We start from the raw sequence: 144,179 nt of genomic DNA, 5'->3' as shown, positions 1-144,179 counted from the left end.
TGAATTAATTTGACTGGTGGTGCTTTATTTTAAAGTATAATTAGAATGTCGAACGGTCATGTTGTTTTCTGATGACTATGTGACGCCCAGTGATTTCCGTGTGTGTGTGTGGGGGGGGGATATGTATATAATCAATCAATGTTAGGATGTTGTTCGAAATCAGGAATCATTAACTTGTCTTGTATTCGTCTGTCCGTCGTGCGTTCGTTCGTTAGTTACAACTTGAATTTATCGAACGTCCGTCAAGCTAGTTCTGTTCGGCATTGGCACAGTTACAAGAAAGTGTGGGTTTGATATAAGTGTTTTTTGTGTATGTATTTCATTGGCCATTGTTGTCATGAAATAAATTATTTGCCTTGGAGTTGGTATTATTGATTGGAAGGTAATATAAAGGTTTTAGGATGCGCATATCATTTTGTGTTTAGAACGTAAATGCAGAACGGCCGATTGGTAGCCATTTTTAAGTTATTTACATTCTGACGCTGTATAGTTAAACGTTGGCGGTTTTGTATATTTGCATAATAAGATGTCTCATTTCAAATCAATCATGAACAGTAATACCTAATATGTTAATTACAATAAAGATTTTATTTTCAGCCTAATTACTTCTAATAAATACACTCGGAATGTCGGAATGTCAACTGTTGATATCGACAAATGAAATGTGTTCTGTGAGATATGTACTGCGTGCCCTTCAGTGAATGAAGCCTCGCGATTATAACAAAATATATACCTATAGATGATTTAGTAGCTATTAAGTCAAAATCAAAAAATGAAAATAGTTATTCGAAAAAATAATTACGTTACCTTGAATTGTAATAAAATGTTCTATGTTCCCTGTTTCAGTGCATCCAATGGAAGTTTGTACCACGATACACACGACGACGTACGGTCATAGCATTAGTTGTGTTAGCGTTTCTTCTAGCGATTACAACTATTACAGCGTACCTTCTAACGGACACATTACTTAATAAACCCGACATCGAAAGTTCGCTACACGCTGTGTGGGCGCTAGTTGCCGCTGCCTCCGTCAGTGGCATGGGACTAATTTGTTTTTTAGCCTGGTTTATTATGTTCTGCTGCGAGACGGTGAAGGAATACCGCGAGGAATCGTCTAAGCATAAAGAAAGACTGGTGCCGCGAGAACAATCGGTCCCACCCGTCACTGTCCAACAAGCATAGACTACGATGCAACATCACTGTGAAGCAAGCATTGACTACGAAGACGCTCCAAGGTTGTATAAAGGAAGACTGGACATTATGATACATCATCAATACAGACAGGTTCTTTTGAGGAAGTATCATTTTTTCCGCAATAATTGTGATGGAAACAATCACAGATAATACATTCTTTAAATATTAACACACTGAAATGAACATTTACTACTATGGCAAGTGACCAATAACTGACGCCAACTCGCAATTTCAATGATTATATCCGATGCTGGTCATCGATGGCAGTTATAGGTGCCCGAATGTCAAGTTGCTGGTAACACCTCTTTCTGATTTCCACTGTGATTACACAACTGATCATATGCCATTCTTGATTCAGCCTATTATTATTATTATTACTATTGTTTAAGTACTCGCACGAACATTTTCCTTCTATTATTGACCCATGGTGGGTATGTCCCTGTTTACTATGCTGCCTTCGCCGTTTAACTCATCAATTTTATTTGTCTTATGGTGTTTATCCTTATGTTTAATCTAACATGTTACTAACTTTATTTGTCACGGCCAGTACTCAGCTATCGTACTTAAAATGCGTGATTTGATTTTAGTGTTTTTTTATCTGTTTATTAAAACAAATGTTTATCTTCTTTAAAAGTTATTTAGCTTAGTACTGACAGTGTCAATAATACGGAGTCAAAGCTGGTCTAGACTCTCCTGGTTTATGTAAACACCCCTTTAGATAAAACATAACCTGTGAAATGTTTTAAGCAGAAAAAAATCAATAGATTTGTGATTTAATTATGTAATTATGTATCAGGGAAAATATTTTGTTTTTATTTGATTGGTTTCGTTTTCAATGAAAACTGGTATTATACTGCACGAGTTGTATTGTTCTTTGCTCACCGGTTTTCGATTCGAATACGTTATAATGACAAAGCGGATCGTGTGCATTGTGGCAGAAATTTGGATTTGAGCCACTCAGACAGCAAAGGTGCCAACGCCAAATAATAATCTGATCATCCACCTTATACCCCAGAATGCAATGCACTTATTCTCATGTCTAAGCATAGAGTTGAATTAGTAAAACCAGTCAAATTATGAAGATGATTGGCTGTAAGTAGTCACATGATCAACTTGTCTATACACATTGCATAGTTTGTATTGAATTTGATGATATAAGTTGTGTAATTTAACAATATGCAAATTAGGAACCAACATTTTATCTGTTGGTTCATTGTTTCACGCTGCTCGCGGGACCTTGGTAACATTCAGGCACTCGATCCTCGCCTGTCAATCAAGCGTTACTGATGGCATTGTGTCTAGCGCAAATCCTTTAACCGGTCATCAATAATTGTGCAGATGAATGCATTGGCCAGTATTAGCCTGAAATGACCTCGCATGACCTACTTGACCTGACACACAGCTGATTCGCTTTTAATCTTATTTATACCACCCTTTTATTGTTGTACATTTCAAAGTTGATTTTTTTACGTACCATAGCGATCAAGGCAGTGAAGACCCCCGCCATTCTAAATGCCATACACCCAAATATATCACATAACAGGGGCATATTCAAAATAAATTGTTCTTCCAGGGATTCAGAAGTATGTTTTATAATATCAAGTTTACTAACATAACTTTTTGTACGAATTATATTCAGGACAGCAATAAAGTTTGTATAATTTTTTGCATTTATTGTGAATTTTTATTGTTAGAATACGTAGAATAGAGTGTGGGTGACACAATAGGTATGTCCTTTAAATGGACAGACACTGCTGCCCTGGATAGATCACGTGATCAATGAGACCACACCAGTAGTAAGCAATCGTCAGGTACGTATTTTGGGTCTTTTATCATGCAATCTTATTTGAAATGTTCAACCACCAAGAGTTGGAATTTTGATCGATCAATCACCAACCGATGAACCCCTAGTATTTTAATTACTGAAAAGATTAATATAATCGACATTTTTATGATAAACATCTATATTAATAAGCCGGCTTTATGTCAACAGCCTGTCCAATATGGCACACACAAGGACATGTATTAGGAACAGCAGTCATGATTCGTATACGGATTTAATGGCACGGTGTCAGGTCAAATTAAAAGTGGCAATATACTGCACGTTATTTTATTTATTTATTTATTTATTTATTTATTTATTTATTTATTTATTTATTTATTTATTTATTTATTTATTTATTTATTTATTTATTTATTTATTCATTCATTCATTCATTCATTCATTCATTCATTCATTCATTCATTCATTCATTCATTCATTCATTCATTTATTTATTTATTTATTTATTTATTTATTTATTTATTTATTTATTTATTTATTTATTTATTTATTCAACAACACTTAAAAAACAAACAATATGCTTCAATGAAGTATGCAGTAACGCAAGTTGCATTGATGGTCAAACTCGCCTTCAACGAATCGGTTAACTGTTCTAAATTAATTATTGAAAAACTTTTAAGTAATTCTGCTATCACTGGCTATATTGCTCAGACATTCCTACTCTCCGCAATGCGACTAAATATAATGTTAAAGGGGATGTCAAGGCAAACAACAAAATGCTCCCAGATGAAGGAACTTCACAAATGTAGGAGAAGGCAATTTACAGTTTTTCTATATCACTGTTTACTCTCTAGATAGAATATTCAACTTTTGAACAGTATTATGTAGTCCGCCATCTTGATTATCCAGCAAAGCACTGTGGGTACAGTTTGACACAATCTGCTGACGAGAATTAGGCAGGATTGTCCGTATTGTTAACACCCGCTCCATTTTTTACTCACGTAAGATATTTCACATATCCTCGAAAACAGGGTACACCTTTCTATTTTATAACTTATGGTTAATGGCTTGCCATTAATTGTTCAATTTCACAAGTACATGGCACACATGATGTTATAATGTTACAATATGCAAAAAACATCACACAATGACGATACTTACAAATATTTGCAGAAAGAAATACATTTTCAAATAGTTGAGGATTAGTATGGTAACAAAGTGCATTTGATGTTCATTGCCAAATTAACAATTTTGGCATCATCGATACAAAGATTATACATATATAAGCAATAACATATATCCGCCATTGGCGAGAGAAAGCACATTGGATAATGTTATTGATAACACATGTATTCGAACCGTTTATGTAAGTCTGGACGAACAAAACAAGGCAAGATTCTAATTATCTTACAATTATGACAAGATTTCCCCTGGGAGAAGCCCAAAGGAACTTGTTTGGTAGATTATGCGTTATGCTTTGCCCCTTGTCCCCTGACATAATTTACCAAACGAGTTCATTATTTACCACATCTAGTATTGCCGATCCCCTTTGCTCCATGCTGTGACGTCATCGGGTAAACTATCCAGAAGGCAAATTCGAATTTGCCTTTTTACGACATTTTCGCTCAAGATTATAGACAATGATGTTTATGCTCAACGCTCACATAACATTTTTATCGAAACCCCAATGTCTCTAAACTATTGATGCGAGCCATATTCACAATCACTATTTTTAGATGCACTTCAATGCCCTGGTCATTTCGTCAGTTACAAGGACGACATTTGCCACTTGACCGACCAACAACAAAAAGGCAGTTGGTTGTAAATTGAAAATTAGTGCCACTTTACGCATCGTGTCTTACACACAAACAGATACTAGATTGAACCAAGTGAACGCTTTACTAAACATATTACTTACATTTCCACGCTGCCTAAAAGCGTGTATGTGACGCCTGATTAGAAGAGATAATGCGGATGTACAAATACTGCTTCTTTAGAATAAGATGAGAAACCTTGGAATTAATGTTAAATATGTTTGTGTTCTTGAGCAATAGCGCGGTATGCTTGCGTAATAAGACTTGTTTTCGTTTCCATATATCCCATTGTTTAGACCAAATGTTTATTACCACTTTTTTTTATTAATATTTAAATTGTAAACCGCCACACCTGTATTGGTATCGTTTTACGCCACACTCATATGCAGAATTTAGATTTAAAAAAATGGAGATTAAATTAACATAGAAAATATGTATCATATTTTTATTTATGCTTTATTCGTACACAATACACTTACAGAAGAAGAATAGATTACACCTTTCTGCTTCCTGTATAATGAACAGTATTTATAACAATATTATACATATCATATTAGGCATGTTAACGGTGAATGAGTGTTTGGTTTGTCAGTCGACAAGAACGCAAACATCACGTGCAGTTTATTCCACGGAAAACGTGTTTTTGAAAGGTAGATCATGTGCTCCAAGTCCCCCGAATAGCTGTACAAGCCGGTCAGTTAATACACTTTGAAATATATCTTTAAAGAAAGTGTGTAAAGAACCATTTTATTCTACAATAATTAGAAATCCACATTATCTTCGCGGAAACAAATTTTGTATTTCGGACGGACGACTCCAATATAATAATAAGTGTCCATACTTTAAATGTTTCTCTAACATAATAAAGTGATATAAAGTGATAATAAAGTGGGAATAGCAGATTTAGTCTCAAACTCAAAATTAATTTCACGCCTTTCGGGTTTTTGAATGCTCGGTGATGAATACTCTGTTATATCCAACACTGACCATACCCATACAACATGCATCCACATTGCACTCATATAGATTTTCACAGTTTCACAGATGGGTTGTTACACCATTTCGTTCCAGACAGTAGACTCATTCTACATAGCACACATGCTACTACATAAAAAAAACACGTTTTGTAGGATATGTACTGTCACTGATAAATGTAATTCCATTGTACCATTTATAAAAAGGCGTCCAGCAGAGAGTTTTACTTTGAATACTCCCCTTAAACTATGGTATTTCATACGTTGACCTGAATCGACTTTCCTGAATCGACATACTTCGTTGAAAACACGCAGTTCAGTATATTCTGAATGACGCAACAAGCGCTTTTTGTGGTTACCAAAGTAGAAGATCGCAGTGTCTTTGTATTATTCATAAAAGATAATTTACCTGGCATTCTTCCGATCTTTGAGAGCCGAGTTTGTCTTTTACATCATTTGAATACATGCAGCTTTTCAAAGACAAATTGTTTGTACGCAGAATGTGAACGAATAACGGTGGTTATGGCTTGGGAATACGTGGCAGTGTTTACTGAGTGTCATGTATGTCAGATACACCATTAGTTACACGATTATATTTACTATAATTTCTTAACATTATGTTGTATTTGTATTAGGACTAGCTTTCTAACGCATATATTTATCGGGAGTGTACACCAAAGACCCCGAAGCGTGGAGATGCTGTGAAATTCACAGCAGTATTTGCATGAAATGAACAGTGTACACAATAATATGACTCCCTAGTGTAAGAAGAACAGAAAGTAGAATCTACTAAGCAAAATTAAAGAAAACTGAATACATTTTTTTTTTATGTGTAAATATGGCCTATATAAAACTTTCCTGATAGATCGTCATCGAACATGTCATTCATATACACCCTGAATGTGTCCTTGACATTACAAACGCCGAGATGAATAACATAAACAGTACATGTTAATGCTAGTATGAGTTGTTGTGTGAGATTCTGACATTTAGAATTATATGCTATTCATATGCTATAACCACGCCACTAGTTTTGTCACTATAGAAAACGTTCATGTGTATAAATTTACAGTACTCATTGTCGTGTATGGCAAATACTTTACTGCAGAATTGAATGCGTCGTTGTTGTTGGTACAAACAAAAGTCATAATACACGTCAATTTTGTTTTGACTTTTTGTATTTGAGTCCAACAATACATATCATCGACCGATTACATCCAAACTTTGTATTTATATCGCTCATATTGATGCACGACATTTATGTTGATAAAAATACTGGTGGCCACGTTTGTGTCATTTCCATGTTCACAGCAAAGACTAAGATATAATGGTATACCCATGCTTATTGATATGTTTTTGTTTGAATTTTTATGACACTGGGTACTGGGTCTAATTTCATTAAAACTTGGGTTTCACATCACTTATGCACTGATGCAGTTTGTTTCATAATTTAGTTGAAATTTGGTACAACGGCAAGAAATAACGGGTTGCATGTAATGGTACTTTTTACAAACCATGATGTTTTCATGAGCAGTTCAAAGCTAAGCTAAATTTAAATTAGCCAGTGACACTACTTTTTTCGAACATGATTTCTTACTTTTAAGTTCGAATGTATATTGTAGCTCATAAAATATCGATTTGAAAAACACATACTGTGTAATTTTCATTGACTTGTTAATAGTGTGTTTTGTTTTGCAGGTGTTTCACAAACAATTGTACGGACGAGTTAATATATTCGTCTTAAAATAGACTCAAGACACTATTCACACTAATAATGTCATTTACACTACACTTAGTTTAAATTGGAAACATTACATAGTTTTTTACTGTAATAATGTTCATTCGCTCACAAACTGTCAATTCTTAGACTAATGGAAGATAAGTAATACTCAAGGGCAACTTGTTGAACTTCAGGAAGGCTTCAACTGTATCCAGCGTTATGTTCCGACATGGACAGATTCCATTCCGTCGGCTTCACACAGTAGAACGTCACCTCATGGATGGCTTCAACCTTGTCCCTCGTTGTATTTCAGGCAACTTTGTTTCATATTTTCACATTTTTGTAAACATTCAAACATTCAAATCCACTCACTGGGATTCGTGATATCCGTGGTAATACACGAGACTCATTTTTAAAAAAAAAACAGCTCTATGTTCAGAGTAACAAAAGTTAACGTGTACATATTGAAAAAATATATATATAGTTTTCATAAAAAATAATATCCACGCTGAATAAATAAATAAATAAATAAATAAATAAATAAATAAATAAATAAATAAATAAATAAATAAATAAATAAATAAATAAATAAATAACGAGCATGTCTAACTTATAACGAGTATATGCACAATAAATATACACAACTTCCGGTATAACTGGCACTATAATATCCATACTTATAAGGATTATAAGTTTAATTACCCGCTTGATGCATTATCTTAGTTGACATTATTTCATAATCAATAACATTAGTAACTCAAAACCACAGAGTTGGTAGATCGTTGCAAACCACCTTACTACAATATTGGTAATTTTCAAATTAAGTTTCATCATGCTTACTGAGAAAAACAACTGACTGGGACTCATCACGCTCTCCGGTACCACTACATTGCATCACAATAGGACATACCACTAAATAATAACTTGCACTCCACTTCAACTTCACACTGGCATTCCATTCATTCATATGCAAACACACACACATTGACTGGAAATGTCAAAAACACATTATGGCTCTGGCTATTTTATTTTAAAAAGATTTTAAATGAATAATTATACGTGCCAAATCTTGTAACAGGGTTTTTGTCACATAATTAAGCCTAAATAAGTGTTCATTCGTCCTAGCTTATATCAATGTCTGAGGTCCCAAACGACAAGAAACGCATGTACGTTCATAGATGAACGCACCCACCTATAAAGAGTGAAAATGGTAAGTCTGAAACTTCGCTGCCAACAGAAACAGAGATAATACCAGTGTTAAAACATAAACACACACGTGTACTTTTAATAGCGTTTTGATATGTTCCACTTGTACTTAACATGTGTGGCCATCACTGTCGAAATGTATCTAGTAATATGCTATACCGTGACCCAGATCCCACATCCATGTCACGGCAATAGGTTTGATGAACCTCCGGTTATTACCGCAGTTTAGTATCTTATTTCCTTTAGCCACATTGTCGAGTTTTTTCACTTGACTGGCCAACACAAGAAGTCGTTTAGTTGTAAATCGTAAACAACTCGTATATAAAACCTGATCTTTCCTTAATTCCGTCTATTTCCTATGTGGAAATTGTCTAAGAGGAAGAGCGGCGTCAATTGATCTGGAAAAATACTGTCATATAAAGGTTCAATGGGTTCTACTACGAGCAACAGTACAATAGCCATGTTTGGAATACGATGGCTGTTTGGCGGCTATGTGGACAAGAATGTCAGTTTCACCATGCCCACAACCATGTTGCTTTCGTACACGAAAGGGGGTGGTGTGGGAATAATTTACAACACCAGATTTAGTTAGCCATCAAATATTGTTGATTTTGTATTGCAGTCGTTCAGGGCCCTAGAAAATTTATAAATTATTCGTCAAGTATGAAAAACATTGTTTTAATTCATATACACACGTGGAGCTAGGCTGTATAATTTATAATGACTGACTGACATGTTTACATACGATTACATTGCAACTTATCTTTAAGGGACAAATTATATGAATATATATATTATGTCTCTTAGACGAACGGTCTCATGAACTACTAGTCACAATATCGACCCCTCCACTCAATCGCGGCACGCTCTTTGTTACTTAACAGTCAGAGACTCTGTTCTACACATTAAATCAGTAATTGTTGATAGTCGTGTTTGAATTCTCATGCATGAACTGGTATTCGTGCATGTTGAAGTATTCGTTGTACAGGTGGATAATTATCAATTCGTCTTTTATGATTTATTATGATTATAATATCGAGATATATTAATCATTTTGCAGCCGCTGTTGACCCACATTTCAAAAGATATATGTATCTCTATTTCACCGGAGTTGTACATAATGTTTTCAAAATGTCATTTTCAGGTTCGATCATCTTCCATACATCGTTATTTCATATTACTACATAGGGTTATTTTAAAACATACGTGCCAGCTTAGAGATCCGTAACAATGTTCAGTTGCGATTAGAAGAGTGTGTTGTACAACATCAACCAAATCATTAACAAATCTCTATTTTGCTTACAAAAATAGAATTTACAGCGTGTGTGTGAACAAAAAACAGTTGATAGTTAGGAAAAGAAGCGTATTAGGTATAATATGCAATCGACTCTAGAGTTATTCACTATTTATCTCATTCAAGGCTTTACACACCATTTACAATAATCAGATGGGGGTAATTGTATTAGTACTTGTCGTGAATGACAGGGTAAACAATTACCCCTTCAGGTAAGAGTGTCTTGTAAAGAATCTATATCTAGCACGCGTCTTTGTGCCTATGTATTCATGCCAAGGTCGTGTAAACGAGACAATCGTGTAAGGCCATGTAAGCAACCAATACAAGCTATGACATCTCTGAGAAAGAATCCCAAACTTTATATTATTATTTTATATTATGTGCGCTTTTTGTTTTTGACAACGAGTGACATGTCTTTAGTTTGGAATAATTAATATTCCTCTAATATTAGTAATTTATTTTTCAGTCAATATCATAATTAATATTTTGGATTTTTGGTGAAGTTCCCAGTCTAGTAAAGACACGTTCCTGTGCGTGGTTAGGAGTATAAGCAATATTATCAGTAACATTATCAGTTATGTATGAAATATCGTGGAATACTATGTTATAACACTCGATCTTTAGCTGTAACGAAAATAAGATTAGTTATTGGATTCCAATGTTGAACGGCACCAAATGCTTTGTCTTTAAAATACTTTTGGGTGTTCAAAAGTTTACATTTGTCGGCGTTTACGATCGCATATTGAGATGTATATTAGAAAAGATAACCTGAGTTCGGTCTGTGTCGACGTCATGACATTGGTTAAAATATGAATGATGTTGGAAATGTAAAATACTATTATAATATTATTTGTTTACGTATTCGCGATATCGATATTGATGCTTTGAGAAATAAATATTAAATTACGCATCTCATAACAACCCTGGGATACTCTCCGAGAGGCATCACCGCTGTAATGAAATTAAATCATGTGTATATGTATTTTTTACACATTGATATCCTGAACAAGTCATTGTCAATGACATAGTCCCCGTCATGTTTATAGTGACTTTGTCAAACAATGAAAAGCATAGTCAGATTATGTTTAAATATTGGGATAGTATTTAGCATATTAACTACAAATGTGCATGAAACAGGTATAAAGACTAAGTTTGAATGAAATTGATTAAGCCATGCCCCAGAAATTATTAATGACATGTCCAAATGTTGATTTGGGGACAATTATTGGCTGTCAGTTGAAGGTCAACAAAATAAAACAAAGCGATATTAACATGTATCATGACTTGTGATGTACCAACTCTGAAAAACAACAACATTCAACCCATTATATCTTGCCTTTATACCAAATTTAAACCCAATCTGTAAAATCATCTCTATAAAATGGGCAGAACACTCATAAAAAAACAAAATGGCCACCAGTCGGCTATTTTGAATTGAATCACGAAAAAAAAAGAAATGAATCAGGAACCCACTATGACTGATGTCAATACCAAGTTCGAATGAAATCGGTGAAGACATGTCCAAGAAACGGTTGATGGCATGTTTGAATTTTGTGATTCTATTAGTTTTTACGAAAATGGCCGCCATTCTGCTAAATTTCAGTGGAGCGAAAAATAACTGAAAACAACATTTAACCCATTATATCTTGCCTTTATTCAAAATTTAACCCAAATCTGTACAATTAGCTCTGTAAAATATGCAGAACGCTCGTAAAAAAACAAAATGGCCACCAGTCCGCCATTTTTAATCGAATCACGAAAAAATGACGTGCATCAGTAACCCACCATGACTGACCCACCATGAATGCCAAGTTTGAATGAAATCGGTCAAGGCATGTCCAAGAAACGGTTGATGACTCATCCATATGTTGATTTTTAGTGTTTTTTGGGACAAAAATGGCCACCAGTCGGTCAAAGGTCAACCAAATCAAAAATAAATATCGCCCATTATGACTTGTCTTTGTACCAGCTTTGAAGAAAATCTGCTCAGGCATCTCTGAGAAATGACGACGGACGGACGGACGGACGGACGGAACCCAAAACATAAGACCCCGTTTCGGACTACGTCCGACGGGGACGAACGAAACCTTGCAATATCGTACTATTCCTGTTGGCTCAGTTCTGTTCCACTATTATATAAACTGATATCTTGCTGGGCTGGGCGGAAACCCCCACATTGCATGTATATATCTTCAGCTGCGATTGCCTGATATATGAAATAAAGGTGAATAATGTGTACCTCATTTTTTATTTTTGTTTGGTACTCAACCCACATTCTCTTTAAGTGTTGTTAAACCACATTACTTTTCAACCATGTATTATTTTTTTTGAACTGTTTCTGTTTTACACCAGTGGTGCGGCATCTCGGCGTAGAGGGCACACTGTAAAACAGAGATTCACTCCCAAAACAGACCAAAATAAGAAATTATTTGCATCTCTGCCCGTCCTTTGCATGGGTTAAACTCAAACATTAACAAAATGCCCCTTTCAATAGTGACAGAAAACTAAAATTGAGTCTTCAAATTAAAAACATTCAAACTATATTTATTGAATTTTTATTACTATAACTTAAATATACAGCATTGTTACATCACATTTTGCAACATAATACTATGATACATACATTGTTACATCATATTGATACATGAATATACATGTAGTTAAGCGTAGTTTCATGTATATATATATTATTATATTAAATGATACGTGTATATGTTTGCATGTCATCTGTCGGGCACTTCACGGACGTTTTTCTAGTCCTCATTCGCCCTCACAGTACAAATTAAAAAAACAACGAATGAGTGTAATGACCAACGCTAATGGCGCCCTTGCAAAAAACAAAAAACAAACTTACGCTTCAGTGATAATAGGTTTACATATCTTTTAGGTATTTTGCGAGTAGTAACTAGCGAGTAATATTAGTTTTTATGGAAGATAGCAAGCAAACAAATTTAACTATTCTGAATATTGTTCAATTCCAGGATGTAAACTCGTTCGTACAATTAAATAAATACATCTCTAGTATATTAGGTCCATTTTATATGATATTTCAATCGTGTGCATGCGACGCAAAACGTAATATATTGCCAAATATTTAGATTTTAATTATTTCCAAGAGATAGTAAATTTAGTATTTTTTGGCAATTTTTTTTATTCATTATCAGTATCAGTGTGTTTAAATTTTCGCGAATTAACATTATGGCATTTACGTCTGTCAAATAACGGCCAAATAAATACGTGGAATCATTAATTACTAAGGACCTGGCGTAGAATTGGAAATTACTCCAAATAAACAAATGTCCAAATCGGGAACAGGAAAATAGTATAATTGGTTATTGACGAAATAGTAGGGCGCCACCAAACGGCCAGGCTTAGCAAGTGCGTCGTGTTTCTCTCATGAAGTTGACGCTGATTGTGCACAAAAGAAGCCGCTCATCCCGCCATTGGATGGCGGTACATCGTATACAAAATGATTGATTGTCCAACTGTGGGCGTGCCTTTATTCATGTGCTAAATGTGCAACACCAAAGTCCCGCCATTTATTTTTCATAGTTGTTCGACCATAGTCGTCTGCACCAGTATCGCGAGTTTGGTTTACTATGTTGGTCGCTCGACACCATATTCACCGCCTCCCTCTCGGTACCGACGCCCAACTCGGCGTCCTGGGGAGGAAATCTACTTACCACGCTACGCCACCTCGATACCTCTCCTTTTCGGAAACATACTTTCCAATACGAGACTGATTTCTCTATAAGTTCGGTCATTTAAAATCATATTATTAAATAAATGGTCGGCTTTCATTGCTGCTCCAAATCATTCAGAAAATGGCAGCGCAAAAACCGCGCAAACACCAGTTAATTCCGTTACCCAATGACTGAAGCAATTTCACATCAGACACGCCCCAAAACAGATGACGAGATTTTACAGGATCGGCCAATGCGCATGCGTATAATAGCTGGTACTAATATCCTAATTTTCTAATTTCCTAATAACTTATTTTGCACTCGTACAATGCAAATTACATATTTGATTAGGTTGGTTGGCCATCAAGTACCATCCTATGACACCCAATTCATATATCACCAATACCATAGTACAGAGTTATGTTAACAGCGAGTCAAAAATAAGACTAATATACTAAATGTTCATTTAATTAATTGTAAGGATGCGAATAGACCTAGCTCGAGCCATTCCATTAGAGCGCGTCCGTTCCATTAGAGAGCGTTCCATTAGAGAGCGGTCACGTGACGTGTGATCACCTGACAAGTGCTGGATACACGCTCTAACGGAAAATATCGTTATGTTTAGAGAATTTACGAACCGTTACGAAAGAGTTTGCTCGTTCGAAGACCGTTTTTGTAAAAGCGACAGCCTTGGTCGATACACTGTTCATTTACACAATCTTTCCTGGCACCATACGCACTCACACTGTTAGCGGCGGAGTGAAACGCGCCCATGTCATGCCATTAACCGATTACTGACGTCTATGTATTTCATGTCTTTGGCATGAAAGCTATAAAATATTTAAAATACAATGCCTTGCTATCGTTTGAACATTTCAAATATTTAACTAGTCTAGCGTTTTTTTTTCATTCCATTGGAGACGAGTCGCTCTTCATTTCATTACAGGACGGTATGACCCAAACCACCCTCTAACGTCGCTCTATTTACTTGAATTGATATAGGAGCTATTAAATATATTTAATACAATATATTCAAACAGTTTTGAACATTTTAATTATTTAATTGGCCAAGCGATCGTGTCATTCCATTACAGACGAGTCGCTCTTCATTCCATTACAGGACGGTATGACCAAAACCACCCTCTAACGTAGCTGTATTTACTTGAATTGACATGGGAACTATTAAATACAATTAGTAAAATATATTCAAACAGTTTTGAACATTTCAATTATTTAATTGGCCAAGCGATCGTATCATTCCATTACAGACAAGTCGCTCTTCATTCCATTACAGGACGGTTTGACCCAAACCACCCTTTAACCTCGCTCTATTTACTCGATTTGATATGGGAGCAATTAAATATATTTAATACAATATATTCAAACAGTTTTCAACATTTCAGTTATTTAATTGGCCAAGCGATCGTGTCATTCCATTACAGACGAGTCGCTCTTCATTCCATTACAGGACGGTTTGACTCAAACCACTCTTTAACCTCGCTCTATATACTCGATTTGATATGGGAGCAATTAAATATATTTAATACAATATATTCAAACAGTTTTGAACATTTCAATTATTTAATTGGCCAAGCGATCGTGTCATTCCATTACAGACGAGTCGCTCTTCATTCCATTACAGGACGGTATGACCAAAACCACCCTCTAACGTAGCTGTATTTACTTGAATTGACATGGGAACTATTAAATACAATTAGTAAAATATATTCAAACAGTTTTGAACATTTCAATTATTTAATTGGCCAAGCGATCGTATCATTCCATTACAGACGAGTCGCTCTTCATTCCATTACAGGACGGTTTGACCCAAACCACCCTTTAACCTCGCTCTATTTACTCGATTTGATATGGGAGCAATTAAATATATTTAATACAATATATTCAAACAGTTTTCAACATTTCAGTTATTTAATTGGCCAAGCGATCGTGTCATTCCATTACAGACGAGTCGCTCTTCATTCCATTACAGGACGGTTTGACTCAAACCACTCTTTAACCTCGCTCTATATACTCGATTTGATATGGGAGCAATTAAATATATTTAATACAATATATTCAAACAGTTTTGAACATTTCAATTATTTAATTGGCCAAGCGATCGTGTCATTCCATTACAGACGAGTCGCTCTTCATTCCATTACAGGACGGTATGACCAAAACCACCCTCTAACGTAGCTGTATTTACTTGAATTGACATGGGAACTATTAAATACAATTAGTAAAATATATTCAAACAGTTTTGAACATTTCAATTATTTAATTGGCCAAGCGATCGTATCATTCCATTACAGACGAGTCGCTCTTCATTTCATTACAGGACGGTATGACCCAAACCACCCTCTAACGTCGCTCTATTTACTTGAATTGATATAGGAGCTATTAAATATATTTAATACAATATATTCAAACAGTTTTGAACATTTTAATTATTTAATTGGCCAAGCGATCGTGTCATTCCATTACAGACGAGTCGCTCTTCATTCCATTACAGGACGGTATGACCAAAACCACCCTCTAACGTAGCTGTATTTACTTGAATTGACATGGGAACTATTAAATACAATTAGTAAAATATATTCAAACAGTTTTGAACATTTCAATTATTTAATTGGCCAAGCGATCGTATCATTCCATTACAGACGAGTCGCTCTTCATTCCATTACAGGACGGTTTGACCCAAACCACCCTTTAACCTCGCTCTATTTACTCGATTTGATATGGGAGCAATTAAATATATTTAATACAATATATTCAAACAGTTTTCAACATTTCAGTTATTTAATTGGCCAAGCGATCGTGTCATTCCATTACAGACGAGTCGCTCTTCATTCCATTACAGGACGGTTTGACTCAAACCACTCTTTAACCTCGCTCTATTTACTCGATTTGATATGGGAGCAATTAAATATATTTAATACAATATATTCAAACAGTTTTGAACATTTCAATTATTTAATTGGCCAAGCGATCGTGTCATTCCATTACAGACGAGTCGCTCTTCATTCCATTACAGGACGGTATGACCAAAACCACCCTCTAACGTCGCTCTATTTACTTGAATTGATATGGGAGCTATTAAATATATTTAATACAATATATTCAAACAGTTTTGAACATTTCAATTATTTAATTGGCCAAGCGATCGTGTCATTCCATTACAGACGAGTCGCTCTTCATTCCATTACAGGACGGTATGACCAAAACCACCCTCTAACGTAGCTGTATTTACTTGAATTGACATGGGAACTATTAAATACAATTAGTAAAATATATTCAAACAGTTTTGAACATTTCAATTATTTAATTGGCCAAGCGATCGTATCATTCCATTACAGACGAGTCGCTCTTCATTCCATTACAGGACGGTTTGACCCAAACCACCCTTTAACCTCGCTCTATTTACTCGATTTGATATGGGAGCAATTAAATATATTTAATACAATATATTCAAACAGTTTTCAACATTTCAGTTATTTAATTGGCCAAGCGATCGTGTCATTCCATTACAGACGAGTCGCTCTTCATTCCATTACAGGACGGTTTGACTCAAACCACTCTTTAACCTCGCTCTATATACTCGATTTGATATGGGAGCAATTAAATATATTTAATACAATATATTCAAACAGTTTTGAACATTTCAATTATTTAATTGGCCAAGCGATCGTGTCATTCCATTACAGACGAGTCGCTCTTCATTCCATTACAGGACGGTATGACCAAAACCACCCTCTAACGTAGCTGTATTTACTTGAATTGACATGGGAACTATTAAATACAATTAGTAAAATATATTCAAACAGTTTTGAACATTTCAATTATTTAATTGGCCAAGCGATCGTATCATTCCATTACAGACGAGTCGCTCTTCATTTCATTACAGGACGGTATGACCCAAACCACCCTCTAACGTCGCTCTATTTACTTGAATTGATATAGGAGCTATTAAATATATTTAATACAATATATTCAAACAGTTTTGAACATTTTAATTATTTAATTGGCCAAGCGATCGTGTCATTCCATTACAGACGAGTCGCTCTTCATTCCATTACAGGACGGTATGACCAAAACCACCCTCTAACGTAGCTGTATTTACTTGAATTGACATGGGAACTATTAAATACAATTAGTAAAATATATTCAAACAGTTTTGAACATTTCAATTATTTAATTGGCCAAGCGATCGTATCATTCCATTACAGACGAGTCGCTCTTCATTCCATTACAGGACGGTTTGACCCAAACCACCCTTTAACCTCGCTCTATTTACTCGATTTGATATGGGAGCAATTAAATATATTTAATACAATATATTCAAACAGTTTTCAACATTTCAGTTATTTAATTGGCCAAGCGATCGTGTCATTCCATTACAGACGAGTCGCTCTTCATTCCATTACAGGACGGTTTGACTCAAACCACTCTTTAACCTCGCTCTATTTACTCGATTTGATATGGGAGCAATTAAATATATTTAATACAATATATTCAAACAGTTTTGAACATTTCAATTATTTAATTGGCCAAGCGATCGTGTCATTCCATTACAGACGAGTCGCTCTTCATTCCATTACAGGACGGTATGACCAAAACCACCCTCTAACGTCGCTCTATTTACTTGAATTGACATGGGAGCTATTAAATATAATTAATACAATATATTCAAACAGTTTTGAATGTTTCAATTATTTAATTGGCCAAGTGATCTTGTCATTCCATTATAGACAAGTCTCTCCTCATTATTTAGAGCCCACTATGGCAGAAACCACTCTCTACGTCACTGTATTTATTTTATTTTACATAGGAGATGAAGAATATATGTAGTAAATTTCAATTATTTATTCGCCAAACGATTTTCATTGTTTGAAGTACGCACAAAGGCTATTGCTGATTCAGTTGCTATTCAGTTGCTAACTGAATGAATGATGTCTAAACATCATATACATAAAACTATTTCCTGATTATAGCGACGTTAAATCCATCTCATTAGGCGTTGAATTACGTCATCTTCGGTGGTCGTCTAATTTATTCAATGACATATATCGCCCGGCAGGCAAATGGTTTTTTGAGCTGGACCTGTATTTGGAGTCAATACAAAATATTTTGATGCATTTTGTTTCCTGGGACGATAGACGTGATGAATCGGTATGGTGGCATGACATCATCCTTGGGTATTTTTTTCTAATTTTGCATAAATCCGAAATGGTCATCACGATACCATAACACGGCATATCAACACCTCCAATTAATATTTGTTCGTGATTTAAAAAGCAACATTCTTGTTAAAAGGTACTAGAATGTCTCTTGAGCGAATCATGTGATCATTTTAACATTCCTTATTTGCATAACTCCAAGATAACCGCCTTAGTACTATACTATTAATTTCTCCATTAGAATTGTGTTTAGTTCAAAAATTAGTCTAGTATTTGTCAGATAAGAGAAGAATCTGTATCATTGGTATGTTTAATTCCTGCGTGATTTTTATAATTTGAATGGCTATAATATACGCATATAATAACATTAAAGTGCTTGTGAAATGCCTGCTATTTTTTGGCCAAAATCATTTATTGGTGCATCAATATCAGTATTTTTTACGTTATTAAGTATAATATAAATTTCAAAGTGAAAAAATTGGTTTCAAATGTAGGTTTAAAATGTTATTTTAATGTATTTTAAAACGAGGCTCTTCATTAACTCCTCATTTGCATACTAGTACTCAAATATCCTTTTTGACATATGAATGATAACTTGCTGGTCAGCGTACATTGCCATTAATCTATGTAAGACGCATTTCTTATTCAATTTTCTTGTCTTTGACTGAATTGCTACTCAGGTATTTGTTTCTCGAGGATGAGTGGACCATATAGACCACATATTATCGTTATAAGTTTATCGTACAGGGTTGAGTTAGATACAAAATATATCCTTTCTGACGCGCCTGGTCGCCGCGATCAACCGTGTACTGTACAATCACAGTCAATTGCATTGTGGTCGATGAAGTCGATTGAAGTGTCGACTACTATTGCCGTACAACTCTCAACGGTCGCCATGTCTATGTCGACTTGAGTTATCGCGATTGTCATAATTACGACATCACATTAAAGAATACGTGGACGCAAAATATTGACAGTCCACTTATTACGCAGATCAAATTGCAAGAAAAGATCACAGAAGTGTGAAATCAACACCAATCACAAAACAATTCAGAAAATTTTAGACAGCATAATTAAAAACAATTGCGTGTGAATTCTGCGTGATTTACTGTTGACGCACCGGTTTTCGCGTCACGTCATTGCTACCTCTTACATAACACGAACTATATTAGTCTGGAAGCTACTTCTCAAAAGCCTTCTAAAAACGGTTTTAACTGTACCCCACGTCAAACATTGTGGAAACAGACTTTTCTTACGCAAAATGATCTGACATTTTCAAAAATGCCTGTTTCCAGGGCGGAAAATGTCCTAAAAATGGTGAAAATTGACATGTTGTTATGGCAACCTGAAAATATTATGAAATCCTTAAAAGATCTATATTTTCAATACATATCAAGATATAGAAGTAAAGTTGGTACCAAAATGTAGATCGTGGATTGGCCCAATTATTTATGACATCATATATGCTAATTAGCTCATTTGCAACAACACTGTCTTTTTAAAGAAAATTATATATATTGCGTGATTGGTTTTTCAGGAAGATACAGTCTTCACAACACTATTTGCCCAATTATTTATGACATCATCTAAGCTAATTTGCATATTAGCTAATTTGCATATTACTTAAATAGCATTGCAATTAAGTTAACCATGTACAAGCATTTATCTTATCGGAAATAGATAACTAGGGGTTATCGAAATCCATAGGATTGTGTGTAGTCATGAAGCCAAGATCCCACGGAAATCTCGTCTCGTACACTGCGATATTTGGAACGTATTTCAATGAGCACGCGAAAGAACCCGGGACGCTTTAACAACAATGCGATTGATACAATTTCCGCTTTGGGAGAAGTTGTTTCCTTAACCAAACAAGGTATATATTTCAGTGAAATATTCAAACCATAGATTTTGATATTTAATGTCCAACAGGATTGATAATCGCCAAATCATTCAGTTCTTTTACATGTCAAAATACGAGAGAATGTTTTCATGGGATCTTGGTTTCATGACTTACAACTTACTAACACTTAATTATGTACCCTTGTCTCATTGATACTAAACATTTCATAAACAGTTGTTCCTTACGCAAAATTGTTCAGAAACATTCTATTGTCACTTTCAGCTTAGAGTGTGATCACGATTATGACATTTGCATCCCTGGTAAATAATAAAATCAAACCATGTTTATTACCAGGGATCCAAATGCCATTCATATGATTACAGTCTAAGCTGAAAGTGATTGTAGACCATTATGCGAGGTGTGGGGAATACTAACTAAATGGTCAGTTTGGTTTTCAACTATCAAAGTAAAATCCATTTGCGAAGATTCCAGAGGATCTATTGAGGAAACAATAAACAAGAGGAGCAAAATACCAGGAGGAATTCTTGGAAAAAGCAGAAATCAAGATGCAGTTGGGAGATGGATTGAAATAACAGATGACCGCTCATAGATAACTGAAAACATCAGAAGATATGCTGGTATGTCAGATGAATGCAAGTGGCTCTACAAAGAGGCAGGACCCTCCCGGATAAAAAAAAAAGATGAGAAAGATGTGAGACGTGTAGTCAAGGTCCTTGCCAGCATGTTGAATCCATTTTCTAAATCAGAGAAGTTAACTTCAATTTCAACAGGGGTAGCAGCAGAAGATAAAACAGAGAAGTTTCTACTACTCAACAGAATGGTGATCAACTTTGTAAAGAGTTTGTGAAATGTCGACTGATCAAAGCTGAATCATCAGAGTCTGCTGAAGCATACATTTTTGAAACGCTATCGAAACAGAAGCTTTAAACGTAAACTTAAAGTTACGGGGCGAAATTTAATCTTCAAGGCAGAACATTAATTGTTCTGCAAATTGGTGTTTTTTGCAAGGTCACGAGAGCTTCACCTATTTCAGGGCAGATGCAGACAGTGATTATGACTAATGATGATTTAAAACACCTTGAAAACATTGGACATGTATTAATCTTAGAAGGTTTTGTATGATTTCCCAAAACTAGTTTTGTAAAGTAACAGAACATAAATTTGAAGTATTTGCACAATTTGCTGCAGTGCAGATGCACACTTTCTTCAGAGTTATCATTACTGTTTTCATGTAAAACCAAGACACATGATATGGTGAATAGTTTGCTATAAAGCTTGTTCATTTCGCATAATTGTGCTTAGTTCTGTATGCAAATAATTTGTATAAATAAAGATTTTATTTTTTTCAAATCTGATTGCCATGTTCATAGTTGTATTGTCTTATTTATAACATGTTATAATTATAGAAAATAAAATGATAACCTTCAGAATAATATTGAGCAAAAATAGTGTTGTGAAGACTATATGTTCCTGAAAAAACAAAACACGCAATATATACAATTTTCGTTGTTGGTAATTTCTGAATATGCAATTTACCTAATTAGCATATATGATGTCTTAAATGATCGGGCCAATCCACGATCAACATTTTGGTACCAACCTTACTTCCGTATTTTCATATGTATTGAAAATATAGATCTTTTAACGATTTCATGATATTTTCATGTAGCCATAGCTACATAGCTTTTCAGGACATTTCTGTTCTGGAAACAAACATTTTTGAAAAAGTCAGAACATCTTGCATAAGAAAAGTCTGTTTCCACAATGTTTGACGTGGGGTGCAGTTAAACTCCAAATTCTTGGCCTTAGCTTCCAGACTATATGGTCTCTTCAAAATGTTATCCAAAATCCCAAAACATTTGTCCAAGTTGTTCTTTTATAAATGGGGGCAATTGTTTCGCGTGGGGGTTTATGGTATGACGGTATAAAGAGAATGTCCATCCCAACTTTTTCTCATTGATTTTAGGGTTTTCGTATACTGATGTTACAACTTTGGATCGTTTGAAAACGCGTAAATTCGCACACCATTACGCCAAAAATATAACGTTTAAAAAAACGCTGACCGAAAAATATATATCGTTAATATTATTGTTAAATGACGCAGTATTATAAAATTATAGTACAAGAGCATGGCTTCCTCTCATATTTTGGCGTTTGATGGAGCACTTTTAATTCGGCTAGAGTCGGAAAGCCGAAAACAGTCGACTGTTTCAGGATCGGTGGGCATGGCTACAACAAGAGAAATATCTCAAATTTACTCAAATACGAATAATCATTTTCAACCAAAAAAGTCAATAATTGTCTATTTCAGTGGAATACAAACACAAACACAAAACGGTAAATGTGTGGTTTGGCATTTCACAGTCACAGGCATGTTCTTTGTAGAAATCATGACTATTAGCATAAATATATAATAAGCAATCAATAACATATTATAATAACAAAATATACTGGTTCAAACAATAAAAACTAAATACATGCTAGTGCACAGCTAGCTGATCTTGTTGTAACAATCTTCTATGTGACATTCACATATAATACATGGTAGTCATTTTACTTTATACAGTCATGCATTTTTGGTACAGGATACTCTCACATGAATAGCTATATGAAATGAAATACTATATTGGAACACGCACCGCTCATCAAGTATTAGTAAGACTTAGTAATTTCATCACACATTCAACAGTGAAGTATAATATGTAGTGCCGGTGTACCATACTTAAATACATGTTTCATCACAAGAGCTTGCAAGTGAAAACGTTCTCTTTTTCAGTTGTGGTGGTAGTAGCGTTTTGTGTTGACATGCTATGTTTGCGAACTTTAACTTAACCTAACCTAAAGGACCATATATGGGCATCAGTTTTTGTGAATTAAAGATAGATAATTTATACATATTCCGCAGTAGATTCATCGAAAATTCTTCCAATATTATACACATATCCACAAAATTTGTATTATTGGATGTAGGTACACTCATGAAGAGATAAGTCATGAAGAAGAAGTGATCCAGCATCAGCATATCTCAACTTCTCATGTAAAGAAATATTAAATCATTACGCTACAAGCAGTGATAAATGTAAAGCTAAATAGATGTACATGTATAATGTATCGGCAGTTGATACTTATCATCTGTACTATGTATATATCCATCTCATACTATTGAGAGCCACATCTTAATGTATAAACTGTAATTAACACCGGAAATACACAACATAGCACAATACCTAAGTGTTGTCCATGTATGCTCTTTGACATATTTGGCTGTTATTTTATAATTAAAGAAAGTTCGTCATAAAACACATTTAAGAATGCTATTTAATGTCATAACATAGCAATGTTCATGTGCTCGAACCTATCATAGCAACACACTAGGCTACACAAGCTTATAAACAGAAATATTACCTGCAACAGAATTGCAAGATCGTGTATGGGAACATGAAACACCAACACTAGATTATGCAATGCAATAGCTATTTCTTTGTTGCAAATACTATACTCGATAGTGTTACCCTTTCTCCAAGTATTCAATGCGATCCTGTATGAACGAGTCATGAAAATACAAAACTACCATGTGTTATTATTTGGATGCCACACAAGTCGCCTGTAAAAATGAGATGACAGCACAATGAGATATATGATGCAGAGAACTATACTTGATATGTAAATTACAGTGCATGTATCTTCTGATTATTAGAGATGTATCAGTAACATGAACATGAACATGTACAGGTATGATAGTAAAACAATATATTGGTTTCATCAATGTATTTGTATTACATGCATTATTAGGAAGAGTATTCAATTTAATTATATAATGCTGACCATTATTATAATTTAGTAACTACTGGTGCCACACAGGCATTGTAACTTCGAGTTACGGGTGACATAGATTTTTTATTTTGTTTAATGTGTTATGTTTTCCGTAACTGGAAGTTCTGTTAACAGTTAATTCGAAATTTATTAGGTGGTTGTCAAAGAAATTTTGGTCAATAAATGCCATGTGGAACTAATTAATTATTAATGTAAGTCAGTAATTTAATTACGTATATTAATAAGCAATTAGTAGTTGCTCCATATGTATCTCAAGAACCACTTAACAAGCATGAGTAAAAGTTGAAACTCTGGAACTATATATGTATGGTACAACAATTTTCCTTACTCTGTTGTATCGTATCTTTGGTAGAATTACTAACTTCATTACTGTTGATCACTATTCGAATTGTGCATCTCTGACAGTTTAGAACGGTTTAACACAAGATTGAACACGCATGGGTTTTGGGACTCATAGTTACGCGTATTGAAAAGATGAACGTGTAATTATATTTTATTCAGAATATCTGGGAGTTATACACATAGTGGTTTTCGTTTATGACAGTTGAAGTTGCTGTCATGATTTATATTTACATGTGTTTAGTGTATATGAGTTTATAGCTTTATTACCATCAACTTTTAATAATTTAGGAAACAACGATATATAATTCATTCCACCACATCAACACCGATGTATGTGGTCAAACATGGGGAAATATATTTTGCTTGAATAAGTTCCTGTAGGAAGATGTAGTTAAAGATGCATTCACACATCAAATCCAATAGCAAGCTAAATACACAAATAGTTTGAATGTTATATATTAAAAGAAAAGTCTGACAACATAAGAACATACAATTTACAGTTTTTTCATATCACTGTTCATTCTCTAGATATTTAACTTTTTAATAATTTATGTAGTACACCATCTTGATTCTTCAGCAAAGTATTATGGGTAAAGTATGACATCATATTCTCTGTTGTCAGAAATTGACAAATGATTTCATCTATAACTTCGAACTTCAAATTGGCTGAAAGTGTAGAACGTGGTAGCATGCATGTACCGGCGCCAAACAAGCATATAAAAAAGTTGTCAGGACGGAAATGTAAATACCAGTATTCATTTGTGTGTTTTTCTACAAAATGCTCAAATGTCCTTATATTGTATACAATTTATCAATGTGAATAGATTATACGGGTGATATATAACCTGTTGGCAACAAAAAGGAACAAAACAATGTCATTCTACTTTTAATGATTAAAATAATGATTGTTATTGTTTTCACGTTTTTAGCAATATCTTCACTTTATGTTTATTTGTAACATTCTAATTTCCATTACTACAATTATACACGTGAGTAATATGCACACTGACAATTTGAACAAACTCGCTTCAGTATTTTTCACGTTATAAATTAATACATTTTCTCAATTTTTTAAAACAGTGGATATGATGTCACACTTTACCCACAGTTTTTTGCTGGAGAATCAATACGACGGACTACATAATAGTGATGAAAAGTTGAATATATAGAGAATGAAAAGTGATATAAAAAACTGTAACTTGCTTGCTACAGTTGAAGAGGTCTTTCTTTAGGGAGCATTATATTGTTTGGCTTGACTTCAAAGTACATATCATGCACAAATCATATCTACTATATAACTGGCCCTCTAAGTAAATAAAGCCAACTAAGAGTAATTTAAGAGTGCTGCGTTAAGTCACATTTGAAGTAAATTTCTCGCTACCTAACCACTATATAATAACATGCTACATAGTTATCTACTAAATGTGTCTAAAGAGCCGCCATCTTATAACATTCCAACATTGTAAACTATTCTAACAAAAAACAAAAAAAAACTATTCTAACATGCATTTTTCATCAATATTTGATGCTCTTTCTTAGAAAAGTTCGGTGACCCTATATTTTTATTTCAGAATCTTTACCATTACAGTAACCCAATCCCTCTAGCTGGATTTCTGAGTATTTTTAGTGGTAGCAAACTACCCTCAGTAGGCATTCACTTTTTACACCCTCCGGAAATCAGTTATCTAGCGTGTTTAGAGTGTGTTATGATCCTCGCTTTGAACTCAATTCCGGCGTGCGCTGGTGACGACCCCGCTTTAACCAACTTTGAATTAAAGGAAATATTACTATGACGTTGTGTGTTTCATGACTTCATTAAATTAAATAACATGTTTTTTATCTGATAAATAGGCATGTTTACTTCAAGCATTAACAATGTGTTTACCATATTCTGTTTATATTTATCAATTTAAATCGATGGTTTGTGGAATAACTATAGGTAACGGGATGAGCACATAATACGTGAATATGGCGAATCAAATTATTGAAATGTTGAAAACTGTTTGAATACATTATATTAAATATATATTATAGCTCACATTTCAAATCAATAGGATGACGTTATGGGTGGTTTTGGTCATACCGTCCTGTAATGGAATGAAGAGCGACTCGTCTGTAATGGAATGACACGATCGCTTGGCCACTTAAATAATTGAAATGTTCAAAACTGTTTGAATATATTGTATTAAATATATTTAATAGCTGCCATATCAATTCAAGTAAATAGAGCGACGTTAGAGGGTGGTTTGGGTCATACCGTCCTGTAATGGAATGAAGAGCGACTCGTCTGTAATGGAATGACACGATCGCTTGGCCAATTAAATAACTGAAATGTTCAAAACTGTTTGAATATATTGTATTAAATATATTTAATAGCTCCCATGTCAATTCAAGTAAATAGAGCGACGTTAGAGGGTGGTTTGGGTCATACCGTCCTGTAATGGAATGAAGAGCGACTCGTCTGTAATGGAATGACACGATCGCTTGGCCACTTAAATAACTGAAATGTTGAAAACTATTTGAATATATTGTATTAAATATATGTAATTGCTCCCATATCAAATCGAGTAAATAGAGCGAGGTTAAAGGGTGGTTTGGGTCAAACCGTCCTGTAATGGAATGAAGAGCGACTCGTCTGTAATGGAATGACACGATCGCTTGGCCAATTAAATAACTGAAATGTTCAAAACTGTTTGAATATATTGTATTAAAAATATTTAATAGCTCCCATATCAATTCAAGTATATACAGCTACGTTAGAGGGTGGTTTTGGTCATACCGTCCTGTAATGGAACGAAGAGCGACTCGTCTGTAATGGAATGACACGATCGCTTGGCCAATTAAATAATTAAAATGTTCAAAACTGTTTGAATATATTGTATTAAATATATTTAATAGCTCCCATGTCAATTCAAGTAAATAGAGCGACGTTAGAGGGTGGTTTGGGTCATACCGTCCTGTAATGGAATGAAGAGCGACTCGTCTGTAATGGAATGACACGATCGCTTGGCCACTTAAATAATTGAAATGTTCAAAACTGTTTGAATATATTGTATTAAATATATTTAATAGCTGCCATATCAATTCAAGTAAATAGAGCGACGTTAGAGGGTGGTTTGGGTCATACCGTCCTGTAATGGAATGAAGAGCGACTCGTCTGTAATGGAATGACACGATCGCTTGGCCAATTAAATAATTAAAATGTTCAAAACTGTTTGAATATATTGTATTAAATATATTTAATAGCTCCCATGTCAATTCAAGTAAATAGAGCGACGTTAGAGGGTGGTTTGGGTCATACCGTCCTGTAATGGAATGAAGAGCGACTCGTCTGTAATGGAATGACACGATCGCTTGGCCACTTAAATAATTGAAATGTTCAAAACTGTTTGAATATATTGTATTAAATATATTTAATAGCTCCCATATCAATTCAAGTAAATAGAGCGACGTTAGAGGGTGGTTTTGGTCATACCGTCCTGTAATGGAATGAAGAGCGACTCGTCTGTAATGGAATGACACGATCGCTTGGGCAATTAAATAACTGAAATGTTGAAAACTGTTTGAATATATTGTATTAAAAATATTTAATAGCTCCCATATCAATTCAAGTATATACAGCTACGTTAGAGGGTGGTTTTGGTCATACCGTCCTGTAATGGAATGAAGAGCGACTCGTCTGTAATGGAATGACACGATCGCTTGGGCAATTAAATAACTGAAATGTTCAAAACTGTTTGAATATATTGTATTAAATATATTTAATAGCTCCCATATCAATTCAAGTAAATAGAGCGACGTTAGAGGGTGGTTTGGGTCATACCGTCCTGTAATGGAATGAAGAGCGACTCGTCTGTAATGGAATGACACGATCGCTTGGCCAATTAAATAACTGAAATGTTCAAAACTGTTTGAATATATTGTATTAAATATATTTAATAGCTGCCATATCAATTCAAGTAAATAGAGCGACGTTAGAGGGTGGTTTGGGTCATACCGTCCTGTAATGGAATGAAGAGCGACTCGTCTGTAATGGAATGACACGATCGCTTGGCCAATTAAATAATTAAAATGTTCAAAACTGTTTGAATATATTGTATTAAATATATTTAATAGCTCCCATGTCAATTCAAGTAAATAGAGCGACGTTAGAGGGTGGTTTGGGTCATACCGTCCTGTAATGGAATGAAGAGCGACTCGTCTGTAATGGAATGACACGATCGCTTGGCCACTTAAATAATTGAAATGTTCAAAACTGTTTGAATATATTGTATTAAATATATTTAATAGCTCCCATATCAATTCAAGTAAATAGAGCGACGTTAGAGGGTGGTTTGGGTCATACCGTCCTGTAATGGAATGAAGAGCGACTCGTCTGTAATGGAATGAAAAAAAAAAACGCTAGACTAATTAAATATTTGAAATGTTCAAACGATAGCAAGGCATTGTATTTTATATATTTTATAGCTTTCATGCCAAAGACATGAAATACATAGACGTCAGTAATCGGTTAATGGCATGACATGGGCGCGTTTCACTCCGCCGCTAACAGTGTGAGTGCGTATGGTGCCAGGAAAGATTGTGTAAATGAACAGTGTATCGACCAAGGCTGTCGCTTTTACAAAAACGGTCTTCGAACGAGCAAACTCTTTCGTAACGGTTCGTAAATTCGCTAAACCTAACGGTATTTTCCGTTAGAGCGTGTATCCAGCACTTGTCAGGTGATCACACGACACGTGACCGCTCTCTAATGGAACGCTCTCTAATGGAACGGACGCGCTCTAATGGAATGGCTCGAGCTAGGTCTCTCTCTAAGGATGAGATTACATTGTAAAATGGCCACGATGTACCACGGATCAGTTCAGTTTATTACTAAACATATATGGCTCTGGAAAATTACTACAATGATTACTGAGCACGTGAATTAAAAAAAATGTGTTGTCACCTTACAAAAGTGTTGTATAGGATTATATACGATACTTAAAATGCTATACGACCTGTATATATTGCTAAATTCTATATGATTTTGTTTCAAAATACAATAGCATTTTCTTCAATAGAATGAAATCAAATCCTATAAGTTTGAATCTCTTTAAATTTCTAATATTATTTACCATTGCCATCACAGAAGTCACTGCTAGATGATAAAAATAACAAAATTACTCAAGTATATCGATGGAATTATAGAGACAGATTTAACATTACCCTGAGGGTAGTTTCACATAAAATGGCAGTTCAAAAGGCTTAGCATTATTTAAGTCATGACGCCACGTAAAAGAGTTTTCAATGAGTCAAATATCGACAAGCTCCGGGGTTGAAAACACACCAGTCTGCTGTTAAATCCCTGATTACCTTTTTGTCTTTTCGATATAGCTGAAGAGGAAATGGCGTCGCAGGCGGATTCAATATGATTTCGATAATTTTAAAGCCATGGGATCAATAATGAATTTTTGTTCAAAAGAAAGCGTGTCAATTTTACGAAATTAATTAGCAAGAATATAGGCAACTGTTTCTTATTATTAGAGATTTATTTCATAAAAGGGAAACAATTTGATACTCGTTCACGCTTTTAAAGAGTGCATGCTACTTTTATTTGCAGATTGACAATTTTCGGTCTTAAAGTGTCAATTATACAGATAATGATAAAACTGTGCGCTATGTGGATAATGTTTTGCTAACTTATTGACTAATAATTAAACTTATTATTATTAAAAAAGTGCCTTGCTGGAATGGGTATATTTAGAACGTGTATTATTAATTCCTCGTTCTCAAGTAGTGTTTTTCCAACAACGTATAAGGAGGTAATTGTGGTTCGTTGTAAAGAAAGTCTTAAAACAAAGAATGTCAATTATCGTCTAGTGTCGAGTCTGCCGTTTGTGCTTAGGGAAGTGAAAATTTGCTTCTTTGTACAAGAGGTTTCATACTACGGAATCTGTTTTCGAGACTTTCTTAATGTGTAGAATGATATGTTAAGGTTTTTGGAAGACAATAAAGTTACTGTCTTGTCGCTTTCAGATTTGAGTGTTGTATTTGATACTGTAGATTAGATCATTTTGTTAGAGATACTTGAGATACGTTTTCCTGTTTCAAGGACTGCTTGGTGTAGGTCGTATCTGACTAGTAGGCGGCAATGTGTTGATATTAAAACTCATGCATCGCCCATGCATGTTTCAAAAGCTGGTATTATACGGAGGCTTAATACTTGAACTCTTTTTATTGAGTATTTATATATACAAACTTGAAAGTATCATTGAACGAAATGATCTTTCGTGTCGTATGGATGCCGATGATACGCACCTATACATAACGTTACGGTCGCAAGATTGTGAGTCTGCTCATAGTACGGTCATTTAAAAAAATGAATATCCAGTGACAAGATTAATCGTGAATTTTTTTTTGTAGTTAGGTGATTAGGTAAGTGTAATTAGGTGATAACGTCAGTTTATTGTTAATCAGGCATTATTTTCATGATATTCAATACTTATTAAAACACTATATAAGGTGAACCTGAAAAATAAAAAATACATGAATTACGTTTTTGAATATATATCTTGTGTAAATTTGATTGAATATTTAGATGTTCACAAATGCAGCAGTAAACATATTAAGTAAAAATGTGATTTCGTAGTTCTAGTTTTCATATATGTTAAAGGATATTATTAAGCGAAGACTGAGCTTGGTTATTTTTTGTACGAATGGAATGGAATGTTTTCATTGAAATGATAACGTACAAGTAAAGACTATGACATTGTAATTGTTATTTTCAATTAAATATATTTCTAACTAGTCTATGTATAAACCATTGCAAGTCTGAGGACATATTTCAGGGAAACATGAACATATTAGGCTAATTGGACAAGTAGTATGAAAGGAAATTCATTGTAGCAATATATGAAGCCAATAAGTACGATAATTATAAATATTATGTGGTCATTGTAGTATTTGATGAGTTGTGCGTAAACACTAAACATGTTAATATAATTGTGTGTTATGTTAAGTTCTCAGTGAGTATGTTGTAGTGGATTTACCTGTTGGTCATATGTACTTAAATTCGAAATAACTAGGTGACCATTGAATTAAATGGTCCACGATGGCCATATTTATCGATGTGGACATTGTCGATATTTGACTCAACTTGTACTTGATGTATGGGGGTTGTCGTTTTAAATTTAAAGTTCAGCATTTTTGACACTTGACTTTGAGAAGGGATTGTTTGGACGTTTGTGATTTTTAAAACCAGGCTTTCAAAAATGCCAAATATGCATTTCAAAACTATAAAAGTTTCAAAAGTGCCTAAAGTGCTTAGAATACCAAACGCGCAATCTATTCCCAGCCAAAAGTAGGCATTCAGAAATGTCAAACGTGTATTTCAAAAATTTGGGAAAAGACGGCAGAACGGCTGGGTGAGCAACAGCCGCAGTAATGTAGCAATGAGTGCCATTAAATAAAGAACATACAAGCGGAACTCTAGAAACCGACAATGTCTGCGTTATATGGCTGTATGACACCCTTACAGAAAAAAGGCGAGTAATTCTCGATAGTCCATAGGAGCGACAGGACAGTACACTGCGTACACATATTATCTGTTGATGTTGTTACAGTAGTAGAATAGCGTGGTTGTCTGTTTACAATGCAGGTGTTAGTTTGATATATGAATGAAGCCATCAGTTGGTTAAAGCACGACAATAACTCGCGTATTACATACTGGCATGTCATTTTTTTATTACCCATGTGGGCGATATCCTTACATCTTGTGAACTATCGGAGCATGGGCCATGCACCTGTGTGGAGCTTATTGTCCTTCGCTTGGTTAAACTCAACTCATCATAACAGCACACCCCTCACGCAGGCTCTCGTTCATACAGAGCTGTTCATCATAGACACGATAAATGTAGACTGCATTGCATGTTCATATCGTTCAATAGCATGTACATATCCTAATTACGTCGAAAGAATGGCATGACAACGAAGCGTATTTTGAAAACACAATACTTTTTCAACTAAAACATAACAAATATATGTGATCCAATGCTAGTACACGTTTTCAAAAAATCTGTACAACTACAATAACGGTAACCTGCATATTACTTTGTAGTTTCATGCCTCGAGCACTTTTTGTTTGCTGGAACGCTCTTAACACAGCCATACGTATCGCCTACTATAAGTTAATTCGTCTTTTACCGGTGTTAATGTGTCTGGGTCGAACTAACTGTTTTACTGTGAGCAGATGATGAGATCGTTAATGCAACTATCTATGAAATATATATGTTAATGTATTGCTGTATACATACATACATTAATTGGAATGTTCCATTACAACTGAGAAGACGAATTTACTGCACCTGAGTGCGTGTGATACCATAAGATAATATCCTTTATTCTAGACATTACCCGGGGCTATATGCGTCCTTAGAATACTAATATATGAGAATGATGGTGTCGAGAAAAATCGTATCAATATCTGATAAAACGATGGTTTCAACTCCTTGTACATATTACAAAATAGAGGAAATAAAGTAAATAAACAACTTTCATATTTTGTTTTTATTCAAGATAATATCGTAATCAAGGATGCAGAAACAAAACAGATTTAATTTCCCCTCCAAAACATCGTTTACGAGTAGCGGAAAAGAACAAGCTACGACATAATTTTTTCTAAAGGATCGCGATGCATATAAGCAGAGTATCAAACTAGTCACGTCCGCATTCTGAATGATTTATCGCAAAAAAATAATTGTAAAACGATGGTTTCATTACTAGTCATAGCGTTCGGAATTTCTGGTATGTACTGTTAATTTCAAAATGCCTACGCTTTTGAATCATTTTTTTCACCAAGTAAATCTGTGTGTGTGTGTGTGTGTGTGTGTGTGTGTGTGTGTGTGTGTGTGTGTATGTGTGTGTGTATGTGTGTGTGTGTGCGTGTGTGGGTGTGTGTGTGTGTGCGTGTGTGTGTGTGGGTGTGTGTGTGCGTGTGTGTGTGTGTGTGTGTGTTGGTGTAGACGTAGAAGTGGAGCCTGTAGACCAGACATACACAAACAAAGTGGAGCCCTTTGTACAAGTGGAGCCCCAAATTGGTGGCTCCACAATGTTTCATAATTTATATTAATATTTAATCGAATTTAAGTCAGGTTTGCGAAGCTTAGGTTTAGTATCGGGGAAGGTATGGTTCACGTTATATTAATATTAATATAATTATACCATACCTTACCCCGATACTAAACCTAAGCTTCGCAAACATTTCTATGTTCAGTCACGGGATATTCAACTCTAGTTTAATTAAACTTAATTAAAGTGCAATTCTCCATTGTATTGCATTGCAATTGAGTTTAATTAAACTCCAATTAAAACGCAACCCTATATAGGAACGCGTTTTAATCGAGTTCATATCGCAACTATATTAAAAGTTAATTCAACTATATTAAAAGTTAATTCAATGGTGGCTCCACAATTCATGGGACACCTGTATATATGTGTGTGTGTGTGTGCGTGTGCGTGTGTTGCATCCATAAATATTTCCATTGTGATGCAAGGATTTCAGATTAAATATCCACCACAGCGCATTGCAATAATGGGTGAACCATATAAAAGACCCAGAAAAAAAGTTGGGATTTCGAGGCGGGAACAGGTTTACAGATTCAATAATAACATGGAAAAAAACGGGTTTGGGGGCTTTCATTTGAAATGAAGACACAGTATACAATTCATCCAATTGGCAAGCTTTATCCCATATGCCATCATTGCGGGCTCATAAAAAAGTACGTAATGGAAATCTGACTTAATGTGTCGGTCCTAGGTCAAACTTGACACTTTCTTAGAACAAACATATAATATCACACGAATTATTCCCAAGAGTGTTTATTATGCATGACGTCACGCGTCACGATAAATATGTCAAATTGTAAATATAAGTTAGACACCGGCTAACGATAAGAATTGACTTTTCTTATCGGGTGAAAGTACCCAATTTAAACATTGTTGAGCAATATGACAGGCCGTTAAATGACGTCTTACGGCATTGTTTTATTGGAAATATTTGCTCGGTTTTACCTACCTGATTTCTACGTGGTATTATTAGTTGCGGCGTGGTAAAATGGGCCTCAAGGTTTGGGAATATGTGCGTTTGGCAAACATTACACAATTCAGCGTGTGGTAGAACATATTTCAACATTTTATTGAACAACTGGGCATCGTTAAGATGATATGTTCGCTGTCGTGCGTTTCTTCGTATCAGTTGTTTCCCCCTTTACTCCTAGCTTACAGTATCACCAACGTCTAAACAAGCGTGATGCTGATGCCATAACTCATCCAAGTCACAAATGAATAATTCAGCGACGTCTAGGGTCGTAAAACTGCCTAACTGTAAAACGCATTCCCACCCTATTTTTTTAATTTCCCTGTTAGATTGTTTTGTTTGCTTCGAACTGTCTCATTTGGCGTCAGCGACGTTAATAATTTCACTGGTGAAGCCAAACGGAAAGCAGGTGATATTTTCTTTTCATTTCAAATTGTATATCTGGATTCCATATAATGATAAGCTTAGTGTTGTACGACTAAAACTGAGACCGTCCCTATTCAGTCGTTTTTGAAATCGGGGACAACAGCTTTCACGTCAGTATTCATGGGTTCTTTATTTTTTATCGTGTAATTATTCGGTAAGATAGGTCTGCATAAGAAAACAACACCCATGGACAATCCAGAGGCGAAGTGACAGCTTTTAGAAAGCATATTTTGAAGAATTAATTCAGGCGTGAATGTGTTTACATAAACAAATAAATGGGGACTCAGAGGTGGTTGGAATTACTAGTATATGTGTGGAAGAGGGTGCAATGAGAGCCGGTGTGACGGCAACGTTTACTTTGCGTGCTTAGAAAATGATGATGTAATGTCCGTTAATGATTCGTTTTAAATTGGCAAAAACATAAAATTTATTAGTTGTGGATAGATGAATTGTTGTACACCACTTATAGTCCCAATGCTAGATATGTCAAGCTATTGGAATTGAATATTTGTCTGCGTTCAAGTCATGCGTGTTTGGCGTATAGCCGTAGAATTCTCGGTGTTCTTACATTTCAGAGTTGGCAATGGAGTAATGTGCTTAATACGAACAATGAAAATAAGCAATCATCAACAATTTATTAATAATAGCGAATACTACGAATGAATGACAGATGAATGCGTTCGTAAAAACACAGCATGTACGCAAATATTAAACGTTTGTTAACAATATTACATAATAACGTAAGTGACAGCTGCCTTTCCGACCCTCCCTAATACGATAATAAGAGACAGGACCGTTTTCGACCCTCCCTACGATGATACGAGGCAAGTCTGTTTTCGACCCCCCCCCCTACGATGATACGAGACAAGTCTGTTTTCGACCCTCCCTACGATGACGAATGACAGCTTTCTTTCATAAATCCATATTCGTTTATGATGTTGAAAATAGATGTTTATATAAAATCTCCTTATATCCGAATGCAATAAGCCTAACACATCTAGAGATAATAGAGACGTCCTATTTATTTATATCAAGGCACGAATAATCATCAAATTACTATAATGTATTTTATTGTTATTATTCTGATAATTTATGGGAAAATCTATTTTTAAAGTAATTGTTATTTTTATCTCTTAATTGTTTGAAAAACAAGACGGGTTATTAAATGTGTTTTCTATGGACATTTGTGATGCTTAAAAGAAGAAGAAAAAATGGTGACCCTAAAGCTGTTTCAACTATTTCCAAATAAATTATTGTCAATCTCAAATTTAATACAAATCTAATAACTTGAGAAATCCGGGTTTATTGTATTATTAGAAAGTTTAACATTCGGATTATAGAAGGGGGTAAAATGTGTTGATGTAATAGACCTTTAAAACAAGTCACGTGACTCTATCGCTGCCAACGAGTTTTTGGCAGCCATTTGTGAATAGGGTATATTAACATTATCTTAAATTTATTCGCGAGATTTGCGATCCTCGGTACTTTAATGATCTAGTGTGACTAAAACGTTGCGATGCCACTGAATTCGACAAACTTCAAAACAACGTAATACCATGATAATTTGTCATCATCATATTATTTCAGTTTTTACCAGGTGCCGTGACTAACCAGGAATTATCGGTATCGTGGGACAAGATGTGAAACGTTGAGATATTAATAGTCCCGGAGGATGCATATTTATGTTGTATATTGCGATGATTAATCACCATTAAATTGTGCCAGTGATTGGTTTAAATAGATACAAGTTCCCTGCTGCCAAGCAGCACCTGCAACGACCGTCGTAATACAGTTTGAATCGGTAGACGCTGAGCAGAACGTGCCAGGTCGTATAAACGTCGGACGTCAGTCGAGTTGTTCGCATCCTTCCAGAAAAATCATGGAGCTGTCCGCCAATGTTAACGGGAGTTTAATAAACAATTCTCTGTATTATTACATCTCGAACATGAATACGACTGCTAGTTACCATGGAGATGCATGTACACTACCTTTGGAAGCACTGGACATCATCGTAGCCGTTCTCACGATACTAGGAGTGCTCGGGAACGGGGCTTTTCTTTACGTCGTCATTAAGCTACCATATATGCGATCCGACACCAACCTTTACCTATGCGGACTTGCCGTAGCTGATTTGATGTATCTCATCATTAACTCGATCACCATATTCTGTTATTTTGACGACGTCGGAACCTGTCAGAAGTTGAAGAACAACGTCAATTTTATGTGTTCCACCGAGTACATCATTTCTACCAGTTACCTGACCTCTGTTATCACAATAGCGTTGGTCGGCGTCGAGCGGTACCTCGCAATTAGTAGACCGCTGGCTAAAGGATCGCCGGCGAGTCGTCACAGAGGTCACTGCTTCTGGCTTGTAGCCGCGTCGTCATGGTTAATCGCATTAGTGCTGAGCACGCCTGCAGTGGCCGAGTGTCTTAACATCGGACATAACGTCTACAAAGTCATCGAAATTCGTTTAGTGATCACCGTCAGTTTATTCTTCCTCATGGTGGTCGTCGTGCTCGTATTCTATCTCCTGATCGCCTTCAAGTTGTACGACTCGGCTCGCAGCGCCATAGCAACGCGACGATCGTCCGGTGAGAACGAAAAACAAGTGATACGGGTCTGCTTACTGACCGCAGTCGTGTTCGTCGTATGCTTGTTGCCCTACATGATCCGTCTGGTCGGTGAGTTGTTCATACTTCACGGCGTGATGCCGTACTCGGCCTATACTTATTACTGTATGCGTAACCTTGCCATTCTTCCCCTTATCATCAATGCCGTCATTAACCCGGTAGTGTACAGCGTCGCCAGCCGTCGTTATCGACGTGCCTTTCACGTCGCGTTCTGCGGATGTGGCAGAGGCAATGTGCGATATCCGGCACGAAGTACTAATGCCGACACGGTGATAGACTCCGGACAGTGGAACTCGGCCAACTCTCGGAGTTCAGGCACGAAGCAGAATCGCCGAAACATGATTCCTTTGGCGAAGTTATAACGTTACTTGTTGTATATATTTCTAACGTCTTTTAATGCGATGAAATGTTTGTACACAATGCGTTATTGCATCACAAATATTTCTCGCGCCATCACGCGACAAGGCGCTTCTGTTCAAATCGAAAACTACGTATAATTGTGTAGTTGTCCTTCTCTTAGAATATAGTAAAACTTTCAAAATATTTTTTTTTAAATATTGACGGACTACAGCTCGACGCTGAGAAAGGTTTTCATGTTTCCTATCTATTACGTCACGGAATCGCATCGTCGCTTCAGGGCTAGACTTTCTTCACGATGCCATATATGAATATCTTTTTAAAGTTGAACCGTTCTCATCGTGTTAATCGCATCTATCACAAATCGTCGTTTTAAAGTTTGTAGTATACTTTCACTGTACATATTTAGGCGTACATTCACCCTATTTGTAACGACGAAATCCACCTTGTATGCCATCTACTTTTTAGGGGTTGGCTTGTAGGTACATGGCTCTCCGCGGAGAAAAGGAATGTATTTTTTAGACATGATAAGGCATATGCGTACGTTATTGTAAGATGATATGCAAGCACCCGTTGATCCCAAGTCACATCTATCATAATAATCTATCAATATACCTGGAGATTAATGTACTCATAGGTTATCTTTTAAACATTCGTAACATTGATATATTTCGTTGTAACATATGTGAGTTCAAGACATTACTTATATGAGCTATTCAATGTAATATAACGCTGTTCGCACGTAGTAATTTGCTTTCTTAATTCGGGGTGGTAGTGGGATATGTACGCATACGATAACAGCTTCGTACTAACCCTTGAAGCGCGGTGCGTGCTTGTACATATAGGTTATTTCAATTAAGTTTATAATCACCTGTAGAGGGCGTGGTAATATGTTATTAATTTATGTCACGGTGTCCCTGATCATCGCGAGTGAAAAAGGTGTTAATTAACCGACCACTAATTAAGAGGATCTTTGGGTATTCGTGGGCGTGATAAACAAAATTCTGATTAATTGAAGAACTAGTGTGCTTGCCTCACGACCCTCGCTGGATTTGAGAAAAGGAATTTGAGGTACTTCGTTGTACATTTGAAGCAAATCAGGCGCGACTGGAATTGTCGACAGTATCGTAAATGGCAAAATGACGACACATTGAAATAGTTAAAATTCCTGATATTTTGTTGGGCGAAAGAAGATAGATTACAAATGAAAAGAGAAGGTAACGTCGTTTGTTTATATAGAAGCAATGGTGTTGGTATTTCCCCCCTCAGATAAGCCCTATAGATATGGCGGTTATTTTGAATTGCAAAATTCGTCTCACTGCTAAATAAGGTTTACAATCTGAATATTAAATAGCCAGTCACATGGAATAACATTAACAAATTTCAGGAAACGCTTGCATTGAACCGTAGACCTCTCTTTATAAGATATATGATTAAACACAACTTGGGTGGCCATGATTCATAATAAACCAAAATTAGAGTGGCTGTGACGTTGAATAAACCCGACTTCGGCCTTGAATACGAGTAAACTCGACTTGGGTTAACATGATTGGACCGATTGAGTGGCATGTGAACACGAGTAAATTCAACTTAGCTAGGCATGAATATATCGGCAGATGAAATACATTTGACCATTAATCCTACCATAATTCCCGAAAACACAAATGTTTCGATGCTTTATTACCCTGTTATGTTATTCTACATTCACACACACCGCCTAGTCTGGGGCCCGCGTTAAACTATCTCTGTCTAACTTGATTTCCCCGGCCACTATATGTCTTCTTTATGTTGCTCCGCTAACTGTCAGCTTGACTGCTTGTTACATTATCCCATAATCACCGTACCTCTGTTGATACGGTATTATTTTTGATAGTTTATTTACAGGACAAGTTGCTTCATGGGTATACGGTAGAGGGCATTGAAGGCACAATTGAAACCGACATTCATCACATTTGTATACAGTGGATCTATGGGATTCTTTATTCGACCAATTTGCTCCTCTGCCCTTTCACTAAATGATGATTATCATAGTAGTGATGACAGGTTCAACAGTCATCACCCTCTGCTTTTGGGAGGTAACCCCACCTAGCACACATCCAATATCGACTTTTTATGCGTTTTTGTCCCGTCCACCATATAGATATATGTTTATTGTAATCACCAAGAATCCCCGGGACTGGAAGGCTATACGCATCTTTTTTTACGCTGCGTCTGCGGACACTTGATGCATCGGCTTAATCTCTCGTCATTACCTAGAAATCCGGCTCTACACTGAGTTAGACAGAAGATTAAGTATTATATTGGAATCTGTGTAAACAACCCACAATTACAGTAGATCACGTTTTTGCCGTAAAACAAACTGCTCTCGGCATAACTTTCTATATTATTGCACTTATGTGTACATTCGTGTGCAACTCATAATGGAAACCTCTTTTTTCTTGTTGAATACAGCCAACCACATAGGTATGATGATGGTCTAGTAGCCCGGTCGCCATTTTAATGTCACCCATGTCAGGAATGTGACGTCACCTACATATTTTGTTTCACTATCGGCAATAACGTACACCTTGAATCTTTGTCTTTGGGTTTCCCTTGAATAAATACTGTCGGTATTCCATAGTAGCTTCCCTTGAGTCCAACTGCCGCCTCTTCAATAGCAACTACTCGGTGCTGATTAACATTGCTTTGAGCGATGCATAACTATTTTGATAATGTGGGCTACTTTATGTATTCTATTAAACTGGCGCCTTCTTTGCCTCGCTCTCTGGTATTTTGTACGTTAGCTGGATCTTTTATCGCTTGCAACGAAATATTATTATTATTATTATTGGAATCAATATCACTGGCATCCTGTTCGCCATAGTTTCAGCTTGATCATGGATGACGTGTGTGTTCATATCAGAATGTCGCCTAGATGATCATTTATTATATGATCATTGTTTCCTTGACAAATTCATGTAATTAAAATATAGTGAATATGCTCAAAACATCAAATAAGTGGAATTAAATGTCAGTGAAAATAAACGCTTTTACGGTATATATAGCGTCGTAAATAAGTGATTGACAGCTTAAACCGAACCACCGGAATTGGATGACATGAACTCGCGGACTAAATTAGTTCGTATATCTGAGATAGCGAACTACATATCTAACAATTCGTCCAAAAAATGTCTTGGAACAGACGAGATCACCTATATATCATGCTGAATGGTGGTGTTATCGCGACTTGATAGCGGTAATGGGCCATATGTCACATCGACGATGCCATTAGCTTCGAGTCAGACTGCTAAGGGGAGCATTAATGTTATGCCTTGCACATTCTCTGTATGAGTGATTCTGCGTACATCTCGTACCCCTGGCGACTCACCTCCGCCTCGGCAGAAAACAACACACTGATTTCACTTTTTTGTCAACTAAATAAATTAGTAAACAATCTAATTTATAAAAGTCCTGTAATATATGTTTATAAAGTATATACTAAACATGCAAGCTGTTGATCCTAAATAATAATGTAATCTCGTGTGAACCAAATGTGCGTACTGCGTGATGTCATCGATAACATCCTTCTGGGCATACTACCGTAACAAAAATTGTGATAGTGAATTCATCTTTACAAATATTGGAAGAAAAATCATCTATGTCTGTGACTTAAATGTAGTAATGTTTAAAATTTTAAATATAGTAATGTTTTGCATGCATTCAGGGTGGAAATCTGATAAATGTTGACGCGTTTCATGTAATTATACAGGAAGGTTTGGTAAAAAATAAACGCATTTCCTATAATGTAAATCAGGCAATGTTTTCTCATTTTTTATTAAAGGACGGTGGTCGTCACGCTGCGCACGTGCGACATTTGTGTTGATAAACATTTATTTTCTCACAATACAATTCGCTCTTCTAATGGAAATCACAAGTATGAGGTTTGACCTGGGCACGACTTGCACTAATTACTGCCGATACTTTTCAATCACCAAAAAAATACCTAATTAAAGCTTGGTAACGTCTTAGTTTGTACTCGTTGATCTGCGCTACAGTCAAAGTCGCCATCTTTGTTATCTATATATATATCGTGCATGCGTGGCGTGACGACTACCACCCTTTAATGCTAATAATCACCGAGCTAAGATGTGGGAAGACTTCCTAATTCTGTGAGGTGCTCAATGCGACAAAGTGTATTATATGTAGTAGTAATTGTTGGCGAACAAAATGAAAGACATTTTAATCCTGTGTATTTATTTCAAAGCTAGGATCCTGAGCGCAGTAACTCTAAATCAATAAGATTTTAATTTCGACCAATGAAAATGTACGACCGCTACTTTGAGTTTCTCTCAATCCCGCAACACAATGTACCGCAAATAAAGTTATTAAAAGAAAAGATTAAAAGAAAAATTTTATTTATCAATCAATCAATCAATCAATCATACGCACATGCACTGAGTATTCAAAATTTCATTGCCCACTCAACACATTGCGAAAACACCTTGAAGGTTTACTCTTCTCGTAAAATACGAGTGAACCATTCCTATACTCAATAACATGTATTGATAAATAGATATTCCATCTACATCAACAATGCTTGTCAATAGTGATGCTGTGCCTCGTGCAATCAATATTCGGAATATAAATAGTTTAGGGCCTACCGATGCCAAGTGAGTGACTATGTCTCACGCTGGGACTGCCCGACGGTTCGTAATATATATACATAGTACATGTTCCTCGTATTACCATTAACATATTGCAACTTATGCAACTGACATTTAATCGTTATACATATTTTAACCGAGATAGTAACACAATAATATAGCAGCCTAACGTATGTGTCATTTGTTTGTGGGGCAAACTCTTCACAACTATATAAGAACTCAGGTGGTGACGTCAAATATATGCTAGAACTAGCTACGACTATTATTACATGTAGGTGCCACGTGGTCGCATTGTGATAACTGCTCCTAATGGGGTGTGAGTGTGAATCGCATGCATCAGGTGCTCACCTAATTCACTTTATCCGACCAAAGTAATTCCTATAAAACACAAAACAGAAATATCACGTGTAGGCGTCGTTTATCAACGAAATCGACAACAACAATATATTAGAGAGCTGTTTTCAAAGTCAATGTCGATTGTTTGTCATTAGCAATGCAACAATCACGAACAGCGTCGCGAAAATGTGAATCACTTTCGATTTCGTGTCAATGTCGCGGTGGTGACGGGTGTCTGCTTTTAGTAGAATATGTCGTTTATTTGTTCAAGCCTATGATTGCATTCGTAAATCAAAACCGAACGCATAACGGCGTGCCTATTTAGCGTTGAAAATAAACTCGAACGAATGGGAATATATAAGCAGCTGACAACGCCTCTTCCCTGTTCTGTCATATTTTGAGTATAACCCGATTAACGTCGTCTATAGAGCGGATTGTATGCGATACAGGACCAGGCATAGGTATTCTGAATAAATATTGAAATAATACAGAATAACAAATCGAATCGCTGTCATTTATTTCCAGTACTGTCGGTGATATCAACTCATAATTCAGTCATGATGCGTACATTATCATTTTATAAAGGAAGTAATATTTACCAAGGCACATAGCAACTGAAAAAAGATGAGACATATGTGTATACACTGTTATATGTACACCGGACAGAGCGTGCCATTCGATGGTGATTAACGGCACGCATACAGATCATCAATATGCATTAATAATGGCGATCCTTTCATAAGCAGTCATTTATAATCAGTGGCAATGCCCAGACTCACACGTGTATACGCACCCCATGTTTTCCACACGTGTCATTCTGATTGACGGCCACACATACCGTCCGATCATCTTTGTATCAAGTCCCGCTAATCACCCTGATACAAAAAATGACTCTTGCTTAGTCGTACATTCCCTTTTTCTTCATAACCCTTTCCACGCCTGAGCTCTCTCACTTTCTGTTTCTTCATTGCCATCTTCATATTCATCTTTCCTTGTAGAAACAATCCATCTATCTTTATCGTGACCTACGAAGCGCAGCTGGTGGCTTGCCTTAATTCCCTCATTGTCCCTGCTAGCATGAGTACTCCCAGCATGGTTGCACATCGATCAATTGCGAGACAAGTTTGAGTCTGTTGGCAAATGTCACTTGTTTTATTTGCTCTCTCTCTTTCTCACTTTCTTTTGAATTCAAGAAAACAAAATAACACACTTGTCGAGAAATGTTATAATTACACGAGAAAACTTATCCCTGCCACGGTTGTAATTGTATAAGTGTATATGCGAAATGACAGAATAACTGCTCTTAAACAAACTACAACTCTAGAGGAAATATCTATTATCACTCAAAATATATAACATCATAAGTTATAGCATCTCACTGCATCAGATGTCGGGTACTGATTGGATACTTGGTTACCAGAGAGTTGTTGCTACTTAAATTTGCATATTGTACAGCCTTGTTTTCCGAGTCGTTGCAAACTCCAGAAATTGCGATATGAATCTTAAAGCGGGAGGGTCGTCACCTGCGCACGCACGGGAATTGAGTCCCAAGCGATGATAACAACGCGCGCTAAAAACGCAAAGGCTCATGGGTAGACGCTTGTTTGTAAACAATGACACGCTATGGCCATCCGACGCATGCGCAGGTGACGACTCCTCCGCTTTAACACAAATTGCAAAATAAAAGTCACCAAAGTGAAATGTATACTAGTATTGCATTTGTGACAGGAATTAATAAACTGGCAGGTCACTAGCAAATGATTCAAAATAAACTCCGCAGTGTAACAGAGATATAATTGCGTGGATTTTTATAAATGTGGCCGAGAAACACTTAACCAAATTTTGAGCGGAAATACTCGCATGGAACCAAAATTAATTTTCACATGAAATTGACACCATTTCACCTATGTCTTTCATATGGGACTACATCTCTGGCAGTATTACATAAATTATTGTACAGCAACTGAATGGTGCGTTGTAAATCGCACGAAACAATTTCGCTGTACTAACATGTATCGCTGGGATCAATTATGTATTAAAATATGCGTTGCAAGTGAATCTCAATGAAACAAAATTGTATAAACATGAACATGGATTTTGCAGCAAAAGATGGAGCGCCTTATGTTGTTCTATTTTGGAGCAAAATTATTACACACAAGATTATACGCAGGTTTTCTACACTAATGACAATTGTTTTCTCACAGATCTTGCATTGCATTTGCGGCAGTGTTGAGTTTTATATTTTTCTGTGATGAAAAAAAAAAAGATTGTCAAAAGTCACTAAAAATTTTGTTAACATCTCTATAGCATAGTGATAACGAAAGATTACAAGGCTGTATTACACGGCGAGTTTATCTAAATACAATAAATTTATGGTTGTCATGGAGATCACCACCTGTTTAAACATAAGGGGACATTGGATACTAGTATGTATCTTTGTAAATAGCGCCACCAAGCGGAAAGCTGTAATCAACGTTGGGGGGTTGTATTGGACTGAAGCCCAGTGGACTTGTGAATACACGCTCGCTATGGCACATTTTGTTTAACGGCGCCGTATTACGTCAAGACTCCCAGTGTATGGCGACGGTTTCGCCTCTCTCGCCTTCGTTGTTTAACGACCAGCGCAGCTTTTTGGAGCGTCGTTTTACGGAAACCGTTCCAGTGGAGTTGTCGCTCAAGATTGTGTTGCATTTCCTCATCCGTGATGTATGGCCTCTCCTGAAAAGCAATTGTGTATAAGAATAATATAATTGTTCATATTTTTCTTATTTGGGGTTGTGAGCGTGCGCATTAATCTGTATGGGGAAGTACTATGCATCTGGGGTAGGATGTGTGGATATGGATGGGAACTTTGAATCCAAGGAAAATTTACAAAGTCGATGACATAATCATATATTAGTCGTGACAATTGGCAACAATGGCAGAACGGGTGGGATTTGGTCACCTGTTTGTTGGGGGCGCTACACTCTCCGTGTTGCTGCTTTAAATTAGGACCTGTGACCTGCGTTGGAACAACGTAGTATACCTACCAAATATAATAATTAAATTGACAATACAACAGGTGGTCGCACAGCTGATATGACCACTCCATTAGGTATTCAAGTTCTCACCTCTAATCGAAGTTTCGTGATCAAATCATCGCTCGCATGGTCCATGAAAAGCCTCTTTGAAATCACGATGCACTCGGCTCCATTACTTACAAGACTTAGGCTTGGCTGTTCGTCAAATAATACATCTGCCAATCCCTGTTGTAAAAAACAAATGGATGATGAGGTGAAATCGGAAAGTTCCAGTGTCCTGTCATCTTCGCCAGCCAAGGACCATTTATTCGGCCGAAGCGTCAACATTAACCTTTGACAGATTTCACCACGAAACAAAGTTACAGACAGTGAATAACAGAGAGTCAGTGTGACATTTCTTACAAACTCTTCCTTTATAATATAACAAGTCTCTCAAAAACGCATGTTTTGTCATTGACTGCAAATCAATCAAATATTGATACTGCGTATATTACATCCTTGAGAATAGGATAAAACCAAATCTATACTTACAAAGACAGCTCCCTTGACCAAAGTCTGAACTCGTACAAAGATCGGCTTTTTCCCTGCAAACGTATCCTGTTATGAGTGGAATTCGAATTAAACGAAAGAATCGTGAAACCGTACACTTACACAAGGGATCGAAACTCTCGAGGTCACAACAAAATGGCTGCACATGCACTGACAAATTTTAAACAATCACATGGGGGAAATGGAGAGAAAAAATATTTGTAAAAAAGAAGACGGCAGATTTATACTACGATTCATTGTTATGCTTATTCTTACATCTGCTTTGTATCCTATATTCAAATCGTCTGGCAGAGTTCGAGTATTTCCTACTAAGCAATCTCCATCTGCACCTGCACGGAAAATAAATACCAGATTACTACTACAAAAAATTGTGAATAAACAGGTATTATTGTTTATGTCAAGCTTAGTCACGTATAGATCTGATGATCGCTGGCTGGTGGAAAACATTGCTTAATAAAAATAGTTGCACGTGTGTAGTGGTCAGACATGTTGAAACTACCCCTAATGCAGGAGAAGGCATAAGTACTGTGGGTGTATCAGGCGTAGATACGAACATAACAACTATTAGTTCATCTACAGTACACCGTCGTCAAATTGGACAATAAACATACAGACATGAGTAACATACTGAGTGATACAAGTTCTGCCGCTCTGTAATCTGCAGTCGACTTTGCTGATGTGTCGTACTTACTTCTTGTGAGAAAGGGACCCTATATTATAATAAAATAAAACGATATAAGAACTTAATGTCATAAAATAACTATTTTACATACAACACCGGAATCAAACAGAGTGTACCGTTCCGACATTCTCGGAACTATCTCATAACGCAGGACAGAGAAAACATTGATCTGCGTCTCAAAACACACTGACAAGAACAGCTGCAGGTATTACCGTTGTATGTTATATTTGACTAATGAAGATGACCGCGAAAGCAAAAAAAAAAAATGCGTCGAAGAAATATTTGATACAAATTATCTATCTACCTTCGCAAATGACCAATTAGAATGCCTGTCATCAGTGATTGCGTCATCAGTGCGATATGCACCAGAAAACGAATGCTCCTCTTTGGATTTTTTCCTCCGAGATTCCATCGGTTGGTTACGGTGATGATTAGCGGTCGGTAAACGGTTAGTGCTGATGACACTGGCAGCTGAGGCCAGTCTTGTTGGGGGCACAGACTCGAAGTCGCAGTCGACGTTTGTGGAAACCAACGGCATGTCGTATTTAGCGACCGTATTTCTTTTGAGGTCTATTTTCTTTTTACTCAGTAGTGTTGTGACTTTTTGATCGAGTCGATCACGATGGTTGTCGTCCGTATCCGTGTCTTCTATGTGTAAAACATTACAATAAAGTACAAAAGTTATCAAACTTTGGAAAATTCTCGAAAACGTATTTTGCATCGATTGTCAAATTGTATGAATGAAACGCTCGTGACATTTTTTATTGAAATTTAATCATCATTGAATAATTATCATTCAATAACAGTCATTATTATCAGAGAAAACAAAAAACAAAACAATTGGGAGGTAAAGAAATTATTAAAATGAAAGACAGTTAATAAGTGAGCTTTTTATTTTGCAAGTTGATGCCGCAATCATCTCGGAGGCAGCGCGGGTATGCCGCGTCTACTGACACGCCATGACAAAGGAATGTACGATTAACGTAGATTTAGTGGATCTCCTACCTTGAAAACTCCTTTTTCTCTTTCCGGTCTTTCGTCTTGGCTTTACCTGATGCAGCCTCTTCAACACAGAACAGCTTCCCTGAAGGTATTAACAGCATTTTCAGCGGTTATTCTTGTGGCACACAGGTAGTGTCATATCTTCAAGCTTGGTGTAGATTTAGGACAATGCGTCATTCGTTCAGCCAATGAAATTTGTGGTTTATATTACCCAATGTTATCACAGCATAGTTAAGTTCACTATATAGTCACGTGATTTGTCGTCTAGGCAACAACAACTGTAATAATTGTCAAAGTTCCTGATTATTATAATCCTAATTTTGAATCGGTAACAAAAAATTTCTCGTACCAGCCTCCTAAAATCACAGTAAACTTGATCTTCCAATGAACTGAATCCCCCAAACTTCTCAATTAAAATAATATGTTTCGGGAGTTAAACGCCATTTTATGATTTTAAAAAATATTTTCTCGCGTATGTAATGTCAAAATTTGGAAAACCGGGTTCGTTGCTTTCAGATACTTGGGAAAATAACATGATATATCGGGCTATTTTCTACTGTCCTTTTCAGCGTTTAATTTTCTATGACGAATCAAACATGAATTGTGAAACATATGATCAATTCTAGTGAATCATCGACTTAATAATTGTGCATATCATATTTTATTACACAATATCAATCTCACCGATTTTACTATGTATATCCAGTTAGATTGTCTGCTGTCTCGCACAAGAACTGTACAGCTCCTAAGAAAACGAATCATATTACCATACCAACATGAATATTATGTAAATATGTCACGTGACGTACCTGGGTGTGAGATGAATTGTAGTTGTGGAATAACTGAAGATGTTTTACTAATTTTGTTCAATATTGAACGTTGCATGTTGAACTGAAAATGTATACAACATGTAGTGGTATTCCATTTGGTGAACAACCCCAACGCGCATGCATTTTTCAGAGTTAATGGAACGTACCATTAATTTAGAGCGCATGCGTATTTACAAATATTAGTTTACATCGAACAAACATACACAAATATACTCAAATTTATTAACATTGCCTATGTAATAAATATCACGTATTGTCGTTTTTATATAAATATTACAATTACGATATATGAAGGCCAGTGGCGACTTTAACATAAAGACATAATATATCGCCTCCATCCTGTAGCAATTTAATTTATATTATACGCATGCGTTATTGTTCCTGTATTAGGTATATAGCCTGTAATACTCACGTAAAATAATTAAATATGCACATGTTAGGCCGTTCTGCCAGTAGATGTAAAGGCCACCCTTTTAAAAATTCAATGCTCCTGAAAACAAAAATGAGATACACTTTTGAAACCACAATTTGCCAATGGGTTGATGATGACGATCAGGTTATGGGATCATAAAACTGGATGTTGATGTTATTTTGCTTGAACCTCTTGAGTGCAAAAAATAAACAAAAACAAAAACATTCCTCATATTTAGAGTGTTCAAATGCTCACAGATCTAAGACTCTAAAAGTGAATTTTAATCAAAAAGTGACTAAAAGGGCGCATCTTATCATTGGGCTATATTCTTGGAGTATAACCGTCTAGTATATATATATATATATATATATATAATATAGTAAATATACTTATTATAAGTAATGTAAACAACATACTTGATGAAAGAATTGTGATCCGGGTCAACTAGATTCTTTGCTCCGCCAGACATAAATATTCTTGTAAAATCCTGTAATGAGACCATGACAAAAACTCCGAAAAATGAAATGTGGCGTCACAATGACGGTAGCTTCAATGAGACAGATTGGACGAGCCGTTTACTCCGGGAACAAATGGGAACAAGCAACGAACCATGAATCTCGCCCCCAACGACAAGTATATGAGTTTCTTGATGACGAACTGACATGCATATTGTTAACGCTATGTCGCATTGTGATCGGGCTCACCTGTGCGGATATGCAAATCATTTCAACGTTTTCTCTGGCAGTCACAGACGACGTTCGCGTAGAGCCATTCAATATTGCCAATTCCTGTTATTTTTTTGGAAAACACAGTGTTTATTGTGGACATTGTACAATACATTAGTGTTCTTGTGATGTCCCGTGTCGAGCATTTTCGCTCAGTCTTCATTAGTGGTGGTGGTGGTGGCGGGGGGGAGGGGGGGGGTAGACAGTGACTAAGTGCAGACGATACTATTCGGAACAACCAGATATATTTATAAGAACCAAATTAACAGATAAACCAGTACAATTATTTGAGCGTCGGGTTCTAACGATAACTGTATCCAAAGTGCAAGTTGACGCGATTCCCTGCGTTTCTCTCAAAATTTTATCGGCGGAATTGATGATTTTATCTATCATGTTAGCAGAAAATGTATCGATTAATTCATATTTAAGCGGAATCACATAACTTTATGAAACTACATTACCCCGAAACTGTCTCCTCTTTTGATAATAGCTACCGTTGTGGCGAGCTCTTTTTCCCTATCCATAATCGTAACAACGGCTGTAATATAAATAACACACATTCTAGTAACTATACAGGTAATTTGAACAATTACGTCGTTACGTTGAGATTGCTCTGGCGTGATTAAAACACGATGTGATGGAAAGTTCCCCGCGGAATGTTCATTTTACCAATGTACGTAATGAATGAATATGGATAGTGTGTCTTTTAACCAGTCATGCATCATTAGCTGGTTTAATACGGGTAACGAGATACTAGTAGTAGGCATAACATCTATGTGCAATCAATCAATCAATTAAGAAATCGTTTAATTATATAGTAATTATGCCGTGTTCGAGATTACGTCGTACTGTTAAAGTACAATACCTGACCCCGAGAGTAGGAAGTAAAAAGAGATGGGTGGCTGTCCTTCTCTCACGATTACTCGTTTAGCATCGTATGCTTCGTACCACCCAACCTCGGCAACGCTTCTCTGCATTCTGACTGGATATTCGGCAATTGACTTCACGTTACGGAGAGCAATCGTCACCTAATTCAAGGCAAAAACACACACACAAGGATTTCACTAAAACCGTCACGTTGTATATATAAACGCACGTATTCTGATTTCATTCTTCGTAGAGGTTGTATGTGGTGTGATTGGTGATTTCGGGGATGTATGTGCAATGATCTGGTTTCGGTCGGGGAAATCTCGCTTGACTGCAGATTCCACGTTGCAGTTGTTTTACTAGTACAATTTTTTTTCGAAGCATCCCACCAGTCTGACAAAGGTAGCACGCTTAGTACAGTGGACTTCAATGTACGGGTAAATAACCAAGGTTCCATGTCATTCCTTTATTTTAATTAATTTTAGGATGTTCCAATGAGGACATTTTTGACAATAACTCCGACTGGATATACGTAACACGGGTTTTAAATCTAACACTCTTTGTTTGAATCATTATTTCATTTTATTTGTATCCATATCGTTATTTTTTTCTCGTGTTATGTAATTAACTCTTCCGATTCTTCTTGTGTGAGGAGGAATAAAGTACAACAACATCCTGATTTTAGTCCGGGCCAGCCTAATTGGCGCCGCCGTTGATGGTTCGAGACAACCCATATTCCATACACAATACTACAATTTGGTTCCTTACGCATACTTTGGTCTTACACAGACTATAAGTTGACTAACACATGGATTTTTACACATCCATCGTGTAAGTGCTATATGTTCTGAACAGTGAAACCAAAAGGGGGAGTGGTTTGTTTTGGTGACATCGTGTAGCGATCATCCCGGTATTGCAAATACGAAATTTACAAGAACGGAGATACAAACATTCTTAACTTCGCGCTTCACGTTTGTATTCTCCTTGGTTACGGGTTTACGTCATAAATAACATTGTTTCAACTTACTAGGTATAATTCATGTTCGGTTCTTTCCGATGGCGTCTTCATCAAGATATGTTTCGCCTCTTTTGAAATACGTAACTAAAAAATAAAAAATAACTACATGTAATTTTGTTCGCACTGGAATGCGAGCTCGTGTACGCAACGCATTCTTTCGAAATTTCACCAATAAAAGCTATAAAACATAAAGTACATCTACTTGCACGACACGTTAACGACGTAATAACGTCACGAGTAGAACGGACTCACCTCTTTGTTAGCTTTGTATTTAGTGACGTCAAACATCAGTTCCACCTGTGGATCTTCGTGCAACTCTGAAAACGTCAAATTTTTGTTGCCGACTTCTCTGAGAAAGAAAAGATGATTATATGAAGTCATTTACGTATTCTAAAAAGCAGCATTCATAAGAAACGTTCTTCGTTGAGCAAGACAGAGATAAGGTCAGATATGTCACGGAGTGACTTAGTTCAACAGCAAAAACGTTTAAATTTATGAAATTATTCTTCACCAAAAATTAAAGGGAGATATGTATGTAAGCTGTGGACAGCATATTTAAATATGCTCTTGTCTGCGCATGTTAACATCCGGGAACCTAAGTGGGGTCATAAAACCACTCAGTCGTATACGAATCCAAGCGATAAATCTTCCATCGTATACGAATAGAATCTGAAAACCACCCAATTGTAGCATTCACCCGTCACGATTAAAACCGCTGCAAGTAAGCAACATATCTTCACAAAATAAAGACCACTCTCCATTGCTACTCAACAATACAGAGACGTGTCTATCTTCTAATAATCTTGCGAATCAGCTTTTTGAACCCAACCTGGATGTGATCAGTTTCATGACACGTGAAATTAACATTACACAGAAAATAACCAGAGATGAACAGTAGTTTCCTGTCGCTTTCAACTGCTCAAATGTAAAGGTCTCCATTTAGCACATGTCAGTCGTCGACAACTTATCCTTCCTTTGATTGCCAAGATGAAACGGGAAATGATTGCATGATTGTACACTGTTCTCTAGATTGATGTTTTCAGTTTAATCAAATCAAAGTGAAAAAACTTATTCATTTGCAGTTTTCCAATGTGTTCCATTTTAACCTTAAAATGAAATATTAATTTTGTCATAACGTCATTCTATCTTCATCATACATTACGCCCTCCAGTGAGAAAAGCTTCTATGAGGTTCTTTTACATGGTTCACTGGTTTCCGACATCCCATGTGAGCGATAAGTAGGACGCAGGTAACTAGCAATCGCCATATTCTACTACTTGGCCTGGATTCGGGTCTAAGGCACGGGACTATGTGACGTAGTTCGAAACACTCAAACTTCTCTTCTACGTAATACTACAATAGCCATTTTTTGGGCAAAAAAGAAAGTATTTTACATTCGCTTCATATTTTAGAATAAAAGGAAAACCACAAGCGTAAGCCCGGTAACCAAGGAACACAGAACAAAGAATGAGAACGATTGACCAATTAGAATGCGAGACCCATTACTAGATATAGGCCTCTTATGGCTTAGTGTGCCATGATGTTACTTTGGACGGGAACCCCAATAAAAATACTGTTTTAGAGACTTTATATATTTAAAATAACGAACAACTTCACAGCCAATTAGAGTTCTCATATCGATTACGTCACTTTGTCGGGACCTCACAGAAGCGCCCGTCACTAGAGGGCGCGATTTATGGGACAAGTCTTGCGTACTTGCCGAGCAACAACGGTCAACAATGCAACTATGACAGTAAACAAGGTCAGACTTACTTAATTCGTTGATAATGCCACGCACATATCCGATTCAATAGTATGGCCACTCTGGCAATGGCACGGAAGAGAATGCACAGTTTCTTCTGCGACTCGGAGGAAATCAGAACATAGTACAATTCCAAATTAATTCACATCATTTAAGATGTACTGGGCATAATATTCGATATATCGTGCGTCATTCTAAAACCATGAATCGTCTAACATGACGGGTTTCTAACAATGTCTTTGTTACAATGTTATGGTGACTTACCGAGAATAACAGTGCCGACAACCGTGTTTTTATTACTTTATATTTCATTATTAGAATGTCTAGTAAACTTAAAGTTTTGCCTATACGTATCACATCATCATAAGTTACCGACGAAGAGCCCACTGAGTATTTTGAATAGGAAAACGATTAGTAGATTTGATTGCGATACACATACTAGTCCCTGAAAACAACAGAGTAGAATATATAGTTCAAACTGGACCATTATATACGTACCTTTCTTATCTCTCGGTTTTTATATCGGAAATGCTTTCGAGCATGCATAACTGCGAACAAAGTTCCGCTAGTCATCGTATGACTGCTTTTCCGGCGTTGGTTCGAATTCGGGTTAACATCGAGGCTCGCCAAATCGGGAGCAACTGAAACACTTTTGCGAAATCGTTCCCTCAGTGTTGCCATCGTAACCTCATCGTGGTCGGGAACTGCCGACAACTTATTTTTGTCATCGGCGGGAGACGTCCTATTCATTGCGTTGAGCGTTGACAGTATACTCTCTTTTCGAACTCTTGGATCTAACCTAGCGGCTGCTTCCCTGTTGGTGGGTGGCTGACTAGCCCTTCGTAGTGGCTTTGCTACTGGGCTCTCATTCTCACGATGGTTGGTATTGTCCATTTGATTTGCTGGGTACGAGTGATGTCTTAGACCGCCTCTGTTATGGGAAGTCGTCATGGCTGAAAAAGATTAGACAAGATGTGGGAATCACGAGTCTAGTCGATCAAAAGAAACCTTAGCCAACCTACGGCATGACAGTGGGGCACTTTGTCCGAGAAAGAATAGGGCTTCGTTGTTTTCTAAACATTGCAACGGTTCTTTCAATTGTTCTTATTATATATAGGTGACTTTACTTAAATTGCAAAAAGCGTGTCTTTGCGACCTGCACGTCCGGCGTAATTCTTTGTGCTACGATACCTGTAGAAATTCAGGGGCGTTGCAGTTCAGTACTGGTAACTGTATTTCATTCACACGATGGCCAAGTGCACAATGAATATATATTTACCACGTTTATAACACCAAAACAACTGATTAAAATTCTCCTCAATGTATATCAGGACAACAATCGGGCCAGAGAAGCATCGCATTCTTTTACCTAAGAACCAAGTCACTATGATATGTGAATTGCCTTGACTAAACCTGTTGTTTTGTGCATGGAGTGTGTTTACTAGTACATGTCAGTCATTCTGAGAGTTTTACAAAATGAACCGCATTGTTTAATAATTTTGAAGGCAAAATAGAAATACAGTTTAAGGTCATGTCTCAAAAAGTACAATCACTTGTTTTTCCCCGTGAAGATATACGAGTACCTAACGCATACATTTTACTAAAGGATGAATTACCGTTACGTATTCAGGGCAAATTGTTGCAACTGCGGAATAACGCCATCTATACACTTGTTTTAGTGCAGGTTGATAACTAGGAATCATTCGTCTTGGGTAGTAATTGAAGGAGATTGATTTACTTAAAGCGCGGTGGTCTTCGAGCAGCGCGTGTTCGAATTTCATGTAAATAAGCAATGTATTTTATACGCGTTGTATACGTCGCTATGAGTCCCATATCGAACAGGACACGGCACGACGACTGCCGCCCTTTAAAGTGCATTGGTCATCGCGTTATATTTTCGTGTAAATAGACATTGTACTAGTATTTTACACGTGTTGTTTGCGTCACTTGGGGCTCATATCTAACACGATGCAACGAACGCCATCATTTAATGACATTTTGTTAAGAAAAAAAATTAAAAAAGAAAGAAAAAAAGACGTCATCGAGGTTGCAGAGACACACTTTTCGTACAATGCGCCGCACTATTGTAGATATATTGGGTATGACGCTACTGCGTAATCATCAACAAATAAGTTTCAATACGAGTAACTTGTGTATTCATAGTTCAGAATTTCTTTTATTGACGAACGGAGGGCAAATGGTGCCGGGTCGAAACCGCAATCTTTCGGTGGCATAAAAATGATGGCATGTGACGTGGCAGAACATGATATTTAAGATATAAATCTTATAAATATGTCCGGGGTAATAACTAAAGTAAAAACATATACTGTGTATGAGTATTAATGGGCATCGCGAAGAATAATGCTGCAGTGAAAAAAAAAATAGGCATATTTAAATGTATATTGTTGGTGGGGACAAGCTTTCACTGGGTCGTGGCACTTGCTGTTATTAGGTACTTAACCGGGCGAACCTTTTCTTGCATTTAAAAATTACCCACACAATATATATTTAACACGGCCTATTGGAATACAGTTTGTATCATTGTGAAGGAGGTTGTTGTAGTGGGCGACCCGCGGTGCAACAGGTGGGTAGTTCAAACACTCATCGCGTTACAAGAGTCTGTGGAGATGCTTGCAAAGCGGTTGCCAAGTAGTCTACGGTGTAATGTCCACTACACCAGGATTACAGTTACTACAGTTACCAGTACCATTAGACGGACGTTTGTTAAAACTCTCAATATCTTGAGTTCTTATTATTTACGGCAGTCGTTTTCGTTATAAAATGTACAGAGCATACCGATCACTGGAATATAGTGAATCGCACAAATGACAATGGGGACGACATGGAAACGGTGAACTCGTGTATATGTGTACGTATTGTTGTATGGTGTTAGACGCGCCACTGATGCCCCAAATGACAGGGCACAAACCTCTCGAAGTTAAATCTACTTTACGAGACGTTTTTTTTGCTTAATGTAACACGCCTCCACATGACTGGCACCATTTATTTCGAAATATTTTAACTTAAACTGTTACTACATGTATTTTGATAAAGAAAACGGTTTCATAATATCAGTGGTGATCGAACAAAGGTGTGAAATAACTTCGGAAAAAGCTTTTGTAAATGATAGTTGTTTCTTTAATGCCAGTACGTTGTCACAGCTATAGGCCAGAAAGCAGAAGGCATCTGGTTTGGTGAAAACAGTAACAAGTTTGAAGTTTCCTCATGCAAGATGCCTGATCTAAAGCTAAATTGAATCACAGTGGGAAAGTTTGAATAATGATTAAATCTTCAGCCTTATAATTCTAACATCACGTGACAACATATGGTTTAACAATTAAAATAAGTTGTTGCTGGTTACAAACGTTGTGGTATTATTATGCCCCATATAACAAAGCTTCGAAACTATACTTATATTCGTGGGTTCAGCACGGGTGCAGCTAATAGAAAAGTTGAGCCACCTCCGAAAAAAGCTGTGCGTTATATTTCCAAGGTGTATTCCAATGTCCATATGTATTGAGGTCTCAGGTACAGTCAGAAATAAATCACAAATATTTGTGAAGCTTGAGATAACCATGATAAAATATAATGGGTACACATTATTTAAATCAATCAACAATAAATCTTGTGAACATGAGGACCAACACTGAAGGCTTTAGCCATGTTTTCCCTGTAGTTTTATTTCCGCTTGGAATTTATTTTTGATATTTTCGCTGAGGGGACGATTCTGAATCAGTGAAATCTAGCGAATACACCCTTTTTTCTATATTTTATATTCAACTCACCAACAAATCAATGAAATTAACTCCATACAAAACGCCCAAAAAGTCTTTTCAGCGAAAAGTAATTCAAGCTGGCACAAGTAACGACCGTGATGATACAACAGCAGTAATATATATATAATGTTTAATTTAAAGTAGGCACCTGATTTAAGGCTCGGTGTAGTAAAGATCCAATGGATATATTCATGTTATGATTAATTGCAATCATGCTAGAACTTTCGAGATTATTTCTTTTTGAGTAGTACGTCATTATCAGCATATTACAGCTATTTAACGTTAACTAAACTAACGTGCATTACTATCGCATGTGTCAATATTTGGATCGAATAACGACCACTGATTTCAACAAATCTGTCATTTTTTTTTATTTTGCAATTCAGCAGACCTCAGACTGTCACAATGCCATTGTATCAATCTGATTAAAATCTGATCATGATGTAGTGTACGGGCTTTAATTATTTTGGCTATAAACTTATTTTAATTTTATTTTTTATTACTTTTGTTATTAATGTCTTTTTATTTTATTATTATTTTACTTTGATTTTGATTTTGTGTTTTTTTTAATTCCGCCCTACATACATCTGACCCGCTGCCTATGTAACGAGATTTCAACGAGACCCACTGTCGACGATTTTTAGTCAACGAATCACAGACCTCCTTCTATAGCGCACATGATGACGTCACCGGGCAGAGTCAGGTGGCAAACACACTCAAATAAAATGGCGAATTATACCGACGTTAGCGACCGAGAAAAACACGGCTTTTCGGTAAGTTTATCATTGTCAAATGCAACGAAAGTTTTTATGTTAATATTGTGGCTTGAATGGTTCGAGTTTAGATCGTTATTTTGCGTAGTTATTCTGAGAGTGACGATTTTGTTTCCACCGGTTCGACCGAACACCGGTGTCTTTTTCCAGTCGCTTGCCCTCATGTAGCCCTGCGTACAGTGCTGTGTGTACGGGGACGCGTTTGGTTGATATATGTCCCCACCACAGCCCTGCGTACCTCCATAGACAAAGTCCGGGAGCGCACCGTAATTGGTGCGCAAGTTAAAAATAAATAGTTTCCCAGCCGAAATCTTTTGAAATGACGATAGTTATCCGTAACAACCATTACAAAGTTATCTGAAACTGGTATGTCTTTAAATAACAATTAGTAAAGACGGTCAAATACCGGAGGAATTATCCACCAAACGCCGCCATTTTTTATTTCATTCACGCGAGAGAATGCGTTTGTTTTTAGGGCAAAGTAGCCGATTTCATCCACAATTGGACTCCGAACTGGGAGTTCTGGATATATCTGGTAATCGATCATCATTTTGGGTACCTGGTCATGTTATTTCATTAAAAAAGTTATATTTTTTCAAAGTCCCGGACTTTGTCTATGGAAGTTCGCAGGGCTGTGTTGGGGACATCTATCAACCGAACGCGTCTCCGTACGCGCAGCACTGTACGCAGGGCTAGCCCTCTTGGAGACGGGTGATGTTTTGTTGACGATCGGGCCAAAATCGTCTACGGTATTGAAGCCGTAGCTGTAAATATTCATCAAAATGTATCAACATTTTGTACATTATACAATAACTCTTTATTAAAGTAATTGAGCTGATTTGGACTGGAATAAAATACTTTTTATTTGGAACACATTGCAATTGATCAGGAAATATTTGTTTGCTCCAATTTTCTGCGTCGATGCCGTGGCCGGTAACCGTTATACAATTTAAAATCATTTTGCATTGTTTACTATAGCTGTTTACAGTGTTCTAATCATTACGATTTACTTTTTTGCTTCCATTCTAGATAATTATGCTCAGTGTTTGATGTAAAATTGAAGCGATGACTGAATGAACGAACCTTGGCTGGCGAAGATGTATCTGGAAGTGTACACATTTGTTGGAAGTGAAAAAAATATTCAATGTAATGACAAAAATTGCAAAATGCTGTGGATTTTCTTTTGTAAATAAAAATATACTAGCAATTTTCTATTAATGGTTTGTTCAAGTGGGCAAAATACAATTTACAGAAAGATTGCCCGTAGAGTATCGCTACACTGAAAAGTAAGCAACCGACAGCCTGTATAAAAGGGGGCTGTGATTGGCTGTTACATAAGCGAGATTTGAACGGGACTTACATAGGCGTCGGATCAGATGTAGGTAGGGCGGAATTAAAACAGAATCAAAATCAAAGTAAAATAATAAAATACAAGTCATTGAAAATGACACAGTCCCCGTTAAATTTTTGAAAGTTCTCTTTGTGCTCGTCATATTAAAGCGGAGGGGTTGTCGCGAGCGTGTCCTTGAAATTTGAGTTCCAAGTGGCGTATACAACATATTGTTTATTTACATCAAAACACGTGTTCCGTGTAGTAGTAATATGGCCAAAAATAAAAACAGCCGTTATTCGGCCATCTTTGATCTGATTATGAAACACACTGATATGTATGATGTATGAGCCACATACGAATGAAAATGGTACATAAATTGTGGAAATATAGTAGTAAGGCCAAAAAGTCAGATGGCTGCCATGTCAATCGGCCATCCTTGACCAGATTTTGAAACAAATTGTTATGGACATGCATCCTAACATGTATAAAGTACATGTATGTGCCAAATTTGAATGAAAACTGACAGAGCACTTCCAAGATACCGCATAAAAAACAAAATAAGATGCCTGCCAGTCGACCATCTTTGATCCAATTGCGAAATAAATTGTACTGGACATGCATCCTAACATGTATAAAATATATGTATGTGCCAAATTTTAATGAAAACTGACAGAGCACACCCAACATACTGCATAAAAAAAAAAACAAGATGCCTGTCAGTCTACCGTCTTGAATCGAATCACTAAACCACTGCATGTGCATATGTCCCACATAAGGTACGAGGCACATGCAAAGAATGAACGGAATCGGTCCACAGGATTCTGAAATATGACTCTGGACAGACTGACACACGGACGGACGGATACACGGACGGACGGACAGACTCAGGAACTCACGGACGGTCATGGACATGTATCCTAACATGTATAATCTATGTACTAAATTTGAATGAAAACTGACAAAGCATGTCCAAAATACAACATTTTCAAAAAACAGATGGCTGCCAGTCGGCCATTTTGAATCGAATCGCTAAAACCACTGCATGTGCATATGTCCCACATAAAGTACTAGGCACATGCAAAGAATGAACGGGATCGGTCCAAGGGATTCTGCGATATGACTCCGGAAGGACGCACGGACGCACGGACGCACGGACGGAGACCGAATTATAAGTCCCCGTTTTCGGACTTCGTCCGAACGGGGACTAAAAAGGCATTAATAACAAAAGTAATAAAAAATAAAATTAAAATAAGTTTATAGCTAAAATAATTAAAGCCCGTACACTTCATCAGATTTAATCAGATTGCCATTGTATCAGAACGTTCCGTCAAGTGGGAAATCTATCGGTACATCGACGTATGTTATTGTAGGTCACACATCACGGACAATTCCTAGGCACATTGAAATTGACTTACAGTAACTACTGTCAGGTGGTTTAAATGTTCGTAATATACAATCAGTCGGGCCACAATAATGTGATCTTCGTAAGGGTGCGACTAAACAGGCGATCATGTACGCAAGATGATCAAATTTGTCACGGTCGGTAGGAATTTCTTGTAATCTGTCACCTATTTCAGATACTATACAAACACGTTTAACAATTACTACCATTGTGAGGCAATAAATCTTGACATAAAACACGCGTATATATTCATGAAATCGTAGAAACATTTATTCACTGAAAGAATTCAATTCCGGTCTTGTGAAATATATCCTAGACAACTTAAATATGAAGGTATTTACGTAAATGTGATAATGTTTAGGCATGACATGACCGTTATTGTTATTCATTGGATTCTACCAAGCTAAAATATAATTGTGATATTGTTTGCGGTAGATGTAACGTTCTGCTGAATTCAAAGAGATTACTCATCCCTTCGCAAACACAGTAGCGTATTGTTATCGACTACATTGTTCAGTCTTGTATTGTCATGTGCAGAGTATAATGCAAATATATCGTGATATCGTTTTAGATTACACATCTGTGTAGGCAGGTGTTGTTTTAGACTTCTATCACGCGGTGTGCTGGATAACAGTCTATAGTATACCTTGTTCGTAGTCCTCGACGGTGACAGTATGGATGTGGACACAGAGTACCTATTCACTGCTACCGTGTCTCACGGGGCCGGTCTGTGAGTCGCAGATCGAATTAAAGCGACATGTCAGTGTTTGAGCGGCCGACTGCTCCCGTGAAGAATCTTACAACGAAGTATAAAACACACTGTCTTACCGGTGCGGAATATGCACAATGAATTATCAGTCAAGATCAACAGGCAACTTGGCGATACTTAAATTGCCACACATGGCCGTGTTTAAAATGTTATAAAACAAACACACGTCAAAAAAAAATCGCGACTGTCCAAAGTAGAATTTTATTCCTTTCACGTTTTTGTTTAAATTGGGAACAACAGTCGAGTTGGCGCCGCGATACTCCCAACTATGTACGTGTTCACATGCAGTTTACTAATAATGGCCCTATTTTTTCACACAGTTAAGTCATTATATACTACAATGGTACGATTTTTGTGAAAACAGGTTGTTAGTGTTAAGCCTACGCTTCATGTGGGAACTACGACTATATAAATTTGATGATGGTTCGGCGTAATTAATTTTGACTTTCTTGAAGTTTTATTAAACAACGACAACCGATCAGATTGATTCGAATGCTTAGTACCCTTACCTTTGTCAGCAAACAAGAATACTTCCAGAAAGACGTGTACATATAAAGCGTACGTGTCGTTGCAGCGAATCTGCGAATTTGATGAAGGAACGTTAACTAGCTCGACTCACCTGTGTAAGCGTTCAACCGCGTCAAGGAGAAAAAAATCATAAAATGACACCTCTCTTCGGGAAGATCTTGGACACGGCTTGAGAACAAGTACTTTCTAGGACTACTTCATTTTCACCACAGCCACCGTCTGCTTACTAAACATACAGTAAAGCAGCTCGGTATGTCAGAAAACGAGTTTGATTCAGAGTTTGACTGCGTGACGTTTATGAATCCGTGGACGTAGCGGCTCTATAGTCAAAATAACCCTCGGTGATACGGCGTAGACTTGCGACTGTGGTGACAGCAATACTTGAGTCTCCTAGTGATCGGCCTCTAATCTTCTCTACGCCTTGTCAAATTAAACATATAGTTGATTTATATCTCTCCTTATTGTTACTGGGGGGCTTAGCGTATCACGTAATCTATTGAAAATACATGCCACAAGTGCGTGCCAAGGGTTACCACGGTGGCGTCATATATATATTTTACTAACTAACAAAAAATGCAATAAATAACAAAAAACAAAAAAATAAAATTAAAATAAAAGCACCACAAATTCTTTACATTTTTTCTGAGAGAAATGCAAATAACATTAGGGAGTGTCTGAGTTACTTATCATGGTAACAATGATTTTGTGATTCTCCATTTTGGACGGAAAATTGGTCAAAATAATACTCAATAATTGTCTTCGAACGCAGAGAATAACGTGTGCCACAGGTTCCAGCTTGATTAGCCCGTCGTTTTATCAACTAAATTCACATTTGTCCTCAAGTATTTATTAATCGCTGTTTGAACTTGGACACGGCGCGTATCCCTTGACAACATTATGATTATTATTATATCTGGCGGTACATGCCGGCTACCTCTGTCAACAATCGGAGATAATAAACGCACTTATTTACTTTATTCAATTTGTGCTTTATATGGTGAAGTGCTGGACAGCCGTGACCATGACCAACACTTTGTAAGGGGATTAGCATGTGACGGTTGAGCGTGATCATATCAGGCGATGGTGTAAAACTTCGGACGTCCATACCATAAGCTGTACCGTGACAGCATAGTAAAAAATAGCAGTGGTTTTCGATTTACGGCGCACGCTTTTCTCACTGAATCTCACATAAGTAGTGGTACTGTACTTCAAGTTTAAATGTGTGAGTACCGGAAGTCTGTAGTGCGTACTTTGATAAGTAGATCCACACGCATAAAATGCACGCATATTACGATTGATAATAATGTGAATCGAGGGGATCCAAACAGAGATGACAATAAAAATAGACCTACTTCATGGGATCATGGGGATTGAATCCAGATGCCGTGCAAGTACACCGGGGCTATGATACCGTGTCGCATAACGATTTAGCGACGTGTTAATACAGAACGGGAGACGGTGGCTAATAAATCGGGGACTATTCTCAAGCTCATTGTTAAGTAGATGAGTAGTTATAAATATATCATAATCGAGATTCAATTCTCGTTCATGTCATGTCATGTATATGAGCCATAAACGTCAGATTATAAGTAAGATACGAGATGTGAATCCAAGGTGTCATTCTGATTACAATCTGGTGTAGTTAAAAGCAGTATCGCGTTTTTGTGTTCTATGTGGCTATTCTCATCCTATTCATCCTTCATCTCTGTTTGCTTTATCTGCTCTGCCGTTTTGAATTTGTTAAAATTGTATTTATGGTTCTTCGGCTTTTTCTTGTATTGAATCCCGTGAAGCAGGATATGAAAACAAAACAAAACAAAACAACACACACACAAAATGAAGCCTACAAACACAGATTTATTCATGGCATAGCAATGATATCGATACGCAGACATTGAAAAGAAACGATTTCAAAATCTACACATTATCGCGTGCTATGTACACAGCAACGTTAATACGTTGGTGCCCAGCTATTCGCATGGTTGGCTGTATACGAACGATCTATGGTCATAACACTAGGGTGTACCATTGTTGCTTCCAGGGAGCCTTGACATATACGGGAAGGGTGGCTTATGATCTACACATAGCGGTCATAAACTTGGAAGACTCAGAGGTGGTGGTAGATTTGCATACACTCTCTTGCTTATTTTTGGATGTTTTTTTCAGTAAAATAAAATAAACAATATTTCGAGGTAACCTGCCTTTCGCTATTTATATACATTCACATATTTTATTTTATTGAAAAACAAAAAAAATAAAAGATGGTCAGTATTTTCAATTCTCTTTAACGTGCAAATATTGCATTGACGAGAAAAACATGGAACTTTAAAGTACTATATGTTCGTCAATTTACAGCGAATATACCCTTTTTTATATTCGTAAAAAAATCATTGTCAAAAAAATTATTAAAAAAATCCGGGTTTTAAAAAGTGTCAAAAAATGCAATGTTTCATTAACATTGTGTTCTATGGAATTGTTCTAAAAATAGCAATTTTCAAGAAATATTAGGACACGTTTCTCAAAAAGCATAACTGCAATACACAAAATAATGCTATTTCATTGTACCATGGGACATTAGCTTTATGATTGTACATGTTAAACTAATGGACATTGTCATACGATTTATGACCAATTTTGTCAAACATTATGACTAGGCTTCTACCTTAAAGTTAACAGAACTTCGATTTACGGTTAACCTAGTTTGTTGATTATGGTTAAACATTCACATACCGTAATTTATTTATGAACACGCAGTAAGCTTGTTGTTGTACCGTGGTCGATAGTAGTACATGTATTATGTCGTATAATTGTTGAACAAACCATGTCACACTTTGTTAGAAAAACAATAGCACACTAGGGTTTGTTAATGGGGGCGCACTTCACTTCCGGTTCACCGGTTCAGCTGTCTGCAAATTACCGTCGTGACAGACGAAATTCGCCCTGTGGTGCTGGGAATTTGATCGCTGAGAAATGTCGTTGTGTTGGTCAGTGCTACGAGTGTCGTCAAGGTGCTGTCCAAAGCTGTCTGGCGGCCGTGAGTGGTCACTTTCTATGCCCGCTCTACTGCCCCACTGTACTGGCACTGGAATATTTCTTCAGACACCGAAACATTACCAATACCAATGTACACGACAAACATCAAATGTTCCCCATCGCGAGCTAGAAATCAAGGAGTTTACAGTGAACCCCTTCGGTACATTGTCAGTCTGCAGTCCATATGACGTCACCATTTCATCCATCGACCCACTCGACTACCCAGACGGGAACAGATCATTTGTGACCGTAAACAAGAAATCCGACATGATGGAGTCTCGTTCACATCAATACAAGTTGGGCGTGAAACATGATGAAACTCGTGGCATCACAGTGTATTGTGACCACAATGTCACGGACGTCCACGATAGTAATCATGATGTACAACTTGTAATACGAGTGCCAGTAAAATATGGTAAGATTGCTTCTGTATATTATTCTCTCTGGCCAATTATGAGTGCGGAAGTCGGGGAGAGATATTTTTAATATCAGGGAGTCATTCGGGAAGGGATTTAACTCATTGAAAGCAAATCTATCGACTGTAACTGTGTCTGTATATATATTTTCCCTCGGTTCGATAGTATAGAGGGAAAATACTGTCTTCAATGTTACGGTCACAGTAATTGATGAGATGGTCGGGGCATTCAGACAGGGAATAGCGGGAAGCAGTAGGAATTTAATCAGTCTAGTCAGCAACTCAGCAGCTCACAGACGTTCAAGTTCAATATTACATCAAATATTAATTTTAAAAATTCATTTAGCTTTGCCCTTATGTGATAACAGTGCAGTCCGACACTGTCCCTGTTCTATGTGCTGCATTGCTTTCGGACACAGGTTTCCAGAGAATTTCCCGCAATATAAAGTATAGGGTTTTTACCTCTGGTTTTTCCTGGGTGGTGGACATAGGATAACAGAGAGATCACAAGAAGTAACAGCCCACCCTGGTATCACGTGTCATGTAATATTTTCTTTTTTTTATCCACGTCTGTAAATAAAGCTGCCGCATCTCTGGCTCATCCATCATTATTGAATGAATGAAGTGTAATGGAATTTATTCAATGGTATAAGAGTATAGTGAAGACTATATATTTCCATTACTTGCAGATCATTCTGTAATAAATCATAGAGGGCGCTGTTTCTATTAATCCGGAGAAATTTATCATCACATGGCACACCATGCGGAATTGGACATTTATTTAAAAATGGAAGACTTTTACTTTTCAATATGTTTCAGATATTAATGCCAGTATGATGAAAAAGGGGAATATTACTATTCACAATATGGAAAATGAAAAATGTCAAATTACGACAGAAAATGGTAACTGCAGTTTAACAAACATAAAAGTAAGTGTACATTTTTTTTATTTATTTATTTATTTATAAATTACATACTTTTGATTTTGCACCTTCACATTATAAACAAACGAGTACAGGAAACCTCTCAACTTCGAAAATGATAATGGAATGATAAAGTACATTTTGTCATCACTTGTTTCTGTGTATCCTTTTTTATAAACAAGAGGGTACATAAACCTCTATTCTTGAAATTCAGGGGAAAGCTGTATTGTATACTGAATTATTTGACCATGGATATGCCCACATTTATGTAAATATATGGGCTACTAATACAGCAAGTACTGTGTGTGTATACCTGCTATGATAACGAAATCAAACATTCTTGAGCCAGAATCAATCAATGTATATTATAACACGTACCTGTTATTTCTCCCCACCAGTGTACTGATTTGGATGTCAGAAGCTCACATGGAGACTTTCTTAATACAAAAACTTTACAAGCTAATGGTGAAATATGTTTACAAGGATCGGGGGTGAGTTATTTTTATATTGCAGTTAGAATACTGCAACTGCTAGAAATGCATTAAAATATGGAATGTGACATACTCATTTGCTGACTTGCACAAGATCTCGCATAGCACCGCCTTGTATTGTCACCAGTTGGTATTATTTCAAGTTATGGAAATTATGAAAACCTACATTGATAGTTGAAATAATACTAAATATGATTTATGTAATAAAAAATAATATTAAAATGAATTACAAACTGATTATAGATATAGTAAAAATAAAAATAAAATATATGCCAGATCAGATTGGGTGAGCAAATAACATAATTTTGATTGTTCTGATAGCCAGCACTGTATTATTACTTACTATGCTGTGGTTTATTTATTCATATTTTCTCTGTGGTCAAAATAAGTCTTATTTTTAAATGGTCCAGTACAATTAGTGCATGTGCTTCTTCGGTATTTACTAAAACTCATCCGATACTTGCAGTGTTTTGATGCAGAGAAACTCTATGGCATGAATATGAAGGCTGCGACTGAACAAGGTTCGATATCAGTCAAAGCAGTCTACCATAACAAATCAGAATTCACAAGTAACCATGGTAATATTAGACTTGGTAATTTACATGGATCTTCAAATGTATCAAGTTGTCATGGAAACATCACCATTGGTAAGTTATGTAATTTGTGCTTTGATTTTGATGTTTGAAAAAAGCCCTTTTCTTTCATTTTTCTCAAATTCTGGCAAAAACCCTAACAAAGACTGTCATGCACACATTTTTAACTAAAGTGTACAATGAACACAAATATTTACATTTTATTCACTATGAAATTTGAAATCAGGCAAAAATATCACTGTATTACTAGTAGGAATTCTCTTATTATTTGCAAAATTCCTACCCTTACTTAAAGTTGTATTTTCGACAAAAACAATTTGAATATATAGCCAGAAATCAAATCATAAAGTTATGACTATATAATTGTAAGTTATACTGATTAAACTGATACATTGTGCAGTTCATTGAGTTCAAGGTATTTATTGTCTACAACTCCCATCATACATTGCTGTACCAATTCTGATTCAATTGCATTATAAACACAACTAACCTAAAATGTATGTATTGTTCAATGTTAAAGCTCATGTGAAAGGAAGAGATCTATTAACAATACAAGAAATATCTCAAGAGTCAGATGTACAGCCCTGACTTATCTCAATGGAAAATGCTTCACATCGAATATTAATTTTGTAATATTGTTCATCTTCAGACATTGAACAGAGAACCCTGTGTAGAATTTTGGTGGCTCGATGACCACTTAAGATACTGACAACTTGATTATAATTAAATCTACAGAACTACAGAATCATGTTTGGCTATTGGTAAGGCGAAAATCTTACAAATACCAAAGCTGTTGCATTTATTTTAGTACAAATTCTACTTAGCATGTCAAAGGTTTTAAAAAAAAAGTTTTTACCGCCCATACAACTTTAATTTGATTATAATAATACAATATAATATAACTTCTTAAACAGAATCAAATTCCATGACATTAATGCAATCATGTTCAAGTGTTCTACACATATATTATTGCCATGGTTCATTTCTTGCTTGAGGATGTGCATGGCATCTATTCCACACTGTAATTTGCTCTTGGGTAGATACATGCTGTAGGAGTATACTGCCCCAAGGATTCCCATTTTATTGAGTATAAATACAAACATCATAGTTCCTTAACATTTCTTTTTTTTTTTTTTTTCTACAGACACACTTGATGGTGATATGACAGCATCTACCATAAACGGTAATATTGATGTACATATAACAAGACATGGTCAAGTCAGCCTGGCAAATAAAAATGGTTGGTATAGGAGTATTTCGCTTGATTATGATGCTCTCTTTCGGACACAAATACTAGAATTATTAATCTATTGGTTATTACTTATTCTGTGCAGGCAATATTTTGGTAAAACTAAGTGAATCTGCAAATACTAAACTAGATCTTCAAGCTAAAGAGATTAATATTGACAATAAATTGAATGTTTTAAAGACAAAAGAAGACAATGAAGCAAAAATTAAATTGTTAAAAGGTAAGTTATCTTTTACCCCTCAGTGTGTACCCTATTTTTTTATTGATTAATTAATTTAATTTAATTTTGGAAACAAATTTGATTTTTAATTAAATTTGTCATCACTCTTTTCTAGACTCCAATAAAATGACCACCATTAAGGTACATAACCACACGTCAGTAGTGCTATACACAAAGTTTGCAAGACAATTGTAAATGTGTTAGTTGATTCACTGCCACTCTTCCATGCACTGTTGTTTTCAATACTGGGACAAAACAAATTTTGTGCTACTAAATGTGAAAACTAACTGGAACAGGTTATATGAAATGTACCTATGCTAATACTAAACAAAATTCATCAAAAAAGCATTTTTGACCATTATTCCTACCGGGGCAAGCCAGCCTTTGACTTTCCATTGCAGCCTCAAGAAACAAAATAGAATGCGATAAACTTTATACATGTATAAACATAAGGTGACGGAGTGGAGCGTATGTTCATGCAAACTTGTTCAAGTGTTCATTTCTCGAGTCCCTGATAAATACACTTAACATAAAATAACGTTGAATTTCAATTTGAATCAAAATACGAATGGAAGCTATAATTTAGTAGATCGAAAAAAAATATCATGATTAGTGTGCTCTATTTTGTTTCTTGGCGTTGCAAGAGAATTCAATGGCTGACTTCAGCTGCAGTATCTCACCAACACAGAACACTGTGCATGCAATTTGTCTTATTTACATCATTCCATACTCCAGTGTCCAACATTTATCTTATTTTATTAGGATCAATTGGCCATAGTGATGGACAGTTATTAAAAGTGACTTCAGAAGGTGTGCTGGACATCAAGTGCCAATCGTGGTTTGAATCATTGAATCTAACAAAGTCGTGATATATCCATGTCATTGAAATATCCCCTGTTCCAAGAGCTAGATTAGCACATACGAAGGTGCCAGAACACATGACAACCAGGTTGTAATGGAGTGAGTGTTTTCTCATCAAAAACAACAACAACAAGAGAATGCATAGTTGGTGGACCATTGGAAATCTGTAATTAAATTGTCATGGAAAACGTGTATTATAAGTTGAACATGGACAATATAAGACGAGTTGTGTGTTATGCAGTCACGCAACACCAAATCAAAGAGTATTAAATCTCTTGTACGAAATAATATTCGCATGCATGTCTGTCATCTTATTTGTATTCTTGCCATACAGATGTTAACAGTCTTGTATTTATATCCACATAGCGAGGTGGCCTGGTTTAGACATTCCTTCAGGTTGATTTTTGGTTTCAATCTTTACCCCAAACATAGTTTTGGCACCCAACCTCGGGAAATCTTGATCTTTGATCTCCTTCCTGAATCTTGAAAGTTTTCATTCACACTACTACTCAAGTACTGTTTGATACGCATCGATACATAGTACATATATTCATTGTATTTTATTTCTAACATTGAACAATACAGACACGATTACCATGTTTTATGTGGAATTTTTCAAAACGATCCTCATTTATCCAGGGTAACGTCAGAATATAAACGCATACGAACAACTGAATCTATAGTCAAATACATCTCAGTATGCGTGTTTCAGCCGATGGGTCATTACATTGCTCAGAGCATGACTCTTATTCATAGGTACCGCGTACTCCTACATTTCATCAAGGGACTGTGGTCTTTGGTCTCACAACACGTCAGATCGTATTTTTATAAATTACTTACGAGGAGGACCCAGGTCAGAGTTTCTGTGTAGAGATTAGAGAACGGACAAAAGTAGTATTCAAATTGTCATCAATCAAGACTTTCTGACACAATGAATGCCACACTCTTATGATAGTCAGTACACCCCCACCACAACAAAAACCCGGCTACATGTCCTGGTTTGACCATGCATGGGTGACCTCGGTAATTCCGTAGTAGTAGTAGTACCAAGCATGATTTGGAATTATACAAGGATGGCATACATATAACAACCTCGCGAGGTTACGAAATCCAAAGAGTTGAGAAATAGTGCAGATGGAATATTATAAAAACATGTATAATACTTTAATCCTCAACTAGATGGGAACAATACTTTACAAATCTGTAACAATTAGGACAAAGTGATGTCAATAATAATGAATAATCTAATCTAATCTCGAAATTTCTATTTTTTGCATACCCTATTGAACATTATATTTAACTATGGACACCCCACCCCGTTCTCCAAAGGCATATTAAGCTATAATTCAAAAATACCTACTAGGCAAGAGTGGTAGAATATATTGCTTATATGTCGAGACTTTTAGTTCTATTGATGGAAATTGCCTGATGTGATGTTAAATCTTGTGTTATGGTATGCGGGTCAACATACACATATTTTCCACTAGAGAAGGGTGTTCGTCGAGGATGCTTACTTAGCCCTATTTTATGTTCTCTCTTTATAAACGAAATGGAGGGGTATACAACTATTATCGAACGATAGGTTAAACTTTTTCAATCATTTGCACGCTGCTGATGACATTATTTTATGACAAATGCTGTCACAAGTTTGTCACAAGTATTATCAACGTACTGCACGATTATATACAGAAATGTATATGTCTATAAACCTGTCAAAAACTAAATAGTAGTACACCAAAATGGCGGCAATTTAGGTAAGGCGAGATTTGGTATTTTAGGAGCCAACTAGTTCGGGTCGAGAGCTTATACGAATATTTAGGATTAATTGTCTCTTGTAAATGTTCATGACAAATTACCAAACGCCTGTCGATGAAATCTAGACAAAAGATTAATGTTGTACATTGAAAAATTGAACATACCGAGGCTCTACAAGTTGATACATACTTTAAAATATTTTTACTATGATATTTCTTGTAATTTCACATGACAGCGAAATGTGGGGGTTCAAGACATATCTCTTTGAAACTTTGAAAGTGTTCATACAGATTACTGTAAACAATATTTAGGATTGGCAACATCCAACTACGCCATGTATAATTTTGGGGGAAGATTGGAAGACGAATTTAGCATTCTGACATCTCTTCGAGTGAGAAAACAAATCATTATAAGCAATATTGATTTAATTTGAAGCTTTCAATTAAAGAAAAAACTACGTAGAGACTATGCCCCGCCACAGAATTTGTAGCCTGTTTTTGAATGAATTTGAAGAATAGTTTCATTTCCTTTTAGAATGTTCCAACCTCACTACGCTCATATACACATTTCTTCCATGGTATTTACAAAATCTACCACACAATTTGATTTTTATAAACTTATGGCATCAGATAATGAGAGTGACATTGAACGTGTAGCAATCATTTCCTATGCATTAAAGGGCAATTGTAACTTCATATTATGTTTTTCTGTCCACGTCCAGACCCAGTAAATGTGTGTGTTTTTTTTTTCATATACTAAATGGATCGGATGGTTAACACGAATAAACTATTACATATTAATATTTGGCACACCTCGCTTACCTTACCTTATAGAAATAGTGTCAACAGTGGTAAATTTGTGAGGGGCAATAATACAACGCAGTGGCTGACGGCAGAACCTGATTGACCTTTAAAGTTATTGTACTTGATAATTACAAGACATTATTAATTTGTCCATGTTTGTCATTTTCGGTTGTGTTGTACAAGCGTAAAGCTTAGCAGAGTAATGTTGGTTTTTTGATTAAACAATTAAAGTGTCATTTACATTCAATATAACTGTGTCACAAGAATGTTTCCAAATAAACTTTGGTTACTGTCTAAAATAGTTATTTGATCGCAAATGTGTATAGATAAGTCCAGAGAGCATGTTAGCAAATCTATTAACAATTTAGTCAGAATTGGGGGGGGGATTGTGTTTTCAGGGCACTGGTCACAGAAGTGTTAGGCCCTGGTCGTGTTCTTCTAATAACCTTGATTACACTGATTTTTGTTCAGCCAACTTGAATTTAGAAACAGAAATTGAAATAAAATAACTACATAATAAAAAGTTTTGCACGTGCCTTCTGTTGAACTGTCGCTCGTCGGTGCTTTTAGCACAACTGTATCGTTATTTCCCCCAGTGTACACAAGTTCAGAGAGCGCATTAGCAAATCCATTAACTACTGTTACACATCCTAATGATGGAAATGTGTTTTTTCACCACTAGTTATAAATGAGTTACACACTGTTTCTAGTAACTGCTGTTACACTTTTTTGTTGAGCCAATCTGTATCAACAGAAATATAAAAGTAAAATAAACACAAAATTAAAGCTGCAGCAGCATTACGGTTCACATGCAAATTGTTACATTTTTCCAAGGTAGTTGGTAAATGTAAACTCATATATAATAAATTGACAAAACGTATTATTCAAAAAACTAGAAGTGGCATATATTGCCAATACACGAAATTTGTTACTAAATGTGGACGTTCAAAGAAGCGCGTAAATCGAAGCTCTGTTAACTGTTAATGTGAGCATCTAGTTTTGGGCGTGGTTTCTTAAAAGTGGGTGTGTTTTATAATATATGGGCGTGGGCATTTTTGTAACTCGATGTTTGTAACATCTTTTGTTCTTATGCACTTGCATTGTATCACTGGCGGGTCCAGAAATTTGGTAGGGGCTCATATTGATGTGGCCGAAGTGGACCTCCGGTGGACTGGGTTTGTCAATTGATTTGTCAATTTGTTTTTTGCGGGCTGAAGGGCGGCGCACTTCCCCTTAAATCCGCGCGTGCTTATCTTTAGCAGAATTTGCCGAACTTTAAAAACACAAAAACAAAAGCACTTGAATAGTGTAAGATGATGGCGCTCTAAACCCACGATGCATTGCATTGGATTGGGAAATTCAACATGGCGGCCGACAGCGAACACAGTCACAGACCGGGGATTTTTAAACAGAAAAACAAGTCCCACAAAACAGGACGTCATCGAAGCAAGGGTATTATTGATAAAGACACTAAAGGTAAGGATATAGACGCCACTAGTTTGTGGATACATTGTGTCCATCGTCATTATTCATGAATTTTCGCTGGCCAATCTGAACACGTGTGAGGAGTACTTTTAACAGCTGATTGTCGTTGTTGTTAAATGGACGCATGTCTGCAATGCGCACCGTTTATCTCGTGGGATAACGTATATCCTGCGAATTTTGAAATATTATACGTCCCACTGCCCAATGATACCGGGCCCGATGATAAGTGTCGTGTTCTTAGCCGTGTTACGTTCAGTATTTAATTAAAGAAAAGTTTCTTAGGCCTTGGGCCCACTCACTCACTCTAATCAGTAATCCCAGCTTTGCCCCTCCAGTGTCCCTTAACATATATGGCATGGAGGTAATGTATATGGCAACACCACAATTATTTTGCCAGTCGTCACAGTAAATTTTTTTGTTTACAGAATATATACAAGTAAGTTTTATATGGTTAATCATGAAAAAGATACACATCAATTGTAAACACATGTAAGCTACCAAAGTAATTTCAAATTACCTATAAATACCTACCTTTCTTTATTTGTCCATGGACGTACTAGAGATGGACGCTGCACGGTGATTCACTCCTGATAAGACGCATTGTCTTTCTATTGTACTCATCTTAAATTTATGAATAGACAGACGTACTTTCATCTTGGCTGAGTTGCCGCCCGATCTTAGTTTTGATTTTTCACGACAAGATTTGAATCTTAAATTATATATTATATTGGGTAAAAAAAATAGTACAGACCTTGCCCGTGAGCTGGTACAATGTTAAGTTGTAAATCGAAGGTTTAACGCAGATCCGTATATTCTAGGCAAGTTTTTGAGCATGTTTGTACCGATCTTCTGCATTTGTTAACAATTTTAATTTAATATTGCCAGTAAACCCGGTGTGAGCGGATGACGATTTTTTTATCCGATGTTCAATTCAAGTGAAATTTACAGATGGCACAAAGCTTGAAATGTTCGGAAAAGTTTGGTCGCCGTAATTCGATGTTAAACATGGACTTCTTTAACATTAGCTTTCATGTTCATGATGGGCTCTCGCGAGAAACAATACTGCTGTTCGTCTTCTTCAGGGACGACTGAGTCGACAGTTTCAATGTTTTAAATATCAAAATCATTATCGTCTAGTTCTAAAATGTCGGGATCAACAAAATCCGAACCGAAACCAAACATTCTCTGTTGGCTGTTCGTCGCCATTTGGTTTTCTCTTGACGATCAGAAACAGATCGTTGGGGCGTTTGGGACAAAACGAAGATGAACCGAGCTATAATCAGGTGTGTTCGTTTTCCGTGGATAGGAAATTATGCAGACACGATCTGGATTTACAGTAATCTGGTGGCGGCAACGCACATACATCAAAGCGAGTAAACACAGTGCAGCGTCCATCTCTAGTACGTGCATGATTCGACTGAGATCTCGATCTTTATCTCATTATTTACATGTTAATACTTTAACTTTTTCTCTTCTCAATATGCCAGGAAAGGTTGGAGCCAAGGTACTGAGCAAGAGAGCCAGAAATGAGATGAGAAAAGTAGATCGTAGAAACAAGGTAGAGTAAAATCTGTCAAAATCGACCATGGCTGGGACTGAGATCTATGGTCGGTTATCAGAGGGAGGCGGTTTATTTAGGTGGGCGTGACTACAATTGAAACAACAATTACATGTGCTGTAAACATTAGGCAAATAAAAGACAGTGCATTTTGGCTCCAGTGATTATATTTACATTCATGTATTGTTTAAACCAAATAATTTACCAAACAAGACATGAATCGGTGATATTTACATATATATGAAATCAATAAATATTAAGATAACTAAGGTAATAGTAATCATTTAGTACTCAAAAAGTTGCAACAGACTAAGTTCTGTATATTGTATCTGAAGGTGTTAATTTTGAATGACATGGTCATCACATCGCGAATTCATATGAGCACAATTATCATAATTTATGCAGAAAGTTGATTTTGCTATCAAATTATGATGTAAAAAAAAATGTGTGATTACTGCTTTAAACGACATCTTTCTTTCAACGATTTTGTTTTTGGTTAGAATTTTGAGGTCTTGGATAGCTAAGTAAGGAGTCTTTTATTCATCGCAAAATTCAGTAATCTCGTCAACATGTCAAGTCACTGATGTTGTGTGGGCCGATAATTTGACTGTCTTAGCAATTTATATATATCATTGGATTCTTGGTTTTCCTTGTCTGCAATAAAATTCCCCACTTGTGGTCATACGTTGCTTCAGTCGATATACTTATTACTTATAACACTGTATTTGCGGGTCTGCAACTTACTGAATGAGTTTTGTGATTTCTTTGTTGTCTGTTTCTTTGTCATCGTCATTTCATTTTTTATCTTGAAGCCCCCTTTACGGATCCATTTTGTGATTGTTTCCGTTTTAGTGTTGGTCCATGCACCCACTGTACATTGACTGACTTGGCTACTTCGCTGGCAGTGAGAGTCTTTTTCTTTAGTTTTCATGTTGTGCATCTCAAATAGCAGACATTAGTTACCAAGCGTCTTGTTTGAAAGGGTAATCTTAGATTTTGAATTAACTATTACTGGTAATATGCCTCCAATACTCCAGCACACAGGAGTTTTTTCTAAGGTTTCTTTGATTTTTGCAGGCAAAACAGAATATGATGAGAAAACGAGGAGAAGTCATTATGAAAAAAAGAAATATTGGTACAGCATCTGGTGCTCCACATCTAGTGGTAAGAATTAACCATGACACTAAGTGTAACTGCAGCATCACATTATTGACCATGTTTAAACACAAATTGTATCTTTATTACAAAAGTTTGAAACTTGTGCCTCGTGAATATTTTTTAATTTTTGTGTACAGGTAAATTGGGCCACATATGATAGAATTAGGGTTGTTTTGTTTTCTGTTTCAGAAGATATTATGTTGCCTCAAAACAACCTACAGTGCATGTTTTTAAAGGCTTTGGTAAATAAATGTTAAACATTAAACTCGTAGCTTCTTGTATTAAATAATCTTAATACAAAACAATAACCATGACATAAAAGGAATGACGTGGACTACTACTTCACTCTTTCATCACAACACATTTGCATTATAGAAACCTTTTCAAAAAGCCATGCATTTTCTATCTGAATAACTTTGTATCTTTAATTATAGTTTTCATATCTCTTATTAGGGCATCATACCATTGTCTTCTGATATTGATGTCAACAAAGTTTTAAACTCTCTGAAGTCGTGCGAAGAATCTGTGATAATTACGCACAATAACAACATAACAAATATTGTGTAAGTTGAAAAAAGTTCCAATGACTGACATTCCAAATGATGTTTGAGTTTTGGTTCATGTGTAGACTACAATATTAACCAAAAATTGCATATACTGTATTATATATTTTACTTTGGCCACAGACACACAGTTTGTCATTTACATAAACACAATGCACTACTGATATAGTGAATACAATATTCTTTAATGGATGAATACGACTAAATGACTAGTACTAGTACTGTCTGTATCAATTCTGTGATTTTCCTACCGAGTTAAGTCCTACTGTGAAGCGGCCATTTTGAGCTGAAAATTGCGTGATCAGAATATAATTGAAGTGCACAATCCAAAAACTGTATGTACTTGTAGGCATGTTTTGTCCATGTGAAATTGTTCATTCAGTCCAAAATTTACAAATAATGAATATGATGATATGCTTGGGATTGCGATATACCGTGACCACAAACTAACCTGGTACCTAAGGTAATCAACATCAATTACCAGTATATGTTTATAAGCAAGAAACCTTCTACACACACAGGCTATTCTTAAACATTAATTTATATCTTTCTTGGCAAATTGGTCATTTTTATAACATCTCAGTGAATAACTAATCAGGAAATAGTATACTATTATAAGAACACACTACTCCACCGATTATATCTCACTCAACCTTGTACCTGAGCCGATTACAATATTTCAACATTCATGACAACTCCCCTTACAAATTAAAATTTCACCGTAATTTCTAAAATATTTTATTAAATTGAGTCCAAATTTGTATCAGAACACACTTACATACAAACGATTTCAAAAAGAATGTATACAGATGTGGAATTCATATAATTATGACCAAAAACAACAGGAATATACCCATATATAGTAAACTCTTACCAAGCAATGTATTCATTATGGTTGCCTAATGATAAATTCCTTCTTACACCCCCCCTCGCAACCATCCATCCATATAACTGACCAACATACCACAGTCACAGCAGCCATATAAGGGACAACATCAAAAGATTTAGTTTGTCGGATAAAAAACTTATTTCCTTTAGTTTGGGTGGGGGGTTGACCTCAAAAAGTTTCCATCCTACAAAAACGATTTTATTTTTTAATGAAGTCAAAAAAATCTTGGAGTATTTGTAGTTCGTTTTTTTCTATCCAATCATGGACAGAAATAACCGAAAAGGGAAAAAAAACAGAAAAATGGTTTGGTTCGAGTGTAAATTTGTGCGTCAAATGAGGTGCATTTGTAAAATCTTTTTACACCCACCCCACAACCAACTGTTATGCAATACTACTGTCCGATTATCAATTTGTATTTAATGGTGAATGTAGTCTGACGCCATGACCAATATTTATCAATTAAGTTTCAGTGGGGGGTAGAGGGGTTTGGAAAAAAACTAAAGGAATTAAGTTTTTTTATCCGACATCGATCTTTTGACGTCGTCCCTAAAACAAACAATCAAGCACACATTTCATGCTCCGTTGAGGGCGCTAATTAAAAACAGTCAAAATAATCAGAAAATTATCGTGGCTGATAATGCGAATATATACATGTAGAAATGTGTATGATGTCATCGAAATAGAAGAAATAATATGTTTAAAAAGTTAACTTAGATAACTCCTCTGTCATGTTGTAACAAGAATTAGTACCGGTACAACCTAAGTACTGGGATTCTTAGAAATTTTATGCAGTCATCGGAACCATTTAGCACTATTCACAACTGTCTTGCACTAAAAACCATTATCTGATTAACAATTATCAATTAACATGGTTAGCCTCATAAACACTGTAAACTATTAAGGGGAAGTCTTAATATCTGGTATATATAACAATGGTATTGTCAATCAGAGGAGTTTCCCTACAAAATAAATATATACATCTCTGTATGTAGATATGTAACTGTGATTTGTTCACTCACTGATTACATCTACACATCTACCTCTATTGTTTGCATCATATTGATGACTGCAAGACTGTGATTTGACAAACCTTTGAGGAAATTGTTACTACTACAGATTTGTATGAACATTATAATAACAGTAAGATATAAACCATGTTCTGGTTTCAGTGTACCTAGATTTAAAAGTCGTGTCTCGTTTATTGCCCCGTCTATGGATGGTATGACAGCTATACTAGACATTGCTAAGGTCGCGGACAGTTTACTATGTGTAATGTCCGCTGATAATGGATGGGATAAATTTGGGGATCATTGTCTGTCTTGTCTGTTTGGCCAGGGACTACCAGCTACACTTCATGTTGTACAGGTAAGCTTTATACAAGTATCAACTTTGTCTAAAATAATTGCCATGATATATGAATGGAAATGCTAACTTTATATATAGAAAAGGACATTGTTTAATTGACCTGTTTTCACAGTATAGGCACTGATGTTCATTGCACTGTGCTCCTTATTATTTTTTTTTGGGGGGGGGCACATATGAATGTTGTGGACCCAGATTTCCTTCATTTTTAAGCTTCAAGCTTAACATTTGTGAATTTCGTTTTACCTAATTGAAATTTCTGTAACTGCAATAAGATGGTTTTGGAGATCACTATAACAATACATGTTTTTCTATTGCGTCAATGGATGCCATTGAAATAGTGTTTCATCACAGCAGACCTCAGTTTGTCAGTAGAGTGCATGGAGAGTCCACCTTCCTGTAACTGCACTACTCAACCTGGCACTCGTAAATTTCACTGATTTAGCATTTCAGGGACATTCAGTGGGTTTTTATCATTTAGGTAATGTGTTCTATGCTCAATTTTACATATTCACTGGGTTTTAATTTAGCGCATTTTCCAGTCAGCGAAATAAGCAAAATTAAAACCCAGTGAATAATTACCCCTTTTACAGTAGTATACAATATATGCATCTCCAGTATTACATCCAATATCTGTACTTGTCTTACCAGGGTTTGAATGACTTGCCAATCAAGAAAAGGACAGATGCAAAAAGAAATTTGCAGAAAGTTCTAGAGAAAAGGTAACACTTGATGTATATAATATTAGGCAATGTTCATTCATTCATAATTGCGTGGATGTGTGTTTCCAATGTCATTGACAGTCCTGAACTGATATTTTAACACCGTCCACTGATTATTGTGATCACCACAAGAAATGATGAAATCATTTGGTTTGGCAACAAATCACGAAATGGTTGTGGCTTCTACTGTAAAATACATTATTTTCACTTTGAATTAATTTTCACTGAAGGGGGATGATTCAGTGAAAACAAAATCCAGCGAATATATACCTTTTTAGTCCCCGTTCGGACGTAGTCCGAAAACGGGGACTTATGTTTTGCCCTGTGTGCATCCGTGCGTGCGTGCATCCGTGATCACCAGTATCTCGAACATGCATGGACCGATTAAGTTCAAACTTCACTCATACATCACACATTATATGGGACATATGCACATGCATTTTTTTCATGATCCGATTAACGATGGCCAAATAGCGGCCATTTTAAGGCCGAAAATGCATCAAAATCACACATTTTCACCATTCCGGACCCGGATCTCAGTTATGCATGGACGGATTTCGTTCAAATTTGGTACGTACATTAAACATAATATGACCTTGATGCACGTCATTTTTTTTTTGGGATCGGGTTTGAAATGGCCGACTGGCGGCCATTTTGTTTTAAAGAATTCAGTTCTGGATCCATATCTGAGACATGCTTGGATTGATCGAGTTCAAACTTCACACACACAAGGTACATCATGTCACAAATATGTATGTGCATTTGTTTCATGATTTCATTAACGATAGCCAAATGGCGGCCGCTTTAAGGTCGAAAATGCATTGAAATCGCACATTTTCACCATTCTGAACCCGGATCTCAGTTATGCATGGACGGATTTTGTTCAAATTTGGTACATACATTAAACATAATAGGACCTTGATGCACATCATTTTTTTTTCGGATCAAGTTCGAAATAGCCGACTGGCGGCCATTTTGTTTTAATAAATTCAGTTCTGGATCCGTATCCAAGACATGTCTGGATTGATCAAGTTCAAACTTCACACACACATGGTACATCATGTCACAAATGGATATGTGCATTTGTTTCGTGATCCGCTTAACAATAGCTGAATGATGGCCATTTTAAGGCCGAAAATGCATCAAAATCACGTATTTTCACAATTCCGGAACCTGATCTCAGTCATGCATGCATGGATTTTGTTCAGATTTAGAACAATGTGTTGTACATATGCAGGTGCATTTCGGTCATGATCTGCTTTGAATGTATATGTCACTCAAACATGAACGGAACGGGGACATGTCATTGACAATGACTTGTTTCAAATATTTTACATTCAACTCATCAAAAATCAGTGAAAATAAATTCCATACAAGACACCCAAAAAGTCTTTTTACAGTAAGTGCCAAAAACAAAATTGTCATTGCGTTCACTGAAGACCATTTGCATGTGTGCATTGTGATGTTTGTATGACTTAGCTCGGTAGTTTATTTTAGGAAGGCTTTTTGGTAAGATTTCTTAGAAACTGTGCAAAATCCTAAAGCCATTATGATGCTTACAAGGGCCAGTGAGCAGTTTTCTATGATTGTACAAAGTTGGACTGCTTAAAAGGTTTAGTGAGAGGTTTTCTGCAGATCATACAAAGTGGGATTGCAAAAATAACTTCTTAAATTTTATATGTATTTAAAAAAAAAAAAATATATATTGCCGGTGCCCAGCCTTCCAATGAAAGAGTATATTTTTTTCAGATTTCCAGAGAAGAAATTGCATACTCTAGATAGTGACCAGGATGCATTGCTGTTACTCAGACAAATATCAAATCAGAAACTCAGAGAGTTGAAATACAGAAATATTAGGCCGCATCTTTTAGCCAGAAATGTAACCTTTGAACCCAACAGTGATTCAGTAAGTACCCAAGATGAACAATTGTATCTCTACTCTTTAGAATCTAAATTGCCGACTATACATTGTAACATTAACAACGATTGTCACTTATTGAGTGTTTTTATTACATGTAAATAAACAGTGTATTTTACACAGTTTGTATACGTAGCATGAAATGCATATCAAACATGTGTTGCGACAACCACTGCAACTCAGTGTTTGGCCATACATGGTTACAGAATGGTACAAGACTTAATTTAGCAAAAGATGTTGACACTTACTGTCATAGGACCCAGCGAATTTTTCGCTGCTACAAAATGTAATGGTTTTGAAACTATATGTGATAACCGTATGACTTCATATATTGAAATTATCTAACTCTCTATTTGTAGTTATTTTTTAAAAAAATTGTTTAATAATTATTTTTATAATGGCTGCTGCAACATACATGTAGCTATCAGCATTTGATGTGTTGACCTTTCTATTAAGTGTTTCTTTCTTCTGTTTATTATGATTTTTTACCCTGTAATCTGATTTGTTGAAAATTAATTCCTTCAAATTCAAGTTGGTAAAAATATTCTCTTGCAGGATGTTGTTGGGACTTTAAAAGTAACTGGTTTTCTACGAGGTTCTCCCCTATCAGTGAATGGAATAGTCCATTTACCTGGATTCGGGGACTTTCAGATGAAACAGATTGACCTGGCATCTGACCCTTGCCCTTTGAACCCCAGAGTAGTGAAGAACAAAAAAGAGAACATGCAAGTGGTAAGGTTTTCTGCAATCGATGTAAATATTTTACAGAGTATTAAAAATATTCGTTGATGTCAATGAGACACTGTTTCCATGGTTACAGGATGATGATACTTCACCTATGGATGAAGATATCAAAGTGTTAGAAGTAGCTAATCCTTCAAAACAAGAATCTTTAGAATCTGAAGTCATACCTGACCCTATGGAGGGTGAACAAACATGGCCGACAGTTGACGAACTTGCAGAAGCTGAAGGTTGGTTTATTTGTGTGATAATGAGGTTATTACGAGAATACCTCAAAGTATGCACGAAGACAGTACAGTAGAAGTATCGACCGATGCGCATCAGAGGTCGATGCACGGCGTACTGTCTAAGTGCATACTTTGAGGTATCCTCGTAATAACCTTATTGTACATCTTTTCCTTCCAAGGATACACCATTGGAAATGCCAAAATCAGCGTGTGAAATCAATGTGTGGAGTCCGGTCAAACCCTGGTGGCAGCCATATTTTTTTCGATTATTAGACGACGCTTACATGTGTAATCATTCCATATTTGGAATTCGCATTTCCCAATATGGTAGGATGAAAATACCCTGTAAAATACCGCAAAAATATGGCACGCTGTATTGATATCAAATATTTTTCAGACGTCACTTGGATTTCCCATGGGAAATAATTTTATAATAATCTGCATTTTCTTTTGAATCATTTTTAGTCCCTGTTCGGATGCAGTCAGAAAACGAGGACTTATGTTTTTGACCTCCGTGTGTCCGTGCGTGCGTGTGTCCGTGCGTGCGTGTGTGTGTGTGTGTGCGTGTGCGTGTGTACTTGGATTGCTATATGTTGCGAGGACAAAAATACAGATATATAGCTACTTCCGAGGACATACACACCTTCCGAGGACCTTTTTCATAGTCCTCGGAAAACATAATTTATATTAATAGTTAATTCGATTATTAATACGTTTTGCGTAGCTTAGGTTTAGTATCGGGGGAAGGTATGGTTCACGTTATATTAATATTAATATAATTATACCATACCTTACCCCGATACTAAACCTAAGCTTCGCAAACATTTCTATGTTCAGTCACGGGATATTCAACTCTTGTTTAATTAAACTTAATTAAATTGCAATTCTCCATTGTATTGCATTGTAATTGAGTTTAATTAAACTCCAATTAAAACGCAACCCTATATAGGAACGCGTTTTAATCGAGTTCATATCGCAACTATATTAAAATTTAATTCAACTATATTAAAAGTTAATCCAATGGAGTCCTCGGAACATATTTCAATACAAGTATGTGTGTGTGTGTGTGTGTGTGTGTGTGTGTGTGTGTGTGTGTGTGTGTGTGCGTGTGTGTGTGTGCGTGCATGCCTGCGTCTGTGCGTGCGTCCTGTATCTTAGAAATGCCTGGACCAATCACAATCAAACTTCACACATACATCATACATGATATTATACATATGCACGTCAATTTGTTTCACAATCTGATTCAAGATGGCCGAATGGCGGCCATTTTTGTGCTAAAAATCATCAAAATCAAGCATGTCTCGGCTGTTAACAGATGGATTTTGTTCAAATTTGGTATATACATTAGACATTATAGGAGCTTGATGCACATCATTTTGTTTTACGATCTAATTCAAGATGGCTGAATAGCGGCCATTTTTGTGCTAAAAAATCCTAAAAATCAACCATTTCTCAGCTGTTTACAGATGGATTTTGTTCAAACTTGGTATATACATTAGACATTATGGGACCTTGATGCAAATATTTTTGGTTTTCAGATAAGATTCAAAATGGCCGACTGGCGGCCATTTTGTATTAATGAATGGTTCTCGTGCCATATCTCTGACTTGCTTTCACCGATTATGTTCAAATTTTAAATATTCATTATACATCATGTCATAGATAAACAGATATATTGGTTTGACTATCCTATTCAAAATGGCCGAATGGTGGTCATTTTTGTGCTAAAAAATCATCAAATATCAAGCATTTATGGATGGATTTCGTTCAAACTTTTTATTTTTCAGATTGGATTCAAAATGGCTGACTGGCGGCCATTTTGTTTTAATGATTGGGCTTCTAGAGCCATATCTTTTAAATGCTTTGACTTATTATATTTAAATTTTATATATTCGTTATACATCATGTTATATATATATATGTATTCAAAATGGCTGATTTTGATTGCTGTTCCAGAGCAATTTCTCTCGATATGGACAAGTACTTGTTTGACGATCAGATACAAATGTCAATAATTTTAATGTTAAAAAAATCATATTCCTGACATGGTTATATTCCAGCTATATTACTATAAACAAAACTATATATCTTAAATTTGATAACTAACGGGGACTGTGCCATGCATGGCTTGTTTTCAAAAGTTTTGATGAAAAAATATACTGTAGTACATTGAACTTTTTTTTTTCAAAGCTCAACATCATTTGTCACTACATGTATGCATGAATGTCTGTTGCCAATATTAGACTACCATGAATAAATAAACTGATGTAACCAAAATAATGTTATGCATGATACAGATCAAATGTAGTCAGTTTTCGCAGATAAAATAAATGTTTTCAACCTCAACTGCGTTTCAGTTTATATGAGTTTGTGATGCTTTCGTAAAGCTTAGTGATGTCCTTTGTGTAATATGTTACACAAATATGATCCATTGTAGATGGAAGCTTTTATCTTTCTAAAAGTTGTTAACCTTCAAATTTTGTATTGATGATTTTCCCATATTCATCCTTATATTAAGATACTATGTACTGTGAAACATCATGACTCTACTTTTAAATTTGTTCTCTACTATTCAAAAATTCATCTTTCCAGCTGCCCAGAAAGCTGTTGCACAGAAGCGTAAAATTCTAAAGAAGGTACCAAAAGGAACATCCGAGTACCAATCGGCATGGATTATAGATGACGATGAACAAGTCATTGATGATGATGATGATAATGAAAGCGTAAGTGGGATATATGTTATTATCTGATATCACTTGTTTGTCCCGTTTTTGAACACGGTACGAAAAGGAGGAATTATGAATTGACCCCTGTGTGTTCTTCCATCCTATTGCAGATCACATTCAATCTCACTCACACATCTTGTATCTTTGACTACATATGCACGTCCATTCACGATTCAAGATTTTAATTCATCAAGGGCAAGCATTTCCAAGATTCCAGAATGAGATATCAGTCAGAATAGATGGATTTCATTAAAACTTGGTACATACATTGAACATTTTGGGACTTTGATGCACATCATTTTGTTTTTCAGACCAGATTCATAATGGCTGATTGGTGGCCATTTTTGTTTTAATGAATACGGTTCCAGAGGCATAAAGGATGCATCTCTGGCATGCCTTGCCCAAACATGGTCAAACTTTCCATAGACAGCATGTCACATTATGCACATTAATTTGTATTGAAAAAAATATGACTTTGATGGTTCATATGAGTTACAATCTGAGAATTAAGTGTGTACTCAGAATTTCAGCTTGACACCGGATTGGATGGCAGTTCATTTGCGGTTGTGATCACTGTTTTTGACAATAGTACATTTATTAATTATTCAAAATAAACAAGTCAAATGTGAACAATGTGTTATGAGTTAGTGTCACTGTCAATGCATCATGGAAAAGATCATATGCATTGTTGTCTAGGTGCTGTTGTAATACATACATTTTGAATGTAATTTACTTTACTATATCATCAGTATGATATGCACAGTGGTTATGTAATAATTTACCGCATTATGAAGTAAAGTAGCCATAAGTAGCTATTTTCATGGTGGAATTTGTACATATACTTTCAAATTAAGCCCAAGTATGAGAAAATGCTTAATAAATATACTGTTATGATTGCCATTATGCTATGCAAAGTAATATACATGTATAAGATGAGATTCTAAACAATGTTATTGTTTTCTGTGTTCTTTATATACTTAGGATTCTGGCAGTGATGATGATGATGAATTTGCTGCCATAGAGGATTCAGAAGAGGAAGATAGTGAAGAAGATGGAGGAAAAATGGATTATGAAACGGTACGTCAACGTGTTCAGTGTCGTCATTCTATGTCAGTAGTGCAGTGTCATCCATTGAGATTCCAGTGATGAAAATGTTTTCTGGTAGCTCATATTGTAAAAAAATCGAGTGTAGTTATAAGATAGATAGCAGAATTTTGGTATAAACTTATAGTTGGTACGGATTATAAAGAAATTCTGATGAATGCTATTTTTCTTTTTATTAAATAATGCTCTATTATATAACTTTGGATTCCTATGGGAATTGCTTCAAAAATTACCAATGTCAAATTTTCGCAAAAAAAAAAATGCATTTTATTCTGAGTGGTAATTAAGTACTTAATTTAATTACTGTCACTAAATGCAGTTTTTTTTTGCACATTCTTAGATTTATCTCACTTTGCCATGTTTATTTGTTTCAGATGACAATGACAGAGATAGACGACGATGAACAGTATGATAAAGGTATTGATGAGGAACAGGAAAGGTTGATGTAAGTATTCAACTTGATCTTCCTGGTTCTTATCAGTCAACAGATGATACTTGTTGTTTTTCAGTAAAGCATTCAACTGATATGTCATCAAATATTTGGATGCACTTTCAGTTACAATGTATTTCATTTTGTGGCAAATACAATTACAAATTTTATTTTATAGTTTGTTTTATACATGTACTTTAAATGATATTTGAAAATTATTAATAAAGTGTCACTTCTGTTGTGCAGCATGTGCTTTTTGTGAACATGTGTTGTACATGTAGTGTATGTTGCATGGGAAACACATTGAAACATGACAGTGAAAGATGATACTTTAATATAATAATTTCCATATTTCACTTAATAAAATTGTTTTTTTAAGTTTTTCAGTTAGGCCATTTGAGGATAGCGTCTACTCAGCTAAACTGTTCTACAGTAAAGAATTATGGGTATTTTTCGGGGCAAAATAAAATGTTTTTGGTGTTTGCTTGTGTGACTTTGCCCCCTCCCCAAATGCCCATAAATCTTCTTGATACAACAGTTTATTTGAAGGCAATGCTACCTATGAATGTACTATTGGATGCAGATTAAACTGACTTTAGGTCAAGTTTCACAAACAAAAGTTTTTAATGCAGAATTTATAGAGGGCGCTTCGAAAACCTTGGCTATTTTGATAGTGAATGACTACTATCAAAATAGTTTCTGACAACAAATTGATTATTAGTCTGAAAACAGCGATTTATAAATTCCTCATGACCTCTATGCGCGAGCGTGCATTTGTTCGTATCCGGGTGTATTTCACACCAGACAAACCACATGCATTTTTGTGATCATACCCAAAATGGCTGACTGGCACCTGTTTTGTTTTCGCAAATGCAGTTCTCGGAGCCATATCTTGTGCATGTCTTGAAGTTAAAACTTCACATATACATCACACATCAGGTTTTATATCTTGCATCTATAATACTATATCATTGACAATGAATTGTTCTATTTTGTCCTAGGTGGGAGAAATACATTGAACAACGTCATAATGAAATGTTTCCAGATGAAATTGACACACCTATGGATACAGCTGCTAGAATTAGATTTCAGAAGTAAGTCCTGTGACTTCATTTCACTGAGGAGTTGAAAGATGGAATCACAGTGCATGTAATATCTGTCAGATAATTAGACAGTGTTATCCACAGTTATTGCACATTTCAATGTGTCTGTAAAAAGTTTTAATACTGATGACTATATTTTTTAAATTGGTTTTTACCTAACCAATGAATGAGCCAAGATCTATGACCTTTCAGAAGTTGTTATGTGGCTTTTATCATTTGACCTTTCTGAGGGTGTTTACATACTAGAATGTGACGATGACACAAGTACCTATGATGCGAGACTTTCTTGAAGTTATTGATCGTTTCCATCATATTCATTTTAGATACCGAGGTTTGCAAAGTTTTCGTACATCAACGTGGGATCCTAAAGAAAACTTACCGAGTGATTACGCAAGAATATTTCAGTTTCAAAATTTTGCCAGGACTAAATCAAGAGTTTTGAAAGAAGACAGGGATGCTGGAGTGATGGTAAGCATTGTTGTGTTATATTTTAATGTTATTCCAATGTACGTTTACTTATTGTCATAATGTAATGGAAATTCATATCAATTTCATACTGGAGTTACCTACAAATACTGTATATATATATATATATCTTGACTGGTAATATTGAATATTTATTTCAAAGCTAATTTATTAACATTTAATATTAAATGTGTATGAAAATATACTATTCCAAGGAAACAAAAACTACTTAATATAGGGGGGGGGGGGTATACATCGAAAATTTGAGAGGAAGAGAAATGTTCATTGGTTTTACTAATTTGTTAACTGACTGTTGTATCTTGAGTAAAGTGCAGTTATATGTACACATGTACACTCACAGATCGCAAAACAGCACCCCTTACCTGCTATGTTCAATGGTCATGTGGTTGCTATGCAACAGATGCTCACTACAATAATTTGATCCTGACAATAGACTGATGGCCACCGAAATTTCGTTGAAAATGAGACAACTAGACTTGTTTTTGCTCCTCAAATAGCATTCCATTATTTCCCGTCACTGCATCCTCTATTCCAAATACCATAGAACTCTATTTGCATTTGAGGTCTCGTAGATGTGTACATACTGAATATGTATGGGTGTGTTCTCAGTTGAATGTTTCTTCCAAATAACCAATATATAATAGCCATGTTCGATGTGTTACACGTTTATTCAATTCCTGCATAATTTAATATTTATACAAAATGGCGGCCATAATTGTATTTTAATGTCATCTTGTGTGCATATAGTGAATTCAGCTGGGCAATATTCTTTTTTAAAAACGTGTAATTAGCATAAATTATAATAATAATAAACTTATTTACAGCCTGGTTGGTATGTAACTTTACACATCATCAATGTACCCAAGACATTTATAGGTAAGTGTTCATTCCTACTAAATCATCCTATAGTACCGCATATACTCTGCAAATTGCTAGCGGTCTCTTTAGAAATGTGAAACAAGAATGTGTCTTGCAGACAACATGAGATGTATTCCTGTTTTGCATCCCAAACTAAAATTGTTATCTCACACCAATCAATGTTGTGTCCTATTTTAAAAGTGTTATTTGATGATTCTCGTAGTGTGGACACTCTTGGTTTGAAGTTCGTGGAGTGATGAGGGGAACTGTGATGATGTCTACTCGCAATAGACCAGTTTCTGTTATGATTCAGAGTTATATGTGAAATCAAATGTAAAACAGGAATAACAAAGGTTATAGCATCATAGTGATGTTAAAATACAACAGATGCAGAATTATTTGATATATCTCCACTTAAAGGGGAGCAGAGGATGGCTTTTGGCACATGAAATTTGAGATCTATGAATGAATACTGTTGATAAAAACACTTTGTATGTGCTGCGAAATGCCCTAAATATCGGGTATAAAACGGGCTGTGAAGCAGACGACAAACGTCCGCTTGGCCTGGTGTCATTTTGTCTCTAGAGGGCCAATCAAATGATGTCATCAGTGAACACTGATAATTGAACCCTTTCATTCTAGTACGTTTATCTCATAGAAGTGCTACTATGAAAGACCTTGTTAACTGACAATTTAAAAGTTGAAACATTGTGAGGTGTTGTGCATATGTTGTGCTGTACACATTTGATGGGGGTCAATTCTGATGAAATCTTAACACCATAACTATCCTCTGGTAGATTGGCATTTTGACATTGACATTATAAAAAAGATAAAGTTCAAAATCAAGTAGTTTGAACTTTGTGTCAGATGTTCCATCCGCAGTGAAAGAAAAATGACCAATTAATTATAATTTCAGGTAACCTACGGTAATTCTGCATCTCATTTGTATTTGTAATTATATTATTAAGGTAGATACAAATTTAACATTCTAAATATGATGCAGTAGTTTGCAATGCTCACTTTTCTAGTTCTATGAACCATAATATCTTTACTCGTTATCATTTGACAGTAAATTTCCAGGTAAAACATTTTGTATATTCAATATAAACAGTTGTATAAAAACGTCAATGAGTAATTTCCAAAGTTATAAATATTTTTCGTATTTGAAAAATCTTGAATATAAGATCTAATTAGTGCCCGTTCAGACGAAATGGGGACTTATAATTTGGTCTCCGTCCGTTCGTCCAGAGTCAAAATCCTTTGGACTGATTCCGTTCATTCTTTGCATGTGCCCAGTGGTTTAGCGATTCGATTCAAAATGGCAACCATCTTGTGTTTTGAAAATGTCGTATTTTGGACTTGCTGTGTCAGTTGTCATTCAAAATTGGTACATAGATTGTACATGTTAAGATACATTCCTCCGACCATCAGTGCATCTGTCCGTGCGTCTGTCTGTTCGTCCGTCCGGAGTCTTATTTCAGAATCCTTTGGGCCGATTCTGTTCATTCTTTGCATTTGCCTAGTACTTTATGTGGGACATATGCACATGTAGTGGTTTAGCGATTCGATTCAAAATGGCCAACTGGCAGCCATCTTGTTTTTTTAAAATGTTGTATTTTGGACAAGCTATGTCAGTTTTCATTCAAACCTGGTACATAGATTATACATGTTACATGTCCATGACAATTTCTTTCGCAATTTGATCAAAGATGGCCGACTGGCAGGCATCTTGTTTTTTTTAAATATGGTATCTTTGACATGCTTTGTCAGTTTTCATTCAAATTTGGCACATACGTTATACATGTTAGGATACATGTCCTTGACAATTTGTTTCAAATCGGATCAAGGATGGCTGATTGACAGCCATCTGACTTTTTGGCCTTATTACTATATTTCAAGATTTATGTATCATTTTCATTCGTATTTGGCACATACATAATGGAAATGCATGTTACTTTGTTTCATAATCAGATCAAAGATCAAATGTTTTTTTGTGGCCATATTACTACATCTCTGTCACCCATGTATCATTTTCATTGATATTTAGCATGTCATAAATTGATACATGTACATGATCAAATATGGCCAACTCGCAGCCATCTTGTTTATTTAAAATGTGATAACTTGGACATGCTTTCACTTGTGATCTATCTTTTTCTTTGCTATGTCTTAAACCGAAGGGGTCAACACACAAGACGTGTTTGAATTTGGTGTAAATAAACAATCTGTTGTATACGCCACTTGGGACAACCCGTCCACTTTATTATGACGAGCACAAAGAGAACTTTCAAAAATTTAACAGGAACTGTGTCATTTTCAATGACTTGTTTTACTGTAAAACAGTGAGAGAGTGCGAATTCAAATACATGTATATGATAATTATTAAAGGGTATTGCAATGCATTATTGAATGTACATGTTCTATAAAAGAAAAAACATAGTAGTTTGAATCTAAGGCATACATCAACCAATTTGACTGAAACTGTTTTCACAATTGGAAGCTATATTTATGACTATTGTAAGTGTCTTGTGAAGTTGATCATCAAAGTAATTTTTAGCTGAACAGTGCATCACTCTAGTGTTCAAGTGCCAAGTGCAATCTGATACTAAATAACCAATTAAACATCAATCAGAAGTGGTTCAATAACATTTGCAGTGGGTGGCATTAACTGTCTGAATGGTGGTGTTGTACCACATATTTAAATTATCCTTGACCTGAGGTATGCAATGGGCGTACAAATAAACCCGTTATGAGTATCAAACATTTTTTTATTATATTTGCCTTTAGTGATGCATTTCATTCAGCATTGCATCACTTGCAACTACTAGTACTATTGTTTAGTACTCTCTGGGGGAAACTGTTGTGTTTGATCACTTGCCACTCCCAAGTAGGTATATTTATAGGATAACACATGCCTCATGGTCCTAATAAATGGGAAAGTCAGCAGCTTCTATTTTCTTCATTGACGATTCTTTCTCTTATCTTAAACAGACAATTATGAATGCAACAATCCATTGGTTATATTTGGACTATTACAGCATGAACAAAAGGTAATGTTTCACCCTTCTCATTTCTATTCAAGATGTATATATAAAACATAATATTTTTGCAATTAATGCAAAGTTAGTGGCTTTCTTCATGTTTTTCAATTTTTATATATCAGTAGATACTAATCAGTCTCTCATGATGCATATTGTTTTTTTTTTGTTTTTTTACCAATTTCAAGTTTTCAAGAAAACAATTGAGAATGTTGATATCAATATCCAAATTAACTTCAGTGTTTTGGTATTTTTCTGGGCAGAGCACTGTAATGTTCACATAGAAAGATGATTAATTTTACTGAAATTATACATGTAATATTAATGTTCATCAATTTTTAGATGTCTGTGGTACATTTTGCAATTAAGAAACATCCATCTTTCACAAAGCCAATCAAATCAAAGGTAAGAAACCTGTATCCAATACTGGACCAAACATTTCATGTGTTAGAAATGCACTTCAAGTTCAAGTCCTAAGTAAGATAACACATGATCTCAAAAGACCATCGAGCACACTAATTACTACCTCGTACTTTTAGCATTATGTCTAGATTACCTTATAGGAATAACATTTTATACCTGTGCTTACATTATTCAGGAATTGTTACTCTTCCAAGTTGGTTGTAGAAGATTTAGAGCAGCTCCTGTATTTTCTCAGCATACAGTGGGAGACAAACAAAAGGTACCGAACACTGTGATCCAAAAACTTATCTGAACCAAACCCTGTCTAACCCTGGTGTCTGTCAAAACCAAATGCCACCGACTGCTTGTATAAAAAATAACTCCATAAACATTTTTTATAACCAAACATTTCTCAGCCCTTCTCTGATTGGCTTAGACAGACATGTGACAATTTTTTTCTGATCATGTCATGAATAAATTCTTCTCTTCCCTGGTTGTCCTATCCCAATCTACCTAAGATGTATGTGAGAGGAGATGAGCATATGAATACATATTTCATTTGAGTTTGAGTCATATTGGTTACATCAATAATATAATTTTGTGAATATTCTTTTCATTTCAGTATGAGAGGTTTTTGGTCAGTGATGCAGTGACAGTTGCTACTATATATGCGCCTATCACTTTCCCACCTACTTCTATAATGGTATTTAAAGAAGGCATTGATGGTGAGTTAGTAAGACAGACATACATACATAAGTTGGTATAATTTCACGTCCATACCTGTATTTCAGACATACCTTGACTGTTCACATTCAAACTATACGTGTACATCACACATCATATCATACATAATGACACGCATTCATTTCATGATCCAATTCAAGGTAGTCTAATGGCAGCCATTTTAGTACTAAAAATTCATCAAAATCACGCATTTTTGCTATTCTGGAACTAGATTTTGGTTGGACATATTTCATTTGTATGTTCATAAAAATAATTGGTCCTTAATAATGCATATCTTTTTTTTTCCACATCGAATTCAAAATGGCTGACTGGCATCCATTTTGTTTAAAAAATGCTGTTCCAGGGCCATTTGACTGACATGCATTTGTGTCATGATCCTATTCAAGATGGCTGAATGGCTGCCATTTTTGTTCATCAACATTTCTGCAGTTCTTGAAGTTGCTTGTGTATCAACATATTTCATTCACCTTTAGTATACACATTGAACATGTGGAGACCTTGATACGTATCTTAGATCAGATTGTTCCTAGGTCGGATTTAAAATGGCTGACTGGTGGTCATTTTGTTTCAACGAATGCTGTTCCAAAGCCATATGTCTGACATGCCTTGATTGATCTCATTTAACACAAATACAAAAAAATGTACAAATATACTGGCTTCAGTTTGAATAATATCTGTCATATGAGTGTCAATCCTAATGTCAGGCATCAGTAAGAAAAATAACAGCACTTTACTAACCTACCATTATACATGTACTATCCGCACCAACTTCAATTGACACATTTAAATAGGTCATTGTTTTTGTTTTACAAGTGCATGAAATTGTTCCTTGTGTGATTTGAACGATTATTGCTGACTGGTGGCTATTTTCTCTGTTATGATTTCCATGCCAGTTTCTCTTGAAAGAAATCACCTTTTCTGTTTAATCTTAGTACATTGATAGAATATCAAGAGATGCGTCTGTCCTAACATATTTGTTGTGATTAATTCAATATTGACAGCCAATTGTATGTAAAAACATTAAATTATCATTTTTTATGTGTCCGAGGCGGCTTCTCAAAGATTTCCTGGTCTACTTGGATCAAAGCTGGTATAATGTTCATCCATATTAGGTTACAGGTGCACATATTTTTTTGACCATATATGGTTGGAAGGTGACCATTTCCTCAACTTGCTTTACTTTCACTTGTGTTCTATGTTTTTCTTTTATTTTTTGCTGTCTTATGTTGAGCACATAAATGTTGACAAATGTTGACAAAATTGACATTGACTGTGTAATTTTCAATGACTGTTGTGTAGAAGACTGACATATAGTAACAGAAAATCATTGCACATGTGAAGATTATTAAGATTAATTGTCTTCTTCTTTTTTTGACTCCCTAGGCTGTCATAATTTAGTAGCTACTGGAACATTGCTTGGTGTAAACCCAGACAGGATAGTGTGCAAAAGAGCAGTACTAAGTGGGCACCCGCTTAAAATTAATAAGAAGAAGTCAGTTGTTCGATACATGTTCTTCAATCGAGGTAAGTCTGATGAGTAGATGACAACTTATGGTCATTTGCCAAGTAATGTCTAGATAGGTTGCAGATGCCGTCTCTCTCTACAAATATATTTATAAGATGAAATTGCTTGTAAATATTGAGTTAAATCAGTGGTGGAGTATTTTTCTCTATTAGCAACACATTCGCTTCTGTTGACAGAAGTTTGTCTATTGTCAAAATAAATCATATTTTAATGATCGTGCATATAATACATGCAGTGTTTGGTGTATGTACGCTCCTATTGGGGATGCACTTTTAATAGATATAATATAATAGTTGGTCCTCAGTTATCAGCATTGTTGGGTAGTATATTTAGTATATATGAGCATATATTTATGTTATGACCATATACTACACCAGCTTAAGAAATAGACAGCATAGCTGTCATAGGTCAATCAATAATCAGCAGGTATTCTAATTATTGTATGGGCAATTCAGACATTTTTTTAGAATTACTTGTTGTTTCACTGTACAACAGAGTTCTATATGAGGTAAAAGATTGTACTACATGCTATCAGAGTGATCCAATAATGGTAACTATACTTAAATATGCTTATCTGATTTCTTTTATATGTACTTTGCTTTTGTACAGAGGACATACAGTGGTTTAAACCAATTGAGTTACGTACCAAGTGGGGAAGAAGAGGGCATATCAAAGAGCCGATTGGTAAGTTGAGTTAGTCAGTATGAAAGAATCTATTGGTGGCATATCACATCACTGGATGATTGTATGCCTAGTGCAGTGAGTTTATATATAAAATATAATGTATCCTCTTGAATGGGGTTGATAAAAAAGTGATATTCAGCTTTCTTATGAGTTGTGGATTTCTGCTGATAGATAACTGATACTTGCCTATGATATATGTAGCATATAGCTTAATGTAAGGTTTTTTTTCTTCTCAGGCACCCATGGTCATATGAAATGTGTGTTTGATAGACAGCTCAAATCGCAAGATACAGTACTTATGAATATTTACAAACGTGTATATCCAAAATGGACATTTGACCCTTATGTTCCCCTTGACCTCAAGATCAAAATACCGACTTCAGATGAAAACGAGGATGAAGAAATGGAATAATGGTTTCCTAGCAACAGCATTCAAAAACACAGTTTAATATAATCTACTGAATTATCAGTTTTAATGTATCAATTCATTTTTTTTTTTAGTGAAATGGACTTTACGTAAGGTATTATTGGATGTAAACAAAACAAAAAATAAATTTGTTTTACTAACATGGTTGCAGTTAATCTTTGAACATGAATAATAACAGTTGAATGTTGTGGTGTTGAGTTTTACCCCTACACTCGACTTCAATGGTCTTTTGACTGACTGCTCATTGCTCTGATGGTCCGATCAGTTCAATAATCTGACGTCTTATCTACTAGTTAATTGGTTACACATATAATCTGCCCATTCATCAATCTGATGTCCTATTTTCCAGTTCCTTGGTTTGATATCCTTTTCGTTCATTAATTTGACATCCCATCTTCCAATTCATTGGGACAACGAAATGTTAAATATTCTGATGTAAAAAAATTTCAACTCCTAAGCACATAATTATTTGTGATGCTTAACTAAGTCAATATTTCCACTGGGTGCGTGCTCAGTAGATCATCGAATTCATATTTAGCACTAGTTCAATTATAAGCTATCTAGAAATAGTTGTAAATGAGACACTGTGTTGTATATGGTATCATAATAAAACGAAATTTCTTTTACCTTGGTAGAATCTTTATTAACTGATACATGGCCATCGGCCGAAAACATTAAATACAAAATATTTAAATTATTTACAATATTTCAGCGGCTTCCCTCCTAAATTAAATACAAACTCAGCTAAACGCTGTAGAAGTACATCGTTTTGAGTAATTCGATAAATTTATTTACAGTTAGTGGGGTGCAGTAGTAGTGTAGGATATAGAAACATCTAATGTGGTTATAACAATTACAAACAAATAAAGAATGGAACTCATTTTCAATAGAATTCATATTGCAAAGCTCGCACGTACGTTGATCTCTTTCTAGATGACCTCTGTCTTTTTCAATAAGTGAACAATGTGATGAACATCGTAGCCGAGATAGTGATTGCATATGGGTTCGAATAAGAACAGAAAACAAATTCGCAATACCCGTTTATTTTTCAGTTATCATTTTAATCCTCGCTCAGGTGAAATGTATTCATTTCTGTGTGTGCGTTGTGTTCTTCTATAATGTACGCATTCTCTGAAATCTGAAGTTTAAGAACAGTTTTTCGAATGCCACATATATGGCATGCCTTGACTGATTGCAATCAAACCCGACACTTAATATACGTCTTGCCACACATTGCCATAAATTCGTTTTAAGTCGTTTCGGATACTTGCATCCCCCGTTTATTATGTATTATGATAAATGTACACATAGACTCCTACTATATACTTGCATTGAACATGGGGGGGGGGACAGTATCTCTGTATCATAACCTTTTTTTTTTATTGTATCTATGCCAGACCATACATTGTGAAAAAATCAGTACCTTTTATATCAGTTAGTACAGCATCTTACTATGTGTCTCTACTTTGAATATAATTATATACATGTAATTAAGTAACACGGCAGTTCGTGACATGTGTTTTTAAATTACTGTATTTTACATAGTTTAATTGTAATTCTTAAGTTACATTGTCATTTCACTGTGTTCCATTGGATCTTTTGTCACAATTGACTCTTGGGTGACTCCATAATAACTCACAAGGCATTATTTTAGATGAACAGAATGGTTTCAGAAGAGCTTGTATTGATCATATTTCACCCTTACTTCTATTAGTAGAATTAGAAAAACTTGTGTTTTGCCCACATTACGTTCTCGGCATTTTGATGATATGAAAAAATATTTGACTGGTTTAAATTTAAACTTATTGGTCCAAAAATATATATGAAGACACCAACTTTATTAAGATATCTTTACTAGGACAAAAAATATTGCCAAATTTATATTTAGATGGCCATCTTGGCATCTATCAAAACTATCGCGGTAGAGATTTGATTGGTTGAGAAATCCAGTTTAACGCAACTTACTCAGTATTATATTGTCCCGGAGACGTACCCGTGTATACTGAATGATTTACTGTCTGGATTTAGACGGTACAGTAGTTAGTTGGCATAACACACGGCCAATGAAATAATAATTATCACGCGTTTCGAGTAATGTTAATATCGAACGTCAACAATTGTGATATAGCGCGGTATTATTTGTTAGTTTGCCGCGAATAACCTCTAATGATTATATTCAATACAGTACCAATTCACTGGGTCACGCTTTTATTTTCCCACAGATATGTTTAGTTTTTTGCAACTTATTATTTGTTTTATGTGACGGTACTTGTCGTCGTAAATGGGTTTATGCAGAACTGTCCAACTATATGAAGTTCACACATATATCATACGGTTCTATAGCTCTTTGGTATTTATGATAAATTGATATCTCCAATAGCATTGAGTCGCATACCACTAAGTATATTGGCAATGCGTTATGTTATTTATTATCTCCTTTCCTTTCATTGTTCAAAAGCGACCTCGACATCTTCCCGTTTATTTGAAATCGTGAAGCTCACATCATTATCTCCAAACAATTAAACATCACAGTTTGTCGATGCGTTTAACACAGATATGCGAGATATGACAGTGATTCAAAAACGATATATACAGCCGGTCTTTTAAATTTGTGAAAGCTGCCACGACCGATAAATATAATAATAAGCAGAAAATGGCAGAAGTTTATCATAGTCCTTGGTACTTATTCAATAAACCAGACGTTTCAAAGTTTCTTTTCTCAATGATATTTAAAACAGACATATTTTCTGTATACCCCTATTCGACTTGTAATGAATATCAGTTGCCAGTAGACATTCTATGTCATTTATTGTTTTGTATAACAATTTTTAATTGAATTACCTACTGTATTAAGTGTAATTGTTTGCCTTTATAATATAATGTCCCAGTAGGCACGTATATTTCCATTCATTGCAAAAATAGAGGGGATAGCATCGATTGTACAGTGTTATTGTGTCCGTCTTTGCTTTCTTGTGTTAGTTTTAGAAAAAGGCATCGATCTGGACTGTATGTGGCGTTATTGAGTTGTGACGTTGTTGTACTGTCCTAAGCCTCCTTGCGATTGTTTGATACGTGTTTGTAAAGTTCGTGCAACTGTTTGACTGCTCATACCCATAAACCCGCTTTGTTGTAGTAACCAGTTATTGTTATGCAAATGAGGAGGTACGCTCGATCGCTGTTCTGTTCTTTGTGTCAGCGTTTGTGTAATAACGGTAGGTGGCCCTGAATTCTATATACAGTGAGGACGTCGCTGTACAGCAGACAACAGCTATACATCGGGGCTATAGACGAGTGACTGATTGGTGAATACTGACAATGCCAGCAGGGTACGATCTTCTCCAACACAGCAACCCTCGAAAATCGGAGTAAGTGTTTAATGGCGCCGAGGAGCGCAGTTTGTTCGTGATCATATTGGCTCTTCTCAAGCACAAATATTGCTACAAGAAATAGAACCGTACATATATATAGCTCTTTTTTATTTTTACAGTATGACGTGGTGGTCGAGACACGATCCCGTGAAACTTCCACAGGGGAGAACGGACCACTGGAGTAAAATGAAAATTAAGGTAAGTGTCATGGTTACGGATAGCTATCGGAAGTGTAAATGGGGGGACGATGCGTTTCTAACGGTAATACATGCGTATGTATGCGGCAAGAAAGTACCGTTGTGTAACGGTCCGAACAATGGTTGTCACGCAACGTGTTGAAGCGAACATGAATCTGATAATTATACAGATGGCGGAAGCGATGTGCCCTTGCCGTCCGTGTACCCAGTATTGTAAATCACCACCCGAACGTTCACCCCTATTCAGTTTCCTACGACGTGTCTGCGTTAAACAAAATCATCTCAAATAACTAAACTTAGAAACCTAATATATCATGACCTGAATTTTATTACAACTTCAGAAGAAAAAAAAGAAAAGAAACGAATGTACCGTTCCACAGGTGTCCCTGATAGGAAATAAACATGCTCAATTTTAGTTGCCAAATAAAAAAAAGGGGGGGGGGTCAACTGTTAGCGTTATGAACTGGACTACGAAGCATTAAGCAACAGTGAACACATTGTATGTGTGCGGTATCGATTTCCTGTTTTACATTAAGTTTGTTGCTAGTGGTAGTTTAAGAGCGTTGTTGTTCAAGATGTAGCGACAATGTGGTCCACTTTAACGCGTTTTGCTAAAGTACCATTAAGCTCAGTTCGAACGCGCTGGCTTATCAGATACGCCCACTGACGAGATGTACGTTATCTATGCCAATAAACGGATTGACATTTAGATTATAAGTGAGCTGATATATATAAATACATGTCACAGTTTAAAAGAATTTTTTTGGCGTAAAAAATACATCATGGCGTTTAGAAAGAATCGTTATTAAGTTATTGGTAATATTATGAACACAATGCGCATCGTTAACCTGCATTGACATTTTGCAGGTTTATGTGTGGACAGAATTAATAATGCAACAGACATCATTAATTTATGTGCCGACATGTTCTATTTTCATTGCAGTGCACAACATTCGATATATCGGCAAAAAATACGCCGTCGCTGAGAGACCCCTACCAAAGTAAGTTTGCTGTTCAACCATTTATTTATTTATCACTTCGCGTCCAGTTTAGAACCGACCTTTGTATGCCCAGTCCTTTTTTTGTAAAGCTCGTCGATTCGCTTATTTGCATTCAGAGCGCTATTTCTCACAGGGTTCATGGTGCAAGTATAATAGCATGGGTTTTTGCTGCTGTTTGTTCTCGGGGTAAATGGGGCCAAGTTGTGAGTTGTTTTTTTAAACTTTGCAGACCGTTTGTTTATGAAAATAGTTAGTTGAATAAAGTTTACACCCCCAATAAGGTGTTCAAATAATATACGACTTAAACTAACACCCAGACCAATTAAAATGCCCTGGGGGTCTACCTTATAACGTCACTTGATTCAAAGTTTACATACATTTACTTGTATCAATCGCTTTTTTTGGAATATTTGTTTCTCAAAAGCATCTTATCGTGTGCTAACATTATTACGAAAATTGTATTTATCTGGCGCCTTGGCTCGTATCGATTGCTTAGTGACGTACATTTGAGCAAACATGTTAAATCGTGATGACGGCACACTGGAAATCATTGTTTTCGAATTTATAAGTTAACCGCACATGACCCTTGTCACCGAGCAGCTAACAAACAGTCGCCTGTTGTACGCGATAACCGAGGAGACAGCCTAGTGAGGCGTAATTATTTGTATCGTACTCATGGGAATGCTATTTATTGTCTTTCTGGTGTCATTAACAAATCAACCATTCAAGTGCATGCGTTTTATTGAATAATTTCTAAATATAAATCAGAAATAAAATGTAATAACTGTGGCACAGCACTGGTTTCAAATAGATTCAATGTTTCGTGTTTATAGAACAACACATTTGGATATTCAAGATTACGAGTGATTCACTCTAGCTATATTTTCTCACAGACATGATAAAAACGACTCGTCCCGTTACGTTTATAACTACTGACACAAGGACACCTCTATCGCTACCTTTCTCACCTTGAAGTCACGTTTCTTTCTTGAAAACACCCCTAAATATAATTAACGACCCTGTATGCGGATCTGATGGATGCCCATCAATTCAGACCAATTGTTCGGAACTTTTGGTTCCCAACTATTATGACGATCGACCCAGTTAATCGAATAGACTGTACTCATCGCAAAAGATAGTCCGATGTTGTGGCGTGTATCGTATAGCGGTGCCCGAGGTCTTTTCCGATTCAATTACTGTACACAAAAGTACGCGCTTCATTCATGGTTCTATAAGCCGATTATCGTTTTAATAATGGTCCAGAAAATGTGGCTAAATAAGCATGAGGGGAACCCAAACATTTCCAGAGACCTTTTTAATTGTATCCATGGTGATACCATCTCAATAATATATATTGTAATATTACTATAATTATATGTCGTGGTATTGTTGTTATATGTTCTACTTGTCTTCCAAATTGTGTTGAGCGAAACAACCGTGGCCATTTTGCTTATATTTAGACCACCGATGCGTGTAATTTTATTTATGAACTATTATTCCCTCAAATGGATTAAAATATCAAATGTCTATCTATCTAAACGCACCGATTCAAAACACTTCAAACATTCTGAAAAAAAACTTGTCAATTTGTCATTTCTTAATGACTAGTTTAGTGACAACAAACATGTGATGACGTATATCTCCAACTACACCGAAATAAAATTGTTAATTAAGAGTTAAATTTAAAATTACATCCCGAGTAAGTTGCCTTGGTATCCGCGAAATGAAATCTCATATTTTTTCCCAGTATGTACCTGTTTCAATTTTACGAGTAAAGAAGTTTGAGCTTAGACACCCTTGCAAAATTAATTATATAGGAGTATATGTGAAGCCACGCCAAAATAATGATGTCATGCTCGAGTACGGATCTGCGTTGAATTATTAACAGTTACGGACCAACTGATTAGAAGCCGTGACACCTGAACCCGGATCCTGAAAGGATATAATTTATACATTCAATCGACCGAGACTATTTAAGTTGTAAACTAGAGGGTCAGATAGGGTTTGGAGACGTGTCCAAAAAAGCAATGTAAAAACTGGCTCTTTCGTCTTTCATTTCATGTATTACGTGGTTTGTTGTCTTAATACATGTTTGATTTTCCCCCCAACTATAGCTCTGGTACAGAAAAGATGTAACGATCCAAATAAGTATACAGGACTGATGAGACCGAAGTCAGCGCCTCCAATGTTGTTGCGCTATAACCAAGATGGCACTGTAAAACCCTTAACTGACAGACCATTTCATCAACACATAGTGACGGGACTTAACGGACAATTACCGGGCTCGTATGCTATGAAAGTAAAACCAAGGCCAAGCACTGGCATACGAAGGACTAGTTTTAACACAAGAGCCAAAGAAGGTTTTAAATACTGGCCGATGGAGAGACCCAAACCAACAAAATGTGAGTTTTCCCTCGCTTGTTTGCCAACAAATTACACCCCCTGTTGATCGCTACATGCCAATATATTGGTGCTCTTACCTGAATGTCTTTTTCAACCATTGTTCGCTACTTTGTCACCATAATCGAATAATTACATTTCAGAAAGCATATTCGCATGAAAGATTTAGATCATAGCTAGGAATCAAGATTGCTTATTTAATTTTGTTGCTTATGTAATTCGGCCGAACGTTGTTTAATACGAAATAAAAGCACATGTTTTAATACAATTTTAAAATAAAAATTAAAAATATCTTGCATCTGCATCGATTTTGGAAAACTCGAAACAATTTCACCAGGGAGATATTTTTTGGCTATAATCCAATTAAATACCGCATATTCACAGAGGCAACAGCAACGCTCTACAATGCTAGCCATCGCAAGTATTTCCTTATTTGTTATTGTTTTTCTTTTAAAGTGACCACAAAATGGAATGTGCCAGGGAGCATGTAATGTATAACGTTCGTCTTCCTGTATGCTAGCCCATGGCACTATAAATTACCCAGACCTCCCTGTGATTCGCACCATTGATTATTTTTACTACTGAGAACCCTATTAAATTCCTGAGGAGTCTTCAGTATTTGTTGTTCAAAAGTACCTTTTGCAATGTGTTATCAGCATGTCAAATCTACCTCAAAATCTGGTGAGGGACAATTTATACAGCTGCTAAAAATGCCGCGAATCTATGTTTTGTGCAACATAATCACGTGACCAACATATATACATCCTCTTCACCTGGCAACTAAAGTGCATATTTCGTTGTTTAATCTATGCGAAGACAACCAGGTGCTGAAAATTCCTTAGTTATGTAAGAAGTAATATGGTATGGTTAATTTGATTTGCTGTTGACAAAAAATCACTAGTACTCTAGCAAAACAATTGAAATTTGGGGAGAAGAAAAACATTTTGAGTAAAATGTATGTTTTTCACAGTGTATTGCGAACCAGTGTCTGTTACAAACCACGTGGGATTATCACAAGCACTTTGTAGCATATCTCCGACGATTTTAAATAATGTACATTCAAAGACATTCCAGTAACACTTGTTTTTAATTTATTAACGCAATTTTATTTTCTGTTTTCCAGTTGGTCGGTACGGCATAGGGTCAAGATGCACGGTCCTTGGTCTAGGCAATGCTAGTCGGACGTAATAAAGAACATATCGTGTGACATCCAAACATTTACAACTATTTTTTCACAAGCTGATGAAGATACGAACTCAAATCCGGCCACAGAATACATGACATGTTACGGAAATATCCGTATAGAGCACTGGAATAAAAAACAGGAACTCCATAGAGGGCGCTCTCGCAGTTCTTAGAATGTAAATTCTTTTGCTTCGATTGAATTAGATTGTATGCCGTTTATTTACAGTGCTTATTGGACAAAACTCAGTTCCTGTTTTGCAATTTTGTATTAAAAACTTGAATATATTCCTACTGTAGTAATTATACTAATTTATGCTAGCCATAGAAGGAATTCTACTGCGCCGTATGTTCCTAGTTCTATAGCCGTCAGGAAACATCTCCCATATACAATAGTATTGAACTACATGTACGCAGTCTATTTGCGTGAGACACATGTGCAGACATAGATTTGTGAACTTACTAAATGTATATATGCTAGTTATTTGTAGTTTATTCATTATAACATATCGGATGGACTTCGTTTTTCTCCGATTTCTTGTAGTAAAATGCAACAATAAAAAAGTAGTTATCGTAGTACATTCAATCACACGAGTTTACCTCAGGCAACATGTGCAGTCGTTTCCGATGTAGTCTATAGAGGGCGCTGAGCTGGACGAATCGTTAACATTCATCGGTATGTGCTTTCCTAAGTAATCAGTAATGCGATCATTATTCGATTGGGAAATTGTCTATCAGTTATCTCGAAAAAAATAAATAAAACAGAACAAGAAATGTTTTGTGCCTTTTTTGGCGTCTGCTACTCTGCTCAAAATAATTTTTAACATTCAGCATTCAGAAAGAGATGTGAACCTATAGTAATAGAGTGACTGTGTAAGTTATGCAAAGAAATAACTTGAATATAATAGCGTTCAAGGATGTATAACTTTAGAGAAATTGAGAAAATTTGGTGGTTTACAAATAAAATTGTTCGAATGTTCAAATAATCTCACATGATCGCCTTATGAAAATGTGCGTTTAACACCGCGTAAACGCCGCTCGCGCTGGCATTGTTGAAAATCCAGTTATAAATGAGCCAATCAAGAGTCTGACACCACCACTATTCATGTGCATACGTCATTCAAAATCTACTACACGAAGGTAGTTCACATAAATTTCAAGTTGTAAACCACTTAAGCAAATCAACAAACAACATAAGATTTGTGTGAAAATCTGTGAGTGATATACTTTTTATTCGAATACTACCACTATTAATATGCATGCGGCACTTTGATTTTTCGTACAAATATTCTTCATTATTATTAAAGTTAGTCAAATTCAACTCAAAGCCAAATCAACTACACCGAGATGTTTCACATTAGGTTTGTTAACAACAAACAACAGAAGTATGATTCGTGTGAAGAAAACTGAGATATATAGTGAAAAGTCATATAGTGAAGAGTAGTTGAATAGCTTATAAGCGTGGTTGTGACACAGGTCTACTACAATAGTATAACTATGATATACAGTGATATATTCCGAATATGAAAAAGAGATATTTGCAGTGAACTGGTATAAAGTCATTGTTAAACATCGTGAGATAGGTTTGTGTTACTCTGCTCATGTTAAACATCGTGAGATAGGTTTGTGTTACTCTGCTCATGTTAATCTTGTTATTAAGATAGCTAGAAATACATTTATTATACTTCGAGTGAAGCAATTTATTTTCATGCAAATAACCTGTGAATAGATTTATTATGAATTATCTTGGAAAATGTAAGTAGTCCGTGTTGTAAGATTCACCACAACATTGATATAACGAAATTCACGTACATACAGATCGTATTCGATGATAGACAGTCGGCTGTACGTTATAACCCAGTAATACATCCTGCAATGAGTGCCAGTTCAATCAGATCGAGTTTACTCTGAGTGTTATTCGCATAAAATAAACTTCGAGAAGATCGGGCACATTTTGTCACGTGTCCCATATTGGGCATTGTTATAATAGTCCAGGGGAAGTGTAACCCCTTATGGTAAACTACAGAAGACATCAATTTCATTGTGTAAAATGCACTTTATTTGAATAAAATACAGAATAAATATTACAATCAAAACCTGATTTGTAGACTTAATATAAAACCCTGATCAGCAATAATTCTCGTTATGTGACTGAGAACTGGAATGTATATCAACATATGACGTATTGACAGCATCTCCGTAATGTACACTACTTGCCGTTTACTCAAGTCAGCAATTATACATGCAAATTACCGACCCAAAAGTTGTCGGCAGAGTCTTAAGCGACTCCACTGTAGACGGTAGGGTCTATATATAACTGGATAAATTTTGATTCAATATGCAGTCTTCCAGGATGGAAGATATTATATAATAATATGGCTCTTTTCGTCTTGATAGACGGTCAAAGCAGCATTAAAAAAAATTGTCTATGTCTTGCAGTGACGCCCATGGCTTATCCTGCCGACGTTGGAAGTAAAGCTTCTGGAACAATTTCCGCAGGTCAGGCGTACACCACAAGACGGAAGTGACGTCGACAGACTATAGGGATACACTTTAATGTTTGATTCCATTGGATGCCTCTCGCACCGATAGCTTCGTTGTTGTGGTCAGACTTTAATTTGTGTTCTTCTCAGTGGCTTACGGCGGCCTATGGCCGAGTGGTAGCGATCTTTCCTGAATGAGGTCCAATTTATTTTTTGTTCCAAATCAGCCGTCAGTGTTTCTTCCGATGGATAAGGACGCATCTATCACGATACAAGCGAGACATGGTTTGAGCACAATAAATACATGGTACATCTGTACACTCAGCATTATATCATAATGTTTTCATGCAATAGCGCCCTCTATTGATGTTATAAGAAACGCACTTACATATGCTATGATTCAGCGTATATTCGAGGCTACTAAGCGATACAGTAATTATAACTGGAGTATCAACTCCAATGCTAGCATGAATAACACATGAAAGATGCTTTATAGGTTATATATAATGTCGTCGTTAGTGGCGCTAGTAATAACTAAGGATTGTAACATTGACGATGCTCGCACCTTCATATATTTTATTACATTTGGAACTCCTGATATAATTTCCCTTATATGTACTGGGGGGCCATCAATCCTACCTAGCACTCTGGGCCCCCATACAATTACCACTCACCTCTTTGACTATACTTTTGATATTAGCTTCTGATGCGTACTTCAAATAAAACTTTTTTGATATAAGTATGCACTCGGCTCCGTTGCTGACTAGGCTCAGACTTGGCTGATCACCGAACGCGACATCTAATAATCCCTGAAGGAAATGATACAAAAGCATAATGCTATCACTGGCGAGACTGTGTATTTAAAATTTCCTGTTTAGCGATTTGTTTCAATCTTGAAAATAATATTTATAAGTTATGGACATACATATTATGTACACGACTAAAATCATATACGGATGTGGGTAATTTTTATCCGTAGTGAACGCTACGTCGCGTCTCGTCGCTGTAATACAGACGTTACATAGTAACTATGCAAAACTAATATGGACCACAACTTACGAAAACAGAGCCTCGTTCCAGGATGTCGAGTTTGATAAAGACGTTATTTTTATGATTCTGACTAGCACCAATTGAATTCTGGGTAAAAACAACAACATAGTAATAGTCATAGTAGTAATATAAAATATATAAGTTATGTTGAAAAGACAAAAGTGAAGTAATAATATTCTTACGAAATATTTTCTGAAAAAAGGCACACGTAAACATCATTAACACTTACCGCATATACATTTTTACTAAATACACTGTTACTACTCATTGAACTTTGTTGCGATGCTGTACTGAGTACCGAATCTGAAAAGACAAGAGCATATATCATATCACTTTTACTAAATAAGTACTACCGGGTATTAGAGACGTCGTAATCCATTTTTATGCACTCCCACTGGGACAATTCCGATCAGCCGTTAGAGGACGCATTACATAACTGCAGATAACCAAGTATTGATGAGGAAATCGCACTAACAAACAAAAACATTGAATATAATATAATTACCAAAATGACGAAGCCTAAAAAATACTGAGAGTTATCTACCCTGTTGGCGGCGGTGGTGGTGGTGTTGTCCAGGGGTAAACTACTGACGTCACATAACACATTTGTTTTCAATTTGTAGATATTACCATCAATGCCCACATACCTGCTCGTGGTGGTCTCGGCTTTACTTTTATGGCCATTCGCCTTCTTCTAGCGTCAATAGCAGTGTTTATTGCAGGTGTACCTAGTGGTAAGCTGTGCGTTAAAAACGGGCCCTGATGAAATTATAAAATACAATTTTGAGTCGTCCAGTGTTAACAGATGACACTAATATTCATAGAAATCCGATCAAAGTGACCGGCAAGTAATAGCGTACGATGATATACCTTGTTTTCTAGATACACGGCAAATATTACGAAATAAATTAGATTGAAATGGAATAAATGAACATGATGTGATTTTTTATTTATTCGACATATTGGATCGAAGATAGATAGCAAATTCTATATGAACAGACAATGCCATCGAATTGCACTATTTGGAATATCTATCGAATTATAACATCATTTCTAATTATAACGCATTAATGCGCCGTTCTGATTGGTTGAGAGCGTGTTTTAAATTACACACTCAAGTCGTGGTTAAATACACGGTGATACCACGATTTTCCTTATTAAGAAGTAAGGTAAAATCCTTCTGTCAACTGAAATAGGCTGATTCAGAAATATTATTTTGCGTAATATACTAGTAACACACATTTTGAGGCTAATCGGGAAGCATGAAAATGTTTTTTTTTTTCAGAATTAGAATTTTTATTATCCTCAAAACCCAATCGGCAGAGCACTAACCAGCGTCTGTATTTTTTTTTTGCTGTCACTCATGTGTATATGTTGAAACTAGTCCAAATATCGTGACTTACTGGTCTGGGGGGAATTACACCTTGAATACCCTATGTGAGAATAATTTAATTTGATTTAATATGTAATTGTTGTTTTGTTATTAGCTACGTGTTTGTTGTTGAGTATATCATTTATTCTCGACAAGTACAATAAGACTCTAATGAACAATATTCGAGGCTGTTTTAGCGTAAAGAACTTCAATGAAACTGTTCATTTCCATGTCCGTAGTACCAACTCACTCACTCGAAAGTGCAGAGCATGTGACGTGGTTTGGTAGTGTAGACAAAAGGTTCATTCAAATTATTGTAACACGACAAGAATTACTGCGTTTCCTATTTATAATATATTAGTAAAGCTAATAAAATTGTTCACCAGCACGACTTTACCCCGTGCAATTCATCGACCTTGTTGTGTTGCTAGGGAAAACAATGGCTGTCAACTGAAAAAGAGACTGAATGACCTAAGGTCATAATCTGTGATTGATTAATTGTAAGCTTATTGATTGGCTTTGAAAAGATCGTGTGGCAATTGAATATATTAAAATTCAATGTATCATTCAGTGTATCAATGAAACACTTAATATTGAAATGTACCTTGTGATCACGTGAGATATGACGTAACAATGGTGAACATTTAACGAACACACCGTGAAATTCACCTTGCCACGTGCACGTCTCCGTGATTTGTCTTTTACCTGAGCAAATGTGACAGTGGACATCTTCCTTGCTCCGTACGATCCAATCTTTCTGTGAGCTTCGGGGTTCAGTCGATTGCCTTTCAAGGGCGGAAGCAAGCCTTCGTCCTCGTTTTCGGCTTCTTCCTCTATATTACTTTCAGCAACTTCATTATGAGCTACCTGTGGCATGAATGAGCTCATAGATGCGGTAGATGTGCGTCTCGTTAGCTGTCTGCCGGTGCGGTGAATCGCGGCGACGCTCTTTTTGTTGAGAACATCTTGGTGGTTGAATTTCCGTATTGCGGATTTCAGTTTTCGCCGTTTGCGGCTTGTGGGAAGGCTTGGATACTCTGAGAAGTAAAGAGTATACATTACATAAAATGGAATGAACAAACATGGCACTGGTTATAAGAACATATTTTCTAAAATAATATTACAGCATAAACTGGTAAATAGAATATTGCTGTGAATGTATTCCAAAAATTGTTAATAATCTTCATGTTTTCGAAAATGTTCAATTAATATTTAGGCTATCTTGCAATCACACACGACCCGGACATGACATCATAATGACCTTTCTGTGCAGTGATCAACGTACTTACTTGATAGGAGTTTCTTTCGCGCCTGCGTGATAGAGTTATCGGGTCTTTTCAACATTTTGAGTACTGAACAGCTGCCCTGCATGGAGTAGACATCAATACATATCATACACTGCAATCTTGTTATTTACAGCTCGATAAACCCACATATCATGACAAATACGATTAGAGGTGTTTTATATCGCCATGTTATTGGTGTCAGGGTGAATATATTACTTGAGATAAAATATTACCTCTTATCAATTTTACAGTATGTTTTAGAAATTGCATGTAAGACGCTGTCTGAAAAGTTGCGCCCTCAGCGACGAAGCGTCTCTGTGACGTCAATGGTTTGATGTAAGGAGCACTATTAGCGTCGTTTTGATGTGTGGTCGTCTATAGGAGATTTACTGTATTCTAAATGACGAACGACTTCACAAACAGAGATATCTATTTTAACGACATCGCTTACTTCCAGCTATGTCACTATGAAATCACAGGAGCGCTTTGTCCATAGAGGGCGCGATTTATTGGAAAAATGAATTGCAGACAGTGTTTTAAAAACATCTAAATCACCAGAATCAGCCTTCCCCGGATCTTACATCATAGTAATTGATTGACATGATCTACAAACACATAATTGAGATTACATACCGACTTAATAATGTAGATCCATTCTGATTTATTACTATCGCTCACAGCTACAGCACCGCTTCTGAAAAAAAAATCCACATAATACGCCCTTACGTAACAATGATGACTATTTTCCAATTATAACGCCACGAGAGGCGTGCATACAAAATGAAATAAAATATCATCATCCCCGGGTAATTTGTCCACAGAAAAGCAACCCAATATGTAATACTTAAAGATGTATCGAAGCATTGCGCAAAATTAACCAAATATATACAAACAATCGTATATTTAGCCCATTACGTGGGTTTCTTGGTGGTTTAAGTCTTTCAAAGGGAATTTGCTTACCTGCCCGCTCTGGCATAAGATCACATGAATAGATCGTCATAAAGAGAAGGCAATTGTGATGTACATGTCTCTCTTAACATTGTAGCGTATCACATTCCAAATCTTTTGACAAAATGTGCAAGTTATGTAGCATTTTAGTAGCAATGATAGTCATTTAGTATTTTGGCACTAGTAAATATTTTATTTTATTTGTTCCTTGGGTAGTATTGGCCAATGTCAGCAAACAGTCTCGTTTCTTAGACGTTTCCTAGTTACAATTAATCATAATATGTCGATAGCCTGAGCACATTCAGTAGCTGAAATATCAATCCGTCAAGGGTGAGTCACGTGACAATGATGTACTGCGTGTAATTAATCACTTGCATACTTGTGTACTAAACGGTCGTTTAATAGAGCGTGTAAGACCATGGATGATTGTGACGTGGTCACTTACTTGTAAAATTCGAACATGCATTTCGTTGAATTGTATTGCATTATATGCAAAGGCCATCCTTGGAAAATAAACAAATTTCTGTAGGAGAAAAAGAAACAACAATAAAAAATAATATGCATTTCAAGTATCAAAGGCGTGCGTTACATTCATCGACATTATATAATACCTACTCGTATGCAATTCGACTGGTGCGTGATCATACAGTACTTCCCGTAATACCGGAAGTTATTAATATTCTTAATCGATATTATTATTTTTACAGTACTTACTTCAGAAATGTATTGTTGGAGGAATCCGTGAAATTCTTCATTCCACCTGCCATGAATATGTCAATAAAATCCTAAAATAAATCAAAATAGTGATATTAAATCCCTAAATACGGATATAACGCTATACTATATAAGCAATATACTCATCAATCATAATTTTATCATAAATACTCATTAAATTATGCCGTTATGGCGATGGAAGAAGCAATTAGCATGTTATATGGAGATTCTCAATGCGCTGAAGATGGAAGTGGCGCGTGGGGTACGAAATACAACACTTCAACTTACGTGCCTGGGAACTGCGACAAAATACTTAGAGTGCGAGTTCATTGCGTTTCAGTAAGACGGTACAATCCTTTCAACTGACTAATACGGTGTTCGCGATAGAGCAAAGACATGTATCAACAATTTTTCTTTCAATTTGCGTACCACTTGTTTGTAGAAAAAAAAATTGCAAATGTATGCTTACTGTCCAGTACCGGAAATTAAGGTCGCTTTATTCATATTTTGGCATATGCGTATTTCTGGACCAATAACGGAGGAGAAAGTTATGCGTAGTAGGGCGTTAAAGTAGTCTGGTCAGAGAGAAAATTTCACTTTACCGTCTCTTGTGTGTTGTGGAGAAGTATTGATGAATTGCCAGACTATTTTTAGCAGGCAGGCTATTCAAAAATAAAAAAAAAATTATCGATAGTTTTTACGAGATTGATTGATGAGTCGACGAGACACGTCACATCAAACAAATTAGTATTCATTTCACGTGTGTTATTGCTAGCGCTTATATGCGCCGGTCTCAAGTGAAAACATTAATTATGCCGTACATAACATCATTGTTGTTATCAATTTCATGGAGATGTTCCATCAAAAAATGTTTCTTGGTAATAAAGGAATCGTGATCATCGCGTAAACTCGGGTATTAAGTGAATAAAATATGATCAACTTTGCATTCAAAAGAATGCAAATATATGACATGAGTAAATAATTACACATACAGCAATGTAAACGAAATATACATTGAAGACACTAAAGTAATGTATTAGTCTATTCATTCTATCTTAAATAGTATCATATATTGAATATTGACATTTTTATCGGCCGAATTATCGATTCAATTATATGGGCTCAGTATACTCAGTATGTGTGCACCACAAAATGAAAACAGTTAATCAGGTTGCAAAAAAAAAACGAGATATAAATATGATGTACCCTTTTAATACTTTAATTTTTAGTAGCGTAACGTCAATTAAGATATTGGCCGAATTTAGCAATATGTTAAGGTACATTTCTTTCAGAAAAATGTTTGACTTGTAAAACGCGAATATGGTATACACGCAACTATAATAAGAAGAAATAATATATGGCGATATTTCTTTTTAGAAACCTTACAACAATTCTGCAACAACGTTTGCATTCCCAATATAACGATATATTAATGGGTAGCTCAAGTTCACGGTCCAGTGTTCCAGTTTCTGTATGTGTTCGTCAACTGTGAAAACTAGGTGGAACGGATACACGCATAATTAAAGTGACACAGTCGACTGTCGCATTTTTAATTTATTTCTCGAAATCTATTTGAGAGTCGACCCCGGTAAACACAACGACGCGGCGCGACAACTACGATACTCCCTCTTCCCCCAAAAAAACACATACTCAACCACCGACCATGCACCACTACCACGCACACGTTTATACAGGTATACCAGAAATAGTGATGCCGTTGACGTACAAATCGTAATTCGTGTGTGAATGTCATTTAATAAAACTCAATTAAATTGCAACTCTGTGTGATTCACTTGCGACGTTAACAATGAAATGACATCATTTTTTTCATGTAAACACAACGCATAATAAGTGACTGTCATGATACCCAAATGAAGATGGAATAAAACAAGAAGTAACTTACATCTTTTGTGATTAGCAGTAACTCCACTGTTTCTCGTGTGATAACCGTAATGTTGTGCCTGCATTGATTGATTATTGCGTAATCCTTAACAAAAAATGAGAAGAATAGTTTACACATGTCAGCGTATTGCACGCACCGCGGTAGAAATTGGGGATCGTTTATTTTGATAACGCCCCACACTTCGCTTGTTTACATCCTGCAAAAACCACGATGAATACTTCCGGATTTCTGTGATAATTTGTTCTACAGTATAGACTATCCTGTCGAACTTTCTCTTCCTTCGGTTATAGCTGTACCACCAAGGCCATATTGGACATCATACTCAGTGAAAAGAATCCAGCGTACTTACCCCGAAACTTTCGCCTTCTTTCATGATACGGACAGCCCTCCCCACTTGTTCTGGGTCGCCCTCAACCAAGATAGCTATAATAATACAAACATTACGATTACTGTCACATTTCTCGACCAATCGCGTTATTTAAATTCACAACGTTTATCTGTTGTTTCTCAATTTTGATCGATATGAAACACGGTTGTTCTAATTTCTGGTTCGTGTATCTTTAGTTCAGTATTCGTTAGTTTTACTGCGCTGTAATACCAGTTCTCATAGAAAAAAGGCGCCTGTATTTTATATCATTGCAAAAAAATGTGTAAAACATATAATTGCAAGTACGAGGTACTCACCCGAACCAGATAGTAAGAAATAAAAGGCGTGTGGACGTTGCCCATAGCGAATGACCACGCGTTCAGAACCATACGTCACATAACTTCCGTATTTCGATATTTGTTGTTGCATAGCAACGGGGTATTCGGCCACAGATTTAGTGTTGTGTAACTCGGCTTGGACCTGGAAATAAAAAGGAAAGATAGTTCCAGTCGTGCTGGAATAGAAAATTACATTGTGAACTTTGAAACGACACAAGAACAATTATAGTCGCTTACCCTTCGAAGTAATTCGGGTTTTCTCGCTGAGGGGTGTAACCCAAGGACGTGTTCTGTGGCTGGTGAAACTCGAACCTGTAGACGTAGTGACATGATAAAATTGATAAATTATATAAATATACTGCCGGCTACATTCTGTTTTTTTCCTATTCACTATAGTTAAAGTTTAATATTAAATGATGTACGCAGGCTGGATTGCCCAATATATCGATTACTTTATTAAGCATCTACAAATATTCTATGACGTAGCGTATTATCAAATACACTTCCAAAGTGTTAATTTTACATGAAAAGTAGATTCTCAAGATATTAACACAATGAAATGGATCCTATCATACAACATACTAATTGCGGTTCTATGTACTTGTGGCTTTCATTCCATCATTGATATATCTTTTATGATGTGCCTGTACTTTCATTGTATTTTCCAAATTTCATCGGATATATTTTATTGTACTACGGCTCGCAGCTAACCATAAACTTCTAGAGTCTAGTTAACACGAATACGACCTCATTGAAGTCTACTACACCCATTATGCTGCAGAGAGTGGGTCACTTAGGTCCACGTTTTATCCCACAATAACCTACAGATTGGACCTCAAAGCACAGTGAGTGGATGATTTCAACAATTTTCTATTTAGCTACGGAGAATGTAAGCCGGTGGACCGTAAATGTTTTGAGTGAGTTTCTTTTTTTAACTTGACACTTGACTGGCGTTGAATGATTTTCGGATTACATTGTGCCGAAGAAAACAATCTAAGATATTGTTGTTGTGGATATTTGCAATTTTCTCGTGTATTTAACTTGCACTGAGTCGCCAGAGGGAGGGGTATAAGCCGTAGTCATGGGAAGATACACGATGCGCGAATGATAAACTGTGTCTCTAATCTATGAACTTTGTCCCCATCCCGCCTATTGTGTGCTCTCGAATTGTTCTTACAGTCCCTCAACAACTACATCGCGTACTCTGTGTAATATAACAGCGAACGATTGCTATCGTAGTTTTTATTTATTTTGTTTATTTACTAATATCATGAGTTGTTCCTTCCTATGTCATATCGGCAGTGATAAATCGTAACATAGATAATGAACTTGTACTTGTACTTGTTTAAAACCTTTGACACGCAAGTGGCATGCGAACGGCCAATGTCAGAATTTCTTGTCTGCGCCGAACAGTCCAGTATATTCGGTTATTATTGAGTTTTCAGTATCAGGGTGTCACCAGGTCACCGAATCACACACGGCATTCTTTGTTCGACGACCGAAGATGAACTACATTACAAAATCAATGTTCAATGCTAGTCTGAGACGCACAGAGTTTATAGCTCGATATGCCTTCTTGGATTAATGTGACGACTATTTTACCCATGTTACCAACGCCGCGACCGAACGAACTTCGCAAATCGAACATCACGTACTTTTTAGATTCCAAGTCGTGTTTAGCTACCTACCGAAGCAGAATTCAAAATAATATTCCTATAGTGAATTTGTCGGGTTTCGATCAGTATAATTCGCGAACGCCGTATTTTTTTATATTTTTGATTAAGTTACTGAAAATTTACAGGTCTTTCAACTAAGTTTTGCCGACAATACAATTTTAGAGCCGCAATTAATGTGATTGATATGCACAATAGTTATTTGGCAATAAAACATATCCCGAGGTCATGCGCCCCCGATATCACACGTCTGTGTTGTGAATTGTCCATTCAAAACATCCGTCCAATGCGGTTGTCTGTCAATTTCCAAGTAAAAAAAATGTGAACGTTGTTGGCAACAGAATTTCACTAAGAATGCACCATAACAGTCATAGGAGGCTGGAAACTAGAAAATGTCGCACTCGTTAAACAGTTTCAAAATTGTATTACGTGGGTACACGACTTTCTTGACAATGAGCTATGCCATGATGTTTAAACAATTTTGATAGATACAGGACAGACAGACAATCGTATGATACATGGCCACTCAATCGTGACAAGTTACTTTTTCTGCCAGTTTACATGTTTTAAATTGCTTGTGGCAGTTTTAAGCGAGCGTGTCAGGATGCGTTTACATTCCCTAAATCATGTCATTCACTCTGTACTTAGCGTAGGTCTTCATATCTCCATATCAATATTAACCAGTGTACATTGCGTGATACATGTAATGGTGTGTGGATTATATGAATACCGTGACCGCTACAAAGTAGCAGAACTTGGAGTGTATATTGAAGTCTCATTGAAACACGCGAGGAGAGGGGTCATCGTCGTAAAATTACGACCCATTTGCGGCGCATGATGGTAACTATGAGAAAACCATTGTAAAATACGCCAACATTGAAGTATTCGACAGCTTGTAAATGCAACGCTCCCCACGTTCATTACAAGGAACCAATTAATCTGCTCTTAGAAGCAGACGTATCGTGCCCTCGTTCAAAAACAAAACCTGATTGGTGATTTACTTCCATGACGTTTACTCGTAACTATCACTAGGTCGGTGTATTTTGCCAGAGTGTGTTGGAGTGTAGCAGAAACACAAACGGGTGAAAAATGCGTGTCCTGACACGGGTTGGATGGGTACTACTTCGAAGTTAGTAATAGTAGTACGCATTGGTTGCTTCACGGGCAATCTCATTCTACAAACCACATCCAACAAATATCATTCGACAGTCCCTTGGGCTAGATTCACAATAACGTGACATTACATCTCTTGCAATGCATCTCTTGTACATCAGTCCCTGGGTAATGTTGTTACCAATTGGTGCTGTAGGGATCAGTTTACCAGGTTCGGTGCCTTACTTGTGAACTAGAAGGGCGCTTAACAATGTTTCTAGCACAATTGAATTTTCACCCCAGCTATTTGTTACTTTCATACACGCATGACTGGTCTGCAATTTTTGGTAACCAACCAGGGAGCAATAGGACCACCGGTTAACATATTGTATTTGTACTGGTCAGTTTTGCGTGATTTGTGTTTCTGTTTAGTCGCATATATCGTAATTCAAACAAGAAGTTAGTACTTATTATTTTGTTACGCACGCAAAAGAACAGAGGTGTGTATATACGACAATATACACAAATAACGTACACTACACTTTTCCTGACACGTCTGGCTCGATTATAATTTCTTTCACGATTACTAAGTTTCTCTGTTGAAGATTACAAACTTGCATAAGCAACGCTATGCTAATATTTAAATATACTTTCTACTATGTATTTAAATGAATGCGTCTACAATTATACCTATTGCGTTTGACCTATTGCAGTAAGGCGACAATATACAGGGCATTAGGATGTAAGTTTCACACGTAGCTTTATTTGCATACATATTCTGTGTCCATTTCAAGGATTATGACTATTTATTCTTACCTTATGGTCGAATTGAAGTAGATTGGTGTTCTTCAAGGCGGAAAAGAAATCTAACATGTCCCGGTCACTTTTCCTGTAAAACAGGGTATCAATGAAATTGCATGGGATTGTACATGGGTCAACGAGTACCCCACACTACTAAAAGAAGGTTCACCCCGGTATTAGATGTGTCGATACGAATTAATCGCCCTTCTCGAATAGTTAACGTGAACTAACCCCCACACAAACAACCAATAATCTCTCGTGTATTGTCACACCTATAATTTGGTTATCAGTGCGTGTTCAAGGGCCGTCAACTTATAGTGATGAGTGAATAATCAAGTTACAATTACAGGGCAAAGGTCATTTTTTTATTTTGTTTTGAGATTTTACTTCGTGTTTACTGTGTTAACAACCCCTTGAATGCAGACTACCTACTAAAAATCGTGTAAAATCCTAGTGAAGTGCTAAGATTTTCGCCGCCCATGATGCTAGGTGGGTATCATGATATACATACACATCGACTTACCGTAGAGCATATTTCTTGACAAGACGGTAAGATATAATCATACACAGCGCAGCCAAGCGGAACTTATTGAGAATCTGATTTAGAAAAGTAATAAAAACAAAATAAGCACAATTTATTGAAATGTCGGCGAATTTACTTCATATCATTATAAAACCAGGCTCTGTTTTAAAGTGAGAACAACGTATTTTCTTTAACAAACTGAAAGTATGTCGTGACTAGTAATGAATATTGGCGCTTAAGGTGAAAAGTGTGCACGGCGACTTATTACCGAATTTCATTATTTTAACATTATCATGCCAGTGATGGGTGGTGTCCGCGATCGCGCTTTAAAGGAATACATCTCCAACATATGCACAATTCGAAAGAATTAGACATTTTTTGTGATTACATTTTCTTTGTAGTTATATTTATCGAAACTCGATATAAGATGATTTGAGAGATTTATTTCTATTTATTTCTATTAAATTTAAAAGCAAATTTTCATTAAATGTGTTATTTTTCGCAGTAATCGAAGTCTGACTTCAACGAAAGGGAGTAATTATATTCCTATATTAAAAAAACAAACAAATATCGAGGTGGATCGAAAATTGAATAGCACAGAGAAGTTCGTTCAAGTAATTGAATCTCTAATTTTCATCTTAACGGCGAGTTTTGTAATTTGAGCTTAAAATATATACGATGAACCAAGGTATGCCACCATTACAATTACAACAATTGTCACAATCGTATTTATGATATTAACAGTATAATGATGATATTTATTTAAAAACGACTTCATAATAATGAATAATAATCCGAGCGTGGAGAGTTGGGAATAATTATCATTAATCAATCAACCAACAAACCAAACAAACAAACAAACATATAGAACACAAAACAAAGCACAAACAATTCAAACATTTTCATTATTATGTTATATAACTTAGAGAGTTTTAAGGTATATAGTTATAGTTATACGAAGATAGCACAGCTTGGTGAATGTTTTAAATGTAATAGTGGCACATGGACGAATGTATACGTATTTCAATTAACTAGACGTCGCCGTCAGTATCACGTGGTATGTCTGCTTGAGTACGTCATCAATTATGCCATTTTGTCCACCCTCGTTCGTATCTAGCTTAGTTATAACTGCTGTTATAGTTATACATTCCTGTTCACGTGAGTTGACGGGCGAATGTTAATGTTACGTTTGAGATATCGGGAAACGCTGGGAAATTTATTGTCCCGTGTTACATAAGCCTGTGTTCATTATGACTCGAATGAACTGTTGATGACGCATTCTCTGTTATTCACCCAATTTGAAATGAAATAATTTGAACTATATTTTTTGAATTAAACTTGTGATCGGAAAACCATGTGACATAATAGTCATTTCATTATAGCTGAACGTTTATACATGTAGTGTATTTGTTGTGTTATTGTGAAATTTCAGTTCTCTGGACTACTGGACAACGACGTATTGCATGTGGCCATCTCCGTCAAATAATGGGCCACATACAATCAATGTCAGAAACGTTTTAGCATTTTACGGAAAATGAGTGGCACAGCCAAGGACTCATGTCTGCGTTTGGTCCTGAGTATAAAGAACGGTGAGTTTATTTAAACAACCACCTGTTGAAGCGGCCTGAATAGATCTCAGTAATAACAAAAACAGTTCCGTAAATGTGTTCGTATTTATGTTATGGAGCAGTAAAAAAATATAAAGCTTACAAAGCGACATCATGGCATATTAAATGTCAATTTTAATTCACACAAGCGGAAACCACAAAGTTAAATGAATGATATTGTTAAGTTAAACACCAAGCACGTACTACACGTTATCAGCAGGTTTATTGAAAATATATTGTTATTTAATAAACTAATCCGGAAGGGGTTAGTTAATCTGTTTCTATGGAAACTCTGTGTATATAGCTTGTTGATGTGATAACAGAGTTAACGACACGTTTATTATTATCTAAACTACATACTAACACACTGCGACAGACTGCGATCGATAAATGATGAGATATCTAAAGGTGGTAATGCCAATAGCCGCCGCAATTCTCGTTATTTTTAAGCGCTCTATCTACGGTATTAACGATTATCGGTAATGATACGTTTTAAATGTCGACCCCTCACTTTAAATATCAAATGGTGTATTCAAATTCGTACATTACGTTGATGTCTTTCGTGGATGAGTACGTCGGTTTTATTTGACTGAGTTTAAATGGTGTTGTTCCACCCAAAAGATGTAGCCAATATAAATATATAGATAAGGTGAACTTGCCTTAGAAGATAAACGTTTCGCGTCAGTGTCGGTTTCTTTATCGTTCGATAGCGTGCAGTCAGTGGCCTGTCGATAAGGCGTCAATGTCGGCAACAATACATGCGTACCGTTGCTTCTTACGTGATCTCCCACAGTAGGCATAAGGTATCTCGAGTGAGCCATCATGGGATTTTTAACGATTGTCTCGTTGTTATTCATCCTATTCAACGTCTCCTGGATCCGTTGCCGCCGCTTCTCTTCCAACATGTGTGGATCCATGGTTTTCTTGTTGAACACTACGTCTCTCAGTCGCCTACGTCTCCGTGCCAGCCTGTCCAGGGACCGTAGCTGTATTTGCTTATCGGCGACCTCTGTCATGATTTTGCGTCTATGATAAAGTTCTATTCACTTCATAAATTTTCCAACCTCCACTTCAAAGTCTTTATTTTCGGGCGATTTTTTCAGGTCCGTCAAGTGCCCTATAATTCGTGCAGATTAATGACAGCATACCATCGTGTTGCTGGCTTCACCATGCCGTCCGCGTGGGCTTGATGATAGAATCTCATCACTTAGACGTCAGCTTGATGACTGGCTGTTGTACGCGTTCCACACACGTTAAACCTCTTATCCCGTATATGCACGGCTCGTCGATTGTTACTGCGTTGGTTACTTTCACGTGCAAACAATACAGGTGCGTACGTACAACAAAGGTACATGACAACGAGGCAGAATAAAGTGAGGGCCAATAAATAGGTTAAATTGATGATCCAGAGAAAGCATTGTTGAATGTTTGCCAAAAGTATCCAAGCTGTCTTAATTACACAAACGTTCAACACGAGTCCGTCAAGCAATCGATACGCATTGATTTTTTTCCCATTGCCGTTTTGTTCGTGCACGAAACTTTATTTGATCGCGTCATGTTACAGTAACTTGTTGTGTTCGATAATGGAAATCACCCAATCTTGTGAGTACACAGCCCGATCACAATACGACACACAACGTACCATCGAGTAGGCCAGGCGCGTTCGCAGGTAGATTCTGTTACAGTCTCTCGCCGCGGACTCCCCTCGACGTTGAGGGCAGTATACCAAACAAGAACGGTATCTATGTAAGTACGCGAAGGCAGAGACTGGAACTCGAGTCTAGTTCGTAGGCTGCCCGAACCGAATACAGTATGTTCAGTACCGGTGTCGATACCACGATACAGACCACCGGCATCGTCATCGAGCTTGTATTATTTCTGTTGTTTGAAGTTCAAACAAAGCAATAAACGATTTACGTCATAAGTCGGATCATATTGCTTAAATCGCAGTCTCTTTGTCATTGAGAAACTGATACCTGTTTTAAATATTTTAAGCTGATTTTAATTTAAATCGAATAAAACCAACAACAACCAATGACATCAGTATATGACATGGATAAACAAACGCTCAATGTGGTTTTCCCTCAACTTCAGATAAAAACGACGAGTTAGGCGCGGGATGGGATGATGGTTTCCGTTAGTTTCGAAATTCTGCAATTCAACCAACTTTCACGATTATAATTGATTGTGGGAAATCGGATTTAGCAGCTAACCTGTCACTTACCTACCTTAAAGCACTGCTGATACTAATGTTCTTATAGAATGAATAAATCAGATAGGTTTACCGCTCAAAATCCACCTTTTAGTATTTCGTCAAATCTTTATAGAAGGTATTTGTTCAGTCCAGGAATAAGTCATAGTTTTAGTTGAAGTTAAAATACTCCCGCTATTAAATTCGTAAACACATTAACTATCAACTAATATCTTGAAAGTACGGAAAACTAACGGGGGGGGGGGGCTGGCAGTTTTTGTTGAACAAAAACATCATATTATGATAATTTGTAATAATAGTCTTTATTGAAGTCATATCCTAAAAATGGACATAAATCTAAGTACAATAAAGCATGGTTGTTATTCCATGTTAGAAATATTCAGAAAAAAAGAAGATATACTAGTAGAAAAAACTGAACTAAACAAAACTGAAAAAAAAAACTTGCCCGAAAGTGGGATTACTTATTTAGATATATGTGAGGCAGCAGTTTTTTTAATTTCCTTTCTCTTAGGTTGAAACATTCGTATATGTATTTTGCTAGACATTTCAGCATGACAGTATTCTTTGTGCCTAGTATGTTGATAAAGCTTGTATCAGTGTTGCCCTCAGAACACTGTCTAATTGTGTTGAGAAGGATCTGTTTTTCTTGTTTGTATAACTGACATTTTAACAGAAAGTGATCTTCATCTTCAATATCATTAGTATCGCATACAGGACAGCTTCTTTCAGTAATGTTAATTTTATGGTATCTGCCCATTTCAAACAATAGAGTTAGGATACTGTGTTTGTTTTTCAGTGGAAGGTCAGTTACATCATATATAAGTTTGTCTAAGAATAATAACTTTAATGACGCTCAGTGTGGGAGGTCAGAGCAGGATATATGCTTGTAATATTTTGATACCATTAGAGGCCGATAGCCAGAAAACTTATGTGGCTTTCATACTCGCCATTCATCAAGAAAAGGCGAGTGTCGACTAATTTGAATCGATGGTCGCTGGCTCAAGACATTGACCTGGAATCACTCGTATTTGAAAAATATACCAGTGCTCAATAATTTCATCAATCATGACGTCATAGCTACACACACCTGGCCATATCATAGCTAGTTCCGAGGCATACATTCCATCAACTCGGAATCTTCCATATGTATATCGCGGGAACCCCATTCTGTCCAGATGGTTCCTGCTGACGACCGGCTACCGGTGAAGTTGTTGTCATAACAACGGATACATGCATCATGGAGACATGTAGTTGTTTTGCTAGCAACCGCCCCAGATTTCACAGCTAAGAAAAAAAATACCATATAGATTGGAGACATGTTTCAAGCCCACACCTATCACCCATGTGGCCCACGAGTAGGGAATATACCGACTAGCGTTTGATTTACAGTTATCACGTCTCCATTGACGAATTCATTCTTGAGCGTGTAGTACATAGTATACTGTCCCAACGATACAAGTTTTAACTTAAAGCGCGGCACCGAAATCCCAGGGATTGCACTAGTGCGTCATCAGAAATGCAATTTGCATGATATGCCCAGTTGTTTACTTGGTATACAGCTGTTATCATTTCAATCGAAGGTATTAATTCCGTAAGGTAACATCATGCATTACGCTATTATCTGATTTGAGTGGATTTATTGAATCGCGTTGTTCAATGCTCACGGGGCCAACGCAATCTTTTGAAAAGTTTTTTTATTTGCATCATGGAGCTCCTCAAGTTATTTAGTTCCCTGCTTGCACGAAACAGCGCATCGTCATAAATAATTGCGGTTTATTTAAATGACCAACACAATATAGTTATCGCACAGTACAATGTTTGCCATGATAATGTGTCTTGTCGGCTCGGCAGTAATGACGTTATGCAACGTGACGAAAAAGGAGTAAACAAATTAAAAAAAAAAAAAAAAAAAAAAAACTTCGTGATACAGGTGTGTGTGTGGCATGGGCATACCCAGTTGCCCGATGTCCAACATAAACGAATATATGCGCGACTCATCGGTTACAAAAAGAACTTGAACACGGACACACATACATTTTTTTTACGAAATTATATCAATTTTACTCAGAACAACAACAAAAGGCATTACCCCTCAACTTCAGATAAAAACGATAAGAGTGGGATGATGGTTTCCGTTAGTTTCTACATTCTGCAATTCAACTAACTTTCATGAATAATATAATTGATTGTCGGAAATCGGATTTAGCAGCTAACCTGTCACTGATCTACCTTAAAGCACTGCTGATACTAATGTTCTAATCAAATGAATAAATCGGATAGGTTTACCGCTCAAAATCCGCCTTTTGTATTTCGTCAAATCTTTATAGAAAGTTTCTGTTCAGTCTATGAATAAGTCATAGCTGTATACCCCCGCTATTTTAACACATTTACTGTCAGATAATATCTTGAAAATGCTAATAAAAATAGAAATTACCACTATCCCCCTGTGTTAAGGATTCCCCATTTTAAAACTGACGGGTAGGCTGGCGGTTTTCAGTCTGAAACAAAAATATCGAAAACGGGAAGCAAATGTTACATAAAGGAGGTATGGTATGAACTGTAGGTTCAGAGTTTAAATCATATACTTGTGTGTGCTACAGATTCTGCGAGAAGGTCAAAATCACTGTTCATTTGTGGTACAAATTTGGGAGTACCTTCAAGTTGGGTGAATCTGCAAGACTCATTACCATTCATCAAACAAAGCTGAGTGTCGACTAATTTGAAACGATGGTGGTTGGTTCATGACATTGACATTGACCAGATATCACGATTCAATTATGCTTGGGATCGGAGATCTGAGTTAATAACTCAAATATATACATATAATGTCTTGAAAGAGGCGCTTTTGTTCCAACTTTCCAACTAAAGCACTATTTAGTATTTGACAAAAATATTTATTTTGTGGTTATACCAAAAATCGTTCATTTAGATGACAAATCCCCCTTATAACACTTCAATGCAATTAAACTGTCGAAGAAGCATAACACACCATGACAAATTATTGCTCGTACTTGAAACATATACTCAATTTCAATAATTTAATCAATCATGACGTCATAACTGCTCACACCTGGCCCTATCATCGTTAGTTCTGAGGCATAAATTCCACCAACTCGGAATCTTTCAGTGTTGTATCACGGGTACCCCATTCTGGCCAGATGTAACAAGAGTTTCTGGTGTTGATATCGTTGCCATAGTAACGGATACAATCATCATACAGACAAATAGGTGTTTGCTAGCAATCGATCCAGATTTCAGAGCTAGCAAAAACATAACATAAAGATTTGAAAAAAAGTTTCCAGCCCATACCTGTCACCCATGCGACTCACGAGGAGGGAATATACAGACTAGCGTTTAATTTACAGGTATCACGCCACCATTAAAGAATGTAATCTAGCGAACGTGTTGTGCGTATACACTGTGCCAAACGGTAAAACTTGTAACGTCCCTTCTCTTTCGTCAAATCTTTATGAAAGTTTTCTGTTCGATCTATGAACAAGTCATGGCTTGCGTTGAGAATTCTCTATTTGAAAACTGACGGGTCGGCTGTCGTTTTTGTGAAACAAACCTATCGAGAGCGAGGAACACATATTTTACAGTGGAATTATGGTATGAACTTTAGGTTCAGAGTTCGAATCCTATCCGTTGTTTGCTAGAGATTCTATGAAAAGGTCAAAATCACTGTTCGAAATGTATTCACTTGTGGGTGCGAATTTGGGAGTACCTTCGAGTGACATCGAATAGCACGCGACTTGCCACAATGCCAGTGAAGAAATCAGTGACACTCAGTTTCCCAAACTGTCACTTTCAACAAGAACTCCATTTTCAAACAGATAATGACACCATTTGGAACTGATCGAAAAGCCAGTAAAACAAATGTGGCCATAATATTCGCCAGTCAAAGCTGAGTGTCGACTACTAAAGATGATGGCCGGTTAAGTTCGTGACATCCAAAGCACTATTTAATATTTGACAAAAAATAATAATTTTTTACCTTCCAATACAATTAAACTGTCTAAAAAGCACCAGCCGCTCACATATTACCCACTCCTATTTGAAACATATACTAGTATTAAGTAACTTCAATGATGACGTCATAGCTGCTCACACCTGGCTCTATCACAGTTAGCTCCAAGGCATACATTCCATAAACTCGGAAACTTCTATATTTGTATCACGGGTACCGTATTCTGGCCAAACGTAACAATGGTTTCTGCTCACGACCGGCTACCGGTGTTGATGTTGTTGCCATAGTAACGGATACATGCATCATGGAAACAAATAGTTGTTTTGCTAGCAACCGACCTAGATTTCACAGCTAAGAAAAGAATACCATATAGATTGGAGACATGTTTCAAGCCCGCACCTGTCACCCATGTGACCCACAAGTAGGGAATATACCGACTAGCGTTTGATTTACAGGTTTCACACCACTATTAAAAAATGTATTACAGAGCGAGTTGTGCATATATACTGCCCCCAACGGTACGAGTTGTAACATAAGCTCGAGTGCCCGTGATATCGCAAGAGCGCAGCAACAAGTATTAAAAGATAAGTACACCGCTAGAAAAAAAAAAAACGCCAAAAATGTAGACATACACTCGTACTATGTCCAAGAATTCCAGGCGCCATATTGAATAACTAGATCGATATTCAAAATTATCAACTTCTACATTAGATCAGGCGCAAAGCCAAGGTGTGTTACAATAACAATGGTCATATATTAACACATCACAGACAAATCAAGGAATATAGAACACATGGGCCAAGAAAATTATCATATTTCAAACTATCGTTGCTTTCAACATTTCAACTTCGGTTATTTTGGGCAAATACAAAACAAAAAACAAAACAAAAAACAAATAAAAAGTACATATTATTCATACCCCCGAAATTGCATTTAAACATACAGTAACACAATTCCAATTACAGATACGAAACCTACACAGCAGGGTCCATGCTTTCCCAATTACTAAGTACCTCAATATCGCCGCTGTTAACTCGCCTGAAATGCTATTCAATGTTTGGTGTGAATAACATAGATTTTAACGCTGAAGTTCTTTTAATTTCGGGTCTATGGCTCTATGTGTATAAATATGCCCGATTTACCCAACCGATGACTTTGCATCTACGGAGAGTGGGATAATAATTGTATTGTGTTATCTTTCCACAAATTGCAAGTCGCGCCGCCTAGTGTCGAAAAATTGGTAATCCTTTACTGAGGCAGCAAATACAACGTCGCCTATCAATCACGATGACAAAGCCGTGCAATTGGTGGAAAGTGACGTTATGATGCGGAGCAGTGTGATTGGCATGGCAAAATGTTAAATGCTTGTTCCAATGCCGAGATTAGAAGCGGAGTACGGTTTAGCCAGTCCAGAGCAGAGCCTGATCCACATTTATAGACGGGATAGAAAACTAAATCTCCTCTCTCCATGTCACAGTCATTTTCAGCGTAATTTTCCGCATAATTTGTTTTAACAGTAAGACTAGCTAATAACCACCAAGATTAATGTAACTAATGTTTATTCTTGGTTTCTTGCGAAGAGCGAGCGACTTCAAAGTCATGTACAGTAAGTGGTTTTGAATGTTTGGTTATTTTCTCAAGACATGTGAAGTTAGTACAATGTGAGCTCACTCCGTGCAAAAGTTCTACAAATCAACTATTATGGTGTATCAAGTATAAAACAGTTCAGTTATGCACTACGAAAGAAACGTAGAGAGTGGAGACTTTGACTTGCTTGACAGGATAACAATTATAGTAGAGAGCTATTACACGTGACCTAATCACAGATAGAAACCTTTATTCTTAGCCGACTGAGTTGGCTTCCAATAGCCTGGCCCAGCTAAGGTGATTTTTAAACAAAAAATGGAAAAAATAGTTTTGCGAAAGGTGGGGTGAACGCGAAACCACCACAGACTGGTCTTATTTGCAGCTAAGCTATTGCTATTATTTATTCATGATATGCAGTGACATCACTGAACGGATACAAAAAAGGCGTGCGCGCTGCATAATGAGGTAAACATCGTGGGTAGCGTTAAAGGTCAGTTTTCTGTGAGCTAGTATGGTTTCCGGACTGTTGAAGTTACCTTGCTGAACGTCGGCTGGTATAATGTTCGTTTTTGCATGAAAATAACACGCCTTTAGTCCAAGTTTCCGCAGCTTTGATACTTGCTCTTGCATCAACGCAACCAAAGGAGAGCTGACAACTATGGTTTCCAAGTTATCTGATTCGACAGTGCCAAACTATTTTTCATCTAAACAGAACGGAGCAACTTCAAATGCAATCGATTCGCCGCTTCCGGTCAGAAAGGAAACGAAAACGTCGTGGCCGTCAGTAAAACCATCAATTATTGTCTTCTGTGCAGATCGCGCTGCACTGTAACCCAGGCGAGATAAAGCTACACGCAGACTACTTCTCTCCATTAGAATAATTTGTACGGAACGTTATAAATGGTAATTCGTTTGTTATGACTGACGATCGAGAAACTTGAAGAAAAGTGAAATCTTCAGGTACAAATCTCATTAACATAAAAACTAATATGAAAACACTTTAGTTCCTGCTTTCACCACAGAGGGTGCTGCAAAAACGTCCAGTTTGGGTGATTTCGCGTTAACACCTCCATTTCGCTATTTTTTTTATTTAATTTTAAATTTAAAAAGAAATAAATCGCCCAGACTGTGCCAGTCTAGCTTCCAACTCCCACTCTAACTACAGTTGCTTACACCTCTGTCAAACATACAGGCGTGGCAAATGAACGTGTTATCCACCAATCGTGCCAAGCATATCTCAAATCCCATGGGTAAATAGCCTTGCAAACAGAACAATTCACCATCTTGGTCAAATCACCGGCATCTACTAAGTAGTAGCTTGTCCTTTCGCAAATATGACTATTTTGTGAACACGCACAGAAGGGCATATGAGACTACGGTGTCTAGCGCCACACACGACTACATTCATATTTGCTAACATTGCACTTACTGTTGGCGCTCGTCACGCCGAAGTAGTGACAACGAAAGCAGCCTTGAGTTGATCCATAGAGGACACCTAGCTTTTAGCGAGCCGTCTGTCTGCAGATCATTCAAGACAGTTAAAACATTTAATTTAAGTTAAAACAGTCCAAAGCTTTACAAACCAGGTCATTGTTCATTGAAAATTACCTGCAAAAAACATAAATAATCAACAAAGAAACAGACTATACGTCTATATCTACAGATCAGCAACTGATTTTTTTCCATTTCGATAAAGATTTTAGACAGGCACTTTTAATGTTCTGGTTATAACCCTAGCAAATATATACATAACATCATTATTGTATATATATCACATAAAACACCATAAAATATGACATATAAATAAAAACGTAAACGGCATCCTATATGACCTTTTTGTGTAACCTGATACAAGTTCACTGAAGGTCAGAAATGTTTATCTACGGAGGCTGTGATATGCATGGCTTGTTGGTATAGATCCTAATAGAAAATAACTAAACTGTCCCCTAGTTCTATACATTGATAGATATTTCTGCTAGCAAGTGACTCCCTGAACTACCGGCGTTTGACTTCGGGACAATTCTGGTAGTTCAGGGTCATGTAACCTGTGGTGTTTCCAATGCTTATGCACTATTCGACGATTGTAAAAGGGTAGATTCGGAATAGCCTGGCACAGCTCTGGAAAATGTATTCCTGTATACTTTTATAATTCCCATAAGAAATTGTCGGCAGATTTCATTTTGCCAGCTGTAAATCTCACCACCCCCTATCAAATAAAAAAAATGTGGGTGACCCACTCCATCATTATATTCCAAAACATGCTGACACCCCCTGAAAAAACTTGACAAAAAAACAAACAAACATTAACAGTGTTGGCTCTGACATGATTACAAAATGTATTATATGTGCAGTGAACATATCATGGTTTGCCATAATTTTGACATAATTTTTAGTGTTTGCATATTTTGTAAGATAATAATCTAAAAATAATGTTTCCATGTTCTTGCCCTTCTCCCTGACCTAGTTATGTGATAAGTACTCCCATGATTATCTTCATCACTTTTAGCTTCTGAATCATCACTATTGTTACTTTCGCTACTGCTGTCTCCTTGGTTGCTTGAATCAGCTCCTGAACCACTATTACTCTCACTGTCACTCTCCCCATACCTGCTTGCACGGTGCATAGCATGTCGCCATGTACCTGCCGTCCTTTCTGATCTAGTCATGAATGTATAACAGCTATCTTCAATATTTTCAGTTCCAGAATTAGAAATATCAGTATTTCCTATATCAATGACAACAATGTCCTCCTCTTCAAAGTCTGTCTCATTTACAGAGTCAACTTGCACACTTTCAGAAAAATATGTTCACTTATTTGTTTTTTTCTTCCTGTCATCCTTTTCTGCTTTCCGTAGAACATCACATGTAATTGCCCCCAGTTCATCTTTTTTTTTACCCATGCTTTGCCAATTTATTGTGATCCAAATACTTATTTAATTCTGAGATGGTCAGTGTTTTCAACCTTCCTTTCATGATTATATCTTACCAGTCATATTCTTTATAAGCTCTCTCCTGTTTCTTCTGTTTCTTTCTTGTCGATCTTTGCAAAATATGCATATTTAAAAGTTAAAAAAACACATTTATTTATTTTTTCATCATTTATTTTATAAATTTAACTTTTTTGATTTGCTGAACAAAAACTGTCACTGCTCTTTGTACTAATTGCTGTGTTGCATAATCTGTTAGTTATTTGGCAACTTCAACCCTAAAATATTTAGCCTGTAACTTGTTATAGTAATAGTCATTATTAAGAACACATTTGTACGATTAACTTTTTTATCTTTTGTTCTGAAATATTTTTTAAAAATATATGCATAAGCGCGTGTGTGGATTCTGGAAATTATGGTGACCCCCTATTCATGATATCAAAAACAACCCCCCAGCAGAAGTAACTGTCCGAACCCTTACTACAAAAGTAAAATAAATAAATCATAAAACAAAAAACATTTGTCAGTATATTGACTCGGAAGTCACATGGTGTGGTTTCCAACACTTTCCCGTCGTTTAAAAGTATTATAATATAATGCAGCTCGTTAACCAATCATAAGTGTTTTCTGGGTGTACTCCCGTCAATCATTATACGTTTATACAGAGCATATAAATCGTGACTTTTGCTTTCTGATTGGTGGAAACGACTCAGCAAGGTTAACATTTCAGATATAGATGCTGTGCTCATTTCCAAATTTTGATTAGTGTCAAGTTGCATATCAACCTAGAATACAGCAATTCCGCGTACACCACCTATTTTTCACGATCAAAGATGGCATCTTGACATCTCAAAAACGTCCACCAGCCACAAATTCTTGGTATCAAAATCCAAATTGACGCATTCAAATTACAGTTGTGTCCCGATTCTGAGTTGACCACCAAACTGGTTTTATGGCGTCATAGTCAGCAGCGTTTAACTTGATGTAACCACACAACGCATTTCACACGTGTTGAAGAAAACACGACGCGGCGTGAAAACTGTGGCGCTTCGATTCAGTGCAGTACAAAACTATATCTAGTGTATTTGTAGTTAGAGCATTACGATTGGAACATTTTGTTCAAAAAGCTTCCTCCTTCAATTACTACACTTCACGAGTTCACGCCCTCTAGTACAATGGGCACATTGAAGTTAGGAGCGTTCGTTGAGGGCGGGCTAACGTATTCGATTAACGATCGAGGTACTGTGTACTGGTTTGAAGAAATTATCTCGGGTAAGTAAGTACCTTATACTAACGTAAACGGTGGCCAAGCGGAAGGCGTACTGTGGTATGAACCTAGCGATTTGGTTATCGTCGGTCCAAATCACGCACGCAGTACATGTTTACTTTCATTCAACATAGTATTTACCATGCCGTATATTCGGTGTTATTTCCCCCAAGGTTTAGCTGAAATATATCAGCATACAACAAGCGCAAACATGAATGCTATTGGATTCGGCCTTTTTAAATTAAACAATGGCGTTTTAAAATTTGTCTTTGATGGACAAAGATGCTGGGGTCTGACAACGTTGTCAGGTTAACCTGATTCACCGTTTTCTGATACCCCGCTAAATGAAATCGGTTACGTGCATACTAAACAAATCAATACGGATGTTGAAGCGTAGGAGGCGACCAATAAAATTCAATAATCTTAGCCAATATGGTTATGAAGTAATTCACGTTAAAAATAGACATTTTAAAAATGCGATTTTCACCCTAGCTGATAGACGATGACGGCTTGTTAGATGTAATCACAAAGCTGGATATTTCAGCTTGTCAAAAAATCTATTTTGATTTTGGCTTAGGAACAACATTTATGGCAAACAATACAATGTTTCGAGTGCGAGCAGATTTTATCCGACTACCTGGATTGGAACAAGTTTGTATTGAATGTAAATGTGATACATACATTTACACAGCTACATTGAAACATAGAATAATTTTTAATTTGTGCTGCAAGGAGAAACCAGGGAATGGTAATCACGACGTTTAAAACAATCAGAAACTGGGAAGTGATGCTATTTAAATGATATTAACATGCAATAATAACATGTCACTGAAATGATACATTCTCTATGGCGCCGTGTAATTAATTAATCACTCTTACTAATCATTACAACTTTTTAATTACTAGTATATTAGTTCTGATGTTGTCTAAACTGTAACGATTTTGAGTGAAATAAAGTTAGCGATTGGCAAAAGCGGTTAGTAGTATGCATATTATGTTTTAAACTGTTACCATGGTAACCAGAACGTTGCCAAAATAGCATCACTTAGAAAAATGGACACGAGGCAATAATTTGTGTAACTTCGTAGTTTAATTATTATAACCAATAGCAATCGTTCTATAGCATTGTTTGTTTATGTGTTTCACAAGAAACTCTGTTTATTTAGGCATGAAATTAATCAGTAAGAATATGCATTGAACGAAAAGATGATTATACATTCAGTGTCGATTCTTATTCTTCTCGATAGAAGATAACTTTGCCAAGCTGTTGCTGGCGAAATCCCCAGTCGTTTTCAACTACCTTATCTTCCCTGGCGCTAGCACTTATTGTTTTGTCATTCCCACTGACAATACCGACATGCGCACCATCGGCAGCGACATCACCACGCTGTGCCTCGGACGGATCGGTGCCCACCACTCTCCAGCCGGATTTAGTTTCATGTCGATTCCCCCACGATTCGGCACTGATCGGGTACGATCCCGGAACCCACGAAGGACTGTAAAAAGAACTACACTATGACCAGAAATCAAATGTTAAACAGTAGAGCAATGCCATATCTGTTCGAAATCCACCCAATTGTGTATCATATCAAGTTAGACCCCCACTGATACGTATTACCTTTGGACAGGGTGGTGGGGCTTTCACATAGGTGAGCTTTACAAAATGTGCCACCAAAATGTGGTATTCTCTAGTCTTTGAAACATCGTCATGTATAGTACCCTCACAAAAAACCAACAACATACAATTCTAAACTATGCAACTTACCGTCTTTCTGGAGCCGAGGCTCCACTTTCTACCAAAACATCATGTACAAAGTAGTTGCATTTATATTTATTAGGGCCCGGACCATAGTCTGATCCAAAACTGTACTCTGTAGACCCAATATACTGTCTAGCATTATCAGCTATACGGCCGTGATTCTGAGGGAGTAACACAAATACGTATGAATGACAAAATCGCTCTTGGGAAGTGTTATTATTAACAACTACAACAACAACATCAACACCTGTAGATTACTTACTGTGCTTGTACCCCCACAACCGCCGCCGCCACAACCACCGCTGCTGCCACCGCCTCCGCCACTGCTGCCACCACCTCCGCCACTGCTGCCACCGCCCCCTCCACTGCTGCCACCGCCTCCTCCACTACCTCCCCAGCATGCCAGTGCACACGCACAGTACGCTAAAACAATCACAACAGTGTGTCTCAATGCCATATTTACTTGTACTGAAATGAAAAATGAAATAAAACAGAAATCTCAGCTAGGCTGAAGCACTGACAATTTCGAACTGCGTTGTACATATTCACCAGCAGTGTACACCATAAATGAGTAATGCGAAATTTACATTACATCTCATAATATAAAATCACACCAGCAGAGCATTTATTACCTTTAGGAAGATTCAGTTATCAGTAATGGATGCTTCAAAGAACAGTTGAAATGGCATATAGACGACGTTCACTGTTTATATATGCTGGACCTGATATGTTTGTGTGTACGTTGCCATGGTTTTGTGTATTAACCTTATATACCCTTGCTATAACGATCTGCTGAAATTGCCCCAGACTTATTACAAATGCTGTTATTGTTTATTCAGTCTAGGACTATGGACCAGTTCCAAGTATAACACAAAACATACTAAAAAGAAAGTGTCAAAGTGCAAATAACTTCCGCGTTCCACGCAGCCCAATCCATACCTTGGGAAATAAATACAATATCACATTGTCCTGTAATATTAAAGAACAACAATTGTATTTCAACCTTTTATTCCCATACCTCCAACAGGGGAAATGATAACATTAGTTAGTTTGACAACAAATTCTGAAATATTGTCATACCGAAGCTGTAATCAGTCAAGGCCAGTTGCATGAAAGCATTTTGGTGTTTCAAAAATAGAAATTATTTAATTCAAGATGTACTTTTCAATTAGATTTCTATACTGCTGAATAAAGGTTTTCATTAACCTTTCAATACCAACAGTTTTTATTTCAGTTTTGAAAATATTTATTCTTTCAATATTTCACACCACTGTTTTTATTATAAAACCCACACACAGATATTGCATGCTGAAAATAAAAAAAGTTTTGCATCAGCTATTGATCTTTAAAGAATTGTTAAAATTACATGCAGGCGATGATCACCATATATCGTTTTGATTTGTTTGTGTGTACGTTACTATAGTTACCTACATTTACCTACACACACTGTGAACTGCTGCGATTGTTCCAGACAATAAAAATAAATATACGTACAATTGTCGCTTAACGTTTCAATTATAGGACATACTGTCAAAGTGCAAATTACTTTCGTGCCCCGTATACGAACTTAATTCATCACAATAAAGTTGATTTTTCGTACCTGGCTGAATACGTATAATAGTGCATTGTCCTGTTCTATTAAAGTTGAAATATATGCAGTACACATCCACTGCTTATCTGTTCCCATGATGAATAATAAAATCAATTAGTTTTACAAGGAGTCTCGAAAAAATGGACCACTGAAGCTAGGCCACACTTTACATCCTGTCATGGTGTATAATAATCCCCCTTCGAACATAATGATGGTTGTTGTAATCACTCAAGTCTATGTGCATCTTCTCAATTCGATTCATATGTATATGATGCTTACAGTGATCAATGCGAGATTTCGCAAAATGAACCGTGAGTCTGGTTGTAATACCAACACATTTGGTTTTGTTAATTGATTTTGCTAGATTTGTCCAAACATGTGTGCGGACATTTCGCAAAAGAAACAATAGATATGTTGACCACTCGGCCCAACTCAAAATCACACTGTTGTTAAAAGGTTTGCGACCTTCTTATGTGAGTCTGCGGCACACAAAAACTGTGTATTGGGTGCAGTAGATGTTATGAAGATGACATCATCGTCATCAGAAAAGGGTGGCCACTTATCACATACTACTTCATTGCAAGTGAGTCTCTCACCTAGTAGCTTCTCATAAACGTATCAGTGCTATCGTTTTCGAAAGAAAGTGATCAGAAATATTTCACATTATATATGTTCTCTTCGTATGTCAGTGGCGGAGAAATGCGTGTTTCTCAGAGACAACTATTCCTAGGGCGGGACGAAGCATATCTGTAACAAGTTATACATAAAGAATCACGACACAGTGGCAAACACTTTTTTTAATTTTTCCTTAAATAACCTCAGTAATTTTCGTTTAAATTATAGCTTACTTCTATAGGATTCACACTAGAAAATGGCATCATACAATTGGAGTGATGCATTCCATTAGGAGTATCACATTTTTCACCTGTCATTTAGAATCTCCATAGTAACATCACTGAGAGAGTTTTAAACTTTTGAGTTAGTGGGTTGTGATCTAACAGAGTGTATTATTATAATCCATACTAGGCTACAATGATAATAACGCCACAGAACACACGCAACATCAACACTTCCATCTAAAGGGGATTATGACAGAGCTATGACTTTTTTCACATGGTAAAATGTATCCGCTCTGACGAAGTAAATACCTAACACATGCTGGACCCTATATCCAAATAGCAATTAGCAAACTGCACCTTGCTTGCATATCATCATGTCAATTTTTATATTAGTAATTACATGCATTTTCACAGATAGTTATATTGTCATTGAGAGGATTGGCTTTCAAAATCCGTCATCACACGGGTGTGCACTAGCAGACCCCGAGTTTTGATATAATGATCCTAATTAAGACTTCAACTACTACAATTGTCCCAGACGTTTGATATATAGACGTGCTATTGACGTTTGTAAAGCTCAGATGAATATGGATCAGTTCCAAGTATGGGACAAAACAAAACATACTAGACAAGCAAGTGCCTTTGGCTGTTATAAAGCTAATAAGTCTATGGACCAGTTCCAAGCACGTGACAACACATACTAGAAAAGAAAGTGTCAAAGTGCAAATTACTTCCGCGTTCCATATACAAAAGTAATTCGACTCACTTCAAGCGATTTGTTGCACATTTACCTCCATCAGCAATGAATTAAAGTTGCATTCTTACTATGTATTATATCCAAACACACCTCCCACTGAATAATGTGTATTACGAAATGATAAGATCAATATCTGTATATCTATAAAATATATATTGGGATATATACGTAGAAAATAATTTCTATATCAAATTGTCAAATTTTGTTTTTGTATATTCATTGGCAAATATAGACAAATTTCTATACAATGTTTTGAGTGTGAGCAGATTTTATTCGATTACCTGGATTGGGACAAGTTTGTAGTGAATGTAAATGTGATACATACATTTACACAGCTACATTGAAACATAGAATAATTCTTAATTTGTGGTGCAAGGAGAAATCAGGGGATGGTAATCACGACGCTTAAAACAATCAGAAACATGGAAGTTAAATGATATTAACATGCAATAATAACATGTCACTAAAATGATACATTCCCAATGCCGCCGTATAATTAGAATCATTAATAATCACTCTTACTAATCATTTCAGCTTTTTAATTATATTAGTTCTGATGTTGTCTAAACTGTAACGATTTTGAGTGAAATAAAGTTAGCGATTGGCAAAAGCGATCAGTAGTATGTATATTATGTTTTAAACTGTTACCATGGTAACCAGAACGTTGCCAAAATATCATCACCTAGAAAAATGAACACGAGGCAATAATTTGTGTAACTTCATAGTTTAATTGTTATAACCAATAGCAATCGTTCTATAGCATTGTTTGTTTATGTGTTTCACAAGAAACTCTGCTTTATTTAGGCATGAAATTAATCAGTAAGAATATGCATTGAACGAAAAGATGATTATACATTCAGTGTCGATTCTCATTCTTCTCGATAGAAGATAACTTTGCCAAGCTGTTGCTGGCGAAATCCCCAGTCGTTTTCAACTACCTTATCTTCCCTGGCGCTAGCACTTATTGTTTTGTCATTCCCACTGACAATACCGACATGCGCACCATCGGCAGCGACATCACCACGCTGTGCCTCGGACGGATCGGTGCCCACCACTCTCCAGCCGGATTTAATTTCATGTCGATTCCCCCACGATTCGGCACTGATCGGGTACGATCCCGGAACCCACGAAGGACTGTAAAAAGAACTACACTATGACCAGAAATCAAATGTTAAACAGTAGAGCAATGCCATGTCTGTTCGAAATCCACCCAATTGTGTATCATATCAAGTTAGACCCCCACTGATACGTATTACCCTTGGACAGGGTGGTGGGGCTTTCACATAGGTGAGCTTTACAAAATGTGCCACCAAAATGTGGTATTCTCTAGTCTTTGAAACATCGCCATGTATAGTACCCTCACAAAAAACCAACAACATACAATTCTAAACTATGCAACTTACCGTCTTTCTGGAGCCGAGGCTCCACTTTCTACCAAAACATCATGTACAAAGAAGTTGCATTTATTTGTATTACGGCCCGGACCATAGTCTGACCCAAAACTGTACTCTGTAGACCCAATATACCGTCTAGCATTATCAGCTATACGGCCGTGATTCTGAGGGAGTAACACAAATACGTATGAATGACAAAATCGCTCGTGGGAAGTGTTATTATTAACAACTACAACAACAACAACATCAACACCTGTAGATTACTTACTGTGCTTGTACCCCCACAACCGCCGCCGCCACAACCACCGCTGCTGCCACCGCCTCCGCCACTGCTGCCACCACCTCCGCCACTGCTGCCACCGCCCCCTCCACTGCTGCCACCGCCTCCCCCACTACCTCCCCAGCAAAAATAGCAACATTTTAGACTGTATATGTGAATGTGTTTGTATTTATTGTTACGTGTTGGGTGATGAGAATACTGAACATTAGAAAAATCATACCTATTAATATGAATGGTGAAATTGCCAACACTATTACATCATTCTTTATATGACACATAGCCCGGACACTGTTGCGCAAGACCAATTTTCGGTGGGAACTACCTGGGGCAGCACACAACAATACTATTGACTATGATTAAGCCTTTAACTAACTGAACTGAAAAGCGAAAATATCTGTGAGCAGTGGGGTTTCCAATTACTAATAGATTTTATATGTTTGTCTAGACTTTGTGTACGGAGTATCCGACGACGGCAAAAATGCTTTTATGACTTCTTGTTCCATTTATAATTGTATTTTGATCACAAAAAGTGACAATTGTTCGGAATTATCGCCATGGCCAACAATACTAAAAACGAACCTTTTAAAAAAAGTCAGATTTCTTTAAGCGACCTACGTTTTACTTCCGTGAACAGAAACAGATCTTTGTATTATTAAAAATCACAGTCATAAAACAACATTATATAAGAATATAAACAACAAGTAATGACACAAATAAACAGCAAAATAAATGATGATCAACCGAGTCCGAATAGATATAAATTACGAATGCTGGTTAGAAAAAATATATTTTCAGTTAAAAGTGAACAAAAATAGTAATACCATCAATAATTACAATTCTTATCATCTCAATTCATAATTAATAAACTGTGTTATGACATAACACTAACTATGTAATGATTCTTTGACAATAATATATGACTGGAGGATTTTCAAAATATGTAAGTAACTGAACCGTACCGAGATAATAAAACCTTTGCTTTGCTTATCTATTTGCATACAGAATAGCTTAAATATGAGTTATGTAAATGCCACACAAGTAATAAAGCACAACATTACACAATTAAAAAAAAGTAGCTAAGGAATTCATTTAATGCACAGTTACACATTGAGTTGATTGCCATTCTAAAAAGTTGTCATCTAATGAAAATGCTGCTCAACAAATCAGAACAACGTTTAAGCTATTCCAACTATGACAGAACATTATATTCAAATAGATATTTTAAATAACAATTTTCTTTCACTTATTGGAGTTTAAAATATTAGAAAACAATGTCCTTATAAATGTTTTAAATGGGTGTTATCCCTCATTTGTATTTGTAGTTTTATTGCAGATTTATTCTTATGATTTACAATTCTGTGAAATTCGACATCCCAGCTAACTTATGTATTTTCCACCAAACTTTTGCAAATATATTCCAAAATAACTACTTACTACCTAACCTCTGCAATTTTGTTTCCAAATACTTCACATTCTCACTTCTACAGATTTGCAACCATTTTTTTCGACTTTTCATCAACTTTGTAGTCAAATTTACGCCTTTCCAACAATATTCCAACTTTTCACCCAACATTTTCGTTTCTCCATCTAATTGCTGTTACTTTGCAATGGAACATTTATGACTTCCTATCCAACTATTTCGACTTTCCATCCATTTTTTCATCAAATTTTGCAACTTATGCAACTAATTTCTGCAAAGTTGCCCTCCCATCCATCGTTATGAGTTTTTTGCCACTTTGACTTTCCAGCTTACTTCTGAAAATTTGCAATTCATATTTCACTTACCCGTGTAACTTCAGCAACTTCCCATCGAACACGTCCCAACGAATCAAGGCCATTTTACACCCAATGTTTTGACTTACCCCTCAACATTTTCAAATTCCCATGTAACACAACAACAAATTATCCGAGTTTCCAAACAATTGTCACCTTTCAGTTTCATTTTCTCGACTTTTCAGCTAGTTTCTACAACTTTTCGACTACCCAATCAACATCTTTCCATTCCCAGCCAGCTCCTGCAACTTTGCAATCGATATTCCGACTAATTGCTGCCACTCCAACGAATTTTATCAGAAAAATATACTTAAAATATAAATGAACATCCGATCGTGTATGTAAGTCCAGTACGATTATGCAAATTCTGGAATTCTGAAAGAATAGTATCAACATATCAGAATATATGTCCTTGTATACCTCTCTGTACCATTGATGTATGATGTCCATTATATTATAGTATATTATATTTTCTTAAATCTAGGACAATTATTTATACAGGTTGCAGGGGATGCAGTGACATTTAAATAATACGTCCCATGTTTAAGTTTGTTTAAGGATCGCATTATATGATAATTCAGAGGTGAGCTCTGCACTAGCCTGAGATTAAATTGTGGTCTCCGTCGATTACTACCGGGTCTCTCAAATTACACGGAAAATATATCATTGAAGTGGAAAACACTGGAGTTATTTAGTTCAATATACTCGATATAATAAGTGGCATGCTTATATTGATTACATTATAAATACTGGAAAATAATATACTAATTAAAACAGTTTTTTTTATATATGCAAGAGGTACAAAAACAGGTATATAATTTTTTACATTCAATGTACAGTGAAATTTCAAATTTACAATAGAAACTAAACAAAATAGTGAAATTTACATGACATACAGTCATATAACAAACTCAGGTGTTTCAAAAAAAGTTCACAGATCAAAATCACGCAAATATGTTTGCTTTTTTTGACGTCATAAAAATCCATGTATAACCGGAGTAAAATTATGCACTGTTTTGTTTTTTCTTGTGAATTTATTGTCAGTTGTTTGATTGTGATGTTGCGGTCCGTCATTTGTTTTGTGTTTTGGACGTCTTAGATTTAACGACTATGGACATCACATTGGTGTGGTGTTATATCTAATTCAATAACGTGTGTATCAATAAGGTAGTTGCGTGTTGACTTTTTTATTACATGGCAATTAGTATATATATATATGTCATACAATAGATCTCCTTACGAGGTTTTCGCCCTCTATAGTTGAGACAGTTTCTTTATTTCATTTTTGTATGCAGAGGTCGCTATTACGAAAATCATGGTCGTGATTGATGTCTTAAACTGAAGTCTATTTAGACTTTTCACCGAAACATTTTGACTTTCGGCCTAACTCTCGCAACGTCATATTATATATTCATATTTCCTTTATTTTTCATATTTTATTTTATATATTCCTTCACTTTTTATATTTCCTTTATTATATTCAACTTACCAGGTAACATTCGCAAATTTTCCAGCTATTTTCGGCAATGTGTTTTACGATTTCCACACAATTTGTGTACTCTCAAGTTAACTTCGCAACTTATAGTTCAACTTATAGTTTTATAAAACTTGTAGTATTTGGTAATAATATTGTCGTACAACAGATCAGAGTCAACTTGTGGTTAATCCAAGATGATGAACTCATTTTAACATAAGTTAATTTTTTGTATCCAAACTGAATTTAATTTGTCCAGGCTTATGTAAAATGAATCACCATAAACATGTATATCAATATGTATAATGTTTGTATCAAATTTAAAAACTGACAAATCCCCTCTGTCCAAGATACCGCATTTTCAAAACAAAAACAAAACATAGTTGAACTCTGGTGACTTTGTATTTTGTTATATAATATAATTCCCTTTATCATAGTTTGTTTCAATATAAATATGCATTGTCATAATTAATTTTGAATACAAACAAGTTTTGGGGTTGAACCAACAGTGGGGAATCTGTCTACCGAATGTCCTTAAAAGATGTAAATATCTTACAAAAACATTGGTGCCTTATTTGTTTAATTATTTTAAGGAACATAATTTCCAGCTTTATTGAAAGTAATTGAGATATTTAGAATAAAAACAAATGTCTCATTGCAAAAAAAAAGTGCTGCATTTAGATGTGAATAGATTCATAAAACATGCAAGATAACAGAAAAATTTAGCTGGCTTTAGTTCAAGTATTTTGTACAG

The 144,179-nt window shown here is 36.2% G+C and overlaps 9 protein-coding genes and 2 long non-coding RNA genes across 11 annotated transcripts in view; 7 read left to right on the top strand and 4 right to left on the bottom strand.

The window, feature by feature from the left end:
* LOC100366535 (E3 ubiquitin-protein ligase MARCHF3-like) overlaps nucleotides 1-1,310 on the top strand; it is a 9,865-nt gene extending 8,555 nt beyond the window's left edge. The window contains exon 4 of the mRNA XM_002740243.4: nucleotides 847-1,310. Within this exon, the coding sequence (XP_002740289.2) occupies nucleotides 847-1,182 (336 nt within the window). The 3' untranslated portion in view covers nucleotides 1,183-1,310. The remainder of the gene's footprint in view (nucleotides 1-846) is intronic.
* A 36,015-nt stretch (nucleotides 1,311-37,325) lies between these two features.
* Nucleotides 37,326-38,375, top strand: LOC102803944 (somatostatin receptor type 4-like). Its single transcript, XM_006823452.2, has one exon. It carries the CDS (start codon nucleotides 37,326-37,328, stop codon nucleotides 38,373-38,375), a length of 1,050 nt encoding a protein of 349 aa, XP_006823515.2.
* Nucleotides 38,376-45,905: 7,530 nt separating this feature from the next.
* On the bottom strand, nucleotides 45,906-55,167 carry LOC144363027 (cyclic nucleotide-binding domain-containing protein 2-like). The gene is made up of 16 exons (XM_085497356.1): nucleotides 54,715-55,167; nucleotides 54,228-54,319; nucleotides 52,707-52,803; nucleotides 52,464-52,538; nucleotides 51,435-51,597; nucleotides 51,031-51,107; nucleotides 50,549-50,632; nucleotides 50,261-50,331; nucleotides 49,845-49,922; nucleotides 49,287-49,347; nucleotides 48,606-48,684; nucleotides 48,048-48,248; nucleotides 47,174-47,247; nucleotides 46,901-46,966; nucleotides 46,460-46,594; nucleotides 45,906-46,067 (listed from the first exon to the last, which is right to left on the bottom strand). The coding sequence occupies exons 1-16, from the start codon at nucleotides 55,165-55,167 to the stop codon at nucleotides 45,906-45,908; spliced, it is 1,968 nt and encodes a 655-aa protein (XP_085353482.1).
* A 3,461-nt stretch (nucleotides 55,168-58,628) lies between these two features.
* Nucleotides 58,629-59,977, top strand: LOC146747554 (uncharacterized). The gene is made up of 2 exons (XR_014928869.1): nucleotides 58,629-58,765; nucleotides 59,795-59,977. It is a non-coding gene; the product is annotated as an uncharacterized LOC146747554 (long non-coding RNA).
* A 5,704-nt stretch (nucleotides 59,978-65,681) lies between these two features.
* Nucleotides 65,682-71,181, top strand: LOC100367146 (protein FAM185A-like). The gene is made up of 7 exons (XM_002740247.4): nucleotides 65,682-66,245; nucleotides 67,065-67,174; nucleotides 67,567-67,659; nucleotides 68,126-68,306; nucleotides 69,397-69,492; nucleotides 69,587-69,721; nucleotides 70,484-71,181. The coding sequence occupies exons 1-7, from the start codon at nucleotides 65,768-65,770 to the stop codon at nucleotides 70,588-70,590; spliced, it is 1,200 nt and encodes a 399-aa protein (XP_002740293.2). The 5' UTR covers nucleotides 65,682-65,767; the 3' UTR covers nucleotides 70,591-71,181.
* Nucleotides 71,182-74,458: 3,277 nt separating this feature from the next.
* LOC100366990 (pre-rRNA-processing protein TSR1 homolog) lies at nucleotides 74,459-97,448 on the top strand. The gene is made up of 22 exons (XM_006823423.3): nucleotides 74,459-74,616; nucleotides 76,113-76,183; nucleotides 77,261-77,347; nucleotides 77,795-77,904; nucleotides 79,963-80,158; nucleotides 80,807-80,877; nucleotides 82,627-82,783; nucleotides 83,351-83,527; nucleotides 83,616-83,766; nucleotides 86,359-86,489; nucleotides 87,474-87,569; nucleotides 87,971-88,041; nucleotides 89,028-89,120; nucleotides 89,453-89,597; nucleotides 90,440-90,491; nucleotides 93,465-93,523; nucleotides 93,854-93,916; nucleotides 94,110-94,193; nucleotides 94,536-94,638; nucleotides 96,041-96,181; nucleotides 96,792-96,866; nucleotides 97,103-97,448. Exons 1-22 carry the CDS (start codon nucleotides 74,505-74,507, stop codon nucleotides 97,276-97,278), a joined length of 2,421 nt encoding a protein of 806 aa, XP_006823486.2. The 5' UTR covers nucleotides 74,459-74,504; the 3' UTR covers nucleotides 97,279-97,448.
* Nucleotides 97,449-100,488: 3,040 nt separating this feature from the next.
* Nucleotides 100,489-106,027, top strand: LOC100378784 (uncharacterized). The gene is made up of 5 exons (XM_002740239.4): nucleotides 100,489-100,658; nucleotides 100,781-100,859; nucleotides 101,802-101,859; nucleotides 103,974-104,261; nucleotides 105,383-106,027. Exons 1-5 carry the CDS (start codon nucleotides 100,609-100,611, stop codon nucleotides 105,445-105,447), a joined length of 540 nt encoding a protein of 179 aa, XP_002740285.1. The 5' UTR covers nucleotides 100,489-100,608; the 3' UTR covers nucleotides 105,448-106,027.
* Nucleotides 106,028-106,614: 587 nt separating this feature from the next.
* On the top strand, nucleotides 106,615-107,195 carry LOC146747553 (uncharacterized). The gene is made up of 2 exons (XR_014928868.1): nucleotides 106,615-107,024; nucleotides 107,064-107,195. It is a non-coding gene; the product is annotated as an uncharacterized LOC146747553 (long non-coding RNA).
* A 282-nt stretch (nucleotides 107,196-107,477) lies between these two features.
* Nucleotides 107,478-122,884, bottom strand: LOC102803708 (uncharacterized). The gene is made up of 17 exons (XM_078013948.2): nucleotides 122,258-122,884; nucleotides 119,992-120,065; nucleotides 119,484-119,556; nucleotides 116,140-116,214; nucleotides 115,882-116,044; nucleotides 115,547-115,620; nucleotides 115,198-115,281; nucleotides 113,295-113,365; nucleotides 113,026-113,103; nucleotides 112,266-112,326; nucleotides 111,636-111,711; nucleotides 111,052-111,383; nucleotides 109,622-109,733; nucleotides 109,204-109,277; nucleotides 108,984-109,061; nucleotides 108,599-108,733; nucleotides 107,478-108,185 (listed from the first exon to the last, which is right to left on the bottom strand). Exons 1-17 carry the CDS (start codon nucleotides 122,612-122,614, stop codon nucleotides 108,048-108,050), a joined length of 2,055 nt encoding a protein of 684 aa, XP_077870074.2. The 5' UTR covers nucleotides 122,615-122,884; the 3' UTR covers nucleotides 107,478-108,047.
* An 11,745-nt stretch (nucleotides 122,885-134,629) lies between these two features.
* Nucleotides 134,630-135,785, bottom strand: LOC102808938 (uncharacterized). The gene is made up of 3 exons (XM_006823422.3): nucleotides 135,580-135,785; nucleotides 135,324-135,478; nucleotides 134,630-135,054 (listed from the first exon to the last, which is right to left on the bottom strand). Exons 1-3 carry the CDS (start codon nucleotides 135,772-135,774, stop codon nucleotides 134,790-134,792), a joined length of 615 nt encoding a protein of 204 aa, XP_006823485.2. The 5' UTR covers nucleotides 135,775-135,785; the 3' UTR covers nucleotides 134,630-134,789.
* Nucleotides 135,786-139,212: 3,427 nt separating this feature from the next.
* LOC102803593 (uncharacterized) lies at nucleotides 139,213-142,016 on the bottom strand. The gene is made up of 4 exons (XM_006823450.3): nucleotides 141,964-142,016; nucleotides 140,167-140,323; nucleotides 139,908-140,062; nucleotides 139,213-139,638 (listed from the first exon to the last, which is right to left on the bottom strand). Exons 1-4 carry the CDS (start codon nucleotides 142,014-142,016, stop codon nucleotides 139,374-139,376), a joined length of 630 nt encoding a protein of 209 aa, XP_006823513.1. The 3' UTR covers nucleotides 139,213-139,373.
* Nucleotides 142,017-144,179: the final 2,163 nt, after the last annotated feature.

Source organism: Saccoglossus kowalevskii, chromosome 3 (genome assembly GCF_978046115.1).
Source record: "Saccoglossus kowalevskii chromosome 3, keSacKowa6.1, whole genome shotgun sequence".
Lineage (NCBI taxonomy): Eukaryota > Metazoa > Hemichordata > Enteropneusta > Harrimaniidae > Saccoglossus > Saccoglossus kowalevskii.
The sequence above is the reverse complement of the archived record's forward strand: the minus strand, read 5'-3'. Positions and strand labels throughout refer to the sequence as shown.

What these genes read in the sequence shown, in the direction of transcription:
- LOC100366990 (XM_006823423.3), top strand. Translation starts at nt 74,505, where the DNA reads ATGGCGGCCGACAGCGAACACAGTCACAGACCGGGGATTTTTAAACAG. An exon ending in TATTGATAAAGACACTAAAG is followed by an intron (nt 74,617 to 76,112) that starts GTAAGGATATAG and finishes TCAATATGCCAG; the next exon opens with GAAAGGTTGGAGCCAAGGTA. An exon ending in AACAACATAACAAATATTGT is followed by an intron (nt 77,905 to 79,962) that starts GTAAGTTGAAAA and finishes TTCTGGTTTCAG; the next exon opens with TGTACCTAGATTTAAAAGTC.
- LOC102803708 (XM_078013948.2), bottom strand. Translation starts at nt 122,614, where the DNA reads ATGACAGAGGTCGCCGATAAGCAAATACAGCTACGGTCCCTGGACAGG. An exon ending in GTCAAGAAATATGCTCTACG is followed by an intron (nt 119,557 to 119,991) that starts GTAAGTCGATGT and finishes CCTGTTTTACAG; the next exon opens with GAAAAGTGACCGGGACATGT. An exon ending in GCCGAGACCACCACGAGCAG is followed by an intron (nt 109,278 to 109,621) that starts GTATGTGGGCAT and finishes TTGTCTTTTCAG; the next exon opens with ATTCGGTACTCAGTACAGCA.
- LOC100378784 (XM_002740239.4), top strand. Translation starts at nt 100,609, where the DNA reads ATGCCAGCAGGGTACGATCTTCTCCAACACAGCAACCCTCGAAAATCG. An exon ending in AGCAACCCTCGAAAATCGGA is followed by an intron (nt 100,659 to 100,780) that starts GTAAGTGTTTAA and finishes TTATTTTTACAG; the next exon opens with TATGACGTGGTGGTCGAGAC. An exon ending in GAGACCCAAACCAACAAAAT is followed by an intron (nt 104,262 to 105,382) that starts GTGAGTTTTCCC and finishes TCTGTTTTCCAG; the next exon opens with TTGGTCGGTACGGCATAGGG.
- LOC102803593 (XM_006823450.3), bottom strand. Translation starts at nt 142,016, where the DNA reads ATGGCCTTGATTCGTTGGGACGTGTTCGATGGGAAGTTGCTGAAGTTA. An exon ending in AAGTTGCTGAAGTTACACGG is followed by an intron (nt 140,324 to 141,963) that starts GTAAGTGAAATA and finishes TCACATATACAG; the next exon opens with TCTAAAATGTTGCTATTTTT. An exon ending in GTTGTGGGGGTACAAGCACA is followed by an intron (nt 140,063 to 140,166) that starts GTAAGTAATCTA and finishes TTACTCCCTCAG; the next exon opens with AATCACGGCCGTATAGCTGA.
- LOC144363027 (XM_085497356.1), bottom strand. Translation starts at nt 55,167, where the DNA reads ATGACGACTTCCCATAACAGAGGCGGTCTAAGACATCACTCGTACCCA. An exon ending in AAAACCGAGAGATAAGAAAG is followed by an intron (nt 54,320 to 54,714) that starts GTACGTATATAA and finishes ATTTCCTCCGAG; the next exon opens with TCGCAGAAGAAACTGTGCAT. An exon ending in ATATAGGATACAAAGCAGAT is followed by an intron (nt 46,967 to 47,173) that starts GTAAGAATAAGC and finishes CACTCATAACAG; the next exon opens with GATACGTTTGCAGGGAAAAA.
- LOC102803944 (XM_006823452.2), top strand. Translation starts at nt 37,326, where the DNA reads ATGAATACGACTGCTAGTTACCATGGAGATGCATGTACACTACCTTTG.
- LOC100367146 (XM_002740247.4), top strand. Translation starts at nt 65,768, where the DNA reads ATGTCGTTGTGTTGGTCAGTGCTACGAGTGTCGTCAAGGTGCTGTCCA. An exon ending in TATGTTTACAAGGATCGGGG is followed by an intron (nt 67,660 to 68,125) that starts GTGAGTTATTTT and finishes CGATACTTGCAG; the next exon opens with TGTTTTGATGCAGAGAAACT. An exon ending in CAGCCTGGCAAATAAAAATG is followed by an intron (nt 69,493 to 69,586) that starts GTTGGTATAGGA and finishes TATTCTGTGCAG; the next exon opens with GCAATATTTTGGTAAAACTA.
- LOC102808938 (XM_006823422.3), bottom strand. Translation starts at nt 135,774, where the DNA reads ATGGCATTGAGACACACTGTTGTGATTGTTTTAGCGTACTGTGCGTGT. An exon ending in GTTGTGGGGGTACAAGCACA is followed by an intron (nt 135,479 to 135,579) that starts GTAAGTAATCTA and finishes TTACTCCCTCAG; the next exon opens with AATCACGGCCGTATAGCTGA. An exon ending in GCCTCGGCTCCAGAAAGACG is followed by an intron (nt 135,055 to 135,323) that starts GTAAGTTGCATA and finishes TTCTTTTTACAG; the next exon opens with TCCTTCGTGGGTTCCGGGAT.